At 40.4% G+C, this 140,829-nt stretch overlaps 13 protein-coding genes across 27 annotated transcripts in view; 9 read left to right on the top strand and 4 right to left on the bottom strand.

The window, feature by feature from the left end:
- Positions 1-16,288, top strand: part of nlgn3b (neuroligin 3b) — a 19,168-nt gene extending 2,880 nt beyond the window's left edge. Inside the window, exons 2-7 of one of the 2 annotated variants that reach the window (XM_037749176.1) lie at positions 676-1,304; positions 3,836-3,895; positions 4,712-4,861; positions 5,687-5,872; positions 9,955-10,744; positions 14,201-16,288. In XM_037749176.1, the coding sequence (XP_037605104.1) occupies positions 824-1,304; positions 3,836-3,895; positions 4,712-4,861; positions 5,687-5,872; positions 9,955-10,744; positions 14,201-14,993 (2,460 nt within the window). In that variant the 5' untranslated portion in view covers positions 676-823 and the 3' untranslated portion in view covers positions 14,994-16,288. The remainder of the gene's footprint in view (positions 1-675; positions 1,305-3,835; positions 3,896-4,711; positions 4,862-5,686; positions 5,873-9,954; positions 10,745-14,200) is intronic. The other variant, XM_037749177.1, reaches the window with a different exon arrangement.
- Positions 16,289-20,406: 4,118 nt separating this feature from the next.
- On the top strand, positions 20,407-26,862 carry plp1b (proteolipid protein 1b). Of its 2 annotated transcripts, none has more exons than XM_037748425.1 (7): positions 20,407-20,559; positions 23,139-23,325; positions 23,431-23,587; positions 23,800-23,977; positions 24,249-24,322; positions 24,542-24,607; positions 25,933-26,862. In XM_037748425.1, exons 1-7 carry the CDS (start codon positions 20,556-20,558, stop codon positions 26,002-26,004), a joined length of 738 nt encoding a protein of 245 aa, XP_037604353.1. In that variant the 5' UTR covers positions 20,407-20,555; the 3' UTR covers positions 26,005-26,862. The 2 variants fall into 2 exon arrangements, with proteins under 2 accessions (XP_037604353.1, XP_037604352.1); XM_037748424.1 differs by lacking the exon at positions 20,407-20,559 and adding an exon at positions 22,522-22,762.
- si:dkey-125i10.3 (zinc metalloprotease ZmpB) lies at positions 26,472-39,856 on the bottom strand. Of its 3 annotated transcripts, XM_037748421.1 has the most exons (11): positions 39,707-39,856; positions 38,955-38,992; positions 38,723-38,834; positions 38,394-38,471; positions 31,637-31,696; positions 31,367-31,459; positions 30,639-31,260; positions 29,518-30,551; positions 29,343-29,417; positions 29,097-29,196; positions 26,472-28,986 (listed from the first exon to the last, which is right to left on the bottom strand). In XM_037748421.1, the coding sequence occupies exons 2-11, from the start codon at positions 38,962-38,964 to the stop codon at positions 28,885-28,887; spliced, it is 2,286 nt and encodes a 761-aa protein (XP_037604349.1). In that variant the 5' UTR covers positions 38,965-38,992; positions 39,707-39,856; the 3' UTR covers positions 26,472-28,884. The 3 variants fall into 3 exon arrangements, with proteins under 3 accessions (XP_037604349.1, XP_037604347.1, XP_037604348.1); XM_037748419.1 differs by having other exon boundaries at positions 29,518-31,260; XM_037748420.1 differs by having other exon boundaries at positions 29,518-31,260; positions 39,634-39,840.
- Positions 33,241-37,214, top strand: LOC119475583. 2 transcript variants are annotated; one of them, XM_037748422.1, is made up of 2 exons: positions 33,241-33,425; positions 34,163-37,214. In XM_037748422.1, the coding sequence occupies exon 2, from the start codon at positions 34,169-34,171 to the stop codon at positions 35,465-35,467; it is 1,299 nt and encodes a 432-aa protein (XP_037604350.1). In that variant the 5' UTR covers positions 33,241-33,425; positions 34,163-34,168; the 3' UTR covers positions 35,468-37,214. The 2 variants fall into 2 exon arrangements, with proteins under 2 accessions (XP_037604350.1, XP_037604351.1); XM_037748423.1 differs by lacking the exon at positions 33,241-33,425 and adding an exon at positions 33,462-33,669.
- Positions 39,857-42,070: 2,214 nt separating the features above from the next.
- cwc15 (CWC15 spliceosome associated protein homolog) lies at positions 42,071-44,681 on the top strand. The gene is made up of 7 exons (XM_037749808.1): positions 42,071-42,171; positions 42,982-43,133; positions 43,341-43,453; positions 43,592-43,692; positions 43,771-43,881; positions 44,017-44,156; positions 44,268-44,681. The coding sequence occupies exons 2-7, from the start codon at positions 42,997-42,999 to the stop codon at positions 44,395-44,397; spliced, it is 732 nt and encodes a 243-aa protein (XP_037605736.1). The 5' UTR covers positions 42,071-42,171; positions 42,982-42,996; the 3' UTR covers positions 44,398-44,681.
- A 1,958-nt stretch (positions 44,682-46,639) lies between these two features.
- mtmr2 (myotubularin related protein 2) lies at positions 46,640-54,807 on the top strand. Of its 2 annotated transcripts, none has more exons than XM_037749419.1 (16): positions 46,640-46,932; positions 47,548-47,653; positions 47,752-47,775; positions 47,920-47,983; positions 48,133-48,227; positions 48,313-48,417; positions 48,750-48,854; positions 48,938-49,021; positions 49,107-49,256; positions 49,347-49,535; positions 50,677-50,862; positions 50,961-51,167; positions 51,267-51,359; positions 51,449-51,562; positions 53,177-53,353; positions 53,462-54,807. In XM_037749419.1, exons 1-16 carry the CDS (start codon positions 46,853-46,855, stop codon positions 53,624-53,626), a joined length of 1,944 nt encoding a protein of 647 aa, XP_037605347.1. In that variant the 5' UTR covers positions 46,640-46,852; the 3' UTR covers positions 53,627-54,807. The 2 variants fall into 2 exon arrangements, with proteins under 2 accessions (XP_037605347.1, XP_037605346.1); XM_037749418.1 differs by having other exon boundaries at positions 47,917-47,983.
- A 5,617-nt stretch (positions 54,808-60,424) lies between these two features.
- fam76b (family with sequence similarity 76 member B) lies at positions 60,425-65,796 on the top strand. 2 transcript variants are annotated; one of them, XM_037749055.1, is made up of 10 exons: positions 60,425-60,979; positions 61,893-61,957; positions 62,061-62,115; positions 62,243-62,398; positions 62,492-62,673; positions 62,793-62,843; positions 62,956-63,033; positions 63,143-63,275; positions 63,384-63,485; positions 64,629-65,796. In XM_037749055.1, the coding sequence occupies exons 1-10, from the start codon at positions 60,893-60,895 to the stop codon at positions 64,716-64,718; spliced, it is 999 nt and encodes a 332-aa protein (XP_037604983.1). In that variant the 5' UTR covers positions 60,425-60,892; the 3' UTR covers positions 64,719-65,796. The 2 variants fall into 2 exon arrangements, with proteins under 2 accessions (XP_037604983.1, XP_037604982.1); XM_037749054.1 differs by having other exon boundaries at positions 60,429-60,979; positions 63,140-63,275.
- A 2,258-nt stretch (positions 65,797-68,054) lies between these two features.
- On the top strand, positions 68,055-86,994 carry taf1 (TAF1 RNA polymerase II, TATA box binding protein (TBP)-associated factor). 8 transcript variants are annotated; one of them, XM_037748615.1, is made up of 42 exons: positions 68,055-68,454; positions 69,370-69,484; positions 69,669-69,792; positions 69,881-69,997; positions 70,321-70,443; positions 70,720-70,961; positions 71,089-71,304; positions 71,417-71,659; positions 71,744-71,975; positions 72,121-72,228; positions 72,343-72,510; positions 73,185-73,312; positions 73,670-73,777; positions 73,961-74,134; positions 74,260-74,433; positions 74,964-75,068; positions 75,173-75,373; positions 75,458-75,599; positions 75,754-75,810; positions 77,064-77,194; positions 77,279-77,359; positions 77,439-77,588; positions 77,685-77,804; positions 77,994-78,169; positions 78,260-78,492; positions 78,611-78,818; positions 79,108-79,273; positions 79,478-79,689; positions 79,871-79,979; positions 80,736-80,834; positions 80,943-81,120; positions 81,247-81,314; positions 81,412-81,534; positions 81,631-81,723; positions 81,831-81,915; positions 82,596-82,663; positions 83,084-83,200; positions 83,533-83,640; positions 83,848-83,943; positions 84,585-84,804; positions 85,106-85,277; positions 86,394-86,994. In XM_037748615.1, the coding sequence occupies exons 2-42, from the start codon at positions 69,371-69,373 to the stop codon at positions 86,614-86,616; spliced, it is 6,012 nt and encodes a 2,003-aa protein (XP_037604543.1). In that variant the 5' UTR covers positions 68,055-68,454; position 69,370; the 3' UTR covers positions 86,617-86,994. The 8 variants fall into 8 exon arrangements, with proteins under 8 accessions (XP_037604543.1, XP_037604541.1, XP_037604546.1 ...); XM_037748613.1 differs by having other exon boundaries at positions 68,056-68,454; positions 79,108-79,279; positions 86,394-86,616; XM_037748618.1 differs by lacking the exon at positions 75,754-75,810 and having other exon boundaries at positions 68,058-68,454.
- A 1,683-nt stretch (positions 86,995-88,677) lies between these two features.
- LOC119475304 (SLAIN motif-containing protein-like) lies at positions 88,678-92,734 on the bottom strand. Its single transcript, XM_037747842.1, is given in 9 exon segments — positions 88,678-90,006; positions 90,132-90,261; positions 90,588-90,618; positions 90,620-90,721; positions 90,839-90,891; positions 90,962-91,060; positions 91,214-91,320; positions 91,442-91,581; positions 91,868-92,734. Coding segments are annotated over 7 exon segments (594 nt in total). The 5' UTR covers positions 91,525-91,581; positions 91,868-92,734; the 3' UTR covers positions 88,678-90,006; positions 90,132-90,142.
- A 1,657-nt stretch (positions 92,735-94,391) lies between these two features.
- slc6a7 (solute carrier family 6 member 7) lies at positions 94,392-109,971 on the top strand. The gene is given in 22 exon segments (XM_037749656.1): positions 94,392-94,830; position 94,939; positions 97,498-97,535; positions 97,537-97,630; positions 97,633-97,650; positions 97,653-97,724; positions 98,216-98,272; positions 98,275-98,345; position 99,229; positions 102,327-102,356; positions 102,359-102,396; positions 102,398-102,540; positions 104,917-105,055; positions 105,165-105,299; positions 105,424-105,527; positions 105,614-105,738; positions 106,672-106,784; positions 106,872-107,009; positions 107,096-107,195; positions 107,462-107,580; positions 108,640-108,813; positions 108,985-109,971. Coding segments are annotated over 22 exon segments (1,974 nt in total). The 5' UTR covers positions 94,392-94,752; the 3' UTR covers positions 109,171-109,971.
- Positions 109,972-112,447: 2,476 nt separating this feature from the next.
- Positions 112,448-139,825, top strand: rb1 (retinoblastoma 1). The gene is made up of 28 exons (XM_037748991.1): positions 112,448-112,646; positions 112,771-112,893; positions 113,330-113,450; positions 114,924-115,027; positions 115,318-115,452; positions 115,547-115,585; positions 115,728-115,777; positions 116,015-116,125; positions 119,427-119,572; positions 119,691-119,768; positions 121,013-121,122; positions 121,227-121,301; positions 121,880-121,967; positions 122,088-122,204; positions 122,295-122,351; positions 122,699-122,730; positions 122,874-122,950; positions 123,108-123,334; positions 132,485-132,600; positions 132,964-133,118; positions 134,353-134,498; positions 135,158-135,262; positions 135,358-135,471; positions 136,357-136,505; positions 136,669-136,699; positions 136,804-136,946; positions 138,493-138,539; positions 138,676-139,825. The coding sequence occupies exons 2-28, from the start codon at positions 112,787-112,789 to the stop codon at positions 138,738-138,740; spliced, it is 2,745 nt and encodes a 914-aa protein (XP_037604919.1). The 5' UTR covers positions 112,448-112,646; positions 112,771-112,786; the 3' UTR covers positions 138,741-139,825.
- LOC119475901 (lysophosphatidic acid receptor 6-like) lies at positions 124,188-127,718 on the bottom strand. The gene has a single exon (XM_037748993.1). It carries the CDS (start codon positions 125,376-125,378, stop codon positions 124,392-124,394), a length of 987 nt encoding a protein of 328 aa, XP_037604921.1. The 5' UTR covers positions 125,379-127,718; the 3' UTR covers positions 124,188-124,391.
- Positions 127,907-130,753, bottom strand: LOC119475900 (lysophosphatidic acid receptor 6-like). The gene has a single exon (XM_037748992.1). It carries the CDS (start codon positions 130,552-130,554, stop codon positions 129,487-129,489), a length of 1,068 nt encoding a protein of 355 aa, XP_037604920.1. The 5' UTR covers positions 130,555-130,753; the 3' UTR covers positions 127,907-129,486.
- Positions 139,826-140,829: the final 1,004 nt, after the last annotated feature.

The raw sequence follows: 140,829 nt of genomic DNA, 5'->3' as shown, positions 1-140,829 counted from the left end.
TCTATAAGCCTTCATCAAGTCTTTCAATTAACCTGCAATTACTCTGCTTTATGAGGAGGGGTTGGTCCCATCAGACATGTTTGTTCTAGGACACTTCCATTATGAATCTTATGGTCAGTGGCTGACAGTGTTGCTTAGATGTAAGACATAAAAACATGCAAACATTCCCTGAACATGGTGTGAGATATTTAAAATATATTAAACACTGAAACATCACAAGTCAAATATTCCTCTCCCAGTTAATCCCTCTTCAATGCATATTAAAGATTTGTCCGTCTTTTCCGTTCACTTTGTCGTTTTTACATAAGAACAGGGGTGCTTAACACCTTTTATCTCGAGATGTTTTTTCGCAGCATCGCTCCAACATCACAGCAGATGGATTTTTTCAGATTCCTCCCATCTCCTCCCCCACTGATACACAGAGATCAGTATTCAGCGATTTGTACATGTCAAAGCATAAATTTGCTCTTTTAAGACAGCAATTTGTCCCAAAAGGTTATTAGCATTGAAGCGTTACAGTGGATGTGGCATACTGATTATAAGCTTATATAGAAGTATGTCTTTAGCGCCCCAAGATACAGGAAGGAGATAATACTTTTATCAAAACTTAGTCAATTATAGGGATGTTTCGGACTATTTTCACATGGTTTTGATGTGTTCTCGTCTTGTTTTCAGATTTGTGTGGGCGGTCCATACCTGGCTGAGGTGTATTTGGATTTGATAACAGTCAAAGGCACAGTGAGTGATGTCTGTTTGACGGGCTCAGTGTTGAGAGACTGAGCGGACACTACAGTGTGCATTTGTGCTGTGCAAGGCCCAGACCATGTGGCTGGCTACATTTAGAGACCATCTGTTGCCTGCACACCTGCTACACCATCAAGGGACTGTAACCATCACCCACTGTGCTCTTCTTTGGTGGATATTATGCTCCTGCTGGTCATTCACCAAGGCGACAAGCCAGAAATTCTACCCGACGGTGACTACCCAGTTCGGGAAACTGCGAGGCCTCAGGGTCCCTGTGCCCAGCGAGGTGCTCCGGCCTGTCGACCAGTACCTGGGGGTCCCCTATGCCGCTCCGCCCGTGGGTGAGAAGCGCTTCATGCCCCCAGACCAGCCCTCTTCTTGGTCAGGTATCAAGAACGCCACCCACTTCATGCCCGTATGCCCTCAGAACATCCACAACACCGTGCCAGAGATCATGATGCCCATATGGTTCACCTATAACCTGGACACGGTAGCAACATACATTCAGGATCAGAGCGAGGACTGTTTGTATCTAAACATCTACGCTCCGACAGAGGATGGTGAGTTGGTGTGGTAAAATGAGCAGCAATGACTATCCATGTCTGTTGGTCATTATTATCGACATCGTACTGTTATCATCATAAAGCATGATGTGTGCGACCACTCCTCATGTCATTGCTGCCACCAAGAGCTGATTCACCATCCAAAGCATTATTGTTCCACTTGTTGCAATCATATAGAATGCTGCAGAAATGAGAAATGAGTTAGTGGTTTTGACGTGAAGTCATGCAACAGAGGTGTAGTTCATTTATAGCCTAATGTTAGCTTTTAACTTCTGGCGATTTCATTTGCGCTTCAAAAATCATAAAAGTGCTGTTCATTTGTGAGGATTAACTTGCACAAAACATGTAAGTATCATAAACGTGTGTTTGCCACACAGCTTATTTTCTGCAATAATCCAAAACCCAATGGAAAAATCCCATTGGCTTTTTGTTGAGGGAACCAGGGCGTTGCTGACTTCCGGGTTGGCCTACAAAAATATGTCATCCCTGGAGCTCTCTATTTCATTTGAAATTACAATCATGTGCCCATTGATAAGCAGGAGTTTATTCTTATGTTGGTAGTTGTGACAACCGAAGATACCCTGATGCCTCTGCATGTGTATAGATACACACAGAGGCACAACTAAAAATAAATGTACCGGGTTATGTGCTTGTTTTCCCACGAATAGACATCCAGTGAAATATCGCTGAGTTAAGGTGTTGTTCAAGTATTGGTCCACCTAAACTAAGAAATCATTTTCAGCATTTAAAGAGGACCTATTATGCTTTTGTGCTTTTCCCTTTCCTTTAGTGTGTTATATAGTTTTTTGTGCATGTAAAAGGTCTGCAAAGTTATGAAGCCTAAAGTCCACACCAAAGGGAGTTACTCTCCCCCACAGAAACACTGCTCCTGAACTGCCTGAAATGCCTTACTTGAAATCCTGTCCTTTCTTCTGTAACGTGGTGATGTCACCAAGTAACACATTTGCATAATACCTGCCTAGCGACTAGTTTGGCACGCACTCAAACAAAGCTAGATAGAGTGGAGCTGGAGCAGAGTCTGAAGAGTGGAGAGAGTGGTTCGTTGACCACTCACAACAGTGGGCCAGCTGACTAATCAGAGCGGACTGGGCTTTTCGAGAGGTTGGAGCAGGAGCTCAAACAGAGCATTTCAGACAGAGGGTGAAAAGAGGTGCTGCAGCACAGCCGGTATGAGAAAAATAAAGTGTTTTTTGAACATTAAAGCATGTAAACATGTTCTAGTAGAAACCCAACATACAAGTATGCGCCTGAAAATGAGCATAATGGGTCCTCTTTAAAATGATGAGCCTATAGCATATTTGGCTGTCACCACTGGGCATCAAACGTAATCCTGAAGAATTACTGAGGAGATCTAGTAAAGCTAGCAGTGCCAGCTTTCCATGTTTGTTAAAATATTACAATTTCTAATAGAATATATCTAGAATATATTACCTCCTCACAAGCATTCAGTGTAACACAAAACATTCAGCACTCAAAGTTGGACCGTGTTCAGCCTTTGTATGTAACATGCCACTCTCTGACCGACTTTTCTATGGTAGCGTAGCAACAGATAAACAGCCTGCCTGAGAGGTAGCTGTCCAAAATGGTGCAGCCCATGTTTTATAAAGCTCCTGTTCTGGAGCGCTGCTGCCTAAAGGCCTCCTCAGCCGCCACACAAACAGGTTAATTAAATCTCACACTTGCATTCACATTTCAAAGGAAATAACATCCATTCTATACATTTTTTATTTCTTTACACTATGTCATTGTTTATTTAAAATGCACCTCGGGCTTTCTCTTACTTTATTATTTGTTCCACTGATGTGAAACTTTTGCTGTTTTCATTTTTACTTATCTCTAGTATTGCAATGCCAAACTAAAAAATGTGTTATTGAAATTTTCCACTATAATATGTTTTTTTTGTGGCTTTTTGCCCCCCTCGAGTAAGAGTTTATTAATCCTTCATCAATAAACCCTACACCTCATATCTTCAGTAACTGTCCTGCAGTGGTTTACCTGAAGAATCGACGTGACAGTTTGTGTTCAAAATATAATTGTACGGCGAGATAATAATGAACCAAGAAAGATGTATTACTCCAGTCAAGGCCGAGGCAGCTGGATCAATATAACGACAGATAATAAACCATTCAAAGGTAACAGTGTGTGTGTGCATGTGTGTGGGCGCATATACACACTGTGCCATTTCCTACAAACATCTAACAGGGAACAAGAATGTGTTTACTTGATGAATACACAATTACAAACACTGATTATTTTGCACCTCGACTCTAACTCATAATGTAATTGTGTCATACATCTCTAAAGATTTGTCATCTATATTTTGTCAGAAAGCAATTACAGGTAAAAGAGCAACATGCTGTACAGTATGTTAATGGGCTGATCTTCTTTTTGAGTATAATTTATGGATCTTTTGTCTCCTGTTTGATTGGATCATATATTAACTAAGAGGCACAGTCAATCATGCTATTTTGAATTTTGAACTTCTTTTTTTCTCATGTGAATCCCAGGGGGCCAACACAAGAAAAAGGGGGCGGCTTTCTCACATGCTGAGACGCACATATCTGAAGGTATTTTTTTAAGACCTCAACGTCTTGATGCATGGATTCTTTTAGCTTGAGTTTAATGGATGGAGATCTTACAATTCTTAGTTTTTCCTGAAGAACGGTGGGGGTTCTTTTATTTTGAGTGGAATAACAAAAAAAATATTTATGATTACATTAGATTTCTGTTATTGCACCTAGTGTCTTGAATTGAGCTCTGCAGCAATCCTTCCAACCATGCACATTGATCCACAGATTGCATTAGTCATAATCGTTGGTCAATATAACAAATTGGTGTCCACAACATCATTTTTCTATTTTTATTGAAAAAATATATAATTCTGTTAGCTCGTACTAACAAGAGCTCGGTGGTGCTTTTCAGTCCAAGTCTACACACATAAAACATGTTTTTTTATGCTTGTGCATGCATATTATATCTTCAACTGTTCCATCATTACAGAATTTTCTTCTCGACCGACATCAAACCACGAGTCAAATCAATAGATTTTTCCTCTCTTTCTACCTCTAATCTATAAGATTTCAGATTTCCTTGCTTGTGGGCTTACACGCACTGTAAAAACTGTTGTTAATTACATTTGACCCTTTGATTCATACACCCCCTGTCGGAGTGTATTTACACCATGCATTTTCTAAATGTCATTACAGCTTCCAAACCACAAGCCCACCACTGCTTCTAAGCACCTTATTTCTAAGCTGTCTTTACTCATACCTCATACAGTTGATATAACGTTTTATTAACAGCGCTCCATTAATTCTCCATTTCATTACTGTTGCCACGGCTGTTGTTTGCTCAGCAAATGTGTGTGTGTGTTGACATTGCAGATATAAGGGACTCCGAAGCCAGACCCGTGATGGTCTACATCCACGGAGGCTCCTATATGGAGGGCACTGGGAACATGATGGACGGTAGCGTGCTGGCCAGTTACGGGAACGTTGTTGTCGTCACGCTCAACTACAGGATTGGAATATTAGGTGATGACTAACTTTTAATGGTGTTTCAAATGGGGGTGCTTAGACCGTTTAATGTGGTAGGATAAATGGTTATAATGGTCATTAATTTCCACTTGTGTTGTTGTTATAACCTATAAAAAATAGACATGAGAGAAAAATGTAAGATCTTGGTGGAATGGCATAGCTTGATTTGCATACAAATGTTGTCCTCAGAGGAAAAGCGATGCAAATACTTATCATGGTCCGTCCTTGTTGCACGCAAGCTGTTTTACACCCATTCTGAAAACACAATTTATCTTCCTTTAGATGGATTTATCTAATCTGTACAAGATCATCAGCCTTTGCCATTCTTGAAAGAAAAAACATGATTAAAATACTGTATGGAGGGAAGCAGCATTCACAAGCATTCACAAGGTCAAGAGTGTCCCCATGTGTTTAACATTCAAAACAGTGCGTTGTTTAGATGAGACCAGACAAGGGAATAAGTAATAAGATCAATCGTAAGAGCACCACTGACCTCTGTGCAGGTTTTATGAAATTCATGTAGAGAAATAGGCGCAAGTAAAAGATTTATGCACATTGAATTTTATGAAGTCAAAAGCGAGGAGAGAATTCAGATTCGATGAGCAGAGCCCTGATCACTTCCCTGCTTGGAGACTATTATGCTAGGAGTTGACTAAAGTAGTCGAGACACTGTGGGAGCGCAAAGGCATATTTGCACCTGAGGGGGAAACGGCGTCAGCTCACTCAGATGGCCTGCTGGGCTACAACTTTAGATCAAAGCTGTGACATATACTGTAGATCTCTACTTCGGCACTGGCTCTGATGTCTCTCTGTACACTTCAGGCTTCCTCAGTACTGGTGACCAGGCAGCAAAGGGAAACTACGGACTCCTGGACCAGATTCAAGCCCTCCGTTGGATCAGTAAGAACATTGGTTACTTTGGAGGGGACCCGGGTCGCATCACAGTTTTTGGATCTGGAATCGGTGCTTCCTGTGTCAGTCTGCTAACCCTGTCCCACCACTCAGAGGGTAAGAATCACCACCTCAGTTATCTCTGACTTTGACCAATACAGTTTTGTTATTAAAGTTAAAGTAGTAATTAATGCAGTCATTTAAAAGCATTGTCAAAATCCACAATCTTCATATCGCAATCACGTATTAATGCCTTATCTCAAAGATGTCAATGTTACTTTTTGAACAATAATTTTTCATCATTTTGGAATTTTGTTCTTTGTTTCAAGCGCAGCTCCAAATGGTCTGTCAGGGAGATGAAGTGTTATGATATGGGAGTAGGGTAAAGGGGGTATTCGTTAAGTAAGTGATTGCTTTTGTTCCCCTCTACTCAATCTAATCAGCCTAAAAGCTTTGCCTCTTAAAATGTGAAGCTCTCGAAGAAGCCTACTGGCATTATAAAGTTTTCACCATGCCATCACGTCCACCTGCGTCCATCAGTGTTTTACCATTCCAGCTGACTAATATTTCAGTCTTTTAGTGTCAGATTTGTTTACCCTCTTCCACCCATCTACATACAGTGTGAATGGTGAAAAGTTTCAAAGTTTGTCCACAAAATACCAATGCAAAAAAACACCATACATTTTTTTGCATTGTCGCTCTGTATTTGCAAAGCCTTGAGTGAAGACACTGTTTACTAAAGACAAGGTTTGTATGAGCATGACGCAGGAACAGAAAAAAAAGCCAAATTCTTTGGATATTTTCTTTTTTTCCAACATATATTGGCAGTTTAAAGCTGCATTTGGGAACTTTGAGCAAATATGATAAAAAGTTATTTTTCATAACACTGTCACTATTTCCTGACAGTAGTGCATGAGACAGATAATATGTTCCTTTGTGTCCTCCGGTGCTCGTAATGACATTTGCAAGATTTCACAGCGCCCGAAGGAAAACAACCAATCAGAGCCAAGCAGTCTGTCAATCACTGCTCGTGAAATTCGCAAACTTCGATCAAACGGTCAAACTAGGCAGCGCTAATAAAATATTAATCAAGATTCTGTTACTGTAAGGCCTATTTCTCGCCTCAAGTGTTTTCAGAAACATTTTTTTTAGAAAGTTTGTGACCCCGCCGCCATGTTGAAAACATTCGAGCCAAAACCAAACACAAACTCCAGCCAGAGCAAACTTTCTCATTTTACAGCTAAACAGTACACTACAAGATGTTTCTGAAAACATTTGAGGCCAGAAATAAGCATTACAGTAACAGAACCTTGATTCATATTTGATCAGCGCTGCCTAGTTTGACCGTTTGATCGGAGTTCACGAGTTTCGCAAGAAGTGATTGACAGCTGCTGTAGAGACTGCTCGGCTCTGATTGGTTGTTTTCCTTTCGCTGGTAAAATCTTGAAATGCCATTAGGAGCGCTAGAAGGACAAAGAGGAACATGATTTTTTTTTTTAGATTACTTGTCTCATGCACTACTGTCAGGATAAAGTGACCGTTTTACAAAAATAACTTTTTTTATCATTTGTTCTAAGTTACCGACTGCAGCTTTAATTGAAAATGTCACATTCTAATCCAGCTTCCACTTATTTTTGAAATGACAATATAAATCAACCGGAATTCAATTAAAATACCTGTGTATAGAGTAAACATTACCCGAAGGAAACCGGTATCTGATATCCGCTTCTTTTTAGTGGATATCATGCCATTTGTTAAACACTTATCCAAAGCTCCTTGCAAGAATCAAAGGTGCGTATTTCATTATGGGCGGCCCATGGGGAATTGAACCTCTTATCTTTGCCGTATTATTGCCCCGGCTCTCCCATTGATGCTGGACAAAGACACAAGAAGGGCACAAATTGTGTGTTTTCGTCAATGCCAGGGAGGCTGCGGCAACTGTCCTTTGTGAGGTTTGTATTTGATGCCCTCGCTCGGCTGCAGCGAATGCACAAAGACCTCCGGCTGTCTTTGAAGTAGACTAGCTAGCTGCTGCCCTAAAAAAAATTGAAATAAATGACAGCGAAGGAAGGAGAAAGTGACACTGTCCCTGCACTTTTTTCCAGCGACTGCTATATGCCTTAACCTCAGCAGAGTATTTTTTGACTTGATACATATCGCTTGTCATTTTTAGGTGGTAGATACAAAATCCCGAGAGACAGAGGTGACGCACTGCATATAAACAATTCAACAGAGCATCGTGTTTACTGTATCAACATTGAAGGATCAGGGTTACTGCATATTAATCTCCCTGCACAGACCCTCCACCGCACAGTTGGCATCAGAAGTCTATATGTAAGCTGTGCAGCTTGTTAGACACACAGTATTAATGATTTGTGTGTGTGAATAACTGGCGTAGGAGAACCTCCTCCACTGAAACAATGCTGCAAATCATTAAATTGACTTGGACTCACTGTCATCCGCATATAGTAATGACACCACATGAAAGAAATAAGGGGATCAACAGAGAAAAGCAAGTATTTTTGTATTTTTTCATCATTATAATAACAATAGAATGGGACAGCATCCTATTAGCAGCTCATTTCTTCCACCAGCTGCTTTTCTGAGCTGCTTCTCATCAGCCAGGCTCAATCTGGCCTTTTCACTCTCTTTCACTCTAATGCTTTATCTCCTTGGCTAGTATTCCAAGTACATCACATGTGGGCTTGTTTGCTTTTATCTACCTAAATGTTGTGTGTCAACAAACCTCGGATTTAATTACCAGCCAGGACAGCGACGCTGGTATTGTTTTCACCTTGTGTATGTGTGTGTGACAGATTTTGTGCACACGATAGCATCATAACCGTGCAAGATACAGTCAAGAAACTTTACAGATGAGTAGTTGAAATCAAACTGAAGTTTGTGTTCGAAGATGGGCATAGTCCGAGCAAGAGGGGAGTGGGGGGGGGCGAAAGGGCCATTTGCCCCCCCACTTTACAATCCTGGCACAATTTGGTGCGTGGCTGGTGTGATCCCATCACAAGATGGTCTCTAGTTGTGAATAGCAATTAGTGTAAAGTGAATCATGCAATCATGAATCATATCCTTAAAGGGGAACACCACCTAAATTAAGAATTCCAATGTTCCAAGTGTCCAAGGTCAATCAATATTTGTGAACATGAGCTCCTCTCTCTCAAAGCCAGAAACCAGAGAAGTAAATCTCAAACTTTAGCCTTGATTTTCCTTGATCTCCCCGACAGTTTTTGGAGATTTCTCTCAAAATTCCCAGATCAGAGGCAAATCGGCATTGCTCGCCGCTCACACATTGGTATTCGAGTGTCATGTGTGAACTGCTCAAAGACGCAAGCCGAGACGCTCACCAATGCCTCGCAGACATATTCCAGATATGTAGCTTGCTAAATATCTGGATCTGTCGGGGACTCCGGCCACAAGCTACATCCAATGAGAGTGCGAGACACGGGTTGAGGGAAAACCTGGGGGAGGACGGGTCGCCTGTAAGAATAGGAACTTACTGTATGTGTTGCATTTGCATGAAGCAAAGTTGTTGTTGCACTAGAATAATAGTAAAAAAAGAGTGTAGAAACAGGCTATTTTGTGAACACAACATCAGCAATGTGTCTTGCGCATGGTATCACATCATTTACTGTGTATTTCTCGTGTGTGTTTTCGTGACAAAACATAGTTTGGAGACCTCATCAGGGATTCCTCCCGGTGTAAGACCCTGTCGCTGGTCAGTCATGTAGTGTGAAAACCACAACGACATAAAGACTCCCGATTACAAGACAGCAAGTTGTGTAGTGTGAACAGTACAGCGACCTGACCACTTTGAAAGTCGTGTAGTGTGAACTTGGCCCAAATGAGCTTTATTCTGTTGTAGTGTTCTCAGTTGTGAAACAGAAAATGTTCTCATATACTCAGATCATTCCCCTGGATGCTCGCAGTGTCATCTATAACATCGCTCCTCATTCACTGTCTAAAGAGTGGAGCAGCTCCAGACTCTATACTCTTTGACATCACAAATTTGAGTTAAAGCACTCTAGTTTTTGGATTTGCGAGACAGTTGTTCATGTTTACTAATATTCTGGACTGTCTTAGACCATAGGAATAACATATAATAACAAGAATACTAATGCTAACCACTGCTCTCTGGTTCTTCTGTTGTCTTCTGTGTCTCTTTGTTCTGAATTTTGCGTCCCAAGGTTTGTTCCACAGAGCCATCATCCAAAGCGGTTCAGCCCTGTCCAGCTGGGCTGTCAACTACCAGCCAGTCAAGTACACTCGCATGCTGGCCGAGAGGGTTGGCTGCAATGTGCTAGACACCGTGGACATGGTCTCCTGCCTGCAGAAGAAGAGTGCAAGGGAGCTGGTGGAGCAAGACATCCAGCCTGCCCGGTACCGTGTGGCTTTTGGTCCCGTCATTGACGGAGACGTCATCCCGGACGACCCGGAGATCCTGATGGAGCAGGGGGAGTTCCTCAACTACGATATAATGCTAGGTGTTAATCAGGGAGAAGGGCTACGCTTTGTGGAGAATGTGATGGATCTGGAGGACGGCGTGTCTGGCAGCGACTTTGACTTTGCTGTGTCAGACTTTGTGGACAGTTTGTATGGCTATCCAGAAGGGAAGGACACACTGAGGGAGACAATTAAATTCATGTACACAGACTGGGCCGACAAGGACAACCCAGAGACCAGGAGGAAGACCCTGGTGGCCCTCTTCACCGACCACCAATGGGTGGAGCCCTCAGTGGTGACGGCTGACCTACACGCCCGCTACGGCTCACCTACGTACTTCTACGCCTTCTACCACCACTGCCAGAGCCTCATGAAGCCAGTGTGGTCAGACTCAGCGCACGGAGATGAGGTGCCTTATGTGTTTGGCATCCCCATGGTGGGCCCAACTGACCTCTTCCCCTGTAACTTCTCCAGGAACGACATCATGCTCAGCGCTGTGGTTATGACTTATTGGACCAACTTCGCCAAGAGTGGGTGAGTAACAGCAAATCCAGGGACAAACCAAAGTACATTTTGCTCGTTTTCAGGTGCATATTGTATCTTGGTTTTCTACTAGAACATGTTTACATGCTTTAATGTATAAAAAACTTTATTTTTCTCATACCAGCTGTGCTGCAGCACCTCTTTTCAACCTCTGTCTGAAATGCTCTGTTTGAGCTCCCCCCTTCCCGAAAAGCCCAGTCTGCTCTGATTGGTCAGCTGGCCCACTCTGTTGTGATTGGTCAACTGAACCAAACTCTTCAGACTCCGCTCTAACTAGCTTTGTTTGAGGGCGTGCCAAACTAGTAAATGTGGTACTTGGTGATATCACCACGTAACAGTATAAAAGGCGGTATTTCAAGCGAGGCGTTTCAGGCAGTTCAGGAGCGGTGTTTCTGTGGGGGAGAGTAACTCCCTTTGGCGACAGACCTTTTACATGCACAAAAAACTATATAACACACTAAAGGAAAGAGAAAAGCATAATATGTCCTCTTTATCATTAATATGACTTATTTACATAAAGTTGCAGTGCATTCTATATCCCATTTTACACTCCTTTCTTGCGGTATAATATAACTGACCTCACTTGTGCAGACTTCATTTGTGTTGAGATGTTCCACCTCTAACTTGTGCTACATTCACCCTTCCTTTATCACGCTGATTAAAGGACTGTAGGATTCAGCCTTAAGTAGTGCCTCCTAATTAAGTGCAGCCTGAACTCCCACTGCCGTGTCTCCCAGCCTTTATCTACTGCTCTCCTTTGTTAGTTCACAAGAACTCTCATATGGAACGTGGTGCTTCAGTTTTTATTATCAATTAATATGAATTTTCTAACGTCCAAAATCTATAGATTACCTTTATCATTAATGCACACTTCTTACTGTAAGTTAGGTCTGCTCTCCCTTGCACAGATTTATTCAGTTAACTTTAACACTTGCAGTCACTAGATAGTTAATTGTGCACACTACACTACCCGCAAAATGCTAACAATTTTGGTGATGCTTAACTGTACAGTCACATTAAATGAGCACACACCATCTAATGAAAGCTGTGTTGTCTCTTTTTTTAAAGAGCCAGTTCAGGCTTCTGTATAACCTCTCTTTACGCATATAACAAAGTTTCATCACTTTGGGCAGACTTCCTGACCGTGATGGATCTTAAAATTTACAGCTTAATTCACATAAATGTTTAAAGCAGTCACTCGCTGTTTAACAAAGAGGTTAAGTTGAAGAGAAAATTCAAGGAGGCAGTTAAGAAGCATGCCGTAAACCTCTGCCAGCTTTACTGTGAGTTGGACTTTCAAGTAGGGCTGGCACAAATAAACAGTACAGAAATATCATGTATATATCCCATGTTTGCTTGCAATATTCAATATTGATACACTGGTAGCAAATGTTGGTGTCTTTATTGAAGGTACTGTGTAGATTTGAGTATGAAGTCTTCAAGTTGCTGTCTTTGGATTATCATTAAAAGCAGTGACATTTTAAAGTATTCCTAGGATGACAGGAGACGTGTTCAGCTTAACAAAGTTTTCAGCAGTTGACCTGATATTACACTAACAGTGACTCAGCACTGGGGAAACATGCTGTTGAAAGTGCAACAGAGTGAAACTCTGCACCTGACAGCTTGTTTTACAATTTGTCATACAGAGGCACAGATTTGCTGTGTGTCTTTGAAGATAAGAGACACCTAAGTGAGTTGCACTGAGGACTCCACTGCTGCTGCCCTGTTGCATATTGAATGCATAGCTGCAATGAGTCTTTGTGGATGATGACTCCAGCAGTAGACGAAGCACAGCACAGGTCACAGTAGGCTGTTGTTTTAGTGTGTAGGAATGAGGGAACGCTGAGCCCTTGAGGAAAGACGGTGATATTACATTGTGTTGACGTATGTCAAAGAAGTTACAATTTAACAGACAAGCCTTTTATTTTGATTTGCATTTGGAACGGCAATATTGCATTTATACTACCCAGGGCTGGGCGATGGGGTTGGAAATCAGTATCACAATATGAACTAGAATAGCACTCGGAGAGCACAAGGTGCCCGAGTACCATTGCCCCCCCCTCTCCGTTCAGCTAGCGCCATCATCCACGTGTATTTTTGTTTAGGTTGAGATCAGCTGTACGTAGCGGATCATCGTAAAACACTTCACTCAAACTCGACAGAAACAAAATAAAACTCACCTAAACCGTCGTTGTTACTCTTTCCAAGAATCAGCAAGTGTGCTTTCGTCGAACTCAACTGTAATTTCATTGAGTTTAATGTGAAAAAACGCTGAATCTACAGTTTTCCCCCCGCTCTCTCTCTGTCTTTCTCTCGGAAGAAAAAAGGCGGGGTCATGCGTCATCAACACATCATCAGTTACACTGCGCATGTGTTATACTCAGAGGTCTTAATGTTCTGGCTGATCGGAATCCTTAAAAGAATTCCTGAATCCAGCTTATGGTCCGGATCGCCACCAAAATCGAATGGATTGTTCATTGTGCCACACCCCAACCCTCCAAAAAATTCAATCAAATCCATCGCAGACTTTTGGACTAATCCTGCTAACAGACAAACAAACAAACCAACAAACAAACCAATAACAATATACATTATGGCAGAAGTGGGACCAAGTTATTGTTTTGCAAGTTACGAGTAAGTCTCAAGTCTTTGCACTCAAGTCACAAGTCCTAAACTTTGGGTTTTCGAGTCTTAAACAAGACACAATGCGCTCTGCAACTCTTTTTTTTGTTGACCACCACGTAGTTGTTGTACGCAAACAAAATTATCTTTGGTATATTTTTTTCCAATTGGCGCTCACTAATGTAACGTAACATGTAAAGTTTTTGATGGTTCTCTCTTGGATGCTGTTGAATTGGTTCAAACAAAGTGAACCTGAGGAATTAAGTGTTGACTTACTGGGAATGAATAGCGTTAACATTAGTTGATTCGGGAAATGAAGGGAAATTAATTGATTTGTTGCACACTTTTTAAATAACATACTTTTTAATCTTTATAAGTATTTTCGAGGCTAAAGGCTCAAGTCCAAGTGAAGTCACGAGTCATTGGTGTTAAAGTCCAAGTCGAGTTGCAAGTCTTTTTTGATTTTGTCAAGTCGAGTCATCAAAAAGTCATCAAATTTGTGAGTCGAGTCGGACTTGAGTCTTGTGACTTGAATCCAACCTCTGCATCATGGTATGGCAAATGTAAAATCACATATGAAATAATCAAACTAATGTTCAAAGCAAGGAACTGTGAAAAATCAATGACAAATTTGCTTTTTTTTACAAGCTGTTTTTTATTAGGCTACAGCTTGTTCTGAATCATCAATTTGGACAACAATGTTTCGAGATAGATATCTTGATGAGATCATATGATTGCAATATGATGATATTCTGAAAGTTGATTAACAGTAAGACTGAATTATTGCCCATGACTCAAGTTTTTCTGTCTATTGTGTGTCTGCAGGGATCCTAACAAACCAGTGCCACAGGACACCAAGTTCATCCACACCAAGGCCAACCGCTTTGAGGAGGTGGCCTGGTCCAAGTACGACCCCTACGACCAGCTGTACTTGCACATCGGCCTGAAGCCTCGCATCCGTGATCACTACCGCGCCACCAAGGTGGCCTTCTGGAAACACCTCGTGCCCCATCTCTACAACCTCCACGACATGTTCCACTACTCCTCCACCACCACCAAGGTCACCCCACTGGATCCCACCCAGTCTAATGGCAAGAGGGCCGGCAGCACTGGCCGGCCCCCTGTATCCACCGCCCACAACGGCGAAGGCGGGAGGGAGATGGGCCCTCTGATTATGCCGAACCCAAGAGATTACTCCACAGAGCTCAGTGTCACCATTGCCGTGGGGGCGTCACTGCTCTTCCTCAACGTCCTGGCCTTCGCTGCTCTGTACTACCGCAAGGACAAGCGCAGTCGGCAGGACACGTCCCAGCAGCCCAGCCCCCAGCGTGACAGCAAGGGCAACAACGTGAGCCACACCACCACCATAGACGAGACCCTGTCCCAGCAGAGGAACCAGTGTGAAGCCCTTCACAATCCTCTTCACGTCTCGCCCAGCTTGGACTACTCACTGAGCCAGCGCCGCTCCCCCGACGACATCCCTCTGATGACCCCCAACAACATCACCATGATCCCCAACTCCCTGATGGGCCTCTCCAACATGAGTCCATACAGCACCTTCCCCGCTGGTTACAGCTCCGCAGGCCTGCCCAGCACCCACTCGACCACTCGGGTATAGCCTGGCAGGAGACGAGAGGAGATGTGAAGGAGAAGCGTGACGTACATAAAACATGGAAATGTAAAGCTGTATTTAGGATGTGTAGGTAAAATAGGATTGAATATGTTCGTTATGTCTTTCCAAAAAGTGTACAACCGCCAACATCCTGCCTTTGCTCTCTCATAATAGGAAGTCTAACTGCAGAGTCATTTTATAATAATCATTTTCAAAAGGCAGACAAAAAGAAAAAGTGCATTTCATTTTCCACTTTGGCTTTTTTGGAACTTTACCTAGCAAGAACTTAGTATAATGTTTATACAGTTGGATTTGTATGGGAAGCTTTTTCTTACTCTGTGATATCTATTTTGATCTCGTGGAACGAAGTGACATTACATCTCATGGTGGACAGAGATGAGATCTGGAAAAAGCTGAAAAGCAGTATTATTATTATTATTATTATTATTATTATTATTATTATTCAAGCAATTTTATACATATTTCTCATGGTACATTGCTTATTATGAAAATGTATTTTTACTGTAATTACTTTAAAATGCCTTGTAACTCACTCACATAAGGAATTACTGTGGAATCATAACAACAACAAATTGAAATTTTACTCAAATACTGGTCACATGTGGTGAAAATGTCCAGTTTAGCCAAAATATTTCTAACTGGGAGTGCAAAATATAGCACTCCTGTGTGTGTGGGGGTGTGATTTGGTGCGAGTGTGTGGGTGTGTGCTGAGAAGTGCATTACAAAAATGTAAATTAGGCATTGTTTGAAATTAACCATTCAGATTTGCATATGTAGTGTTGTGTAATCTATTGTAGTCTATTTGAGTATCCTTGCTATATTTTTGTTTCACGTGTCTACAACTTTGCTTAATACGTTGTAGGAATATAACTTCTGCTTTACTATAAAAAGAGAATTGCTTCAAATGTGTTTTCCTACTCCAACCAGCTCATGGTTCTTTTGGCTTGGCTTCTTTGTACAGAATAAACTTAGACCAACATTTCATTTGTCGTTTGTTTATGAGTACTATAAGGTCTTCGGAAAGATAACTGTAATTACATTGTAATTGTATGTATACCAACTCAATTATTCACATTTTAAAAAGAGTTGTCGTGCAGCAGATTATTGCGCCTACTGTACTCCAAGTGGTTTGGACCCCGTTCGTACCAAGATATATCTAGGGGTCACTCTTTACTGAACGGACATGATGGACATGAAGCTTTGAGATTTGATTTCTTTGAATCTATCATAATGTTGTTTAATCTAAATGAGACGCCTATTAAAAGATTTTTGGAACTAAAGATGAGTCTTGTCAAAAGTTGTGATGATAATGTGTCTTCAAAAGGGATACTACAGTGTCTGGGTCAGGGTTAGAGTTGAAGTTAAATTAGCCCCAGTTTGTGCCTCTCATGTATGCTAATGCATGATAATGAAACATCAAAGTCTGTGTACAGGTTATGGAGAGTATTACAGCATATGTGAAAAATGTTGTATCAAGCTGTTTGTGACTCCAGAGGGAGCTGATAATAAAATCGTATAAATCTGGAAAAAGATGTGGGGGTGTGAAAAGAAGTGAGCTTACCAGACATCTGTTGCCCGCTCCCCATCTCTGCATGATGACGCTAGTGATTCAAAGCTACATTAGCTGCTACTTGCGCACCCAGATTTCTGACAGAACTGTCTGCAGTCTAGTGGCATTGTGGATGAGGTAGGCACCAGATTTTGAGAAAAAAAAGAAGAATGGATGGAATTATAAAAGAGAAGAGATCTCCATCTCCATTAACTGTCCATCATGAATCTGACAATGTTGTGGGAGCGCAATGCTAAATAAGTTGAGTACTCTTTTGATGTCATGAACAGAATTAGGTTGCATTGGGAATAACGTGGAGTTGGGTCAGGTGTAGTTTAGGATCAGGGTTAAAGCAAGACTATGTAACTTTTGAAAAAAGATATCATTCTTCCTCTTACAAACTTTATTTTTAAGCAATAGGGGTTTACCACTACAGCCATACTTGGTCCGCTATGACCAGTAGCTCATGATGGAAGATGTTAGCTTATTATTTTCTAATGTTAGCTACCTTTTCAAAGTATAATGCTGTGTAACCATAGACTGTATATAACAAGTGGATGTAGTCACAGTGACATCACCCATTGGTTTGTGGACTACCATTTTGAAGCCTCGCGTTTGGCATTTTGGCCGTCGCCATCTTGTTTTTTTGCAACCAGAAGTGACACAAGAGGTTGGAGCAAGTTCAACCGAACGCTGAATAAGACCTAATTACTTTTAGGCAACCAAAATGTTACAATTAACTTTCATGATTTGAAAACACATTGTGAAAGGGTAAAACAAAGCCGTGGTAGTGTCCTGTCAATCACAAGGTAGGCACGCCCTAAAGCATACCCTGCTTTATAAACTCATGTTTACAATGTTTACTGAGGTAATAAAGTAGGGTCATTTTCTCATAGACATCTATACAATCAGACTACATTTTTGCAACCAGAGGAGTCGCCCCCTGCTGGATATTAGAGAGAATACATTACTGTAGGCTATGTAGGATAATTGTCTCTGTGATCAAAGTGACTGCTGTAAAAGTTACATAGTCTGGCTTTGAGGCTATCAGAGAATGACTGCACTATCCAAACCTCACTGAGTTTCTCTGCCGTATTAGCTCATCACTTACAATTTTATGTTTATCTACCTGCAGCAACACCACAGTCTACTTTTTCCATCTTCCCTTAATCTTCCACTTGTGCCTCTAACGGCTGTTGCTCCACTCCTCCTGCAGTTTTAGGGTAAATCTTTAAAAATGTTGGAACACAGCGCCTGGTTGCAGTTTCCCCAGGCTTCAAACACTTCAGCCAGCAGAGTCTGAGATTATCATGAAAGACAATCAAACACGCAAGCAAATAAACAACCCTGTTGGAGAACAGCACAGTCCTCCCTTTGCTTCATCATGCCGTAAAACAAATAATTTAGGCACTCACCACGGGAGGTCATGGCCACTGAATTCACTTCTGACTGATGCCTGACGTGTTTTTGTCCTCCAAGTGCTTGTTTGTTTGTTTGTTTGGTGCCTGTTTGTTCGTTTTGTCACAAGATAACACACATTACCATAACGGGGATAGAAGGTGGTGCAAATATTTTTACAGGGCCCCCTCCTCCCCTGTATAAACACATGCATATTACCACTCGCAGTGCGTAAATATTGGCGAGTGTATCCATCACAGAGCAAACATAAAGATGACTCAAAGATAGAGCACTGTGCCCCATCATACATACATACTGCACATACGTTGATATATAATACACTCACAAAATTGCTGTCCATGGTACTGATCATGATATAGGTACAATTTTCTATGTGATTATGCAAAACATATATTGATATATGCATCCAGCATTTGCAACCTGCTCGGAGAGTAATGTGGTGTTTCAAAATCAGTTCATGCATTAACTAATAACTGTTAGGCAGTCTTATTAAGAGTTACCCAATAATTCATCATCTGAGCTGCTCACATCCCCGACCACCATCTGCACCAGCTTTTGTGGAATATAGTTTATTCATAAATGAATGAATTGCTCTCTTCATGTAACCCAAGCCAGAAAGCACTCTAAAACTCGTCCCCCTAATCCCATCCTTTGATTGTCAACATTATTGCTAATTCACATCTCTGAAGTAAAGCTGCCATTCTACACTCTCACATACAGTACCGAGGTTAATTAATGCTCCTCGTGTCTCTTTTTTTCTGTCTCTCGCATGGTTTTCTCAGAGATTTCAAAGGCATCATTCCTCTCTCTGTTCTCACTTTCAGATGTCATTAATCCTTTCTACATGCTAATTACTTGATGTGTTATTGCTCTTGGTTTTTTAGAGACAAAAAGGCTACAGTAGGGGTGTAAGAAAATATCAGAAATATCAGAAATATCAAATATTGCAATACTATATCTTGTGAGACTGTATCGATTCTCAAAAAGTGTATAGATTTTTGATTAATAGTTTACATGCAAAGTGTATGTGCCCCTCTCAAAGGAGTGCTATGATGTTGGATGTTACAGGGACCGTGATAACTGTATAATCCTGTGGGTGCTACGCTACTGCAATGGTGCCGTTGGTCAGGACAGCATTATCAGCTGAAACTGCCATATAAGAGCAGTGCATAGAGGCGGCGGTGAATAAGAGTAGAAAAAAATCACAATATATTGCTTACAGTATCGCATTATATTTCAATATATTGAATCGTAACCCCTGTATCATGATACATATCGTATTGCCAAATTTTTGCCAATAAACAGCCCTAGGCTACAGAGTGTAAACTCAAATCAAACAATTTACCAATCCACAAGGCTATTATTTTGTGAACACATCATCTTAAGAGGAGCAAATTTATGTTCAACAACAGATCAGTCTCTCAAATGTGCTGATTTGTGAGGGGAGCAAGTGATTGTTATGTGGATTATCTAGCACAGTTGGTAAAATGGCAGTGTGTATGTAGCTCCCTCAGCAAGTGATGGTGTAGTCTCTTACAAATATTGATAGTATTTCATTTAAACGCAATATAATGTAATATATTGAAGGGATTATTAATGTATTTTTATAACAGTTATGGCCAGTTTGTCATGGCCTTAAAATGGGAAGCAAAAATAGGATGAGGGGCTTCTCCTAAAAAAAAAAAAAAAGATAGCATGGTGTTTTCTCCCGCTCCACACTGGCTCCTTTGTGCTGAACCCAGCTTTGACATCAACTGGGTCAAACATGAGGGAGGGAGGGAAGGAGGGCAGCAGCTGGACCCGACCGTCAATGTCACCCTTGTTAGTCAACTTCATCGATGTCAGTCACTGGCATTTCGATTTATTTCACTCTTTTGTCTGTGCGTACCTCTTATCTCTGTGTGTGTTCTGAGGACACTGCTCAGACATGTTTATTGTATCCTGCTGACGTCTAGCATGTGTGTGTGCAGACAGACAACACATGCATGTTGATGACAAACTGATGAATTATTGAAAGTTAATGAAATGCACCCTACAAAACACCTCTTAGGTGAAAACGTGTTAAAAGATCTCTGGATAGTTGTGTTCATTTCTATTATGCATATTAAGGTAAAGAAAACTGTGCAACTTTGCCCTTAAAAATGTAATATAAACTATTTACGACTGGATGTATAAACTGATTTAATCTGTAATCTTCGTGGCTGTTATACTGTATAAAGTGTGCACGCAAAACTTACAAAATTACCGACATATTTTAGTGTAATCAACGGATTTGAACAGCTCAAATACAGTGGATATCACCAAATACCAAGAAAAAAAGAAACTCATATTAGAATTTATAAGCCACTCTCTGTCCCCACCACTGAACCCATGGCCCCATAAATAATGACTGGCAGCTGAAATGGGACTTTGTGACTTTAAGATGTGAGTCGGGGAGATGTGGTCTATCTATTGTTGATGAGACAAAAGCGCGACTCAGATTCATATAGGAGTGGCGGGGAATAACTCCTCATATCCTCATATCACAGTCACAAAGCGACCCAGCAAAACTTCAATAACCCCCGCACTTCTCTCTGGACATGGGTGAGTGCACAGAATCTTTAATAACTCTTATCATCTATTATTTATGTGATTTGAAAATGTGGATTTCAATAACTTACTAATGTTGCCTTTAATATATCCTTTCTGTCCTTAGACATCATGTTGCCCTTGTGCACTGTGGGCAAGATTTGCTGCAAACTAATCCTGTGTTTTCATTTATCAAAAGTATTTTGATATCCACAGATGGATCATAGATTTATCGCCGCTTGTTCCTAATATACTGTATTTTAACATACAATGATGATTTCAGAAGACTGAAAAGGAAGCAGCACATGGGCTCATCCAGGATTGCTTGCTTTTAAATAAAGAAAGAACTCCTCGTTACCTACTCTAACCCCTTTTAACCAACAAACAAGAGTGTAATCAGAGTGGCTGACACAGATGGGCATTGACTCTCATCATGCCAAGGCCATACCAGGTCAAAGAGGTGAAAAGAGGTCAGATACTCCCATAAATTAGCAAATTTCCATGAGAACTGTGGACCCAAACAACCTCTGCTAACCGTTTTTTTTCTCACTTACAAACTGTTATCTTGCAGACATTTTTTAACAGCTTTTGAGTGCTGATTGATTATCTGCCATCTTCTCTAAATGTTTTGATGCCTTTTGCACTCAATTCAAATAGAGGCTACGATGGCCTGTATCACTTTATCACTGTAACCACTGTTGCAGCAGGGCACAGCTGAAGCGTGGGCGTCTGCAGGCACTATCATTTTTGGGACTCTAGCAGTCTGTTACTATTTATACTTTAGTGGCAGTTTGTTGAACTCGCAGCCTCCGTTCCTTCCAAATAAAATCCAATTTGTGAAATTGGCATGAGAGAGATAAATGGACTGCATTAATACAGCACTTTTCTAGTCTACTGACCACTCAAAGCGCTTTACAACACATGCCAGCCTTCACCCTTTCACACACACAGTCATACACTGATGGCAGATGCCGCCATGCAAGGAGGCAACCTGCTCATCAGCAGTGGTTAGGGGTTCAGTGTCTTGCTCAAGGACGTTTTGGAGGAGCAGGGAATCGAACCAGGAACCTTCCAATAGATGACCACTCTACCTCCCGAGTAGTGTTGTCAAAAATATCGAAGTATGATATCAATACATGTATACTGAATATTTGAAAGGGTTTCAACTCTCTTCAATAGTGCAGTATCAATACACGGGTACCAGCTGCGCTTTCTGCTCTCTCGTGTCTCCGACAGCAAGTTGACAAACACTCTGCTATATATCTTTTAATAAAAATTTCAAATTTGATACCATCAATGTTGTGTGAATATTTCTCCATGGTATTGAAAATGGTATCGAATATTGTTATTATTCAAGGTATCGTATCGAAGCTAGAAATTCCAGTATCGTGACAACACTACTCCCGAGCCATGCCGCTACTGACCCTATTGTGATGTTTGGTTTTGGAGCAGAAATTTCCCTAAATCCAAGACCATTTTCTCCCATGAGAGACAATAAAGTAACCTTAACCTTAAATTATATAAGTGTTTTATTGTACTGAGATAGTTTAAGGATTTCAAAATGTGTAGCGACAAAACTCTAATATGAGTGGGGGTTGTTGTTGTTATGAAGATATTCAAATTGCCCCTCTCGTTCATTATGCTTCCACCCACTCTCTGAACACTTGACCCCAGCCCCCACCGTCATTGACACTCAGTGCCATGGTACGGGAGATGGCCTCAGTAGTTATATTGACATAGTGGTGTAGAGACGGTGCTGGTGACCCCTTCTGCCACACTACTGTGTGTGTGTGTGTGTGTGTGTGTGTGTGTGTAGTGTGGCACTAGGGTCTTTGTTTGTTTGACATCGCTGCCCTTTGTTCCTCCCTGATAGTGGCAAAAAGACAATGGATATTGTATCTGCAGCCACAAAGAGAAGCTTTTTCTTAAGGTCCCTGAAGCCAACGTTTCACTACCATCTCTCCCTCGCCTGGTGTGACCACCGGAGAAAGAGGGCAGGACCAGAGTCAGTAGGGGCCGAGCTGTGAGGTGTCGGTACCAGCAGAGGAGCGTTCACATACAGATGAAGTCAGCGCGGAGACTTATTTTACTGTAGCGACAGCTTGTAGGCAGCACTGTACATCACTGGTTGGCACTGGGATCCCTCTTGTTTGTGGAGTACAGGATCAGAAGCAGCAAATGTTTCCGGTCAGGCAGCCTTGGCTTTGCAAAGCCTTAGGTGCTTTCCTCTATCCCATTTCTGCCAATGCATTTATTAACACTGTGGATATTTGCTACCTGCTTCAACACCGCAGCTTACACTGGAAGAAATGCATGAGATTGTCGTGAAGTCAGTGGTGACTGCTTAACTTTGGACGCTTTATTGGGAATCGCTGCTTGAACTCTTGTTTTTGTCACTAATTTTTTTTTCTGTTGCTTTCTTGCCTGTTGGGGGGGTTTTTGGTGTATATGCTCATGGATTTGCAGAAAGAGCGAGGCCCTTTTTCATAGCTCCCCCACAGGGTAAAAGAGTTCCCCCACCGTGGCGTAGATGTGCTGTGTGGTTATATGTGCGGTGTGTGCCGCCTGTGTGCTGATATATTATGCCCCCTCAGGTTGTTATGATTGCTGTATCCGGTGCATTGGGGCAGTGCCCTACCCATCCCTGGTGGCCACCCTGCTGTTCTATGCCGGCATGGCGTTATTTTGCGGCTGCGGGCATGAAGCGTTGTCCCAGACCGAAGTCCTCGTTGAGACTTACTTTGCCCGCAACGTTCAAGACTTTGCGGTCATGGCCTCCTTGTGAGTGACGCTTTCAATCAATTCTCTAAATTGTTATTTTTAACCTTTTTCTGAATCGTTTCATTCTATTGTTTGACCTGACTTCTCTTCCTGTGACTATCCCAGTATCAAATACTTCCAGTACGTGATCTACGGCCTGGCATCGTTTTTCTTCCTCTATGGTATCCTGCTGCTGGCTGAGGGTTTCTACACCACAAGCGCTGTCAAGCAGACCTTTGGTGAATTCAGGAGCACCCACTGCGGCCGCTGCCTCAGTCTAACGGTGAGAACAGAGAGGAGGGACGTAAGGAGGGAGGGGAAATATGACGTCATTGTTAAGATGCTGAATGCTGGTTTCTTTTAGCTCCTGAGCTCAATGAAATGTTCTTTGTTTCAGCAGTTTCTAGAATCATGAATTACGGTTGATAGCTGCCACATTTATCACACTGAAACCTGTGAAATCTCTGTGACCTGAGCACTTTTTTATTTCAACAGTTCATCGTAGTGACGTACATCTTGGCTTTCATCTGGCTGGCAGTGTTTGCCTTCACTGCTATCCCGGTCTTCTTCTTGTTCAACATGGAGCAGACCTGCCACAACATAAACATCCTGGCTGAAACAACCCCCAGCATTAATCAGCACGGCTGGATTTGCATGGACGCCAGGCAGTATGGTGCGTTGTTCTTATAATGACTGACCGGCGCATGTCCTCCTGATGAGAATGTTAATGTGTCAAATGAAAGCCATGAATTAATCATCGGGGAGTGGATGCAAAAGTGATGTTGAATTTGTTATGAAATAATGAAGATAACCACACCTTTATCTTTATTTCTTCACGACTGTGTCCCTGATACGCTGTATGCAAGCAGGAACTTAGCTGCGTCATAACTCATCATGATTCAGCAGCAATGGTAAGAGATACTTACGTCATGTCTTCATTTAAGGTCTGCTTCCTTGGAATGCAATGCCAGGCAAGGCTTGTGGGATGACCTTGGCATCTATTTGCAAAACCAGCGAAGTGAGTAGCTGAATCCAATATTCCCTTTCACACAGTTCAGTATTTCATATCAGCATCCTCACGTTAAAATCAGTGTGCAGAATCAATGTAAAATCTACTCTAAATGGATGAGTAAGTAAGCAGACATTTTTTATATAATTGAATGACACAAACAATCAAGGAATTGGTTCAGTTCTCTGAATATTTCCTGAACTAACCTGTGTTTGATGTGTCTTACAGTTCTACGTCACCTATGACTTGTACATAGCTGCATTTGCTGGTGCCGGGATCACTCTCTTGGCACTGGTGAGCAATTGCTTTGGCAATTTTCATGCTTTCTGGTCAGATTCAATATTTCATTTAAAGGGACAGTGTGTAGCATTTTGGGGGATCTATTAGCAGAAATGGAATATAATATTCATATATAATATGGTTCGTTTTCATTAGTGTATAATCATTTGAAACTAAGAATTGTTGTGAATTTGTTAGCTTTGAATGAGACCTTCATATCTACATATGGAGTGGGTTCTCTTTACAGATTCCACCATGTTGCTCTGCCATGTTTCTACAGTAGCCCAGAACGGACAAAACCCTTGTTTTTACGTTACCTGAAGGCCACTTTAGTTCTGCGACATGCTTGGAAAGGGAGGAGTGATTGGATAGGTAGTTGGTTGCAATCTGCAACTACACCATCAGATGCCACCAAATCCTACACAATGTCCCTTTAAGATTACTCTTGTAAATACTACCAGTTGAATCACATATAAAGGGTCAGTTCATCTAAATTACAAAAAGACATATTTAGCCATGCAGATAGTTTTGGTTTTATTTGGTTAGGTTTTGAGACATTTGTCTCTTAGATTATTGCTGCCACCCCATTACAATGGAAGATAAAGAGGACCTACCATGCTTATTTTCAGGTGCATACTTGTATTTTGGATTTCTACTATAACATGTTTACATGCTTTAATGTTCAAAAAACACTTTACTTTTCTCATAACGGTTGTCACCCTCTGTCCGAAAAGCTCCTGCACCCCTCCTTCCTAACTAGCTACTAGGCAGGTATTATGCAAATTCCTTATTTTGTGACATCACTATGTTACGGAAGAAAAGGCGGGTCTTCAAGCAAGGCGTTTCAGTCAGCTCAGGAGCAGTGTTTCTGTGGAGGAGAGTAAATAGGGCTTTGTAACTTGCAGACCTTTTACATGCACAAAAAACTATATAACACACTAAAGGAAAGGGAAAAAGCATCTCTTCCAAGACCTTGCTATGAACAGTTTTCAGTGGAACTACTTTCAACCAAAGAAATTGTTCTGACAAACGCTGTTCACAGCAAAGTATGTGGATCATCCGGACAGGGACACCTGTCAAAGTCAGTTTTCAATGCTGTGCACACCACAAACAAAAGACCAAACCAAAACTACCTACATAGATAACACTCGAGTCGAACAATAAAATGTGTTTTTTTGTAATTTGGGTGAATCAATCCTTTAAAAAGATGATTCAAACACTTGTAGTGCACCAAATGTATGTTAACTGCCTGACTGTGCTGTTTATCCCAGCACATATTATGGTCAACTCTTTCTTTCTTTCCATTCTTCCCACCTCCATCGCAATGTCTTCCTTTGCAGTTTCTGTATCTGGCTGCCACCACCTACAACTACGCAGTCTTGCGGTTCCTGGGCAGGAAAGGGGTCCGCTAAGTGCAACACCTTCGTCCCCAGTCAACCCCATCTCTGGCTACGAGATGGACAGTCACTAGACTTCCATTCATCCTCTGGGAAACAGCATCTTCCAAACCTGGATCACCTGCTATAGTATTTCTTTAGTGGCCAATAACAGACAAATGTTTCTCATCACTGTTTCGTATGAACAACAGACAGAGAGATGAAGATAATTCACACCCAGCAGCGAGCTATGGCCTCCTCCTCCACAAAATCCTCCTCTCAGATGATTCTCTTAGCTTTGTTGTTCATTCTCCTCTCACAGGTCGCATTTCTCTTTTTGTGAAGCTTCATTGGTGCTGATGCTGTTGTCAGATTGTGATACATGATGTTTCATGAATAATTAAGAGCAATGACAGCTCACCTCGCAAACCATAACTGCATGCACGCCGTTCAGTGTTTACTGATGCATATATTTGTTCTGAATATGATTTTGCTGCTGCCTCATTATCACCATCTTGTCTAGCAACATCGTGTGAACTAAAGAAAGGGAGGCTGAATGTACCAAAGTTATCTGTATGGGTTAGGTGTATCCTCCCAGCTCCTTTTGTGCTTTCACTCACAATACATGTACTTTGTATTCACTCATAATGCATTTTTGCTTCGTTCAAATGCCACTGTGTAGGAGGGGAAACAAAGACACGTATCCATTTTTTCTGGATGTTTTTGGGTTACTGCTTAAAATAAGCTGTTTTTATGTTACCGAGGTGTTGATGCTTCAATAACGTGCCTCCAGGTGACTCATGTTTGATGTGTAGCCCTGCTACTTACCAAGCTGGATTGTGTTGTGTGTGTGCTCATTTTTAATGAAGGCTGATTAAAACATTTAAATCTGAAGCAGTAATTTGTGACTTTATTTAACCATATGCAGTATGTCTCAATAAAAAATCTTTCATTTTGATTGTATTACATATAAGCACCTTCGGCAATCACTAGCAGAAATAATATGCTGCCAAAGCTTTTAATTCTTAATTCTGACAATAGGTCTCATGCAAGAAGCAACATACGAACAAATTTCCTCTTATTTTTGTTTGTATCCACGATTTGTTCTTATTTTGTTAGTACCCATCGATCTCTGGGACTCACCAATGTTTTCTTATTGTTGCTCTTCTCTTAGAGAACATATTACGAGTGTCCGAGAGCACTCTTTACTTACCAAGAAAAGAAAGAAAATATATAGAAAGATAAAGATTGGGTTATTCAATTTGTGGGCTCTGGAAAATCACATCGTTATGGAGAATTGTAAAACACTTTGAATAAACACACAAAACACTGAGGTTGAAGTTAAAGAATATTTCTGCAATTAGGAGACATAATACCTTAACGCAAGACACCAGAAACCAAAGAGGAACGTCTCCTCCAAGATATCACACAGGTTATATACTTTTCTCCAAGACAAAGAAAACCCTTTCCATTGGTCAACTTACTTAACTTATTCAAAGTCATCATCATTCTGACCAGTTGACAAGCAGCCATGCACTGATCACACGTTAACATGAAACCTGCATGATCTCCCCATGTAATATCAGTGAAACACCTGTCCAGGGCAAGAGGGACTGCAGCACATCTGGTTTCCATCAGTTGAGGTGTAGAAATATGAAATACAACTATACCAAGGACAAAAAGGTTTACCAAAAGAATAAATTGATAACTTTAAAGATTACTTCTGTACACATGTTTACTTTGTTTACGTTTATTTAACAGTACCTTGATCTATCTGTCTGTCTGTCTGTCTGTCTGTTTATCTATCTAAATTAAGAATTATGACTATATCAAAGCATACAAAAGTTCATTGTGCTTGGTAGCATCTCTCTAATTCTTTGGCATGTGCCAGCGTATTTGCACACGGCACAACAACTGCCCTATCGTGTTTAGGGGGCATTACCTTTGCTAATAATAAACAAATCGACCACATGCCTCCAATTTATGATCAAGTGGGATTCATAATTCAGCCCACCTGGGTAAGAGCAGATTTGGATGGATGGTTACAAATGTTTGGTGCATCTGAATTTTTTTTTTAGATTTAGATTTTATTTGTTTACACATATAAAAAAAGGTACAAGTTGATATTACAACAACAACAAATGTGATGGAGAGGTGCAAAAAAACCCTCAGAGGGGCTTGATCAGGGCACTCTCCAGTGCGTATCTTAATCCGTTATAACAAGACAATAAAATATTAAAAAAGGATGGTAAAGAGATAGAGAAGAAGAAAAAAGATAAGATTACACACACTAGCAGACATCCATATGAGACAAAGTGATGAAATAGAATTGAGATTCACATTATTATATCTCATCAATAAAAAATCATTATTAGTAATCAATTTACAGAGATAATCCATAAGGAAAACATTGAGCAGATAAAAACAAGCCTTTAATAACGTTCTTAAGTTGTTCTGGCGCCAACTTTAAAATATGAGATGGCAGAGTGTTCGATATCACTGAACCTCAGTAAATTAAACCAAACTGTAACTGAGATGTTCAACATATAAGAGGTCTGAGTTTGTAGTTATTTTGAGTCGAATAATTGTGGAATTGTTGATTATAGGAATACAGTTCATGGGAACATGAGGGAAGGGTGCCGTTCAAAAAGCTGTACACAAATAAAATTATCTGGAGTTGGTTTACTTGAGTTGACTTCTGTTTTTTTTTTCTCGTAACAGCAAATTAAGAGAAAATATGAGAGAAATTTAAGAGAATGATGCTCTATGAAGTCCAATGTCCTAAAAAAAGCTTTCAGTATGGAAATTGGTGCAAAAAACAATTCAAAGTTAGGGCAACAGTGGTGAGGTCCTCAGTCCAAACAGCACATTAATGCTTTGAGTCTTCTCCGTCAACATATTTTACCCAGTTAAGCTTCAGGTCAGAGTTTTCACAAAGCAGCAACCACATTGGACCAGTTGGCCATGAAAGAACATGGGAGTCAGCATATCTCCCAGGGCCTTGGCACACACACCACACTGCAAAAACATACTCAATATTATAATTATGCAATGACAAGAGCCTGTCAGTCAACACCCGCAGATAGACGGTATGTACAGTATGTTTCCTAGCTGACAACTGAACAAACCTTTAGACAGTCAGGGTGGCAGGTCACCTCGGGATCACTGAGATGGATCTTGACATTTCCATCAATTATTTTGTCACAGAATGAACAAACATTCCTATTCCTGCAGCAGAGAGAAAGTGTTAAAAAGAACACCAACAATGATAACTTTTGTGTATAAACTTTGGGTCTATGCGATAAAAATATGTTGTTGACTTTAAGTAATTTCTTTACATAACTTGTTTGAAATTCTACATTGTGAGACATTACCTGGTCTTTTTCCAGGTAATTCCTGGAGTTAGGTTGGATTGTAGCTCCTCTTTGTACTTTTGAAGCATGTCAGAGCTACAAAAAATAATCAGCAAACAATAAGATGTATTTTCAAGTCAAAATGTGAATATATGAAAAATGTGAGGTGGTTCCTTTTTTATGAGAGCTTACTCACATGTTGGTGTCAGAGTGTTCAGTGATCAGCCTGGTCTCCTCCGTGGGGGATTGTTTTGGATTTTCCAGAGGCTCAGGAGCAGCTTCAGTTGTCGGCAGCTCCACATCTAATGCTTCTGACAGTCCAATGGGTCTGTCAGAGAACTGAACAGTTTCAGCATCTGAAGCTGTTACAGCTTCAACAGCATCCTCGATTTTCACCACACCGTCTGCTGCTCTCTCAGGTGTTGGCTCAACACTTTGCTCGACAGCAGCGTTATCAACTGATTGGACTTCACACTCAACTACCTCTTCAGCTCTGGTCTCTATAACTGTCTCTGCTGAGACCGTGGACACGACTTCACACTCTACAGGCTCGACAGTAGTTTCAGCAGCAGCAGCTTGGGGAGGCGATTCAGACATCGTATCTGCCACTAAGTCAGGGACTGGTTCCACGCTGACTCGGAGAGCATCCTCTTCTCCTGCTGCACCAGTCACAGCAGGGGTCTCGGGTGCTGACTCCACAGCAACCTCAGCTACAGCTTCAACAACTTCTTCTGCAGCCTGTTCTGGAGGACCTGTCTCACAACTTCCCTCTGCAGCAGTTTCAGTAGCAGTTTGAGTGGGCAGTTCGGATACAATTTCTGCCACTAAGTCAGGGACTGATTCCACACTGACCTGGGTGGCAGCCTCTTCTCCTGCTGCACCAGTTACAGCAGGCATCTCAGGGGCCACAGCAACCTCAGCAACATCTTCAACACTGTCTTGGAGAGCAGCTTCTTGGGTCTCAGGCACCACAGCAACCTCAGCAACAGCTTCAATACTGTCTTGGAGAGCAGCTTCTTGGGTCTCAGGCACCAAAGCAAGCTCAGCTACAGTTTCAACACTGTCTTGGAGAGCAGCTTCTTGGGTCTCAGGCACCACAGCAACCTCAGCTACAGCTTCAACACTGTCTTGGAGAGCAGCTTCTTGGGTCTCAGGCACCACAGCAACCTTAGCTACAGCTTCAACACTGTCTTGGAGAGCAGCTTCTTGGGTCTCAGGCACCACAGCAACCTCAGCTACAGCTTCAACACTGTCTTGGAGAGTAGCTTCTTCTCCTGCTGCATCTGTCGTAGCAGGGGTCTCAAGTGCCACAGCAACATCAGCTACAGCTTCAACACTGTCTTGCAGAGCATCCTCTTCTCCTGGTGTTGCATCAACAACATCACTCGTGTCAGGCGATGACTGTGCCACAACCTCAGCTACAGCTTCAACAATTTCTTCTGCAGCCTGTTCTGGAGGACATGCCTCACAACTGCCCTCTTCAGGTTTAACAGTTGATTCTACTCCTGCATCCTCCAAATGTGTTGCATTTGCCGGCTCTGTTTCGGTTGCAGGTTCCTCTTGAGGTGTCAGTTCGACTGCAGGCAAGGCAGGGACTTCAGCAACAGCAGAGGAGCTTTCTGCAACGGGATCTTCCACATGAACATCTGCAGAGACATTGGCCTCATTGTGTTCTATGTTTGACTGGTCAACTGTTGCATCAGCATGTTCTCCCTTGTTTTCTGCAGTTGCGTTGGCAACTGGTTGCTCAGCTGGCACTGCCTCTGGATTTTCTTTTGTTGAAGATTCAGGTTGTGCTTCACCATTTTGGATACATTCTGAAACATGAATCTCTGCGGAGACCTCAGCAGCCCCGTCATTGTGTTCCACATTGTCGGCAACTGATTTTTCTGGTTGTGCCTCATCATTTTGGATAAGTTCTTCAGTGGGTGCTTGGGGCCTGTAACAGAGGGAGTTACTTATTCCCAACTATGCAAAAAAAAAAAACATATGAATGCAATTCCCTACACTCAGCAGTCAGTAGAAAGAGGCTCTCATATACTAACTTTGCATCGTCTGTGGTCTCCACTGTTGACCCCTCGGGCTGAGCATCTTTTAGGGGAGGAATTACTTCACCATTTGCCTGATTAGCTGAATCGCTAAAACATAGAACAGAGAATAATAAACTTGCAAAATATATACATTTGGCACCATAACATTCAGTGTTTTTGGTTTAAATGTTCAGACTGAGATTACAGTAATAATGCAGACCTAGATGGACAAGTGGATTGTGGTTGCTCATATGCATTTTCAATTAAAATTCAGCACATACATACCCTTCAGATGGAGCAAACTGTGTCTTATGGTGAGGAGGGCTCAGTGGACAATCTACTGATCTACAGGGTAGGAATATGAAACACACCTTGAAAAGGACCTTGGTATTTATAACCTTAAAGCAGACAACAAAACAGTAGCAAATGATATCCTGGAAATTAAGGCTTCACAATCAATGAGAGATTTCATCAGCTTTAAACTACTTTAGCTCAAAGTGGCCATTAAAGCCAAATGATCCATATTGGGATAGTTAAAAGAGGCTTTTGTGCAAGGGATAATGTACAATATTACGACAGGTAACTTACTACTGTCTTACTGAATATAATGTCAACAAATACAACTTTATGAGCAAGGGATGATGAGGTGTAGGAGACAAAAATGTTGCACAAAAGATTCTGACCTGCTTCGGAGGATGAGCACAACAAATCACACATACAGGACACCGGCAGATAAGCTGAGTGCAAAAAAAGGGCCAGCTACATTGATTGATGAAGCAAAGCTGACAAATAGAGCCTTAAATGTCAACACAATGTTTATTAACGATGTAAATATCACCAAACACGTTGCACTGAAGTGCGGAGCTGGAGCTGCCTTCTTGAACAAGGAATGTGATCCAGTTACATGCATGAGTCAGTCTGATCCCAGTTTGTGTTTCTCATCTGTTGACATTGCAGGTAACAGATGAGAGGCACGCAAAACTGGATTGGGTCAATTATGCTTGCAGTAGCAAAACATCTTGATTATGATGTAACTCTTGATAGATTGTAAGGTAATGGTCCACCACTGAAAATAAAGCATGGGAACCTTTTCATTCATTATTCAACAGTAACCACAATTTACATTCCAGCAAATTCATTAGTATGGTCATTCCAAATGTGATCAGGTCATCACTCATGCCAGTTTTCTGCTCTTAGTGACTGGAACGAGTTGCAAAAGATGCTAAAACTCCACACCCTCATTCCTTTGCCCTCCTTGAATAACTCATTACAAGCTTTCTGATCACTGCACCTGCCTCTGAATTTACCTCTCTGGAACACACATACGTATAACTATTGTTGTATATACTGTATATATTGTGATATTTAAATTATGTCTAATGTTTTATTGCACTAGTCGTATTTATGTTCTAATGTCCTGTATTGCCTTGCCTTCTGTCGCTGCCTCTCAGCCAGGTCGTCATTGTAAATGAGAATTGGTTCTCAATTGACTTATCTGGTTAAATAAAGGTAAAATAAATAAAAGATGTGACTGGGATAAATGAATTGCCATGGTGTTGTCCCCAGAAATGGCAATAGATAAAGATTTCTCTTAAGCTGTCATGGAAAAGGACATGAATATTTTTGATGTAATGTGCTATATATCTTATCAGGTAAGTGGGGTTACACTAAATAATATCCACAAATAGCCAATAAAGAAAAATACAATAATTTTGGAGCGATATAGAATATTATATATTATGTAAATATAATTATATATTATAATTATATTAAAGTGAAAGCTTTTTATTTATGTTGTTTGCTGTTCTTAAATTTCCCTGCATTGTGATGCAATTGATAGATTTTATCTGAATATCTGTAAAATTGGACTCTTGTTTTTTTTGTAACAGGAACTTCAATGCTTTTATTTTGAACACACCGTCACTTAACTTCCGGTTTTCTTCCGCTGTCTTCATGCTTGTGATGCTAGCTGTTACATGTTAATGTGCGGTTCTGATCAGACATAACTGCCTAATTTAAACTTTATGTAACCGACAGCCATGTAGCGGAGACTGGAGACTAACACTACCACTTGGTTTGTATTTTTAAACGTAATTTTGTCTAAAGAAACCGTTTTCACATTATTGTAACGTTAACTAACGCTAGTTTACAAAGTAAGGTTAAACCAACACAGGACAAGTCCTCATCTGTCCCCCACTAACTAAAACTAGTACGACGACTCCCCAAGACCAGTAAGTCAGTTAGTATTTGAACAGGGTTCCTACGGATAAGTAGAGCTTCGTGACAGAAAGTAACGTTACAAGTACAGTATCACTTTAGTAAGTTAACGTTACCCAACCTAGATCTATTACGAACCTGAGTTACAAACCTGAGTTAGCCTCCTAAACGCGACAGAAACATCATCACATCAGAGCTAATATCTCTCTGCTGGGGTTCCATTGTTACGCCACTTATTTTCAGACAGTTACAACATTTACAAATATTGTTTTAGACCCTGTTTAAGATTGGAAACAGACAACGACCAAGTCTAGACCAAAAATGCAAGTAAACCAGGATTAGATGAACATGGAAAGTGTAAAGGCAGTTTAAAACCCCATCAGATCGTAAGTCATGTGTTCTAGCTGGAGGAAATAATTTTTTGTTATAAAAATATTAAAGTTAATCAAGGGTGAAGGTGTTAAGTCTCTCTGAACAGGTTTCATTTCAATTAAGTGATGTGATTTCTGTAACACATTTGCGTGATTAGGCTAATTGTGTGTATCATAATCATTTAATGTGTTATTCATGCCTTCATTTCCTGTGTCATCCTAGAAAAAAATGCCATCAAGAAATCATCTTGATAAAATCGGGAGGAAGAAGAAGAAGAAATGGACAGAGGAGGCGATGGAGCGTGCACTGATCGAGGTGAAGTCAGGACGGTGTACTGTGAGGCAGGCTGCCAAAGAGTTTGGAGTGCCTAAATCTTCACTGGGGGACAGAGTCAGTGGACGGGTGACACCAGGGAGTCGCAGCGGGCCAGCTCAGCTTATAACATCTGCTGACGAGGAGCTGTTGGTGGAGTTCTCTTTATACATGTCCAAGCATGGATTCCCACTGACGAAGCAACAGCTGGTGTCCTTTGCCTCATCCATTTATAAGCGGCAGCATCGGAGGGTGGCATTTTCCAAACTAGGCCAGACTTGGTGGCTCAATTTTAGAAAACGGCAAGAAAAGAATATCACCATTCAGCCAGCAGACAATGTTGTCCGTGGGAGGACAGTGTGTGTGAGAAAGGAAGCAGTGGATCAGTTTTTACATTTACTGAGCACTGTCATGGACGCTCATGGGCTTGCAGACAAGCCTCATCAAATCTTCAACTGCAATGAGACGGGCTTTCAGCTGGGCAGGAAGAGGGTGATTCTCCCCAAATCTGCCAGTCTGGGCTACAAGCCAATGCCAGGCTCGAGGGACCACATCTCCGTCCTGGCTTGCTTTAGCGCAGCTGGAGAGGACATTCCCCCATTTATTACCTACTCAAAGGCATACCCAGGGGGAGTATGTTACAAGACTCAAGGGCCCCCAAATGCCCTCTATGGATGGTCAGACTCAGGGTGCATCAACTCTGACCTTTTCAAGAAATGGTTCCTCAAACACTTCCTCCTGCACGCACCAAAGGACCGTCCGTTGCTGCTGATTTTCGACGGCCACAAGTCTCCCGTGAACCTCGAGGTGGTGGAATCAGCTCGCAAGGAGGACGTCATCCTTTTGTGCCTTCCGCCTCATTGCTCTCACATCCTGCAGCCACTCGACGCGGGTCTCTTTGTTCTCCTGAAGCAGCATTTCGCAGCACTCATAGGCGACGGCTGTGCCACCGATACACACTTTGCAGTCAGCAAGAAAGAGTTCTCAGGTGTGTTTAAAGGGTCGTATCAAGTAGTGAAGGAGGAGGAGGGTGTCCGGATTGTGACTGAAGGTTTTAGGAAATGTGGCATCTACCCGCTGAACCACTTTACTATCAACGAGGGTCATTTAATGCCATCGCACAGCATGGGCCCAGCAGCTGGATCCTCTTTGTCCACATCAGCACCGGGGCTGCACACTGTAGGAGACTTCACAGCTGCTGGACCCTCCTCCTGACTCATAACTGCCCAAGACTATCAGAATCAGCCATCAGTACCTTAATTTAACATAATTTAACAAAACCTGGCTAGTTCTGTCATGTGAAATACTGTTTACACTCCAGCTTTAGTATTGTACACCACCTCCCCAAAACTTCTCACAGAGTGCTCTGTTGTCAGAAGAAAGGGGTGTGTTAATATTAACTACTTCTCAATGTTGTGCTCAGATTTAGCAGTTCCCAACCTGGGAAATTGTGTTTTATTTTCTCTAAGATTTCTCTAATTATTGCTTTTTTCTTGTAAAATATTTCACCTCTACAGGCCTCTAAAAAATCATTCAAATGTAACAAGCGGAGACAGTCATGTCCACAATAAGGCCATAACCAGTGACAGGAGGTCGAAAGTAGACATTTCTTCACGAGCCAAAAAGATTGAGTACTGCTGTACAACAAATTGAAGGAACAGTGTGTAACATTTTGGGGGATCCATTGTTTTGTTTTCGTTTGCTTAGAATGAGCCCTTTATATCTACACAAGGAGCGGGTCCTCTTCACGGAGTCCGCCATGTTGCTCCGCCATGTTTCTACAGTAGCCCGGAATGGTCAAACTAAACACTGGCTCTAGAGAGAGCCTTTTATGTTTTTACGTTACCTGAAGGCCACCGTAGTTCTCAGACACGCTTGTGAAACTGCAGTAACGTGAGCCACAGAGTGCAAAGCCGTGGTACCGCCAACTGCCGTGTGACTTCCGTTGCTCCTTAAGTAGTGTTATTATGGTAAGGATGGCCTCTGAGCGAGGCGAACGTCATGACCACGGTTTTTCACTCAGCGGCTCATGTTACCGCAGTCTTAGAAAGGGAGGAGTGAGCTGAGGGGTACTCGGTTGCAATCTGAAACCACACCAGTAGATGCCGACAAATCCTACACACTGTAGCTTTAAACTCAAGCTTTGTCATTTTGTCTAGTGATTGATGGCCGGCCAGTTCGTCAAGCTAACTTACATCGAGCAATATGAATACAGACAAAGTTGTGTTTCATTTCTATTTTGGTGTAGTAAGCAGTGTGCCAGTCTACAAGGTATATTCTGTGAGCTAGCTTTCTAACACTATTCTGGACTGAGCAAACATGATTCAAGTTCAAAGTGTATTCAGCTAACATATTAAAGCATGAGAACAAGTTCACCTCATTGTTCTTAACATTTAGATAAAAGGACAGATTTAAGAGTTAGCCACATTGTCAAGTGTTATCTTGATTGTGACTCTCCATAATTACGGCAACAAATGCATTGTGAAAATGTATTAGATTTTGAGGTTTAGCAAGATTTATTATGGTCCAGTATTCATGCAGAATATTTGCAAAAAAGATGTACATGTAAGTGATTTCTTCCTCATGATGTTCAAGCCTGCTGTGACACAAACTGAGAGAACAGAGGGGTATAGGGAATAGCTTTGTTATCTTTTCTTATCTATTTGTTATCTTTTACCTGATAGAAGGGAAATGATAACATGTCTTTGAAACAGCTAACTCAATTCTGTCGTGAATCGTATTGTTCCTTTGCTTGAGTATTCTGTATGTGCTTGGCCCATTAAGTAGTTATAAAAGGAATATGTTGTCTAAAATAACAAAAAAATATTTTTTTAATTTGGGGAGGGGTGTCTATTAACATAAATGTGTTCATATATGTAATGCTTTCCATTCACACTGAAGAATGGACCCTACAGTATGATCTCAGGGAGAAAAAAACTGAATAAATGTATTTTTGAAAAATGTTTGCATCACAAATGTGTCCATAAGCTTAATAATTTACTAAAGGATGTTTTAGTGTGCGTGCGTGTGTGTCATATACGTGTTGAGTGATGTAATGTCAATGCAATAGATACAGCTGGCAACAATACAGCTGGCGGGGAACACTACTGCATGTATTAATGATTATGATTACTGTCAACAGTCAATGAATGTTTCAGAACATCTTTACAATCTATTTAAATATAAAGTATATGAATGTGACTTAATGATTATTGAATACCAAGTTACAGAAAATGATAATTACTTTTTATGCTCAGCAAAACAATGGCATTAGTATTTAACACGCATAATCACTAAAAATTGACGGCTGGTAAAATATTTGTACAGCTCAAATTGGGGATTTATATTTTTATAATGTTCATTAGGAAGCCGAGAGGACTCATTTGGTATTGAAGGGCAAATACGCAGGTGTTAAAGTGGTTGTTTGTTCCTGTGTGCCTTGAGGGGAAACACTCAAGTACGAATTGTATTCAGATCAATGCTTCATCAAGCAGCTAAAGCACAAGTCAGCCTGCAGTGCACTGTGGGTCGTTATGGATGCAGCAGCAGAGCTGCCCAGGGCTAAGTTAATGTTTATGTATGTTGATATCACAGATGGTGATTATTGCCTGAAGCCTTTATACTTTTTTGTAATTCACTGACACAACAAAGTCAAAGGAGTATTCCAGTTTGACTTGCAGAGCTGCCCCCACACTGTTCGTATCAAAATGGGTCTCGGCAGCAACACATTTTATAATATAAACACTGGCGATGTTGCAGATTTGGGTCTAATATTTAAACATCACAGGGTTTAATTATTTATTTTTTGCTTTATTGCATTTTTCAACCCCAAAATAAGCTATTTTTTAATTAAATCTACAAAAGAAGTGGCAAATAATACATATTATTTTTAAATATTACGTCATCATACCTCAGGTTTATTAGTGATGTGGGAAACTAAACTTTTAGACACACTATGAAGCACTTGTGTTGAAAATGATTCACTGTTTCGAAGCATTTGATTCTGTCAAAAATGGTGATATCTGCTGGCCAAACCGAGGTATTGCATTTGTATGGATATATTAAATGTGAGAATACAAGTGGTTTTACTGCTTTTTCTGCTTGTTCTTAAACACAGTGGCGACATCTCTCTGATACTCACTCGAACATCTTGGCTGTGGACAGAACGTATGAATTCTGTCTGACTGGAGAAGGTCTGGTCTCCAAGACATGCTCTGTCCTGCAAGACAAGTAAAAGTTGTGAATTTGCAGCATCTTTGTTGCACCATTTCTCTCTCAAGTCAGTGCTTGTGTTGTAGGACAATTAGAAAAGCTAAACTAAACTTAAGAGGACCTGAAAATACAGTAACAATGCCTTTATTGGTGAAATGCAAGAAAGCAAGATAGCATCAGATTCAAATTTGTAATAATTGTATCGCTTTTAATGAACATTTCATTTTTGATGTTGCATCTTAATTGCTGAGAATATACCTCGCTTTGTCTTGCTCTTCATCTTCATGTTTTAATTTCTGGATCCAAAAGCCATCACTCTTCAGCGTAGTCCGCACCCTGGTGGTTTTAAACACCTTGATTTTGTCAGCCCCTACAACACACACACACGTACACGCACACACATTTTCTGTCAGTACGGGGCACCAAGAATTCCTGCATACCTTGTTTAATCTTATAAAAGGATGAAATATTGGATTCAAGTGTGACTTACCTTTTGACATGATGCTAGTATTTTCTCAGATGTTCAACCTGATGAAATTATTTAAAGATGAAAAAGTTAAAATGTATTCAAGGTTTGTTTTTTATGTTTCTATACAAATGGTGTATAAAACTGTAATCTACTGTATCTTCTTGTTGTTTTCTTTTACTCTTTCTATATTCTCCCCACTGACATGTTTGATGACCCACCATCTCATACACAACCCGTCATACTGCATTCTGCAGCACACAACTCACCCGGGATGTAAAAGTGACATTGAAGTATTTATCATTTGGTACAGTACTAACTGTTCTGAACAATATGTTCTGTTGAATTGAGGAGCATTGATAAACATTGAAATAACATATTTAGGTAACTTTTTTATGCTTTTTCAGAGCTCACCACAATTTATGTTAAAATGAAAAATGTCACTCTGGAGTAAACAATGTCATCCTGACAGTGCTGTGTATTTATCCACATATTAGTCTCCCTGTGTTTACAGTGTCATGTCCTGTCACGCTGTGCATCTTTTCTGTATTCTCTTTGAGCTCCTCTTAACATTTTGACCTGCACTCAGAGCTTTAATCTCCCATGATGAATCTTACTGGAGATGTGCCAGCGCCAATTAACCAGGTCAAATCCATTATGCATAGAAAATTAAAGCAATTCTGACTTTGTAATGAGCCCTTACCCCCACACAGCCAGTGAGCATGAAATCAGAAATGTGTGAAGTACATTCTTGCACCATATTGTGTTCTTCTCACCTGTTCAGGTCAGCTGTGTCAGCGCTGTCAGTTCAGAGTGGTGTCGTGCCTAGTCTGGGTCTGTATCTCACACAGGCAGACAGGTAGACTCACTTCATCTTGAGCCCCCACCCCCCTGTCACTTTAGGTTACACCACCTGTTAGTGTGAGGTGCCACACCTGGATACTGCTGTGCAGGTTGATCGAGTGGGAGTGTGGGTTGCTTTTATGTGAGTGGGCAGACCCAGGCAGGTGCCATCGTTTTATAGTTTTGTGTTTCAGCAAGTGTGAAATGTTACATTGTAGAGACGCCAGAGTTTCACAATCACCCTTTCCATAAAATCAAATGTAGCTTTTTCATGCACTGTTCTTACTGCTTTTCTAATGTGTGAGACAACCTTACACCATTTAAACCAGTAATTTAGTGCTTAGCTGTGTATCAATACTTTATATGTGGCCAGAAATGAAACCCTGCAGCTCATTTGCTGAAGATATTTCATAAGAAATCTATTAGTGTTATTTCCTTCTTGGCTCCAAAGACAGATGTTCTTTCACATACCTGCTGTTCCAGTTGGGGGATGCTAGGAATCAAGAGAGACCTGATCTTAAACTACTTGGAATTTAATCTACTGCCTTGTCCTTTCAGTATCATCCAAGCAAAATGTGCAGCTTCTCCAGTGAAACTGAAACAGGCACAACGAAAAACTAAACCTCACTCTTTTCATTTAATTTTCAATTTTACATTTTGATCAACTGAAATGCTCTCATAGTATCTGGGACACTGTCTCCGTAGAGAGACGTTATTACTGACTTTTTAATGTAATTTGAGAGACAGATATATCAAAACCTGCAGCCAAACTGATCTGTATGGCTTGATACAGAGGCAAGTGAGAAAAATACTTTTTTTTTAATCATTTGGGTGAGCTGATGCTTAAAAATATATGCCCCGATAAAGGCATATTTATAAAGGCAATAGCACACATTATTTCGCTCTCACATGCACACATGGGTATATTTTGAATAAGATCACATCAAACAAAGAGGTCACTGTATAGCTTGCAGGAAATCACACTGTGAATAGTTTGTAGGTTTGTTAGCAGAAATTCTACACTGTGTCTTCACTTTTCTGGGGCAATGGGAGCATTTGCACTTGACAATGCAAGGTAAGACCTTTCAGACACATCATGTTTGAGGAATCCAGCAGAACCTCCTTTGTTGTTTGTTTTGCCCCCTTGAACCTCAGCCAACAACATGTTCAGGAAAGATTCCTACAGTACGTTATAAAAACAAGACGGAAGTTGTCACAGTGTTAACATACAGTACATATAGAACCGGCATGGTGGAATGAGAACACTGCAGGTGTATTGCTCAATGAAAATAGTCGTAAACAGGAGGGTACATTCTGATCTTAACTGCATGTTCGTCATATAGCCTACATTAAAAAGGGGTGAGGTGAAAAGAGAAAATCTAAAGAAAAACATTTCTATAAGTCTTTAAAAAAGTATTTAAAACACAAAGTATTTTTTTACTATCAAATCTGAGACTGCCCTACAAGTATCATGACACACAGCAGAATACAAATTTAAACATCAAATGTGTGTGTGCTTTGTCTTTTATGTTTATAAATGTATTTTCAGAATCACCTATATTGGTCAAGTATGTGTGCATATACAAGGAATTTGACTCTTTTTTTGTTATGATTCTTATGTTCATGTATGTGTGTGTTTTGTGTTTCACCTGACTGCAAGACGAAGCTCCCCTTGGAGACAACTAAGTTTAGGTTGAAAGTTACTGACAGGTAACAGCCTTGTTTTTCTGTAAGCATTTTGGTTTGGCTGTTTACACTGTCATTCATTTACATTTTAGTTTTGAGAACTGGCGATAAAGATTTGATATTATGAGACCTCATCTTGAGATGTCTACACTGGTCTGAAAATTCAATAATTAGAAACAATTAAAGTCTGTGCCTATTAAGTCTGTCCCCGGCCATTCTCCACCCCACTGTATTACTGATACTGTATGAGTACTGCTTCTGTTTTGTATAGCTTGCACATTGTGTAGAAATGTAAACATAATGCAATCTTTAAAAATCTGGTAATTAGGCAGTCAAAACATGATATGTGACTTTCAAGGCATTCAAATGACAAAAAATTATAGGCAAGTTGAGTTTTGATGCATCATCTGATACTATCTGCCTCCTACCTTTTTCACTACAACATTGCACATTCGTATGAAGGCACTTTACTTATTCTTGCAAGCAAAGAATATTTGTTTAGTAAGACTACTATAATCCCTGATGACCACAACGCATTTTGTGTATTAATTAGTCAAATATATTTCAAGTATAATCATTTAAATTAGTAGGTAGATTTATGTTTTCTAATTTCCGAGTATTTTTGAATGCATCTTCTCCACACGCAGGTTTCTACAGGAAGTGATGTCACTCGTTGTATTGGCTCTTCCGTTTCTCGTGTGCTAGCAGCTCTGTAAGTGTTATTGCTCTAAAATGAGTTTCTAAAATGCCCATAATTTGAATTTTGGTTTTATTTAAATAAAACATTTTATGAAATAGTTTGTGTCTGACGGTACACAGTAGGCCACTGAGGCGAAATAGCATTGTTTTCCTTCTCAACGGCGTTAGGTTAGCATGCTAGCAACTTATTAGCTGTAGTGGCTAACTGGCTAGCTTGTGTTCTGTACTTTATCAATAATTAGCAAACACCTTATTTGCCTAATATCATCAGAGGGTATATGTCTCTCAAAGATAATAACCCAGATGCCTTTTTAATCTGATCTGCCAAAACGTTTATTGACATATTTAATATGTTGTTTAGCTTGTTTTTGGATGTGTTTTTACAGATGAATGAACAAATGAGTTTTAATCCATGCCTCAGTTGGGAAATTGGTCATTTCCGTAACTTAACTCATTTTCTCAGTGTCTCCCAACTGTAATGATAGAATCATAAATACTCAATATACATTAGCCTGCCACACACACAACCATATCTGTAATTTACAAGATTTTACCCTTCCCCTGCAGACAATTTGTGCTTGGTTAATATAACCGTACTACTCACTGCTGGGTTAAACACCAAGGCTAGTATAAAGGATGCTGTTGATTGAAAGGAGGGGACTGCTGCCTCATTATTGATAATTTGACTTGATATTTGTGTCAGGAGCTGCCTGTTTCTAGCTTTCCCACTCTGTGTTATTGTTCTCAGGTCTTGGTGTGCACTGTTCTGAAAAAAAACTTGGTTTTCAGTTCATGTTTTTTCTTGTTTCATGTGTTGTTACAGCAGAGCCAATCGAAGATGACTACAGCTGCAAGACCGACATTTGAGCCGGCGAGAGGAGGGAGGGGAAAAGGAGAGGGTGGAGGTGATTTGAGTGCCTTGTCCAAGCAGTATTCCAGTCGAGATCTTCCGGGTCACACCAAGATCAAGTACAGGTCAGTTTGTCAAACATGAATGGAATTGAGTTTTGGGTTGTAATTAGTGTGTCGCTGACGGCACTGCTGCCTGGTGAGACAGGCACTGATTTACATCTAATATGATACTTTCTGAACTGTTCCTACTGCACCTTACATCTATTCTATATGCTGGAAGCAAAAATAAAAGTATATATATTTTTTTACCAATTGTTTTCCCGTCTTCAGGCAACCTACCCAGGATGCCCCAGAGGAGGTGCGTGCCCGTGATTTCCGTAGGGAGCTGGAGGAGAGGGAGCGTGTAGTTGCACGTGAAAAGACCAGAGAAAGGGGACCAAGAGGTTGGTCTTTCTGTACAGACTTAGTGTTTGTTGAACATGCTTTTTAGTGTATATTTCTGACCAAGTTCCTTATTCTAACCTCAGTTTATACCCATGAAAACAAATATTTTAAATACTGCATTGACCCTAATTTTCCAGAGCACACCACATCATCATCATCTTCGTCATCATCCTCAAAGAGGCCCAGACTGGATCAGATCCCAGCAGCCAACCTTGATGCTGACGACCCTCTCACTGATGTAAGTGCTTGCACTGTACACTTAGTGGTGATTAGCACTCATTGAACTCCCTCACCAACGACGCTTGCTTGTTTATAGGATGATGAGGACGAGGACTCTGAGGAGGACAGTGATGACGACGACACTGCGGCTCTCCTGGCAGAACTGGAGAAGATCAAGAAGGAGCGGGCTGAAGAGCAAGAACGCAAAGTAAAGTATCATTTCAGACAGACATGACGTTTGAACCAGGCTGAAAGCACAATCGGCAAATTAAGATACAGGTTTCATTTGTGAGGAGGCAAATGTTACCTCATTTAGTAACTTTTGTTTCTTTTCCCATCTTAGGAGCGGGAGCAAAAGGCAGAGGAGGAGAGGATTCGCATGGAGAACATCTTGAGTGGCAATCCATTGATCAATTTGGCAGGGCAGCAGCAGCAGCAACAGCAGATGACCCAGACTCAGAATACCTTCAGAGTCAAGAGAAGGTATCTCACAAACACACACTTGTATACACAGCATTAGTGTTGTATTTGAAGAAAAACGTTATCTTCACTTTCCACTAATCATCAACAATTAATTTGTTCATATCTTTATAGGTGGGATGATGACGTCGTGTTCAAGAATTGCGCCAAAGGAGTGGACGAAGCACGTAAGGAGAAACGCTTTGTCAATGACACACTGCGCTCTGAGTTCCACAAGAAATTCATGGAGAAATATGTAAAGTAAAGGACTTGGTGTCTGTTAGTTTTATTGTTTGTTTTTTTAATTAATTTCTTTGGTCTCTGCTCTCCTGCTGCCCTCTGTCCCAAGGATGATAGATGGCAATACATTCTGTATTCAAATGCATTAGTATTTGTACAGTCAACACATAAAATGTTGTATATAAACGAGTAACATCTTTTGAATAAAGCTTATGAAAAGTTGAATGAAATTGTTTGATGTGAACATCTGAGTCTTTCTGTAGTTTTTTTTAAATAATGAATTTCAATAAACAAAGACTTAAGACTGTGTTTAAAATGGCTCACAGGAATTCATTTGAGAAAAATGGATGTCATTGTGGAGAATTCTCTCTTCACAGCTTTGTTTTTCAAATATTTATTCTACCCTTTTCTTAATTTTATCTTGTTTGGGTACTGCATTTATTTATTGCCGTTTTCATTGAGCATGATTGTAGACTAAAAACAGTTCTAACAGAATGGGTTTAATACATTCATATAAAAACAAACTTTAATGAACCTTGTAAAATTAAAGTACTTGAACAAGGGACAGGGTATTAATCAGGGAACTTCTTTTTAAAGAATATTCTACATAGACACAAAATTAGAATCAAGATTCCTAATTTCATTAATGTCATCTGAGGTGCAAGTTTAGATTTTAGGTTGTCTGCCTTTTATCTTGAAGCAAACTTCATACTCAAAATATGGACTGTCGCAGATTGAAGACTAACATTCAAATTCTAAAAAACAGGTTATTTTTTGTATCTTTTTTTCTGGCCTATATTTGTATTGGTAGTTGTGTGTGTATAGCTTTGTTTCAGAACTCTCTCACCTGAAGTGCATTTACATGATGATTAGGAAGATCCCTTTTAGTCTCTTCCTTTACTGTTTTTTTAGTAAGGTAAAGATTGATGGAGTTCTAGTGACCTTCCACCATTAGGAGTGCTGGTATAAAACCCAGTTTGGGTTCACTGCAACCTATAATCACAATCTCATTAAAATCCTGTTGCTTTAACCACATCATGTTTTTACAATTTGGAATTTGATTACAAATCATAGATTATTTGATTCAACAATATGCTAAGCAATATCCAGAATAGTGTGAACAATTTCGACACAGTACAACAACATTGTCTTTTAGGGACTTTTGTGGGGAAGAACAACTTCCTTCTTTTTTATGACTCCATCTAGACCTAATGTCTCACAGCCATTGTGCTAATGTAATTACCACCACAACCTGATGCCATAGTGCAATAAATACCTATGTTCCAACATGAATATGATTTATTACAATTGACTTAAATTATATTCTTTATTGTTAAAATGTTAGGAAATACATTTTAAATGTTTAAATGCGCACATTCAAACTTTAATATTTGAATATGAATAAGATATAAATGTTCAGGAATAAGCGCAGAATGAAGCAACATTCAAGTATATTGCAGTGCAGTCTTTTTGTTTTCTTTTCTTAAAATTATTCCAGCAAGTAGATAACAGTGGTGGAATGTAACTAACATTTACTCAAGTACTGTACTTGAGTACAATTTTGAGGTACTTTACTTGAGTATTGCCATTTTATGCTACTTTATATTTCTACTGCACTACATTTTGGAAACCAATATTGTACTTTGTACTCCAGTATATTTATTTGACATTAGATACTATTTACTTTACAGATTTAGATTATTAATATATAATCAACTAATAATTATGATCTATTATTATACGTTAAGCTCCCCAGCAATATATAAAGTAGTTGAAATTAGCTCCACCTTCACCAACTGCAACATTAGTGATGAACACATTAATGCATCAATAATTACAATCCAGTGATATAATGTATATGATTCTGAAATAGGACATTCTGCATAATGAGTACTTTAAGTATATTTTGATGCTAAAACTTTTGCACTTGTATTTAAGTAAAATGTTGAATGCAGGACTATCTGAGTACTACTACCACCACTGTAGCTAGATAAATACTGTAAAACTACAACAATGACGTTACAGAGATGTGGCATTTATTGAGCTGGGATCTTGGGGAATGTACAAAGATTTACAAAGCAATGTATGTGTACGTATGATGTTTTCCTCAAAATAGTTAATAAATATGATATTATCCCATTTCATAATTGGACAGAAATCCGTGGTATTCCTTTTGGCTTATTACCCACCAAATATCTGTAACAACCGTTTCTGAACAAAAGGTATTACCAAAACGTACGAGGAGCATTGAAGGCAGCGGGCGACAAGTCAAGCCGGCAGGGGGCGCCATCTCCAACTATCGCTTCCTTGTGACAGGGATCTGGGAGGCTGCTGGGAAAACATGGCAGCTTCCTTTTGTTGGTGGGGATTTACTGTACTCCGACGGGGGATTTAAAGACATTCTCCAGTAGATACACGGATCTCCGTCGCATACTCGGGGCTCACACTGACAGTTCTCCAAACACTTGAAGCAGGAGAACATGGAGAAGAGCGGGAGCATCGACAGTTTGGGTTCGAAGCACTCCTCTTCTCGACAGCCAAGTGTTGATTCATTGTCCAGGTAGCCAAACCCACCACAACACCTCGCTCTTTAAGCTAGCGTTAGCTCAAAGTTTAGAAACTAACAGCAGGCTTTATATATGTGTTATCACGTTAGTTAACATGTCTAATCTTAATGCACTTTCTGTAACGTGAACCCTTGAGATGGGACCGTTAATGAAACCACTAATAATGTCATGTGGTTACCACTGGTGATTACAGTCAATTAGTGCACAATTATTGGCCATTATCCCTTATAATTAGAATAATTGAGAAGTTATCAGAGTCTAGAGTAATGTCAGATATTTGCACACTCCGTCTGACTAACATACATTATCGACTGAAGTGTCCATTATGGTTTCGATGAATCAATGATTGGGCTGCAAAACATCTGAAAATAATGAAAAAATTACCATAACAATTTCCTAGACCCCAAGGTGATGCATTCAAGTTCCTTGAAAATATCCCAAATTTGTTACTCAGATGAAAAACAGATTCATATTAATGCAATAGTTTTGTTAATTGGTTATTTAATCAAATACTGGTTTCAACACAAGTGAAATGAGTTGAGGAATGGCTGTGGTAACACCCTACTACTAAGACTAAGTATTTCCTTTGTCATGTTATCTCTCCTCAGTACTTCCACCTCTCGCTCTGACCGGTCTGCCCAGCAGGCCAAGCCAACCTCTGCCATGTCCTCTCACTCTGTGGCCGCTGCTGCAGAGCTCTCCCCAGAGCTCAGGGTTAGTAGCCTGCACATAGTTCACTGACATCCTGCTGCTTCATTAATTACTAATGATAATGACCAAAGCACAACTCTCCTCTTTTCTGCACCTTTCAGGTTAAGCCCAAAATTGTTGCCAAGGTATGCCATCTCATGCATTACATACTTACCCAACACGTGTCTTTAAATAGTGCTTTATGATAATCTACCTTAGCAAGTTTCATGGGTTCAGGTCCACATTCAGATCCACATTCATGTCTAATTTGTATCTAATGTTTCCAGCAGGTGCTTAGAGATTCAGAAAAAGAAGAGCCACAGTTACTTCCAAATGAAACTGTGCAAGACATGGGTAGGTTCTGTCTTTACTGCAATCACAACTCTAATCGAAATAGCGTACATGCATTCGAGGCAAAGTAGCTTTTTTACATCAAAACAATTTGCAATATATTTGTTGTTTCTTGGCCAAATTTAGAATTTTTTTCTTGTTTTATTCTGCAGCCCAAGATGTCACATACTTCTGTCCTTTCATTGGAGCACTGAGGGGAACAGTGACCGTTACCAACTACAGACTTTTCTTTAAATGCATGGACAGGGTAAGCTTTGAGAATAAAAAAAAAAAGCACTATAACTATTTGGAAGATTCATTCTCTGTTTGTTAATGTGTTGTTGTATTTCTAGGAGCCAGCATTTGTGCTGGACCTGCCCCTTGGGGTGCTGAGTCGTGTGGAAAGGATTGGAAGTGCATCAAGCCGCGGTGATGTGTCCTACGGGCTAGTTTGCAAAGTGAGTATGATGTGGAAACGGTCTTAAATAAGTACACTTGTTTTATATGGCAGATGTCCACAGGTTACAGATGCAAGAACATACAGGCAGCACAGTAGATGACAGTTATACAGTGAACAGGCTAAGGCATAGAGGATGAACCTCCTCTCATCTCTGCTGTGTAAACAATACTATCATAAATCATAATCATTAAGAAGAGTGAGCCTATGAATAACCTCTATGTCCATAGCATACTTTTACATGGCGCAGTTGCTTTACTGCTATGAAATCATATTACAAACAGCTGTTGACCCCTCAGTTTGACCATGACCTGCTGTTCTATCTTTCTGCAGGATATGCGTAATCTACGATTTGCACACAAACAAATGGAGGACACACTCAGAAAGTCCATTTTCGAAGTGCTGGTGAAATTTGCGTTTCCTGTTTCCAACGGGCTGGTGAGTGATTCAGCCACACTGTCTCTGACACTGTAGCTCTGCACTGTCTACCGACTGATGAAGTTCTCTCTCGCTCCCCACAGCAAATCTTTTCCTTTGAGTATGGGCAAGTGTTTCCCGAAAATGGATGGAAGGTATACGACGCTGTCTCGGAATACAAAAGACAGGTATTTAAAAAAACGCCACGGTCCAACTGCTTAGCTTAATGTTACAGGAAGCTTATTACATTGGTTGCTTGTGTGTTTTTTACAGGGTATACCCAATGAAAGCTGGAGGATAACAAAAGTGAACGATCACTATGAGGTTTGTGACACCTACCCATCAACTCTGGCCGCGCCTGTCAACATACCAGACGAAGAGCTGAAGAGAGTCGCTGCCTTCCGAGCAAAAGGAAGGATACCTGTGAGTGAGCGGTCTTCAGCATGAAGCTTCTCCTGTGCAGCTCGATCGTTGGACTGTCTGTGGTCTTATTCTGTTTTACTCTGTGTGCAGGTGTTGTCATGGATCCATCCAGAGAGCCAGGCAACAGTGACACGCTGCAGTCAGCCCATGGTTGGGGTAAACGGGAAGCGCAGCAAAGAGGATGAGAAATACCTCCAGGCGATCATGGATGCTAATGCTCAGTCCCACAAACTCTTCATCTTTGATGCCAGGCCCAGTGTCAATGCTGCTGCCAACAAGGTTTATTACATTTTTTTAAAAAGAAAAAAATATTGTGAAGGAACAGTCTGTAACATTTCGGGGGATCTATTGGCAGAAATGGATTATAATAGTCATAACTATGTTTTCATTGGTGTATAATCACCTGAAACAAAGAAACGTTGTGTTTTTGTTAGCTTAGAATGAGCCCTTCATATCTACATAGGTTGCATCCGAAATCGCATACTATGCACTACATACTCAATATGTGTACTATCGCTCAACGTACTTTTGTGTGAATAAACAGAAGTATGTATCTTAGACGCACTTAGCAGTAATTTACGTCTGCACTTCCCGAGAGCCTCCTTGCCGGCTGGCGACGTGTAACCATGGTAACCTGTGCCAACCTCATGTGACCAAAATGACGATTTGTGAGAATCAAAGACACTTACACTTAAATTCACGCATTATTGATGTTACGGAGCTGTCCGTCAACGTCTGTTATGAACATTGTTGTCACTACCGCATTGCATTGTGGGATATTTATGCCGCCGTAGTGTCCAGCATTTGTATACTGTAATATTTCACCTGGAAATAGTATTCATACTAAGGCTTCGGACGTACTTAAAAATCTCACATACTGTTTTAGCGTACTAAATAACATGTTGGTATGGTGTTTCGGACGCAAACCAAAGTCCTCTTCACAGAGTGCGCCATGTTGTTCCGCCATGTTTCTGCAGTAGCCCAGAATGGACAAACCAAACACTGGCTCTAGCAAGAGCCCTTCGTGTTTTTACATTACCTGAAGGCCACTGTAGTTCTTCAACACGCTTTTGAAATGGTGGTAACGTGAGCCGCAGAGTGCGAAACCAGGGCACTGCCAGCAGACGACTGCCGTTGCTCCTAAAGTAGTGTTATAATGGTAAGGATGGCCTCTGAGTGAGGCGAACGGTGTTACCACGGTTTCGCACTCGGCGACCCACGTTACTGCAGTCTTGGAAAGAGAGGAGTGAGCGGAGGGGTACTCAGTTGGTTGCAATCTGCAACCACACCACTAGATTCCACCAAATCCTACACACTGCGCCTTTAATATATATTATTTAAGGAAACTCTCCTTGCTCAATGGATGAACCATCTCACCACCCATTCTGTCTCCACCTGTGTTTGTTTTTTTTCTCTTCAGATGAAAGGCGGTGGTTATGAAAGTGAGGATGCGTATCAAAATGCTGAGCTGGTGTTCCTGGATATTCACAATATCCATGTGATGAGAGAGTCACTCCGCAAGCTGAAGGACGTGATCTACCCCAACATCGCGGACTCCCACTGGCTTTCCAATCTGGAGTCCACTCACTGGCTCGAGCACATCAAGGTGAGTATTATGATGCATCACTGTGATTGAGAAAAGAAATGGAAGATGAGCCAATTCCCAGGCTGTTGATTAAGGTGTTTGTGTGTGTGTGTTTGTAGCTGATCCTGGCAGGAGCACTGCGGATTGCAGACAAGGTGGAGTCTGGGAAAACGTCAGTGGTGGTGCACTGTAGTGACGGCTGGGACCGCACAGCCCAGCTCACGTCCTTGGCCATGCTCATGCTGGACGGCTACTACCGCACCATTCGCGGCTTTGAGGTGCTGCTTGAGAAAGAGTGGCTGAGCTTTGGTCACCGCTTCCAGTTGGTAAACACATTTTCATACACCTTTTGACATTTAGGAAACCACACGAGGTGCGTAGTCCTTTCTAGTTCCATCACTGATTGTCCTTTTTTCTTCTCTAAGCGTATCGGTCATGGCGATAAGAACCACACAGACGCAGACCGCTCACCTGTTTTTATACAGTTCATCGACTGTGTCTGGCAGTTGACTCGCCAGGTAAGGAATAAGTGGTGCTGATTTGTGGAAAAAATCTTCAGAATAACATGGTATGTCAAGGACACTAATGAGGCTGTTTTTTATTTAAGTTTCCTGCTGCCTTCGAGTTTAACGAATACTTCCTGGTCACCATCCTGGACCACCTGTACAGCTGCCTGTTTGGGACATTCTTGTGCAACAGCGAACAGCAGAGGTTGAAGGAGGTAAGAGCAGTTTGTTTCTCTCAGCATTTTATGTTGCTGTTGCAAAATTAGACATTTCAAAGGGATAGTTTGGGTGTTTTGGGGTTGTATGAGGTACTTATCCATAGTCAGTGTATTGCCTACAGTAGATGGCGGTCAGCACGCCCCAAGCTTGGAGAAGCAGACAGGAGTTACCGCATGGAAATAAAGCCCTCCTGCGGACGGGGCCAGCAGCAAAACATATTTTAGCCACCTAAAAAAAAGGCCCACCTAAAAAAATCAATATCAGTTTAAAGGGACTGTTTGTAACGTTTTACACTTATAAATCCACCGGGTCGGGATCCCATGCGCACTCGCATATGCACGCTCGCGTGTGGCTGGAGTCTCTGCTCCGCCGTTTGCTTGCCTCCACACACACACACCGCGCGCGTTCTCGCTGTCTCGCTCCACCTCTAGACGTGCATGCACGCTCACTCCACACTGCAGAAGAGTTAGTTTAGCTCTGAAAATATCTAGTGATGTTTGTGCAGAAATAAATGCTGCAGCTCCTCCAGACCAACAGAGGTTTCCCGTGTCTTGTGAAGTGACGGGGCTCGCAGCGAGAAACGTCATCATCTCTGACCGGGTGCCGGTGTCTCCCTGCGGGCGCAGTCAGTAGAAGATAACGTTTCTCTTCCTGCTTCAGCCCCAAAGGCTGAACCAGAAAAGCCAACACTAGGATCAGCAACGATTCATGGAGAGACCTTCGTCTGGTCAGCTAACATTACTGCCAAGCAGGTGAAATATAGAGTGATATTGTGGTTTTAGCTGACGTGTGACCTCACTGTTTTGAGCGATGCTCGTTCATGTCTATGTAGAGCGAGCAAGCGCGAGCCCGACTCTGACTTTATTGACTTAGCGGCCACAGGTGTCGCTGTTAACAAAGTTACAAATGGTCCCTTTAAGTGTACGCTATATTTAGAATATTTTCACCGCTTTACCTTGTTATCAGACAGCCCTTTCCGACGGGAAACTGCAGCTGTTGTATCCATCTATGCTCTCGCCAAAGCCACAAGACTCCATTGAAAAAAAACTGTAATTTTACCTTGCAGAACACGGGGGTTGCTGGTCTACCGCTGCTTCGATCAGTTCATTTGTTTGTGTTATTGTGTGACTTTGGTTAGTGTGGATTCACCTGTTTTTTTTCAATGGAGTCTGGTTACTTCAGTGAGAGCATATATAACAGCTTCAGTTCCCCATCGGAAACATAGACTTTATAGCTGTCTCACGGCAAGGTAAACAAAAATATTCTAAATAGAGCGTACACTTAAACTGATAGCCTACAGATTTTTTTTTAGGTGGGCCTTTCTTTTAGGTGCTAAATGTTTTGCTGGCGGCCCCGTCTACATCAGTACATTGCTTTGCTTCCGTGCCGGTACTCTTGCCTGTTTCTCCAAGCTGGGGGCGTGCCGTCCGTCATCTACTGTAGGTAATACACTGACTATGAATAAGTACCTCATACAACCCCACTTCAAAACACCCAAACTATCCTTTTAAAGTAATAATATTGGACAGAGCTCGAGTAGAAAGTTTGTTACTGGTATGGAGGTTTTTTGTGCATTCATTGTCATGACGACCACACCTTTTATTTTACAGGAGATTCCCAAGAGGACAGTATCTTTGTGGTCATATATAAACAGCCAGCTGGAGGAGTTTACCAATCCTTTATATGTGAACTACTCCAACCATGTGCTGTTCCCTGTAGTCAGCTTACGCCACCTGGAGCTCTGGGTTGGCTACTACATCCGCTGGAACCCTCGCATGAGGCCTCAGGTATCTTGAGAAAACCTGTTTCTTGTTTTCAAAGGAAATAGTTTGCACTCCATACATGCGCCGCTTTAGTGGTTGAACTTGAGCTTTACATGTTGCTTTTGTTGTCAGGAACCTGTTCATCAGCGCTACAAGGAGCTGCTGGCGAAACGCGCTGAGCTGCAGAAAAGAGTGGACGAATTACAGCGAGAGGTGACCAATCGATCCGTCTCCTCTTCCTCTGAACGCGCAGGCTCCCCCACACGCTCCATCACTCCAGTGCAGACCTTTGTTTGACACAACTCTGACCCTCATGATAACGGTCGCAGAAGCTGAATCCTACCTGTGAGAAGGTGCCATAGTAATCAGTAGGCCACATCCGGTGCCACGAAGGACCTGTGTGGCTCTCTGGGTGACACACTGCGTTAATACACTACCACCAAAAGTCTGATGTATTAGCACCTCTCACAGGTCATGTAGACTCTGCTGGCAACAGAAGAGTTTCTGTCTCAGACTGCTTTACTACAGCCATACTGTACTTTCCCTGCAGGGTTGAGAGGACATGTAACCAGAATAGCGAGTACTGTTTAGCGTATCGACCTACCTACAATCAGTGTTGATCTTTTTGGAAGTACACTAAAATATTACTCGGGTAAAATATGTATGCCTTATAAACTTCATAGAAACACTCATTTCATTCCTCTAAACTGCATATGTTTAGATATTGCAATACCGCTGAAGCAATTGCTGCAAAACTTATTTTGAGCTCTAGTAAAACCAACTAAATGGTTCGGGAGTTGTTAAATGTTTTTTTCTTTTTAAATGTAGTTAAAGGGCTGTAATGTTAGCTTCTTCTAATGTAAACTATAGATATAGAGTGCATTAAAAACGTAGGCAGGTGGTCCTCACAAGTCAATGCTTTTAGATAGTTGTGGCCAAATATCCTTTTTTTTTTGTTAAGAATACATAATGTGTCATGTACGGCATTCCTACCATTGAGTGATTTCAGTTTTGTAAGTTTCATTTTTTCTAACTATTTATTATCCTTTCAGTCCAGTCTTGTATTTATGGATCACAATACACACTATGTCTCATGTCATAAACTGATAAGAGATGTTCCCATGCAATATTAATAAGCTACACAGAATATGCAACAGTTCATTTTGTCCCAGTTAATAGTCAACTACTTACTAAAATGTTAATGTGTGGACGTTTCTTACAGATGCTTACTAAAGCTAGTGTCAGCCTCTATTTTTTAATAGGCAGCAGAATGTGTAACGGCTAATAATTTGCTTTGGGTGTTTTTTTTAGTTTAATGAATATCTGTGCCTTGCTCTGAATGACTGATTGGGAGAATAACAAGAGGAAAGTGTGCACAGTTTTTGAATTGCCAAGGTGAACTGGTAAATACAGTGTTAGCTAGCCTTTCCACTGCGTATGTGAATACTTGCAATAAAAATAAATTAAAAATAAATGCATTTACCTAGTGGTGTTTCAAATGATAGCAGAACCCCAATGACATTAGCATTAATTATCTCTTTTTATACCCCCGCGACAACGTAGTCGGGCGTATATAGTGCTCCGCGTGTCCGTCCTTCTGTCTGTTCACGTGTCACACTTTTGTTTCTGGAGCAGAACTCTAACTATTTAACTTAGGAACTTCAAATTAGGTATCATGGTTGACAGTGTGGTTTAGTTGTGCCTTTTGGGGGTTAGAAGTCCAGGGTGCCCAAAATGTTTCCAAAAGGGCAAAAAACGTTGGCCCTACTTTAGTAGGGGTCAAGCAGTGAGCGGGGATATGTGAGCCATGCTCACTTTTGCCTTGTTATGATTATGGTCTTTCCATAAAATAGAAGGAAAAAAAGTGCCTTTTATTATAATTTACAGTGCTGGAGGGTAATATTAGACTGCAGTGGCTCTGAAAACATTAGCATGGTCATATTCAAGCTGTTTCACTCTCATACCTAAATATTAGATGACAGCCATACATTGGCTTTAAGGCGTCCTTTACCCATTAACAGGGTAATTATTCCCTCGACTTTAATTTATGCCCATCACTTAAAATTTATTTAAATTGCCACTTAAATTGCATTACTCTCCCTTTAAAAATGTACAGCTATTAAAGTATGACCATTTTTACAAACGATTGAAGTGAAGCTGCTGTGCTCTATGCACTTCACTGCTTCTGGATATTGATATACTGCAGGCAACAGCAATTGTTTAAATATATTAAAAAGTTTAATAAATAAAAGTGCTGATACTATGTAGTCAACCTTTGGTGAACTTCCTTTTTTTATTGTGTTAGTAAAAACATTTTTTTTTTGAGGAAACACTATTTGCATATGTTGTCCACTGAGTTTTCTTTGTGATCTAGAAAGTCTATTCCTATTATATATTCCTGTTTGTGTTTTGTTAATTATGATTCCAAGTAGACACACAAAGACATGAGAGAGGAGACAGAAACGAGCAGCATGCGAAAGTGGAGGCAGTAAACATACGTTGAATTGATTCAGGGGACAGGAAAAGAGACAGGAACTGATAGGTCCATCTTTCCTTCCATCGAGGCAGCTGAGGTACAGTAAAGTAGGGTTTACCCACCCCTTACTTTACCATTACAGCTTCTGATAGCACACCAAATGTTAAAGTTCTTTTAAGTCTTTTCTTTTAAAATAATAGAACAAGACTTAATGTAGCTTCTGCACCAAATTCAGGGATGGATTTAGTGATTTGGGGGCCCCAGGCAAACGCCATCTTGCGTTTTCATCCTCTCTCTAACTGGGAATGGTGCTATGCAAGTGGTAGAAGAAGTAGGCCCACTCAAAACTTTTTTTTCTGAAGTAAAACTATTAACTATTAATAGTACAACTATTACAGCAGAATTACTATAATGTTTTCCTCTGAAGTAGAAGTACACAGTAAGTAGTATATAGTTGAGTTGCATATTTTTTAAGTGTTTGGGGGCCTTTTGTAACCTATTTTGGGGTATAATGAATTAGAATAGTAACATTATTCGATATTTTTAGTATCTATCTAAACATCACAATAAATCTATAGCTGTTCAAGTAAAGGTCTAAAGTTTTCCCCTGAGTCCGAATTTTGCCTGAAACCAGGCTACCCAGGAACACCCTCATTGGCTACATCACAGAAAACAAAAGGGCCTGATAGAAATGACTTAAGTCTCAAATAAAAACCTAATTCTGACAACGTTGCATCGAGGAAACTGGAAAGGATATGGCGTTCCACCAAACAGGAAGAATTTCATTTAGTCTGGCAAGATAGTCTTAAAATATATAGGAAGGCTCTCTGTGATGCCAGAGCAGCCCATTACTCATCATTAATAGAGAAAAATCTGAACAATCCCAGGTTTCTGTTCAGCACTGTAGCCAGGCTGACAGAGAGCCACAGCTCTATTGAGCCATGTATTCCTACAACCCTCAGTAGTAGTGACTTCATGAGCTTCTTTAATGATAAAATCCTAACTATTAGAGACAAAATTAATCACTTCCTACCCTTAACTGGTACCGATTTATCCTCAAACTTAGGAACCTTAGAAACAGCTGTACAACCTCATATATATTTAGACTGCTTTTCTCCCATCGACCTCCACAAATTGACTTCAGTGATCTCTTCATCTAAACCATCTACCTGTCTCTTAGACCCCATCCCAACTAGGCTACTTAAAGAGGTTTTACCCTTAGTTAGCACCTCTTTACTGGATATGATCAATGTGTCTTTACTAACAGGCTATGTACCACAGTCCTTTAAAGTAGCTGTAATTAAACCTCCTCTTAAAAAGCCCATTCTTGATCCAGAGTTCTTAGCCAACTATAGACCTATATCTAACCTTCCCTTTCTCTCTAAAATCGTCGAGAAAGCAGTCGCCAGTCAACTCTGTGACTTTCTATAGAACAATCATTTATTTGAGGATTATCAGTCAGGATTTAGAGTGCACCATAGCACAGAGACAGCACTAGTGAAAATTACAAATGACCTTCTAATTGCATCGGACAAAGGACTTGTCTCTATACTTGTCTTGTTAGATCTTAGTGCTGCTTTCGACACCAATAACCATCACATCCTATTACAGAGACTGGAACATTTAATTGGCATTAAAGGAACTTCACTAAGTTGGTTTAAGTCCTATTTATCAGATCGATCTCAGATTGCACATGTTAACGATGAGTCCTCCATGCATGCCAAAGTTAGTCATGGAGTTCCACAGGGTTCTGTACTTGGACCAAATCTATTCACCTTATATATGCTTCCCTTAGCCAATGTTATTAGAAAACACTCCATAAACTTTCATTGTTATGCAGATGATACACAATTATATCTATCGATCAAGCCAGACGAAACCAACCAGTTAACTAAACTTCAAGCATACCTTAAGGACATAAAAACCTGGATGACCTGCAATTTCCAGATGTTAAACTCAGACAAAACTGAAGTTATTGTACTTGGCCCTGAGCGCCTCCGAAACAAATTATCTAATGATATAGTTACTGTACTCTAGATGGCATTGCCCTGGCCTCCAGCACCACCGTAAGGAATCTGGGAGTTATCTTTGATCTGGATATGTCCTTTAACTCCCACATAAAACAAACTTCAAGGACTGCCTTCTTTCATCTACGTAACTTCGCAAAAATCAGGCACATCCTGTCTCAAAATGATGCAGAAAAATGAGTCCATGCATTTGTTACTTCTAGATTAGATTACAGCAACTCCTTATTATCAGGCTGCTCCAATAAATCTCTTAAGACTCTCCAGTTGATCCAGAATGCTGCAGCACGTGAGCTGAGAAGAACTAGAAAAAGAGACCATATGACTGCTGTATTAGCTTCTCTACACTGGCTCCCTGTAAAATCCAGAATAGAATTTAAAATCGTCCTCCTCACCTACAAAGCGCTAAACGGTCAGGCTCCATCATATCTTAAAGAGCTTAGAGTACCCTATTAGCCCACTAGAGCACTGCGCTCCCAGAATGCAGGGTTACTTGAGGTTCCTAGAGTCTCCAAAAGTAGAATGGGAGCCAGAGCCTTCAGCTATCAAGCTCCTCTTCTGTGGAACCAGCTCTCAGTTTCAGTCCGGGAGGCAGACACCCTCTCCACATTTAAGAGTAGGCTTAAGACTTTCCTCTTTGATAATGCTTATAGTTAGGGTTGCCTTGGACAAGCCCCTAGTTCTGCTGCTATAGGCCTAGAATGCTGGGAGACTTCCTATGACACACTGAGCTCCTTTCTCCTTCTGTATATATTCATGTCCCATTCATTGTTACTAACTTAATTTCTTCCCCGGAGTCCTTGTGCTTTCTTGTCTCGCAGGTAACCATGGATCGGGGTTACACCTGGAGCGGGATTATACCTGGAGCGGGGTTACACCTGGATCGGGGTTACACCTGGATCGGGGTTACAGGATGATCCAAATATCAATTCCGATAGTTGTATTATCACTCTTTTACATCCACTGCTATTGATTTTTGTTATTAGTCTTACTTGTATTAGTTATTACAGCGGCTGTGCTACTCTCTCTCTCTCTCTCTCTCTCTCTCTCTCTCTCTCTCTCTCAACCCAACCGGTCGAGGCAGATGGCTACCCACCCAGAGCCCAGTTCTGCTGTTTCTACCTGCTAAACGGGGAGTTTTTCCTGGCCACAGCGCATTCCGATGCAATGCTCTCGGTGGGATCTATTGTTGGGTCTCTAAACTATGGTGTACGGTCTAAGACCTGCTCTATATATAAAGCGTCTCGAGATAACTTCTGTTATGATTTGATGCTATATAAAAATAAATTGAATTGAATTGAAAAAATGTCACACAATGTTCAGACCTGAGATCTAATCAGTTGGAATAAACACTGATTTGCAAATAACTGTTGTTAGTATGATACTGAACACCATATACAGTACATGATATCTTGTTAGGAAAGGCCAAATTGATATTTACAAAAGCTATGCCATACACTGACTAAATTATAAATATAATTCTACAAAAACCCTTAAAAAACAAATTATGAATCAACAGTACAGGTATCTAGCATGTACAAAATGAACAGTTCTGTGTTACAGTGTAGCCACTGATTGTTTGTTTCAGTGTCTGGCGTCCTTTTGGTAATGATCCTTTATGGCCACATTTTATTTTAATTTAAGAGATGTTGCAAATTTATCTTGGCTTGTGATCAACTTGTGACTTTCTGGAGCTCCTGACAATCTAGGGCCCCGGGACCTTTGTGACCCTCCTGTAGCATGGTTGACTAAACTGGGATGAGTTACATTAAAGCCTTTTATAAACATTTGCAGAAAATTGAGAATTAAACCTGCAGTAGGCAGAATGTTTTTGGCATCATTGGGCAACAATTCCGAAATAACCTTTAAGCATATTGTAATTCAAGTGTTCTGAGAGAAAACTACACTTTTCATGGCTCTGTTTTCAGGCTTTAAAAATCTAGCTTGTGATGGGAGACTTTGGCCAATCACGCGTCATTTCAGAGGGGGAGCGTTTCTGTTGGCTGTTCATTCAATGGAGACAGCGATCAATCACTCGCGAACTCCGTTCAAACGGTCGAACTAGGCAGAGCTGATCAAATATGAATCAATATTCTGTTACTGTAAAGCTTATTTCACGCCTAAAATGTTTTCAGAAACATCTTGTAGTGTACTGTTTAGCTGTAAAATGAGAAAGTTTGCCTCGTGGTCGGTGCTTGGTATTTCCTCAGCAGATCTCAACATGGCTGCCGGGTCACAAACTTTCACCGACCGGAGGACACCAGTCAGGATATAGTTACCATATTTGCTTCATTTCTACCCACTGCTTTAAAAGTCTTCAAAAGAATGGGGATGGTTTCAATTTGAAATGATGTAACCTGACATTAATGACTCAATAATTACACATAAAAAATATCTTCAAAAGACAAACGGGTTGGAGTAATAATATGAACCTCCAGTGCTATTGTAGTCGTGACTTTTTAGTGATTAAACTAGTTTACAAAAAAGTGATTATAGATGATGCTGAAGCTGTGTTGAGTGAATACAGACATGTGATTGGTTCTGCGCATTTCAAAATGTGAATCCCGCGGACGGATGTTGTGTCGCGATAGGTTTCCTTTCTTCTTCGTTCTGGAGCCGTCGACCACTTCCGGTTACATGACGACGACGACGGCGTTGATACAAAAAAGAGAGAAGGAAAACAGGAAAATACCTTTCTTGGCGAGAACAGTGGAAACTTAATATAAATAGCCAGATATATGTTAACGGGTTGCTTATGTGGCGGAATAACGAAGTATTGATCTCGAGTTCGTCTGGTTGGATAGCGTGAGAGCAGTGAAAGATCACACATATTTGGAGTTTATTGTTCTTCGCCTGCTCCCCTACAGCTAAGCTATTCCTGTGTTGCCCTACGCTACCTAGCCGCGCTAGCTAACGTTAGCTAAAACTGGATGCCAACACTGTTTGTGTGTTCTTAGTCCTCAATTATTAAGCGGCTAGAAAGGAAATAGCGCCGTTAATCCGTTCAGTTTGCAGCTGGACTCCGCTAACCTCTTCTAGCTCGGTGACATTAGTTGGGCGAGAATGGCAACGTCGGCTCTGTACGCCTGTACGAAGTGTAACCAGCGGTACCCCTTCGAGGAGCTGTCGCAGGGCCAGCAGCTGTGCAAGGTAACGTTCTATCCGAGTGTGTGTGTGATCGAGGATGACCGCAAACAAGACACAAAAACAGTCCCGAGCGTTAAGAGTGTAGATGTTTGCGAGTGTTATTGCCGACAGGGTGTGATGGTGTTACGACAAGTTAGGCAGGCTCAGATTATGTAACAGCTTTTATCTGTCCAACCTGGAAGCGCTAATACACTCACTGTAATCCTTTGAGATCATTCTGTACGACGATCCTGAAATAAGTAATAACACGTTCATACCACATCTCTACCCGCTGAACATTAATTCATGAGGGATTAAAAGAATTATACTTTTAAAGAATTGCCATCTTTGTACGTACTTGCCAACTTGTTGCTCTTGTAGCTGAGGAACACTTTTTTTCTTTAAAATAAAGTTGTTACCTTCTGTTCCCACCCTTCTTTATTTCATTGTCTGCACTGATTCATATTTTGTCAAAACAAGGCTGATAGACAAAATGGACAATGTTATCACGTTGTAAACACCCATTCTCTGAAAACTTCTTTGCACAGGATAGTTAAAGCACAAGGTCAACTGATGAAAACTATAAGGCAGTTAGATTTATTTTTTTTATATGAAAGAATGCCACCTAAAGTTATCCAACAATAATTCTGGTTAGCTGTGCTTACTTTTTCCTAACATTGGCCAGCCCTACTGCAATAATGTATTGGGTAATGACTGAACAAAAGCAGTTATAACACACGGTAGTCTTCACGTCTTCTATACACCAAATAGTCAGGTGTTGGTATTTCCTCAGATGTTGTAGCCAAGAGATGTTCTACAACATACTTCAAGGTGTGTTGCAAACACAGCGAGTCACGAGGCAGTCTTGTTTCTGATGTGTTCTTTGTATTAGCCCAAGTCACGCTCATGAGAACATTTCTTTGTTTTGCTGCCATAGGAGTGTCGCATCGCGCATCCAATCGTGAAGTGCACATACTGCAGATCTGAGTTTCAGCAGGAAAGGTGAGATATGTGATGCATTTATTTATGCTTTATATTAATAATGAATGTCTTTGCATTTGATGCCATTTGTTTTGGATATAAACCCATGTTTAATTATTTCCAGTAAAACCAATACAATCTGCAAGAAGTGTGCTCAGAACGTCAAACAGTTTGGAACAGTGAGTAACAAGTTTCTCCAGTTTTTTCCTCCAGTTGTATTTATCAAGTTGCACTTGTTTGTACATTTCTTTACAGTCCATGATGTGTAAATCCACTTTTAACATTGTCTTTTGTCTGCCTTTACAGCCCAAACCTTGCCAGTACTGTAACATCATTGCCGCTTTCATCGGGACAAAGTGCCAGCGTTGTACTAACTCAGAGAAGAAGTATGGACCTCCACAGACCTGTGAGCAGTGCAAACAGCAGTGCGCTTTTGACCGTAAGGAGGAGGGCAGGAGAAAGGTAAAACCTCACACACCATATAGTGCAGTCTAATTTGATTGGGAGTGTATAACAGCAAGTCTTATGAGCTGCTGTCTTCGTCTTGTCTTACAGGTGGATGGGAAACTGCTGTGCTGGCTCTGTACCCTGTCCTACCGCCGTGTCCTGCAGAAGACCAAGGAGCAGAGGAAGGGCTTTGGCTCCTCCAACTCCTCGTCCCTGAGCGAGAAAGACCACCACTCCAGACCTCACCATCATCACCACCACCAACACAGACACAGCAGCTCTCATCACAAGTATGGCCCCTGTTGAGTCACGGTTGATTTCTTAACACAGAATAGTGAAACAATCTGTTTCTGTTTTATGCTACTATATGGTTGTTTACATCTCTGACGGCTTAACTTATCTTTTGCAGACTGAGTGGGAGCTTGAGTCCTGAGCAGGAGCAGGGACTGTGGAAGCAGAGGTGAAACTTTCCTTCTCATTTGAACTGCGTGATATACAGTACATCAGAAAACAATGGATTGATTGTGTATTTGGGGCCAAATTTTACATTGCAATTTTGATTTTCTTTGCAGCCATAAATCGTCTTCAATCCAGAAGGAGACTCCAAAGAAGAAACCAAAACTGGAGATGAAGCCATCCAACGGGGATAGGTATGATAAGTGTTGTAATTGTTCGTTTTGATCATGTAAAAATAGTCATTCCTTTTGGAATATGTTTTTTTTCTTCAACATGTCACACTCTCCTTTCTCCCATCAGTAGTTCCATCACCCAGTCGATGGATTCTGGAGGAACAGACAACTTCATTCTCATCAGCCAGCTGAAAGAGGAAGTGATGTCACTGAAGAGACTCCTGCAGCAGAGGGATCAAACCATTTTGGAGAAGGAACGAAAGGTGGGTTATCATCAGCCTCGCTCAACCTCCGGCGCCAATGAGTCAAAGTCGCATCACTGTTGGTTGCATGAATTTATTTGATGTATTGATTATTCATTTCCCCTCCAGCTCACGGAGATCAAAGCAGACTTTCAGTACCAGGAATCCAACATGAGAGTTAAGATGAACCAAATGGAGAAATCGCACAAAGAGTCTATGGAGCAGCAGCAGGTAGGAAACCGTATATGTATAAGTGACATGTCACAAAAGTCAGTTTCAATACCACATTTGGTCTCCATTTAAAATTTTGCTCTGAAATATTTTGTGAAAAGGTTCTTGTGTTGTTGTTGTTTTTTTCTATTTCCACCACTCTAAAACATCCTCCAGCTATCTAGTGGTGTGGTTACACTGTGTTCACTGTATCTGTTTGTAATGGCACTTTTGTGTGTTGATTAATATATTAATATATCCTTTATATATACTTTATACTTTTTTCTTGGTATCTAAAGAGGTCATATGGGTTTGAAGAAAAAGCCAGATAGAAATAACCTCAAGCAAAATAAGTTCCATCTAAATTTCTATTCCTGAGATTATTGTCTCATTTGTACTTAAAACCATATCAGTTTGCCAACTGATCTGTAATCAGTAATACTGTTAGAAATGATTAAAATCACAATTGTTGTTTGTTCAACACGCATTGTCCTGCACACCAGTTCCATCTGAATATTGCATACATTCGCATTTTTGTTTATATAGATACATAACATTACATAGGTGGCATGCTGGAAAAACAATGTATAATGACCCTTATGTTAATGTTGTTTGTGATTTATTCAGAAATGCCCACATGATTTCATAAATGGTTGTACAATGTTTCAGGTTGTATAGCTATCGCTATCAGGAAATAATTGATTAAAAATGGTAATCAGTTTCTGAGCCCATATCATGCTTGTGTTGTGTGTCATATATGTGCCAGGGATGATTCATTACTTGTTGCATAAGTTTGCAGTCTGTTGTTATGGATACGATGCGTCAGTTGAGCCACATCCTGTCAAACTCTGGTGTTGTTGTTTTTTTTTTATGGTTGCTGTTTTTTGTAATTGTGACTCTTGCTGACATGTTTGATGCACTAAAGGTGTTTTTATCAGTACAGTATAAACAGTTGAAGGTAGCCCATGTTTGGCTTTTAGCTTGTTGCGTCGGGCAAATGATGAAGTATAAAAGTGATAAAAGTCCTAAAGCCAGTTAGTACGTTTGCTGCCGTTAAAATCACAATCAAGATTTCAGGTAAATTGCAATGTAAATGTGTTAAAAAAAAAACTTCCAAACTACCCATCTGATTTCTAACACCATTATATCATTTTGTTTCCACAGGGCAAAAACAGGGAGTTGATGAAGCAAGTGGCTGCCCTCTCTAAAGGAAAAAAGTTTGACCGGACAGGAAGCTCACTGCTGTTGCCCTAACAATAGGCCGACCAACGGGTAACAACACAGAGCGGCTTCATTGTTGTAACACTGTGAAAGTCTCCCTCCTGTGTTCCCTCATTGCCATCAACATCGATTACTTCTGAATTGGTAAAGCCAGAGACCATGTTGTACATGGAAATCAATTGTTGAATCAAAGAAACCTTTCTCTTAATGTCAAGCATATTTTAGATATTTTATGGCGACTTTTCCACTGGGTCATAGGATGTGACTTTTGGATGGAGTGGAGGACGGAGCCCTCGTTTTTAAACACTGCCGGGCCAAAACAAAAAAGCATGGTGTGTTTATTTGTGGATAGCATTCTTTCAACTCAGTGTATCCACTTAATTTCTATGGACGTCATGCAATTTATTTATTCAACTGTATTTCTTAGCTTTTTTATTTCCTCACAACATACTACGAGAACATCCCACATTTAGGGGTTTTCTTCAATAGCAATTAGTTATATTTTTCTAAATTTATGCGGTTGTGGAAGACAAGTTCTCCTCCAATGGAGATCCGGCGCAACTTTACAATGTATGCAAACGTGGGAAGGGCGACCACTGACTGAGCTGCTGCTCGTCAATACAGAACCCTCTCAGTAACAATTCATAAAACAACCAATGAACACTTTAAAAGGCTGTCTGACAGATAGACACCTCCTGGCTGCCCTCTTTCTCACTGTGTGACAGCTGTAGTGCTTTGCCGTTTCTCTTTAGTGGAACGATTGTAATACTGCATGATTTTACTGCCAGACACCAAGACTCCAAGGTTGGCATTGTGGTCAGACTTCTTTTTTCCTCCCTCCCTTTTAATTAGTTTTTTAAGAATCACTTGTAAATGTATTACTGGGGTCAGCCATTGTATTTAAACTATTGCTTGTATCTGTTTTAGTGAGTACAGTATGTGTATGGTAAGGCCAGTTGAAATTAACATGTCTGTAGAAGATGCTTTTTAAAAGGAACACACCTATCACCTTGCATTATTGGGCTGGTTTCATACTGTGGCGTCCAGGATCACTTTTGTACTTTTTTCCAAACCAAGTGTTTTAAAACTATTAAAACTGGCTAAACTGTTACTGTATGTTTGTTTTTATTGACCATTTAACTGTTTAACCTTTTAAACGTATACGTTTTAGACGGATGGGACATCTATAATTATAATAGTATTAATATAGGAAATATCTATAATGTAGATGTCAAATCAACTTTCACATTTCAACCACATTTTGTCCATCAATGAGATCATTTTTTATCTCGATGTCCCCAAGACCTAACTGAACTTATGATATCATCTGTGAGGTAACATAACAGGGTATGTATTAGCCTGTTGTTTTACCACTGAAGGATTACCACTACTTACTATTCTTTACGTTATTGGTGTTTTACAATTAGGGCCATCAAAGTTAACGCAAATTTGCTTTAATGCATTAACGCAACGTGTGATTTTTAGGATGTAGCGGGCTCAGTTTTAAAGCTAAAGTGAAGACCATGTCATACTAGCTTGTTGCGAGGGAGATTAATAACATTCCAACCTTGCGCTAAAAGGAAAAACTGTCATGGCCATTATCAAAGGGGTCCCTTGACCTCTGACCTCAAGATATGTAAATGAAAATGGGTTCTATGGGTACCCACAAGTCCCTTTACAGACATGCCCACTTTATGATAATCACATGTAGTTTTGGGTCAAGTCATAGTCAAGTCAGCACACTGACGCACTGACCGCTGTTCTCTCCTGTTGGGCTTGAGTTTGCCATGTTATGATTTGAGTATATTTTTTATGCTAAATGCAGTACCTGTGAGGGTTTCTGTAAAATATGTGTCATTGTTTTGTGTTGATAATTGATTTCCAATAATAAATATACATATATTTGCATAAAGCAGCATATTTGCCACTCCCGTGTTGATAAGAGTATTAAATACTTGACAAATCCCCCTTTAAGGTACATTTAGAACAGATAAAAAATGTGTGATTCATTTGCGATTAATTGTGGACAATAATGCTATTAATCACGATGATATATTTTAATTGATTGACAGCACTAATAAATATATACATACATGTGCATAAAGCAAGCATATGTGCCTACTCCCATGTTGATAAGAGTATGAAATACTTGACAAATCTCCCTTTAAGGTACATTTTGAACAGAAAAAAAATTTGTGTGATTCATTTGCTATTAACTATGGGCAGTCATGCGATTAATTAAGACTAAATATTTTTAATCGATTGACAGCTGTATTTACAATACATCCTGTCATATGAATACTGAATGTTCGCTTGAAGAGTTAAAAAATCCACCCTGATAAAAGTCAGACTTTATATAAAGACACTCACAGTTATATTTATATAAAGACACTCACAGTTACTATCAATTAATATAGTACTACTAAATCGTCTCAGTCTTCAGTCTAGAGAGGTTAATTGAATAGGTAGGATTATATATTTTAATTTTTTTAATTTATACAATACAAACAAACCATAATATATTTAATATCTGGTCCTCACAAGTTAACAGCTAATTTCCACAAGAACAAAAGTACAATTCTCACGAAGAATTGGTCATTTAATTTATTACATGTTTATTTAGGATAAATAAAGCAAAACCTTAATCTATAATTAATTGGGGAGTGATGCTTGAATTTGGCAGTTGGTTTAAAATGGGCTACCATAAGCACAGAAAAGACATTAGTACAAGTTAGAATTTCAAGACAATCAAAAACAGCTGTTAAAGTTGTTAGTGTGGAAAACACTGAGCAAAACAATGCCTAAATGTTATCAAACGCTGGCACTAACCCTAACCATGACCCTGACAAACAAGAAGGAGGCGAGAATGGTCCAGCATAAGAAACATTATGTTTCTTGTGAGTCATATGAACAATGTATGTAAGTTAATAATTCATTGGGCATCGAACATAAACTGCTTACTAGCTACAAAACTGAGGGAAGGACATCGGCAGCCAACAGTATCAATGATAGTAGAGGAAATAGAACTTTTAAGATTTTAAGGGGAAATTAGGAGCAGCAACTCACTATAATTTAATGCAATACAATGTAATAATTACATTGGCAGCGGCGCTCTGTTATGCATACTTACATACGGCAAAATTGTACATACTGGATAATGAAGATTCCGCTTCTTTGTGGCAAACAAGACAGTTTACCACGTTACGGGGAGTGCCTGAACGCATCAACCTGTCTATCCGGCTCACTTGAAAGGCCTATGAAAAGGAGGCTCGGTCACGTGCGGACATGGGTCTTGGGTAAAACACATGCGCAGTGCGATTGGCTTAATTTCGGCGAGTGCAGACAACATTTTACTGCGCATGTGTATCCCCCGGAGATATGACGCGTGATCAAGCCTCCTTTATTTAGGCCTTGGTCACTTGGAATTTCCGCTCGCTAACTAGCTAGCTTAGCAGGCGATGCTTCCTGCGGTAGACACTGCTGTGCCTGGTTCGCAAATAAAAACAAAAGTTTGTACCGAACCTGGCTGTGTAAAGACTGCATTAAATGTATTTTTGTGATGTTTCTTTTGACCTCATAATGTTGGTAAAGGCACATGTAGAAAGGATCTTTACATAGATATGAGTCTAAGTTATTTTGTGTAGCGAACGTTAGCTAACTCAGCTAACCTGGCTGAAGTGAAGTGTAGCAGGTTAGCTGCTAGCATTCAGCAGATACAGCAAGCTGGCTGAAACCGAAGTTCACCAAGTCTGAAGTTAGGTCACGAAAGGTAAGTATGCATGCCATTTCTCATATTTAGTTTTCATCATATTGCTAGCGAGATAGCTAACGTTAAGGAACGCAACTAGCTAACGCTGTAATGTTCTTCGTCGCAGTACCGTTACAGATTACAGTTGGTTTGTGTTTTACAAAGCTTCAACTCCAAATGGTCAGTAAAGCAGTTTGTTGTTTATTATCATTTACTTATCATTATTGTCCCCTTATTATTGTATTGTGTAAGCATATCCTACCAGCTTCAAAACAAGAGCATGATTGGCACACACCCACTAAAAAGAAAACAAAGGGGATTTGTATGTGCAACATCATCACACTACACACCAATTGCACATTTGAAGACATACATATGTTTACAAATACATGTCAAAAGATGTGCATGTGTCTTGTATTAAATGTAAGATACTGTGAAATATTTGAATGAGAACAGTTCATTATCAAGCAATAATAACTTGCTTTATGTTGCACCTAACATCCAGAATTTTAGATCTAAACAAGATAAAATCATATAAATAGTTACAACAATATACCATCAGTTAAGAAAAAGCCAAAAGATAAAAGGGAGTCTTAAGAAGAGATTTTAAAGGAAGAAATCCTCATGCAGGGAGTTCCACAGCTGAGGGCCCCGGGCAGCAAAAACCCGGTCACCTTCGTTGACAAGCTTGGATTTTGGAACCTGGTCCTGCCAGAGGATCTCAAGCTGCAATCAGGCTCATAGGGAGTCAGCAAATCACAGGCAATGGTGGCATGGAATTCACAAACAAACAAACAAACACAGGCAGCCAAAAACATAACTTTGACATGTAGTCCTTGATGGGTCTCAGTATGAATGCATTACTCATGATCATTCAAGGATCACAGTGATGCCTCTCACAAATGTTGTAAATAATTATAAATGTTATCTATTTAGTATGTCAGACTCAGACAGTGACGAGGACCAAGATCGCCCTTTCTCTCTAACTGGCTTCCTCTTTGGAAACATCAACGAAGATGGACAGCTGGAGGACGACAGTGTTCTGGACAATGTGGGTGTTTTAAAGATTATTTTGTACAGCAACATTTAAGAGTATTTTTAATTAGTATCATTATGCATATTATTTAAACTAAGATGATTAAATTAATGGTGGAAATTCTATATGATATATTATTATGTATTTTCACTGCCTATTCCAATTTTCTGTTCTGTTTCTGCTGTTTCTTCTCACCCAGGAGTCCAAAAAGCATTTGGCTGGTTTGGGTACTCTGGGTCTGGGCTCACTCATCACAGAGATCACTGCCAATGAGGAGGGTGATCAAGATGAGAGCAGAGACTCTGGTAGTGTTGATGAAGATGGTTAGTTTAACTATAACAAAAAGTAACTTTGCATTAATTTAACCAGGAACAAGATGGAATGACATTTTCAATATTTCTCCTCATCCAGGTTGGGTGAAAAGCACGGAAGATGCAGTCGATTATTCTGACATCAATGAGGTTGCTGAGGATGAGACAAAGAAGTACCGTCAGGCTATGGGGTCACTGCAGCCCAGCAGGACAACAGGTGATCAACTTGCAGCTCCTTAGAGTCCTATTTGTGTTTGATTGTTGTTAGACTCAAAGTCTTAATTATTTTATTTATTTATATTCTTTTATTTTTATTATTTATTATTATATTTTTTTCTTAAGATGTATATATTTTTTTTATTTATCTAATCTTTATAAATAAAATATTTTTCTATACAACAAATTCAAATGCCCAAATTCCCCAAATTGTGTCAAAACAACACCTTCTTACCACAATCTTCAAAACGTTGTTGGACTGTTTACTTTGATATTTACTTTAATGTAAACATTTTTCAACATTTTCAAATTCCTTGATCTTAGATGATGAGGATGACTATGATGCTGACTGCGAGGATATTGATTCTAAGCTCATGCCTCCTCCGCCACCACCAACTCTTCCTACAGCTGCTAAGAAAGAGGAGCCCTCCTCTCAGGGCACGAATGGTAAAGACATGTTTACTCATAATGATTATGTTTGGCTTGTCCTCCTCCACAGAGGTTTAAGCTGCAACTCTGGAGTCTATAAGGAAGGGACATTGCTAAGGGTAGTTCATCAGGGTAGATGTTATTGAGAGTTTTAGATTGTCTCTGAATACTACACTTGATCATATAGTAAACTCAACAGCAATTCAATTCAGGTTAGGTTCAAGTATTGATGAAGATAGATGAAATTTGATTGTCTCTGCCGCTACTGTGATCTGTCACTGTCTCTCCTCACAGTTGGGGAAGAGGGTGACGGCATCATCCTGCCCTCTATCATCGCGCCATCCTCTACGGCTGATAAGGCCGACTTCAGCAGCTCCTCAGACTCTGAGTCAGAAACCGACCGTCCCTGCCAGGGCTCGGGGGCTGGAGGCCCCCCAGATAGTCTCACCCTCCCTCTTGCTGGCATCATGCAGAAAGATGCTGCCAAAGCGCTGCCAGGTGTCACAGAGCTCTTCCCAGAGTTTAGGCCTGGAAGGGTAAAGCATCTTTACATCCACTGTCCTGAACTGAGATTTATCATTACGCATGCGTAAGGTTTATTTTATCATCATTTTAAAATCAAGGAGTGTACTGACACCAACTGTCTCTTGGCTTTACTACCAGGTGCTTCGGTTCTTACGGCTTTTTGGTCCTGGAAAGAACATGCCATCAGTTTGGAGGAGTGCCCGCAGGAAGAAGAAGCGAAAGCACCGTGACCCTCAGCCTGGGACGCCTCCTCCGGAAGGAGAGCCCACAGAGCAAAGCCAGGAGAAAAAGTCTGGGTGGCTTTACGAGTATGCACTCCCTCCACCCCCAGAGCAGTGTCTCTCTGATGATGAGGTAAATCTACAAGTTCTATAGGCTATTCTAGGCTCGAATGTCAGCTTCTAGTAGTCTGGCAATAAGTCATTCGATGTTTCCAGCACTTCACATGCTTTTCTGTGCCGTCCAGATAACCATGATGGCTCCAGTAGAATCAAAGTTCTCGCAAACTTGTGGTGATGGGGACAAGGAGGCAGAGTCTCGACCTAAAGTAGCAGAATGGAGATACGGTCCAGCCCAGCTCTGGTACGACATGCTAGGTGTCACTGAGGATGGAAGCAACTTCAACTACGGCTTCAAGCTAAAAGAAGAGCAGACCGATGAGCCTCATCAACAGGACACGCCTGAGGAAATAACTGAGACTGCACATGGGGTATGCAGACATGGACATCTGTGTAGCCATAACACCAAAATTATACTGATTGTGTTACTGATATTGTGTGTAATATATCAATAGTTTCTGAGGCGTGAAGACGACGACAGTGATGCTAATGATGATGGAGATAAGGACAGATCAGCCCTTGAGAATGAGCTCTTCCTGATGGTCACTCAACTGAAATGGGAGGACGATATTATCTGGAATGGGGAGGACGTAAAACACAAGGGCACAAAGACTCAGCGAGCCAGCCTGGCAGGGTGGCTGCCCTCTAGCATGACCCGCAATGCCAATGCTTATAATGCACAGCAGGGTAAGACACCAGGAAAAAAACTCTTGCAATGTTTTTTTTGTGTACTCAAAATATACCCGGGTGATGCTTACTAAACTTGATAGAGACAGAGGCTGTAATATTTAATGTGTGTAAAAGAAATATAACAATCTGTTTAATCCTTCAGGTCTGACGAGAAGTAATTCCCAATTGGTGCCGCCTACGCCTCCACCCATGCCCAAACTTTCTTCAATCTCTGGCTCTAAGCGGGAAAAAAACAGCCACGATAATCAAGGTGAGTTTATTTTTAGGTCACAATACGAATAATAGATTCACCAGACCTTTTTTTATCTCAGGCTAACCTCTCATTTTCTGTATCGTCTTCATTTGTTTTTGTTCCTGTTCGCAGCCTCTCATGAAGAAGACTCTCCCTGGTTCTCCATCTTCCCTATTGACAGCGAGGAGTTGGTGTATGGCCGCTGGGAAGATAACATCATCTGGAACGACCAGGAGATGGATCACATGCTCATGCCACCTGTTCTTACGCTGGATCCCAATGATGAAAATATCATCCTAGGTATATTTAGAATTCCCATCTTATTAGACTACGTATTCATCTCTGCTTTGCTTTTTCCAAAATTAACATCTTTCATTGGAATTTGACGTACAATATACCGTATGACCTTTCTGAAGTTTGTAAATGTTCTTATGCGGGGGTCATGTTTTTAAAAAGCTGAATAATTACAATAACAAGGAGAACACAAAACAGCTGTTATATGTATTCATGTTTAATTCATTATCAATCAATCAAACTTTATTTGTATAGCACCTTTCATACAGATTAATGCTTTTCAAAGTGCTTCACAGATGACTGACAAGCCAAATGTAAGACAGAACCACAAAAACAACAAAAAAGACAACATTTTCAATTTCACAACTTAAAGACAGTAAAATAAGTGAATAAAATAATAACCATTCTTAATCAAAGGCCTGGTTGACTAGGTAGGTTTTAAGTTTACGTTTAAATCTTTAAACACTTCCAGCAGCTATCAGATTTATGTGACTGTGTGTAATTTATATAATCTTAACAGAGCATCTAATCTTAGTTTGTAAGTAAAAATGCAAATCCTGTAGACCAGTATGTGTGAAGAATACGGGGGTCTGCATTATTTGGGACCTAAAAATAATGTTGTCAGGGCACTGAGGCAGATGATAGTCTGCTTATTTTGACAAACTGTTGTCTCTTTGTAGAAATCCCTAATGAAAAGGAGGACTTGACTTCCCACTCCCCATCAAAGGAGAACAAGAAGGAAACGGCAATCAAAAAGAGCCGCATCCTGCTGGGGAAGACCGGGGTGATAAAAGATGAGCCACAGCAGGTATGCTGCATCTCCAGGGCAAGCAAAGCTACATGTTTGATTATATGAAATGGTCAGATTACATGGTCTGCTTCTTCAGTGGAGATGTGAGTCATTTGAAACAGAAAATGGTAAAATATGGGATGTAATAAGGAAGATCAAGGCGACATAATGAAGGAGCAGATAATGGTGAAATGAAATAGACAGAATACTTGGTACCTGAGGCTACAAATTTCTTGCAAAGCATCATCATGTGTGAGCAGTAACTGTGAAATTTTAGGCTGAGAATGGTATTTTAACAGTTCCGTTAAAAAAATAGAAAAGGACAAAGGAAAAAGACATTACTTTCAGTGGGAAATGTGTTTTTTCTCAACTCAGAACATGTCCCAGCCTGAAATGAAGGACCCGTGGAACCTCTCCAATGATGAGTTCTACTATCCTAAACAGCAGGGCTTGAGGGGGACGTTCGGTGGCAACATCATTCAGGTAAGCAGTAGCCCATAAAAATAAAGACAAAGCAGACAGGACATAATCTGCTTTGAAATGTAATTTATACTGTAAATATTGTGGCACACTCATATAGAGCAGACCGAGCCATAACCTGTGAAATAAGCAGCTGAAATGTAGAAGTCGTATAATTTAATGGAGTCAATTTTGTGTTTTTAACAGCACTCTATCCCAGCACTGGAGCTGAGGCAGCCCTTCTACCCGACTCACATGGGGCCCATGAAGCTGCGCCAGTTTCATCGACCGACTCTGAAGAAGTACTCATTTGGAGCTCTGGCTCAGCCGGGTCCCCACGCTGTCCAGCCGCTGCTCAAACACATTAAGAAGAAGGCCAAGGTGGAGCACTGCTCAAAACAAGCACCATTACTCTATGAACATTCAGATAACCTTGTAGCGTTTTGCCATTTTTGTACATTAATGGTTAATGAGTGTATGTGTTAATGTTGGTTTTTTTTGTATAGATGCGAGAGCAGGAGCGGCAGGCATCAGGAGGAGGAGACATGTTCTTCATGCGAACCCCGCAGGACTTGACTGGTAAAGATGGAGATCTGATCCTGGCAGAGTACAGTGAGGAATACGCCCCTCTCATCATGCAAGTTGGCATGGCCACTAAGATCAAAAACTACTACAAAAGGGTGAGTCTAGTCTTTGTTTTCCACTCATGATTTTGCATTTTTTTAGCCAAGACCATAGACTGTATATATAGATGGACGACACATCTCTACTTCCTCCCACTATAGAAAAGTGAAGCCAAAATATCCCAGATATGGGAGTTGCTATCTTGAGATTTTGACATCATTTGGAGCCAGAGTCTGCGTAGTAGTGATCGAGCACGGCCCCAGCTTGCTAGCATGTTAACATGGAGGGGGCGGAATTTATGACCTATACTGCAGCCAGCCGTGATCAAGATGTTTTGGCTTCACTTTTGGGGAGCTGTCATGTCGTCCATCTTTATATACAGTCTATGGTCGAGACATGCAGACTTGTATACAAATAGGTGTACTATTGTCATATTTATTTCAATTTGCAGACTTTTGTATTATATTTGTATTTCATTCTGGTGTTAATGTCAGCTAATCAAATTCAACTTAATGAAAATTGCAGACCCCATATTTGTTGGATGAGTTGTTAAAATACAATATGGCGTTGTTACTTTATTCCTCAGAAACCTGGAAAGGATCCTGGAGCACCGGACTGCAAATATGGAGAGACCGTGTACTGCCACACATCCCCTTTCCTTGGTTCTCTTCATCCTGGACAGCTGCTCCAGGTCAGCGCCGTCACATTAAAATATTCAGTATTCAGATTAGATAATTGTATGAAACATCCCTGGTCTGTTATCATGGCAAACAGTGAGATATCTTTTTCTTTTAGGCATTTGAAAACAACCTCTTTCGTGCTCCAATCTACCTGCACAAGATGCCAGAGACTGATTTCTTGGTACTACGAACGCGACACGGCCTCTACATCAGAGAGATTGTGGACATAGTTGTAGCTGGTCAGCAGTGTCCCTTGTTTGAGGTTCCAGGGCCCAACTCCAAACGAGCCAACACTCACATCAGAGACTTCCTACAGGTGTGTTTATGTGGCTGAACATTCCCTGAAACTTGAGCCGCTGTCGTTGCAAACGCTCAACTGTCACGTCTGTATATTCTGTAGGTGTTCATTTACCGCTTGTTCTGGAAGAGCAAGGACCGGCCCCGGAGAATCCGCATGGAGGACATAAAGAAAGCTTTTCCGTCACACTCGGAGAGCAGCATCAGGAAACGACTAAAACTCTGTGCTGACTTCAAACGTACAGGTAGACCATGCTGATTCATTAACCCTCTGCGCACAACATTCATTGCTCATTAGGATTTGTTGGACTAACCCAGTTGTTATATCAGGGAAATGTTGAGGTTATAAAGATATACTGTGTGCATGAGCTCAGCAGTGTGTGTGCCTTGAATTGACAGACAGGAATCTGAGCAGGAAAAGAGCTATTTACACCTACTATGGATTTAACTCTACAGGTAAGATATAGTCTAAGGACAGTATAAGGACAGTATTTACATCAACATCTTGTTCTACAATGTCTAACATACATGTACCTATAAAGGCCAACACCAAACCAACAGTCGGCCGTCGGCCAGTTTGGGGCTGTCAGTGAGCGTCTGTCGGCTGAGGTTTTTCTGTGTGTCCCACACCGTCGGCTCTAGTCTGCCCGTGTCAGAGGCTTTTTGGCCGATTCAGCATCTTGAATTGCCGGCAGAGCGAGAAATGAGTGAGAAATCACTCTTATTGGCTGTTCAGCGATGAACGAATGAAAGTGAGGAAAGCAAGCCAACAAGTAAAATCAAGAGCAAAAACACAGAAGGCTCGTCTCATTTTTCATCTTCATCTCATCTGATCATTCCAATACACGGATATTTTCACAACAACATGGACATCTGGAATGAAGCTAAGTGGTGAGCGAGAGTGGTGTGAAAATGGTCGGTAGACGCACCTTTATTTCATGTACGTATCATAACAACCAAAGAGTATAGAAGCAAAGAGACAAAACACCGGTGTTTTTTTTTTTACAAAAGCCGCCATTTTTGGGCTGAAAAAGTTAATTATATTTATAATATTTTATTCTTCAACACAGGCCATTTCGGTAGAATATGACAATAGAAGAGAAATAATTTTGTGTACCATCATTTTTGTCCAGGCCAGTTTCATTAGTTTGTTTTTTTAAATGATTCTGCTGAACCATAATTCAAAAACAATAGCTGATTTTCATTAGTTCATTTTCAGTGAATTTTTATTTATTATTACTTTTGTCAGTTTCAAGTTATTTCAGTGACCATTGTTGGTTTTTCTTTCTTTAACGGAAGGGTACCAACAATTCTGCCTACGTCTGTACGTTCTTTGTAACAACAGCTTGTATATCTCCCATCCTTGGTCTTCCGGTTTCCCTTTTTGAGTGACGAATACAGACAGCCGCCAACTGCTGGTGTGGAGAGTTATTTCCTTACGCAGGCGCAGAACGTACTTGCTAACTGGCCGTCGTCTAGTGTTTGCGGTGTGTTCAAATGCAACTAATCGGCCAAGACAAAGGCGACGTGAGGCGACGCAACACTCGGCATTCATCACTGCTAGTTCATTGATGTCGGCTTGGTGTGTCTGGGCCTTATAGGAAACTCTGACAAAGACACGTTTTTTGCTTCTAATACTGCATTTTGTGTTCAAGAGAAAGGTTGCAGATTTGAGAACATGTCTTAACAGTGTCTTGTCTTCGTGCAAGGGATGGACTCTAACTGGTGGGTGCTGAAGCCTGACTTCAGATTGCCTACAGAGGAAGAGATCAGGGCCATGGTGTCTCCAGAGCAGTGCTGCGCTTACTATAGCATGCTGGTGGCGGAGCAGAGACTAAAGGTAAAAGGATTTCCCTCTAGATAACTTAACACAAGTGAGTGTTGTGGCATGGCGGCTTCACTACAAGTTATTTCACTCCGTTAGGACGCTGGATATGGTGAGAAATCCTTCTTTGCGCCAGAGGAGGAGAACGAAGAGGACTTTCAAATGAAGATTGACGATGAGGTATGTGCTTCCTCATAACAAAGTTAGGTGAGAAAATATTCAAATTTACACCAAGCTGATCCAGTGTAACACATTTTAGGTGCGGACAGCCCCTTGGAACACAACAAGAGCCTTCATTTCTGCGATGAAGGGGAAATGCCTGTTGGAAGTTACAGGCGTGGCCGATCCCACAGGCTGTGGAGAGGGTTTCTCCTACGTCAAAGTGCCCAACAAGCCCACTCAGCAGAAGGTCTGAATATCTAAAGCAAAAGTCTGCCACCCCAAATTCTGCTTTATGTAAATATAGAGGATGAAATCTTAGATTCTGTGCATTTTTTTTTTTCAGGATGACAAAGAACCACAGCCTGCCAAGAAGACAGTGACGGGGACCGATGCTGACCTGAGGAGACTCTCGCTGAAGAATGCCAAGCAGCTGCTGCGCAAGTTTGGTGTTCCAGAGGAAGAGGTAAGTCCACGGTGGTGATATATTCTCCCATCTTTTATTCACTCTGCAGGTCAGGGTTGATACTTTTTTGGAGATTTGTTAATGGTGACAAATGCAGGAAAGGCATGTGGGATTACTTTTAGGGTAGTTTTTTTTCTACCTCATCTTTCAGGCTTGTTAAAGTGATTGCGTGTCTTGTATGTGTGCTAGATCAAGAAGCTCTCACGTTGGGAGGTGATTGACGTGGTGAGAACCATGTCCACAGAGCAGGCGCGTTCAGGCGAGGGACCCATGAGCAAGTTTGCCAGAGGCTCTCGTTTCTCCGTTGCGGAACACCAGGAGCGCTACAAGGAGGAGTGCCAGAGGATCTTTGACCTGCAGAACAAGTGAGACTCTTACTTAGGTTTACATGTGTTATTCAAGATTCTGTCTGAGCACACCTTGAGTCCTTTTCCTTGTCGCACCCCCCACCACAGAGTGTTGGAGTCGACAGAGGTGCTCTCGACAGACACAGACAGCAGCTCAGCAGAGGACAGTGACTTTGAGGAGATGGGGAAGAACATTGAGAACATGCTGCAGAACAAGAAGACCAGCTCCCAGCTGTCCCGCGAGAGGGAGGAGCAGGAGAGGAAGGAGCTGCAGAGGATGCTGATGGGCGAGGAGAGCGACCGGGACCACAAGGGACGCAAGGAACGGCGCAAAGGCTTGTGTGAGTTTCTGAAAGTCAGAGATCTTTATGGTGTATTAAGGACAAGTCTGTATTAGCTGTGTAAGGTTGAAAAAATGTTTGTCTCTAACTGTAAACTTTACTTCCCTTCACTCTATAGCCAGCTCCTTATCCACCAGCTCCCACAAGGATGACGACACGTCCTCCGTCACCAGCCTAAACTCCTCGGCCACGGGACGGCGACTCAAGATCTATCGCACCTTCAGGGACGAGGACGGCAAGGAATACGTCCGTTGCGAGACGGTACGCAAGGCTTCCGTCATCGACGCCTACACCAGGATCAGAAACACTAAGGATGATGATTTCATGTGAGTGTCAGAAATCAAACTGTGAACTTTCTTAATCTTACAGTGGGTATTTGATCCTTGGAAGTAAACCATCAGACTGTTTAATACCCACGCCACCATGGTGATAATGATATAGTTCAAAAAAATATTTTTAAAAGTCTGCTCTTTATTGAGCAGTGTCTAATTAATAAAAAGAAAGCAATGATAATGTTCATACATCATATCTCTGTAACTTTTAACCAAACTAACAAAATCACAACTGAACCAGTGAATGTAAAACAGCCAGCACTGTTTATCTTTGTGGTTGCAGACGAAAGTTTGCCCTCTTCGATGAGCAGCACAGAGAAGAGATGAGGAAGGAGCGCCGGCGTATTCAGGAGCAGCTGAGGAGGCTGAAGAGGAACCAAGAGAAGGACAAGATCAAGGGACCTCCAGAGAAGAAGGCCAAGAAGGTTAAAGAGAGGCCAGACCTCAAGGTAAAAGTAAGCTTGCCGATTCAGTACTATTCTCCTCTCTTTTACTATCCTTTTCCTCACCAGATAATTTGGTACCCAGCTAAATGCAAACCTGTGGCTTTCCATTGGTGTAGATATTGAGTAAATTTGTTCTTTCAGTATTATTATCATGAAGCACAGGCAGATTATTTGTCGTGTTCCTTAATGTTTGCCTCTTTTCCCTAGTTAAAGTGCGGAGCATGTGGCGCCATTGGACACATGAGGACCAACAAGTTCTGCCCGCTGTACTATCAGACCAACGCCCCGCCTTCTAACCCTGTCGCCATGACAGAGGAGCAGGAGGAGGAGCTGGAGAAGACCGTCATCCACAACGACAACGAGGAACTGATCAAGGTGGAGGGCACCAAGATCGTGCTGGGCAAACAGCTCATTGAGAGGTAACGGATTACCCTCGTTCCTCTTCTGTTACCATTGAAAAGAGTTGCGGTTAACAGTTGCATGTGCTGCAAAATTCTTCCAGTTATAAATTACCGCAGTATTTTTCTAAATTTGGGTCCATGGACAGCAATAGTCACTCTGATACAGGGTTAATAAATTAATGTTTTTTTTCTCTTACAGTGCCGATGAGGTGCGCAGAAAGTCTTTAGTGCTCAAGTTCCCCAAGCAACAGCTCCCACCAAAGAAGAAGAGACGTGTGGGCAACGCTGTGCACTGTGACTACCTCAATGTAAGCAATGTTTCACAGCCTGTTCTAATATATTTTGAGTCCCTTTAACTGATCTTTCACAGGCTTGCCCAAATCTACCCAGATTTTGACCCAACCTATCAATGGTGCAACTGAGACCTAGCAACCCTTATTCATTAATTTTGGGCCCGCCAAAATATCAGACAGTTTTGGGCTAAGGTTTTTGAAACACTCTGAATCTCTCCTGATCCCAGGCCCACGCTGTGGCTTTCTCGCTGCTTTTAGCAAGACGCCTCATTTTATATAATATATGATATATAATTGAAAGTCTAGCTCCCTCACCCCCCCGTACATAGTTGCTGGGTTGAGGAGGTAATGTTTCATTTGAAGCTGGAAAAGATCAGATATAACACTCAGGGCTTGATTAATATATTAAAAAAAAAATGGCAACCATTCCTGGACTCTATAATAATGTCGACACTACAAGAAATATAACTGTCTGTCACTGATAACCATATGGAATTGTTGTAGAATTTTATCTATTTTATCAATTTATTTTACCATGTGATTTTTTTTCTTCTTCTTCTTTTCTTGTATCCCTATTTTATTTATATTCTTTCAAATATTTATTATTATTATTATTATTGATAATAATAATAATTTTATTTACTTTTGATGTTGGCATACTGTATAATGTACAATATGTAAAGGTTTGAAAACCCAATCAAAACATTTGAATATACTGTATATGAATATAGCTGATCTTTGACACTGTTATGTTTCGTCAAACATTCACAGAAACCACACAAGGCCATCCACCGCAGACGCACTGACCCCATGGTTACCTTGTCTTCTGTGCTAGAGAGCATCATCAACGACATGCGGGATCACCCCAATGTAAGATCTGCAGGCACACACTCATCCACCTCAACAACATTTCATTGTTCACATTCACCTCCTTTACTGCTCTGTCTCATCTTTATTACTTCTGCCTCTTCTATGTAGACATATCCATTCCACACACCAGTGAATGCCAAGGTAGTGAAGGACTACTATAAGATCATCACGCGGCCCATGGACCTGCAGACGCTGAGGGAGAATGTACGTAAGCGAATGTACCCATCAAGGGAGGAGTACCGTGAAGCAGTGGAAGTTATCGTCAAAAACAGCGCCACCTACAACGGTAAAGTTATAGGAACGTGTTTAACCACCTCTCTTGAAAACAGACTCAAGTCTTACTCTGGTTTCACTGAGACATTTAATCTAAATCAAAGTGTTACAAAGCGGCTCTCTGTTTTTATTCCACCAGGGGCAAAACATCCAATCACACAGGTAGCACAGTCCATGCTGGACCTGTGCGACGCTAAACTGAAAGAGGTGAGTGTTAATGTAAATGTTTTCTTATTTCACATCTTCCTGCCCGTTTGTCACTTTTCACATTAACCATTAAACCTCTGTATGTGTGTGTGTGCAGAAGGAGGACAGGCTAGTGAGGCTGGAGAAAGCCATCAACCCCTTGCTGGATGACGATGATCAGGTGGCCTTCTCCTTCATCCTGGACAACATTGTGACCCAGAAAATGATGGTGGTTCCCGATGTGAGTCGCCCCTTCTCAATCAATGTGAGAGTACTGATCAGTTCACGTGCAGAATAAGTTAATGATTTCATTCCTTAACTCCTCCCTTCACTATAGTCATGGCCGTTTCACCATCCTGTCAACAAAAAGTTTGTGCCCGATTATTACAAGGTGATCGTAAGCCCCATGGATCTGGAGAGCATCCGCAAGGTGAGAGTCATACAAAGTGTCACCCTTGAAACAACTGTACTCATTTTCAATATCCGAATAACAGAAACTGTGCCTCCTTTGTGTGTTTTCATTTCATGGTTCAACAGTATATCTCCAAACACAAATACCAGAACCGAGATGCGTTCCTTTCAGACGTCAGTCTCATCCACGCCAACAGTATCAAGTACAATGGTAATTGTGTTAACATCGCTGTTATCGTGACCTCTGAGGTCGGGCTTTCTTTGGGTGCTTTCACAAGCCATAGTCTGTTTGGCTAGTTCAAATCAGAGGAAATTTATACTTTTGGTTTGTTTTCTATTTAGTCTGGTTCGGTTCCACAGTGCACAGATAAAGCGGACCAACTAAAAACATTAATTTGCTGAGGGGCGTGTGCGAAGAAGCAAATTTATCTTTTTCGTCTTGAGAGCTGCCACTTCTATGCAGGGAATCGCGGACTTTGATATATTGCTGTTTTTACTTTGATTGGCACTGATCTACTGTGCGCATCTTGAATGATTTTATAAACATCAGACTTCTGCAGAAGTCCAAGTCAGTCCTCTCCTACTCATGTTAACTATTTAGCTGTGTCCAACTTAAATGCCTGCGTTTTGGTGTGCTTGGAAACGATCCGAGACTACCCCTCGCAAGCGGTCCCAGACTGGTTGTTTCGGTCCACGCCAGAGTACGATTACTGTGTTCACAACTGCCCAAACAAACCGCACCATTGGTTGAACCGCACCAGAGTTTGATTAAAAAGGACTAAATGTTGGTGAAAGCGCCCTTAAAAACCATGTGACTAAATAAGAATTCTAGAGTTCTATAGTTAAGTAAAGATGTTTGAAGCACCATTAATCTCTGTGTGTCTTTCACAGGCCCAGACAGTCCTTACACCAAGACAGCCCTGGATATCGTCAATGTGTGCAAGCAAACGTTGGCAGAGGTATGTTGAGTTTTTGCCTTTTAGTTTGGCCTTTTTTAATGAAGGGGCAAGGGTCTTGTTAATGTTAGTAGTTGTAAGTTACATATGACTGGGTTTTACCATTATTATCAGAACAGCTGCAAAGCAAAGCAGGGAACAATGTAGAATTAGTTTAAAAGATGTACATTTATATCCATCTAATGAATAGTTATCCCTCCAGTTTTTCACACCCTAATATTGTAGAAAATAGTGTAGAATTATACAACATGGAGGGTTATACTTAAATATTATATAATATATATTATATTAAATAGTTGTACATCTTTTATTAAATTGCTGCATAATTCGCCAGATTACTTAGATTTCATTTGGAATATGACAGCACGAGCAGGAAAAACATGAATCAGCGTTACAGCGTAATAATCACCTGTTTGCCTCCAGTACGACGAGCACTTGACCCAGCTGGAGAAGGACATCTCTACTGCTAAAGAGGCCGCTCTGGATGCAGCAGACTTGGAATGTCTGGACCCAATGACGCCCGGGCCGTACACACCGCAGGTAGGAGAGCAGCCAGGGCCCAGCTTTTATATACTAGCTTTGCAAATGGTGGTTTCCTGGGTTTCTTGCTATGTTGACAATATAGTTTAAGCCTCCACCTACTCTCCAGGTAGTCTAAACGTTTCTACGTGCAGTAGTCTCCTTGCCACTCCCAGCAGTTCTCCTAGCCCTTGTATTTCTTCACTCTGCACTAACTTTCCTTTCCAGACTTTAATCTTTACAATCTAGTTTCTTCACTCTAGTGTCTCCTTTCTCCCACCCTGTTTTTCCCCTTCGCTTCTGCCGTCTTGTCCCGTCTCTCCCTTTGTGTGTGGCGCTCTGTTTGGTGCCAGCCTGCTGATCTGTTTGACAGCGGGGCTTCAGGGAGTCTGCCCAGAGAGACCAGCAGCCTTTTCTCTGAGGGACCTCTAGTGGTTGCTCCAGAGAAGAGAGGGGGGCAGGTATGGAGAGAGACAGAAATAAGGCTCGCAACCACATCAGTCACCTCTCCTCAAACTATTTTCAGAGCACCCAGCTTGATGGCAGACTTTTGTTATACCTAGTCGTGTTGACGACGGAACATTACAGATAACATTACAGCATAAAATGAGTGTAGTTATTTTGCTTCTTGGCAAGAGATCTCAGACTTTTATCGTCCTGCCCCTCAGGGTCGCCACGGCAGAAGACCCGGGGAGGAAGAGTCAGATGTGGACATTGAAGGCTTTGAGGAGGACGATGATGGCAAACCCAAAACTCCTGCTCCTGTAAGAAAGACAGGTTTATTGGAAGGTTATGTAGCTGATATGAGGTCACCGCATGAAAATGTACCAACTAGCCACCAAGTACATTTATTTATGCAAGTAACTATATGAGAATTACTTTAATTTCAGGTCATGCCATTGTTGTAGGCTAAAATTCTCTAAAAAGTATATAGTACATACCATTCTGCTCATTTCAGAATTGTAGTTGGATGCCGCTTGGCGCGCTTGGTGGATCTTGCTTGGTCTCTAAACTATGGTGTACGGTCTAAGACCTGCTCTATATATAAAGCGTCTTGAGATAACTTCTGTTGTGATTTGACGCTATACAAAAATAAATTGAATTGAATTGAATTGAATGCCGTGGTTGAGTTGAAATGGGATATTCTTTTATCAACAAATGAATTGTGTTTTTATTTCATTCTCACCCTGTTCTTGGAGATACAATCTATTTCTTTCCACTACTTCATCTTTTTTCTGTATTTTTGTCAGACAGAATGTTCCCAAAACATCTCTTGCATTATTTACTTGTACTTTTTAAAAAAAGTATTTATTGTTCTTGATTTACTTGTATACTTACTTACATTTCAGCTTGGTTACTTCTTACTTATTTATCTATGAGACATTTTTCTATCCTGTCTTTTTAGGCAGAGGACGCAGACGGAGACCTAGAGGACGACGATGATGACGAGGACATGTTGCTGCCGCCTCGCAGACAAATGCACGACCATGAGGAAGAGGAGGAGGAGGAGGAAGATGACGGGATGTCTAACCATCCACCCCAAGCCAGCGTGCTGTACCAGGACCTGCTCATGTCTGACGGAGAGGACGACGCCAGCGAAGAGGAGGGCGACAACCCTTTCTCCTGTAAGTCCACCTGCAGTGGCGGCAAAAAATTCTCACAGCTATACTAAAGAATAAAGCAATATATATATATAGAAAATAAGCATGAGTGTAGAATATAAGATGACAGCAGTATTGTGCTGCAAATATTCACTTAATGGCAAAAACACAAAATGTGTATATCTGATGTTCTGTCTATGTAATATAGATAACTGAGAATGGCTCTATAGACAAAATCAATATGAACTGACAGTGAGCAGATATTGATCATTAACCAGTTCTCTCTGTGTGACATTTGTCCTGATTGGTTGTTTACACCCTCCAGCCATACACCTGTCGGAGAGTGGTAGCGACTCTGACAGAGAGTTGGACGTGCGACCTGCACCTCCACGGAGAGCTCAAGAGACGGCCCGCATGGGCATGGAGCAGGACGAGAGCATGATGTCATATGAAGCGGACGGGCCTGATGAGCCTCACATGGAAGACAGTAATGTCAGGTACAACAGCCCAATAATACTCTAATACAGTACTCCAGAATGCAGATGATTTAATTGTCTGAAACATTAAAAAAAATTACAAGGAAGTTACTTAAGTTACTCTTTAAGGAATTTTTCTTCAGGGAAAGTAAGAATTTAGTTACATTTTTCATCTGCTAAAAACAAAATAATACTTGCCGCCTCAGAGTAGATGGTCCTTTTCTTTATGATATTGGTGGAGGCCTCATTTTGTAGCCAAACGTAGGGCTGTCAGCGTAAACGCAAATTCGTTTTAACGCCACTAATTTCTTTAACATATTAAAACTTGTGATTTTTAGGTTGTATTGGGGTCTGTTTTAAAGCTAGAGTGAAGATACTGGCATCATATGAAACTAAAAAACCTATGGAATACATTGGTACCAACATACTAGCTTGTCGTGAAGGGTCTAAATAACGCTCCAAATTTAAACTTCAACTAAATTTCGGCGTGGAAAAATATTTCAATTGACTGGCAGCCCTAGCTAAAAGTCTTAAACTGTTCTTATCTCAGGTAATCTACAGTTATACCTGCATCACATGGCTTGCACTGATGTTCACATCAAGTTGGAATTGTTGAGATTTCAGTCCTGGCGTTATAAGAAAAAGGCAGTTTAATATTACAGCAAACACTCTTTCAGCAGCCGCACATATCCATTGCGTTTCCTGTGACTGGTTCACAATAAAAGCCACTCCATGTTTCACCAGCTGAATGCTTTTAATGTGAAGCAGCAGCAGGAAATGTTCAGTTTGTATAAGCAGTAACTTGATATAACTTTCATACATCGTTACGAGAATGAACAGCAAAACACCAATGAGATAAAAATACAGACAGTAATGGTGGTTTGCAGTCATCTTTTCCTATGACTCCAACATGTGTAGGTAGGTAATTTGTATCCAGCGCAGGAATGGCGGACTTCACCACTAACAATAACTACATAGAGAGCTAATTGCAGAATGTAAATACATTGAATGGCTATTGCTTAAAAATGCCAACTATAAATAGTTTCAAAACCAGGGTTCGATTTCACGAAGATGTTAAGGATTATGACTTAAAAAACCTCTTGGCGTCCCGTTTGACTTCCCTCTCTTCTGTCTCAGTTATGGCAGCTATGAGGAGACACAGAGCCGGAGTCAGATGCAGCCCTTGAACATGGGAAACGGAGAAGACTACGGCATCAGCGAAGAGGAGGATGAAGATGAGGATATTGAAGCACAGAGGAGAGGCCCAGCTGTGCTCTCCAAGGTTCAGCTCAGTGAAGACGAGGAGAGCGAAGAATTCAGATCTATAGGGGGAGACAGCGACATGGACTCTGACAACTAGTTAAATGACATTTTTCATCCGCAGTATTAAGAAAACACTGTCTATGATCACAGTTTTAAAATGGAGAAGGAAAACATGTTGTACATACTTATTTTGTAAATGATAGTTAATGTTTATAGCTTCCTGCTCTACTTAGTTCTGTTGTACCTACAGTATAGGGACATGCAGCACATTGTAAATTTCAGTTTGCCTTTTATATGTTCAATGAATATTATGTACCATGATGTATCTTGTCATGGAAGTGTGTGTGTGTACAGTTGTTTTGTACCGTTTTAACTCAATCATATCCTGCGCTCACTAATAGTTCAGCAACTCTGCTTTTTCTATCCCAGTGCCTGATTAAAAAATTTAATAAACACACTGAAGTTTCAACCTGCAGTAGGCAGAAAGTTTTTGTCATCATTGGGCAAAAATTCCATAATAACCTTCAGCATATTGTAATTCAAGAGCTCTGAGGGAAAACTAGACTTCTGCACCTCCTCATGGCTCTGTTTACAAGCTTTAAAAAATCTAGCCCGTGACAGGAGTCTTTGGCCAATCACAGGGCATTTCAGAGAGAGAGCGTTCCTATTGGCTGTGCTCCGGCTGGTAGGCGGTGCTTGGTATTTCCTCAACTGATCTCAACATGGCTGCCAGGTCATAAACTTTCTCATTTTACAGCTAAACAGTACATTACAAGGTGTTTCTGAAAACAGAATATTGATTCATATTTGATCAGCGCTGCCTAGTTTTACCATTTGATTGGAGTTTGCGAGTGATTGACAGCTGCTCAGAAACGGCAGGCTCCAGGTCTGTGAAATCTTGCAGATGCCATTAAGAGCACCAGGGGACACAGAAGCACATGATTTTTTTCAGATTACCTGTCTCATGCACTACTGTCAGGATATAGGGACAGTTTTATAACAATAACTTTTTAATCATATTAATTCCATTTCTAACCACTGCTGCTTTGACAGACAGCTCTTCCTTTAAAAAAGCTATTCCGAACAGGCAATGAGCTGCAGTTAACGATCATAAAACATTTTCCTCTTCCTCTGTTGAAATTTACACGAGACATTCATTACAGGAACAGTCTGTATTTAGTATAGATAGTTTTTTAACTCTCCAATTTCTAAAACCTCATTGAGTTTAGTTTAACTAACTTAGTTTAAAGGTGTAACTCTGGTCTATGGAAAATTGCTCTTGTCTCAGTGATTCAGTGAGTAGATCAGGTCCATGCAGTTCAGTTTCCATATTGACATGTTTTATCAAAAATAGACACACACCACTAGAGACGAGCTCAGTTTATTTACACCTTAAAGCAAATTGTAACATGCTTTGTGTGCAGGTGTGGTAACAAACCACAAGGCTCGCAGAATCTCAACAAACAAAAGATATGTTAAAACACGACTGGGTTGGGTTAGGATTTTATTGACAGTGGTCTTGAAAATCAGGGCAGACATTCTGACATGGCAACACAGGTGTACATAATAATGTAATTAATGGCTGCATTTTATTTAGTGCCAACTCCAGAGCATAGGGTATTATGCTTGCTGGCCTGGGGCTTAAACAAAAGATTATTTGACTATTGATCAATATTTTCAATGAATTGGTCCAAAACCCAAAGATATTTACAATGATTTAAACAGAGAAAAACTTAAACAATTAATTTCTTATCAAAATTGTTGCAGATTAATTTTCTCATTGGGACACTTAAACGGAAAGGAGCCATCATTAATGTTATTAGGTACACCTGAGCTTTTCTTGTGCTTATTTCATCACTTTCTTATAAACAAATGTTCACAGTTTTTTCTAAGTGTAAGATATGAACAGATATTTCTTCTCTATCATCAGTTATAAGGAAGCATATGTTGTCTAGAGTTCAGTCAGACCATCTCAGCATCAGTCACTGGATAAATTCATAATCAAAAACTCAATAAAACATGTTCCAAACATTATGAACAGCAGAGGGTACTCCAGCACCAAACTGTACTGCCAGTATACAGACTATTAAATGTCTCGGTTCCAAAAGTATTCTGGACTGACTACATTTTGGTTATTTTGTTCAAAAATGCCACATGTATCATCTGAACTTCTGATTTCTTTACCAATTCACCATGATAAACATCTGACTTCATCCCTTAAACATTTCCTTTGTGCTGCATGTTAATGAATCTCATTCAAGAGATCAAAGAGAGCTGAACAAAAACTGACTTTTGATGGATTTGCTATGAATCAAAGAAACGTTGAAACTACAGCAATAAAGTAAATAGCATTTGACGTCAGGTGACGTGCTGGAACACATGACGATTAATCTGTTTAAGGAAGAAACTGCACAAAAACCACACCTATTTCTTGGTAACGTGCACACTTCCTATTGTGCAGAGGTAATCTGTTTTGTTGTGCTTACGTGAAGGCAAACTTCACACTTCCTGTTGCAACAACTCTGCAAAAAAAACAGCCTGTTCTGCAATCAGCCGCACTAAAGTGAAGTTTGACTGCACTTCCACATTGAAATGAGCATTGAAATCTACACGAATCACGTATCACCCATGCAGATAAACTCTGAATTGCTCACGTTGTACCAGTACCTCAATGTGGATTGTTAAGAAGTTGCAATGCAGCAAAACCACTGATGGTACAGTAGCACATAACGACTGCTGAAGCACAGAGCATTATTTTTCATTGTTTTAAGAGTATCTCAGACAGATGGATTTATCTGCACAACAGCCAAATATCCCCTGACATGTATACATTACATTTTTACAATTGTCCACATTACTTAGATTTTTGTTCAAACAACACAACACTGTCTGACTTCACTGCACAGGATGTCTCGGTAATATAAACTCCAGCCCTCCAGAATGCTTCTGTCAGGTGTTGTTCACAGCATTGCCAGCAACACATTCTGGCATCTTTATCTACAATCTGATTCATATGAAGACGACTCAGATCCCGGCCCATCTGATGGGTGGATGGTCTTCATCCAGAGTAACATGCTATAAATGATTCTAATAAAGATGTCAATTCCTTCACAATCTAAAGCTATTTATAAGATTATGCAGGCAAGCATACAGGTAAATTAAAACAAGATATGACATAAATGTTTTAATTCTACCTCATCATATTACTATCAGGGATTCACTGGTGACACCTTTCACCTTTGAGTGGATGGCACATTTCTGCCCCAAGCTTCGCTGGTCGACCTATCAGGTGAGGCAAAAACACGTCCATGAACAGACAGGTGAGGGATCCTGCAGGGGCTGAGAGACTGAGACCTCAGCAGTCTCCTCACAGCTGTCGCCCGGTCTGAGGAGTCTCTTGCTGAGTGCAATGAGCCATTGGAGTTCATGGGCGCTGCACAAAGTGACGGAGACCAGCAACTCAACCCCTTTTTGACAGATGATGCACCTGAAAAAACAAATAGGACCAATTTGTACTGCTTGGACAGACATACAAGGTATAAAAGACATTGCAGTCTATTATGTTCTCTTGGGTTTCTTTTCTTTTTTTAATGTGAGGAAACAGATCCAAACCTGATGGTGGGTCAGGTGATTTGGTCAGCAGATGGGCAGTTGTCGGTGTCTAAACTTCGGCTGTTCCTAACAGCCTGGAGGGAGCGCAGGCTGGTCCGCAGAGGTGACCTGGTCCTTCCTGGTGATGTTGCTGCAAAACACATCAGGGTCATATCTAGTTCACACACACACACACACACAATTTAAACTGCAAGTACTGTTGATGTGCTGCTAATTTAGAGAGAATCTAAAGTTGAATCGGAGTTGAAAGTATGTTTGTAAAAAATATTCATTAATTGTACTTTTTTTAATTTAATATCCTGTGTTTGAAGTGATTCAGTATCTTTATTTCAACAGAAGAAGAGAAAGTTCACTTTCCTCACATAATCACACAAGGAAATTAATAATGTCTGTAGCTGTCAGACCAAAAATACAGATAAAGTAGAAAAACTGTGTTCTCGCCTTCTTCAGGTGTACCTTGATTCTGAGCGAGTTTTAGCAGCTTGAAACTGGGTGACTTGCTGGTGAAAGTCGGGCCAGTTTGGACAGCCCCGCTTAGCTACTGGTGTTGGTGACTGGCGAGGGGAAGCGCTCAATGACGAGAGGCTAGGCTGCCAACAAGAGGAAGATGAAGCCTCAGTTTTATTTACCTCCTTTATTTCCTTCTCATTATTATTATTTATTATAAATATTTTAACATATTTGTTAAAATAAGATGGAAACTTCACCGGTGACTCAGGCCTTCTCCTGGCAGGCATAGGAACATAGTCCTGTCTTAAACCTGAAAGATATGGAAGGTTATCTCAATCCAACCTTCATTGAATCATTCATCATCATCAATCTGTACTCACTGGCTTCCTGTACACGAGCCATAAAGTGGACATCTGTGGTGTCCTGCAGTCTGTAGCTTGTGGTCATGGAGTCATGGAAGATGCCCAGCTCATAGTTATCTGTGCAGATTAATGATGCAAAACATGTACTACTAAAATATCCGATATTACATTTTTTTTTTCTGTGTAGAAATGAATTTGCCCTTAAAAAAAACAATATTTCTACGTATTGTACATGTTGAGAAGATCTTAAAGTGCTCATTATTATATTACCTGAACTGTCAGAGATATTGTGTGTTGTGCTGACAGATGTTTTTGTCCATAGAGGAGCCCACATGATGGAAAACTGCAGGACCTCTGTAGAAATGGGCCGCTTGATCCTGACAATACAGAGAGTGGACATAAGGTAAACCTCTGAGCAAAACTGACCACTCTTAGAAGAATCTTTTCTTATCAAAAAGTTATAGCAGGATAATGAGTGAGTCTTTGCTGCTTGCTTACTTTGATCTAGCCTGTTTATCAGTAATCGGCATTGCCGCCTCCATCTCAGGACCTAGGGTTATCCAAGACGTGTCGAACACCATCTAAGAGCAGACTCACTTCTCTCCACAAACACCTGCTTCTTTGGAGACTCATATAACCTGTGAGGAACACTTCATTCACTATGAACATATCTCACTCCTGCTCTATAAAAAAAACAGAACTGTTCAGAAGAGTTTTTCATGTCAAATACGAGTCAGATTGAGAAGTTAGCACTCCTGATTAGCATCCACCTCAATTACCACTCTTTTAAAGTGTCTGGTGACATGGACAATTGTGTCTTTTTTTACATTTAACACTGTCCCACCCTTACTAAGTAAAAAGAATAGTTTCTCTCTAGCCTCAAGTCCCACTCTCAGAGATTACTGAAGATCTGATGGCACCTACCAGCTCTCTTCATCCTGCACATCATCCTCGACATCAAGGAGCTCTACCAAGTCCAAAGCAGACTCTTCTTCCTGTGACTCTTCCCTGTCCCAGAGGTCTTTTTGACAGTTGTAGTTGTACAACATCCCATCCGTGGCACAGCAAAGGCGAATTATTACACCCTGACTTCAAATTATCTAGTCTTATTCTAGCGTCCATGGCAAATGAGCGATTGTTGCAACTCTTGACCCTTGCTCGTCTCAGCGTCCGTCCAGACGCTGTAGTATGGATCTGAATTGCCCTCCAGCCTTACAGAGCTGCTTTTCAATTCCTTGCAGAGAAGATGATGGTTTGCACTTGTATCAAACTCCACTGGTGGCCGATTGCAACAAATACCGTCTCCAATCGCCTGTCCAATTGGTTTTGGAGTTCCATTTTCTCAATGAAATTCTCAGATCTTTCACCTTCTTGAGCTCTCGTCCAGTTGTGTTTTTATTCCAGCTCACCTCTCCATAATGAGGATGTTAGATCTTCATCTTCATCCTCAAAAATGTGATTCATTTAAAGTTAAAATTGTGGTAACTTTGCTCTGCACAACCAGCCACTGTGTAGCTTCACCATTCCATCTATTGACCCAGATTTGCTGAGTAGGGCTGTTAAGTATAGACCACCAACAGATTGGATGGATTTACAGAAGCATCATGAGCTTATGTGGATTAAAGAGTCCATGCTACTAAGAAAAGAAGAGAGCCACTCAAACATCACACCACCAAAACTAATATGGAGTATATACCTATAGGAAAACCACAGTAATAGCCTTGGTTGAGTCCTATAATATGTCACATTGCTGTCAATGACATTTAAAAGTCTACAATCAGCGAACCAAGGAGCAATTTCTCTCTGTAATTGTAGATGAGATGTGTATTATCCTCTATATGGAAATTACTATATCAGTTTATGTTCATTTGGTGCTGGGAGCTATTTCTTTATTGGTGCAGCTAGTTTCTTTGGCTCTCATATTAAATTGTATTGCGGAATGTTTGTGGCTGATTGTTTTCAAATATAGGCCTACCGACTCACGCGTCACACCCAAGGAAGTGGTGCTGAGAAGTGTGGGCAGATTAATGCTTCTCTCTCTTTCTCTCTCGATCAGACACACACACACACACACACACACACAACACACACACAAACACACAAGCAGATTAACACAAGATTTAGAGCTTCCCTTACAGCCACGTGAAACCTAAAATTCTCCTCCTTACTTGCCCAAACCCCAAAGATCAAGTGCTTCTTTGTTTTTGTGTTTTAACACTGACTAATAACTACAAAAATATATAGTTATATTGAAGCCACTGACACTAAATTAACTGACCTACTAACTGAACATGGGTGTTTAAGAGACTGCATTTACAGTAGCATGTAATGTTTTTTGGGATGTTACATTTCACCTCACAAAATCTTTTTACTGTGAAGCAGCTGAAAATTGTCGGGCATCTATGATAGAGTTCATGTATGTTCCAACCAAGTTCTGGCCTTTTATACATAGATGGATAGGCTATTTGTGTTTCTTTTATATCTTCAGTAAAAGATCAATAATCTATTTATTTTAGGCTATATACTGATTTGTGCAGTTCACATTTTCAAAATGTGATCTTAAAAAAAGATATTTGGCTAACACCGTGTCCTAAGTTTATGAATGATCAAGTTTTGTTTTTTTTAATAGATTTTATTATAAATTTGTAAAAAATACAAAGAACAATTAAATAACTACATAGGCATACAATGTATATAAATGAAATAAAGGGAAAAATAAAAACAAACAAAAATAAAATAAATGAATACAAAAATTAATATAAAAACACAAAACATGCCAGGGGTTAATATAAATAAATAAGTAATAGTAAACTTAAGTAAAAACCATTAAAATGGGAGCACAAATTCACTGTTTTACTAGTCTTTTTGTTTTTTTTGCAGAGGATATTGTCTAAATGAAGAGTTCCATTTCTTCTTGAAAACATTAAAGTGAGGTTTAACTCTTGCAAGTCTATATTTATGAATGTAAAACGTTGCGACAATTGATAATGAGATTGATTCAAAAATATTCTTTCTCATATTATTGTGTTGAACAAAAAAAACATTTTCCAGTAGAAGTTCAAAGTCACTGATAATATTTTCCAATGATAAATCTACAAATATCTTGCCACAGTTTACGGGTATTTCTGTACATTTCCAGAAAGATGGACAGTAGTTTCAGTATGGGAATCGAACAAAAGAGCACAGCTTAAATCAAGATCATGTTGAATTTAACAGAAAAGACCTAACTGGAATAACTGATTGGGTAATTGATGAATGATTTTAAATGACACTCTTGACCTTATATTACCAAAAGTATTTTTGTGGAGGGTCCCAACTTTTTTCCAACTAAATTGTTTACACGGCCTATTCCAAAAAGACATTTCAGGTGAAACAGAAACAATATTAATTGAAATAGAACACGGAATTATCAAGTTGCCCACCCCAGGTAGCTCCCCATGACTCCTCCCAAAACAAACATTGAATAACCCTCATCATCTCACACAAAGCAAAGCAGTGTCAGGGAGGAGGAGGAGGAGGTTTTCTCCTCCTCCCGTCACTGTGCTGCACTTGGCGCCCTGCCGTCCTGCGTCCTTCACCTCACCGCCCACCGGCACTGTGTCCTATCCTCGTCATCGCTGATGTCTCCCTGCCGTGTCACACTCGGTTAACGCCGACGGACCGACCGACCGACCGTGTACTCCTTCAACAGCCACTAAAAACTACAGCAACATGGTGTATCTTCTGAGAGGACTCTCCCAGTGTGTAAAATATGACTAACGAGCGACTGATAAAACAGAGAAGCACCACTGTGCCGGCCCGCGGGGGAAATGCAGGACCAAAGCGGCAAAGCAGCACTCGAGAGCCCCGCTGTAGCAAGTGCAACCACAGCGCAGGTAAGAGCGGAGGTTTGTTAGTCAGACTCTCACCACTAGGTCCACAACAAACATATCTCTCTGTGTGGGTGTAAGACTGGTCTCATGTTAGACTTTAATTTGATCTTTCGGGGCTTCCAGAGTGCAGCCCTACTGGTCCGTGAAAGGACAGGTAACCTTTAATGAAGCAGTCCACCCTGTCCGTCTACATTGCTCTCAACCCTCAGGCTTGTCCTCAGCTAGTTATATCTTACACAATGCAGTTACACTCTATAAAGTCTACATAGTGTAACTATACTTGATCTCTTCTGTCTATTGGCCTACAATACGTTAGACAGTATAGAGATAAAGCCTGAGCCCCTCGGTGGACCTACTCAACACATGTGTTTGTCCAGACTTTTCCTCAAGTGTTACTCCACAGACCCACAGATGATGATTGGTGCTGCTGGTTAATCATGTTACATTCAACATCAAGGCATGTTGGCATGACAGTGATTTGAGTTTAACATTTTAGGGCTGTGTATTGGCAAGAATCTGGCGATATGATTGGTATCATGATACTGCGGGTAGCGATTCAATATATTGCGATGTATTGCGATACTGTAAGCAAGGCGAATATTGTGATTTGTTTTAAAATTTAAGTTTTAGGAAAACCGTCATAGTTTAAAGAAACACACAGAAATACACCATTTTTGAATAGGCAAAAACAACAAATGTATACTGTATGCAAAAAACTACATATTTTACCCATAGAACCCATTTTCATTTACATATCTTGAGGTCAGAGGTCAAGGGACCCCTTTGAAAATGCCATGCCAGTTTTTTCTTCGTCAAAATTTAGCATAACTTTGGAGCGTTATTTATCCTCCTTCACGACATGCTAGTATGGACATTGTTGGTAGTTTATATGATGATTATAGGATGCCAGTTACTTCGTAGCTTTAAAACTGAGCCGCTACAAAACATCGAATAGCTTTGTTAATAAAAAATGTAAAGTGTTTTGGAGAATCGATACAGTATCACACAAGTAATATCTCCTACTAATATATACTCATGTGTATCAATATTTTTCTTACACCCCTAGTTGAGTTTAACTTCTTCTCTAAGGGTGAAAGCCTAGTTTTAGTGCCATATAGATGGGTCTATCGATAATGCTGACCAGACTTCAATAGCAGTATTTGCCTTTTTCTACAATATTCAGGATTTTCTCATATAGCTTTATTTATGTAATTGTGGTCCTTTTTCAGCAATTATAGAAAGTCCTCAGTAAATGGAATTATTGATAGCTGATTTGCCTAATCGATTAGTCGATTGACAGAAAAGTAATCCCAACAATTAAATAGTTGATTAATTGTTGCAGTCCCCCCCCCCACAGCATTTTTCAAGCAATAATACCAAACATTACCTAGCTCCAGCTTCTCTGTTATATCTTTTCTGTAGTGATGCTATCTTGGCCAGGAGATTTGCCGAGATTTTAAATCTCAATTGGGCCTTTTTCCGATTGAATTAAGTTATCTGTATATTTTAATGACTTAAATCGATTAATAAAGAAAATACATTGAGAAAATAATTAAAAAAAATGTTTTTTAAAAATCGTAAATTAGTAGAGATGTAATGCTTCTGAATTATTCTTTACATACGATCTTCTACCAGATGATGATGAATATAGTATTTGCTCTTTTAGCACATGTTGTTCATTGAATCTTATTCAGTCCTCTTGATGTAAATCTAGGCATTGCAAACATTCCTCTGTTAAGTTATCTGTCAACACAACTACATTGTACAGTACCTCTAACTTCCTGGGTGCTACTTTGAAATGTCTCCATATGTTACATATTAACATATATCCTCTTTGTGCATGTAAAGTTTGGGATGCAAGAAATCTCAGAAAGACATTACATTTAGATGACTGAAAAATTGAGCATCATTTAATGAAACTATGGTTAATGTATTGTGTCATTGAAATAATGATGAATTATTCCATCTTTAAACACAGTAATGGCCCGGCAGAAGCCCCTGCTGTTATATTAATCTGACTTTGAGAAGAGACATGAGAAAATAGTTTCCTCTCTTGTTTAGCGATTAATGGCCTGCAGGAAGGAAGAGGAAGAAGAAGTGCAGTTGGTGGTTTTAATACCTCATGAGTTTGATAAACCTCACACACAGCTTGTTTTACAGTTGAAAATTATTTCAACTGTAAAACAAGCTTTGTGTAATGGGTCAATTTTAACCCAAGTTGGGTCAATCGTGGTACCCAGTACTGGGTCAATCTAGTACCGAACCAGTACTTGGTAAAGCTTACCCAGTACCCATTAGCATAAAACCCCTGGGTCACCAATCACGCCCCAAAAAAAGTGTTATTTTGACACAGTTTTAGTGTTATTTATATGACTTTCATTGAATTTTCCAGCCATACTAATATGTGGATATTTTGACCCAGGAACAATGTCATATTTACATTGTAAACAGCAAATGTTTAGTGTTTTTACTTGGTAATGTACTTAAAGAGTAATGAATTATTAGAATTGTCATTGATTAATTTTCTGCTGCTTCACTAATTGAATAATCGACTAATCGTTTTTGCACTATTCCATATAATCCACATATAAATAAACTTCACTACCTTGTCATGAAAAAGCAAATTGAATTGATATCTGTATTGCTGTATCTCCTCTCTAAATCTTTATTTTATTTCTCTAGATTCAGTTCACTTGAACGGGCATAGTTTCACTCAAAATTGGTCACAACTCTACAGATACGCCTGCGCACAGTGTGACCCCCGTACCCCGAGCCTGCTCAAGTGTGGTTATCACGAGGGAGCAGTGGGGAGGAAAGTAGAGTTCCTGCTCTCCTGTACGGATACTGCGTGGGACTGGGGAACGTGTGGCGGTTCCCGTACCTTTGTTATCGCAATGGAGGAGGGAGGAGTCTACAAGCTTATTCCACTGAAGTCTCAAATGTTTTAAATGCCTGGGTTTAACATATGTCTATAGTAATTGTTACACTCATTTGGGCAAGAGGCCCTCTCCGTCCTGCCTTGGGTGTGCACTCTCCTCCTATTCATGCTGGCATAGTTTCCACACTCCAGAGCTCTCCATGGCAGCCTTTGGAAGCTAGAACTCAAACATTGTAACTAATCCTATAAGTTTTCCCTTGAATATACACACCAGACACAAGGTCTGCTGTCAGCCTAACCCACTTATTGCATCTCCATCTGAAATCAAACATTGTTGGAGCTTGACTAAAAGTAAGCGGAATTACATCGGTCTGTGAAGCTGCCACTAGACAGACATTGTATAAATTAACCTGCCTCTACAGGCCGTCTGCTTTTAGCTGCACAAAAGAAGTCATTGCAGTGGATGTCTCCTCAGCACCACACACCTCCCTTATGCTGCCGTATTTTCCATTCTCTCCACAGGTGTGTTTCTCATCCCTACTTCATATGCTCTTTGGTACGGGTGCGTTCCACTGTTCCTCATGAGCTGAGTTTGGGCCAGTACGGAGCAGCTGGCCCCATCACTGTGTGGAAATGCTGCCCTCTGCTCAAAGTAACCACCTCCTCTATCATCATGCTTTTATCCCAGTATCTACACACTTACACACACACTGTAATTCAGTGACACAACCTTGAAACCTTTAGAGATAATTATGTCAGGGAGGTGACTTAATGTAATTAGTTATATAAGTGTTAGATAGCATAGAAATATTGGATCACAGTTCTATATTAACTTTCAGTAATCTTGAGCATCCAGTTTGAAGTAAGCAAAATACCTGTGTCACCAGTCAGTCCAGACTAACATATAGTTAAGGAATAACTGGCTCAGTTTGCACCTCAGTGAAATACGTCATGTAGCTAACCCAAAGAATTCCTGAGAGCTCTGCAGCTCTGTGCTAACTATAAACATCTGTTAAAGAAACCTGCAGGAACCAAAAATAGAGTCAGAAAAGATTTTATCATAGTTTTTTATTTAAACTGGAAATTGCCAGCAGCAGGTGCATGGCTGATTATGAGAGAGTTGAGATGGAGTTACAAAAAGGAAATGGACAGTTAAGGTTAACATGCACAAAAGTAATGCTGTATTTAAGTGGTGACACACAGCATACAGACGTAGGCAAAATTGTGGTACTTTCCGTTAAAGAAAGAAAACCCCAAATGGTCGCTGAAATAACTTGAAACTGACAAAAGTACTAATAAATAAAAATTTACTGAAAATTAACTAATGAAAATCAGCTGTTGCTTTTGAATTGTGGTTCAACAGAATCATTTAAAAAAACAAAACTGATGAAACTGGCCTAGACAAAAAATGATGGTAGCCCTAGAAAAAGATTGAAAATAATTTGACCATAGGGACATATTAAACTAAGGTGTGTCCTGTAATTAGCATCACAGGTGTCTTCAAACTTGTAATCAGTCAGTCTGCCTATTTAAAGGGTTGAAAAGTAGTCACTGTGCTGTTTGGTGTCATGGTGTGTACCACACTGAACATGGACCACAGAAGCTAAGGAGAGTGTTGTCTCAGGAAATCAGAAAGAACATTATAGACCTTCATGTTAAAGGTAAAGGCTATAAGACCATCTCAAGCAGCTTGACGTTCTGTGACTACAGCTGCACATATTATTCAGAAGTTTTTAAGGTCCATGGGACTGTAGCCAACCTCCCTGGACGTGGCCGCAAGAGGAAAATTGATGACAAATCGAAGAGACGGATAATACGAATGGTAACCAAAGAGCCCAGAACAACTTCCAAAGAGATTAGAGGTGAACTCCAAGGTCAAGGTACATCAGTGTCAGATCGCACCATCCGTTCACTGTTTGAGCCAAAGTGGACTTAATGGAAGACAACGAGGAGGACGCAAATCATTAAAAAGCGAGACTGAATTTGCCAAAATGCATATTGACAAGCCACAAAGCTTCTGGAGAATGTCCTTTGGACAGATGAGACAAAACTGGAGCCTTTTTGGCAAGTCACATCAGCTCTATGTTCACAGATGCAAAAATTGAAGCATACAAAGAAAAGAACACTGTACCTAATGTGAAACATGGAGGAGGCTCGGTTATGTTATGGGGCTGCTTTGTTGCATCTGGCACAGGGTGTCTTGAATGTGTGCAGGGTGCAATGAAATCTCAAGACTATCAAGCATTCTGGAGCGAAATGTGCTGCCCAGTGTCAGAAAGCTTGGTCTCAGTGCAGGTCATGGGTCCTCAAACAGGATAATGACCCAAAACACAGCTAAAAACACCCAAGAATGGATAAGAACAAAACTTGGACTATTCTGAAGTGGCCTTCTATGAGCCCTGATCTAAATCCTATTGAACATCTGTGGAAGGAGCTGAAACATGCTGTCTGGAGAAGGAACCCTTCAAACCTGAGACAGCTGGAGCAGTTGCTCACGAGGAGTGGGCCAACATACCTGTCGACAGGTGCAGAAGTCTCATTGAGAGTTACAGAAATCACTTGATTGCAGTGATTGCCTCAAAAGGTTGTGCAACAAAATATTAAGTTAAGGGTACCATCATTTTTGTATAGGCAGTTTCATTAGTTTGTTTTTTTTAAATGAAGCTAGAACTCAAAACATGTACTAATCCTGGAAAAAATGATGGTACCTCTAGAAAGATGTAAAATAATTTGACCATAGGGGACATATTAAACTAAGGTGTGTCCTGTAATAGCATCACAGGTGTCTTCAAACTTTGAATCAGTCAGTCTGCCTATTTAAAGGGTCAAAAGAAGTCCATTGTGCTGTTTGGTATCATGGTGTGTACCACACTGACATGGACCACAGAAATGCTAAGGAGAGAGTTGTCTCGGGAGGTTAGAAGGACAATTATAGACAAGCATGTTAAAGGTAAAGGCTATAAGACCATCTCAAGCAGCTTGATGTTCCTGTGGACTACAGTTGCACATATCATTCAGAAGTTTAAGGTCCATGGACTGTAGCCAACCTCCCTGGACGTGCATCAGTGTCAGATCGCACCATATCCGTCACTGTTTGAGCCAAAGTGGACTTAATGGAAGACAACCAAGGAGGACACCAAATCATATAAAAAGCGAGGACTGGAATTTGCCAAAATGCATATTGACAAGCCCACAAAGCTTCTGGGAGAATGTCCTTTGGACAGATGAGACAAAACTGGAGCTTTCTTGGCAAGTCACATCAGCTCTATGTTCACAGACGAAGAGATGAAGCATCCAAAGAAAGAACACTGTACCTAATGTGAAACATGGAGGAGGCTCGGTTATGTTATGGGGCTGCTTGTTGCATCTGGCACAGAGTGTCTTGAATCTTGTGCAGGGTGCAATGAAATCTGAACACAATCAAGGCATTCTGTAGCGAAGATGTGCTGCCCAGTGTCAGAAAGCTTGGTCTCAGTTGCAGGTCGTGGGTCCTCAAACAGGATAATGACCAAAACACACAGCTAAAAACACCCAAGAATGGACTAGAACAAAATATTGGACTATTCTGAAGTGGCCTTCTATGAGCCCTGATCTAAATCCTATTGAACATCTGTGGAAGGAACTGAAACATGCATTCGGAGAAGGCACCCTTCAAACCTGAGACAGCTAAGCAGTTTGCTCACAAGGAGTGGGCCAAAATACCTGTCGACAGGTGCAGAGTCTCATTGAGAGTTACAGAAATCACTCGATTGAAGTGATTGCTTCGAAAGGTTGTACCAATTAAAATATTAAGTTAAGGGTACCATCATTTTTGTCCAGGCCAGTTTCATAGTTTGTTTTTTTAAATGATTCTGTGGAACCACAATTCAAAAGCATTATCTGATTTTTCATTAGTTAATTTTCAGTGAATTTTTATTTTTATTTACTTTTGTCCCAGTTTCAAGTTATTTCAGTGACCATTGTGGGTTTTTCTTTCTTTAACGGAAGGGTACCAACAATTTTGCCTACGTGTGTGTATATGTATATATATATATATATATATAGTTAGTTTCGGTTGTACCACTTTGTACAACAGGAGGCTAGCTACTACGGGAAAATATAGAATGTCGTGATATTATGTTTTGTTGATACTGTATCGATTCTCAAAAAACAAAAATTGATTTTAATACGTTTACATGCAAAGATTAACTCAGTTATTGTATTTTTTTTCATATGCAAAGAGATGTACCGTCTCGCTGTATGTGCCCTCTCAAAGTAGTGTATGATGCTGGATGTTACAGCGACTGAGTGAAGGCAAATGCAGATCCCACTGTTCTAACTGCATAAAAAAATTAACATTGTTTTACTCTGATTTTCTGCATACAGTATAATGATTTGTTCTTATACTATAACAGTTTTCCTAAAATTAGATTTTAAAAAATCGCAATATATCGCCTTCCTTATTGTGTCTCAATATATTAAATCTATTGAATCGTAACCCCTTTATTATATCCGGACAGATTCTTGCCAATACACAGCCTTACTAGCTACAGCTGTAAATTGATCCAACCGATATCTCATACGGTAGCATTACACAATAATGTCTATCCTGTTTTTGTCTGAGATACTTAAGGCTGTGTGTCTCTTCCTGTAGGTATTGGCATCGGGATGCTGTGTGTGTCCACGCTGTGTGTCTCTACTATAACATCATATAGCCGTGGACGGTTTTACTACCTGGGCAGCTCGTTCCAGAGCCCTCTGCCCTGGTCCTGTGATCATGTAGCCAATGCACTTCTCTGTGGAAACACCACCATTGGCAATAGCTCCAGCTGGTAAAAAACCCTCAGCCCCACAGAAAAGTTCTGGAAGTAAGTTTGTCTTCTATTTGTAAAAAAAAATAAAAATCAAGCCTGCTCGGCAAATTTATACAAACAAATAACCCAATGTGTTCCATTACCGTAGACTTCTTTGGACTGTAAAATGTCTACTGTCATCTCCATGCATCTTTATCTTTATTCATATTCATGTAAGTGGTATTTTATATCGCATATTTGTCCACTGCTTTTTAACAGACTTGTAAATGGCTCTAGCAGTATGCTGCACACAAACCTTGTTCAAATACCTTGTGTTCCTAACAAACAACTATTCTTTACAATGATTGGACTCTTCAAACTGGTTCAACCTGTCACCTTTTCAGCTAATAGGACTCAAAACTTTCCTGCAATACCTTACATGTGGCCTGGAAATATAGTCATTATACTTATAATACTTACATAATACATGAGACTTCCAATTTGCAAATATAAATCCTTATGATTGTAAGAGTCGTAAGAACTTATAGCTGTAATACTTTACAAGTTAAGTATCACAGTTACTCCTCAGCTCTCTGAATACATTTTTGCGTGAAAGATTGTGTGGTATTGTGAACGTGGTGAAATTTGTGTTATTCAGCAACACAATGCCTCAATGACAGCTTACTGTCTGCTTCAAGTGAAAGTAAGGGATTATTGATGTAAAGCAAACAAACCAGACTGAGGCAATATACAATATCTATGTCAGTTTGTTAACCCCATCACCAGAGCCTACTCTCAGAAAGCATGGCAGGCGTTGAGAAAGGCTATTTCTCTAGTGAACTCTCTCCTCTGTGAATCTTCCCATCCCCACTTCCCACTACTGACTGACATGTGTATGCTCTGCTGCATATACGTTTTAATTGATTGATTGATTGATTTAATGAATAGAAGTGTAGCGGCACAAAGAGAACAGAAACCACAGCCTTGTTGTTAGAATTGCGTGGGACCGTCAGAACAGATTACACAAACTTGAATGCTTATGACGACAGTAATACCTTGCTTCCTGACTATCTCCAAGGCCTATTGAAAGAGGCTGGGTCACGCGTCATCAACGCGTCATATCTTCGGGGTACAATACATGCGCAGTAAAATCTGGTCTGCACTCGCCGAAATTTAGCCAATCGCAACGCACCACTGCAGCTCCAGTTACACTGCACATGTGTCATACCCCATACCCCAAGACCCGTGTCCACCCGTGTCCCAGCCTTCTTCAATAGGCCTTGACTATCTCTCTCCTCCCCTCATACTGCATCATAGTTTGCAAAGCAACGTGTAACACATGACAATATTCATGAATATACTGTATACAGTATGTTGATGTGTTGCTGAAAAGCTGCTAATCCAAAACAACACAATGGAGATATTACTACAACATTAGCTTTAATTACCTTTAAGAAGACAATGAGATGTCATGAAGGCATTACAACATGTTACAACCAGAAGACTTTAGAACTTTTCATGTAAAAATTGATTAAGCAATTATAAGCATTTGTTACACTCGGTGGGCAACTCCGGGTCTGAAAAGTGAGGCCAAAGCGAAGTGCCTTAAACGTGCATTCTTTCTAATAGCCAGCAGGGGGCGACTCCTCTGGTTGCAAAAAGAAGTCTGATTGTATAAAAGTCTATGAGAAAATGAGCCTACTTCTCACTTGATTTATTACGTCAGTAAACATTGTAAACATGAGTTTATGGTCTCAATCACTAGTTTCAAGTCTTCTTCAAAACAGTATGGTGTTCATTTAGTAAATTATGGTCCCATTTAGAGTAAAATAGGATAAAACTATAAAGCAGGGCTATGTTGTGATTGACAGGTCGCTACCACGGCATTGTCTGGTCTGAGTGTTGTCCGTGTTTTCGTCTTTCAACTGTAACCCTTTCACAGTGTGTTTTCCGTTCAGGAAAGTTAATTATAACCTTTTTGGTCACCTAAAAATGTCTTATTCAGCGTTCGGTTGTACTTAGCTTCGGTTGTACTTACCTCCCCTCTCGTGTCACTTCTGGTTGCAAAAAAACAAGATGGCGACGGCCAAAATGCCAAACTCTAGGCTTCAAAACAGCAGTCCACAAACCAATGGGTGACGTCATGGTGACTACGTCCACTTCTTATATACAGTCTATTGTTACACTTGACATTGTAAAATATTATGATCATATGTGTAATGCCCTATAACTTGTGGACTAAAATGTTGCCAATTTTACAAATCCTAAAAGCTATGATTATTAGTATGAATAATGGCCTTTTTCTTCAGACAGATGTCTTAATAGTCATTAATAAATACAACCCAACAGTTGTGCCTTGTTTATTGTGCGTCAGTTAATGTGTTACAAGTGTGGCAGTAAGTGTGGTAAGAGGCATGCTGTTTTATATGTTTGTGTTTGTGTATCTTGCAGTGAGCGTGTGCTGGGTGTAGTGAACAGCGAGGGCCTCCACGACCCGGGCCCTGTCCGTTGGCCCCTGGCCCTGTGCCTCCTGGCTGCCTGGATCATCATTTTCTTGTGTATGCTCAAGGGCATCCGCAGCTCTGGCAAGGTGAGTCGACACAATGTTGTTATTGTCAGCTCCCACAAAACACACACACACAATCCTGCCCTTTGCTGCCATATCTGGTCTAATGTGTGTGTGCTGTCTGTGTTTTCAGGTGGTTTATGTAACAGCTACCTTCCCATACTTTGTGCTCATTGTCTTGATCATCAGAGGTGCCACACTGGAGGGCTCTCTTCAGGGCATTGCTTTCTACCTCACACCAGACTGGAGCCGGTTAGCTAACGCACAGGTACTTCTGATGGTAGACTGGCACTTATGAGGCTGAGGAGTCTGTGAACCAATGATGTGTTGCTGCTTTAAAAATAACTCGATATTTTCATTGTTTAAGACATTTTCTATCTGATACATTGCAGGTGTGGAATGACGCAGCCTCACAGGTCTTCTACTCATTAGGTATTGGAGTTGGAGGGCTGCTCTCTATGGCCTCCTACAATAAGTTTGACAACAATGTCATCAGGTGAATTTGTGCTCCGGCGTACCATTTGTTCTGTTGTTGCAGCCATGACGGGTTCAGTCTGTTGATCCTGGTTCTTTTGATTTCAGGGACACTTTGATTATCACCACAGGAAACTGCACCACCAGTTTCTTTGCGGGATTTGCTATATTCTCAATCCTGGGTCACATGGCGTGGAAGAAGGGAGTGCCTGTCAGTAAGGTGGCAGATACAGGTAGTTACTGTGCTCATTTTGTTCAGTAATCCTGTGGATCTTCTTTAATACTAGGGGAGGGAATCACCAGAGGCCCCACGATACGATATTACACGATATGATAGTCACGATATGAGTTTATTGCAATTTTAAACATTTTATGATATGCTGAGTATTGTGATATATTGCAATTTATTACCTTTTATTAACTGCAAATTATGCAGTTTTGTCAACATCCGTTTTATCTAATAAGACACAGTTTACACTCTGTTCATCTCACAGTTTTCATTCACATATCTTGAGGTCAGAGGTCAAGGGACCCCTTTGAAAATGGCCACGCCAGTTTTTCCTCGCCAAACTTTAGCTTACCTTTGTAGTGTTATTTAGCGTTCTTCCGGCAAGCTAACATGACATGGTTGGTTCACTCTAGCTTTAAGACTGAGCCCGCTACAACCTCTGAAAGACAGAATAGCGGCCGTCAGATTAAGATGTTAATAGTTTATATAATAAAAGATCGATACTTGACGTCCGTGTATTGATAGAGTATTGCCATGCAAAATATTGCAATACTATGCTGAATCAATTTTTGTTCCCCATCCCTATTTAATACAGACATCCAACAAGGCTGAATAAAGCATTTTGAAAAATAATCTGAATCTTAACTATGTGCAATTTTTAAAAATCTTAAAATGAGACTGGAAATGGTGTTTATGGGATATATGTGCATTTTTGTGTCTGTAAAAAATACTTCTAAATGTAACTGTTAGTTCTTTGTAACTTTTGTGCTTTTTAGTTACTTCTAGCTCCATTTCTTTGTATAAAGCGACCTCTATTACAGAGCAAACAAAATATTGAACTTAATTTCTTACATTAATACTGCATTTTGTATTAAACTTCCGTGCATATATGCATATATTTCCTTCTTAAACTTGATGTATTCTTATTTGCCTTCAGGTCCGGGGTTGGCCTTCGTTGCTTACCCAGAGGCCCTTGCTCTGCTGCCAGGCTCGGTGTTCTGGTCCATCATGTTCTTCATCATGCTCTTTATGCTGGGGATCGATACGCTGGTAAGGCCACACACCACTCAAAGATATAAGCAGAAATAAAGAGTCCGCCTCCGTTTGTTTGATACCTTCTGCTCTGCTACTTCACAGTTTGGCAATATGGAGGGCATCTGTACGGCCGTGCTGGATGAGTTTCCGCACCTCAGGGCAAACGCGCTGCACAAGTCTTTCTTCTTGGGCGCTCTGTGTTTTGCCTTCTACCTGATGGGTCTCCTGTTGGTGACTGATGTGAGTGTCTATAGCGGTAGTAAGTGACAAATGTGTCTTCTCTGTGATCCCTCTCACATCTCCCATGCCGTCTTGTGTCTCCATAGGGAGGGATTTACTGGTTCACTCTCATTGACTCCTTCAGCACTAGTTTCGGCCTCATCATCATCACCCTCTTCATGTGCATTGGCATCTCCTTCTTCTACGGTAGCCCATCACACACCCTGAGCCTTCACATCAAACTCCTCTAACACCACGTCATTCCTCCCTATGAGTCTCAGTCATCCAGGACACGTCATGTTTAGCTAGTTGTAAAAGTGGAAAAACTTGCCTTGCTGTGTTGACCTTCATTGTTTGAGTTTTCACCATTTTGTTAACACGTTGAACACGTTATCTTATGCTCTGTTGTCTCGATGATATCTTTGTTGTTCCAGGGTTCCTAACATGCGACTCTTAATGAACTTTTCCATTAGGAGTCAACCAATTTTGTCAGGACATACTTGATATGATCTGCCCCTGCCCTCCATGGTGCATCAAAGTGCTGCTTTACTTCAAAGCATGCTGGGTATTCTGCACTCCATTTCTTCTGACGGTGAGTAAGAACATCAGTACTACTATTGATATTTGTTGGTAGTAAATGCAGGTACATTGTGACATCAGCATTGGTTATCCTTTTCAGAATCTATCTATTTTCTAAAATCCAAATGCACCAAGGATGATCATTTTTTCATGGTCAAGGTTTTTTTTTTGCCAAATTGCCTCATTTAACCCTCATTTGATTTTTATTTTAAAACAAAAATTGTAACTTGCACACTTTACCATTGTATATAGTTTGTTATTTTTATTCAATGTTTTTATATTTTATATTTTCTAAGCCAGTTGTAGTAGTCTGGTATATTTATACTGTATTCTAATATATTCTTGATAGTGTGTATACTGTAGATATTTTACTCTAGTGTTAATATGTATATTTACTGTGTATTTACTGTTCCTGTGCATTGCCTGGATAACCTGCTGTGTAACACAAGAATGTCTATCTGTCTGTCTGTCTGTCTGTCAGTCAGTCAGTCTGTCAGTCTGTCAGTCAGTCTGTCTAAATTAAGAATTCTGACTATATCAAAGCAATGACCTTCACTACCAGCTGAAGTGTTATTGCTGAGCTCATATTCTAGCCTTACAGTATTGTTGTTTGCATCAGTTGCACAACGTCACTCCCTGTATTATTTCTGCCGCTCCATTTACAGCATGGCTACTTGATCTAGAAATGTTGCACTTACAGTCAAAGCGTAATTTGATGAGGGGTGAGACACTGTGCGGTCTCAGTGAGTTAAAAACATCCCGTTAAATTACTTATCCTAAACTGAGGGAGAACAAAGTGGGATAACTCAGTTATCAGCTGCTACATAAGTTCCACCAAGGAGGAAACTAAAATAACACCACTACTTTGAAATGAAGCCAACTGTGCTGAAATCTTCAAAACAGCAGTTGTGAATAATTCAAGAGGAGAAACTGACATTCAATCTGTGTGTCCCCCTGTAGCATTTCTCTGCTGGCCTTCTCATTCACCCTTCTGTCACCATTGTGGCTTTTTGTTGTTGTTCTGATGACACATTCCTCCGCTCACTCTGTGCCTTTCCCCTTGCGGCTGTAGTTTATCCTGACCTACATCTTCATTGAGATGTACAGAACGTCGCTCCACTACGGGTCATATGTGTATCCGCTGTGGGGTAAAGCACTGGGCGTGTGCATGGCCACGACCTGCTGTCTGCAGATCCCCATCTGGGCCGTTGTGGCAATCTGCAATGAAACTGGAACGCTGAAAGAAGTCAGTATCACCACAATGTCACTCTATCACTGTGAAGTCTGGTTGCACCTGTGACATGATCACACTAACCATAGAGCTCGTACTGCTGTACCTGTTTAAATATACAACATTGGTAAATTAAATGGCCTGTGTAGGAAGGTATATGACTGTCTCTTGCTTCTCGTTTTGCAGCGTTTCCAGAAATCGATTCGACCTCTGAATTCCTGGAGGGTGAACAACTTGAATAACACCGCAAGGGTAGCGGAGCGCATGGAGCCCGAGAGAGTGGAGGCTCCGTTCACGGTCACACTCACAGACATGGACTTTACTGCCATGAACTGGGACATGGCAGGGAGAGAAGAGATGAACGCACAGTGATGAACAAACTACGTTGTCAAGAGACGGAGGAATTTATTATTATTTGTTATGTATGTTATTCATGCCAGATCGGCTCTGGTGGCCGTGTCTGAACAGACTGTGTCCTGCTGGGCAGTGTAGATTATCGCTTTATTTATACTATTATGTATGTTGTTTGAATTGTATTTTTAACTTTTTTTTATATTGTGTAGAAGGTAACAGCTGTAAAGTTTGGATCATCTTAGATTGCAAAATAGGACTCTGCCAGGATGTTTGGATGTTGATGATCTAGAAGGGTGTCTGCTGAATTTATTTATTATCCTACTAGCGTAGTACAATGAATTTTCACTGGGACCAGACATCATACAGTATATCATGTACAAGGAGGGGAGGTACCGAAAAGTGCAGTGACTGGACTGTTGCCTTCAACAACAACTGATGGACCTGCATAGGTGACTACAAATCATCGGCCTGCCAGAATAAATGAGTCAGGAATACTTTTAATCCATTACTTTTTAAAATAAATGGTTGCTAGAATTACTGCTAGAATTAATAAATACATTTTAAAAAATAACCTGCCAAATGAACTATTAAGTACTGTCCATGTGTCCACATGCCTTGCCTGACGATCTGAATTTCAAATTGTCAGTTCCTGCAGAAAATGTAGCAATCAGTTCACTTTATTGCTCAGAATACGTTGATATGATCACATTTACAACCACATTCTGTACTAGTATTGTAGACAGGCTTTTAAGTGGGACTAACTAACGATCCTTTGTTATCTTTAGACAAATAAATGATAGGAATCAGTGGGTATCTACACACATGTCGATTTTTATTTTATGTTTACTGGAACTTGGCTTTGTCAGTTCTTCATGGTCGATTTCCCCTCTACTATTACAAAAAAGCCCTCCTTAGTCATTGTTTATCATCGGTTAAATGTATTATCCCCTTGAGCAATGGTTCCCAACTGTTTAATGTCATGGACCCCTAAACTGACACAAATTAGACCATGGACCACCATTTGATAAGATTTTGTCCCAGGGTCCCCCATCTGATAGGATTTTTGCTTATACAGAAAGTGTATGAAATCCATGACTGAAATAGTCATACATTATGTCATTGTGTTATTTATGGATGGAATTACATTGAAAATAAATGATTGCCCTTTTTGCTGGGGACAGCCCGGACCCCACTTTGAGAACCACTTCTGCCCTTGAGGACATGATTATTGTCATTGTGTCAGTCTTGCTAACATTTCTCACAACTTTCTGAGGGCGCAAATGTTACTCTGAGGGCCTGCTTAGAGAAGACATAAAAATCAGTTGTTTAAATGTAATTTATTGGAAAATTGGCCATACTGCTTAATTTTTTAATATTATTGGACAATTAATTTACAATTTTTTTTTTACGAGACCCTAACTTTGGGGCATAAATGAAATAATAATATGAAGAATTACAAAAAGACCTCTCCCAGATGAGACTAATCACTTTGACAGATCAGTCACATGAATGTGTTGTTTATCTTTTGAAGTGGCTGATTGATATAGACTTCTCCCAGATAAATAACATTTATTTAACCATACTTCTCTCAAAGAGGATGTTTCGATATTGTCTTGAATGTCTAAAGGATTAATTCCCCACCGTTTCCCAGGCTGTTTACTCTAAAACTGTTTTCAAGAGCATAATGTGCTCTCTTTTGTGTCCTGTTGCAAATCGGTAGATGATGACAGATAAAAGAAACCTGCTGGATCTGCAATGTATGCGTTTTTAAAACCCTTTCAGTCACAGGAAGCTTTTAATTTATAATATTGTTTTTTCTCTCAAAGTATCTTTCAAGCAGGATCACTACTTTTAAACCTTCAATTAAGAACATTTTATTATAATTTGTTTAGAGTTGTATGTCATGTCATGTCATGAAACTCCTCTAATTTGAACAAATTGTTTTGCCTTCGTACACCTTGTTGCCATTCTCTTGCATATTGCTGTGCACAATAATTAAATATTTTTGTTGTGTTCATATTTTTCTTTTTTGTGACTAATTGGATATTTTTATTTCAAAGATGTCTGTTTAAATAAGGGCTGTCGCGAATACCATTTGGTCTCCGAAGCTTCGGTGAAAAATTTCCAAAGGTATTCGAAGCTTCGAGGTGCAGCAGGCTGACATGTTCTTCTGTCTGTCTCCATCTCCCCCGTTTTAGTGAGCGGGACACACAAACACACACCTCTACACACAACAAACAGCAATATCCGTCTGAGAATAACTCAAAATAATTAATGTTTAATATGAATAATGAGGGAATATTCCTTATTTCATGGTCTTATTTCGGGATTATACTGTATTGTTACATACTTATACATAAAATATATAGAAAAAGTGATTTGGAGGTCGAATACCATGGCAACGGTCAAAGCTTTGAAGCATTCGGGTCAGCCCTAGCTTAAATCTATGGAAACTGTATAAAGCCAAGATCAGCTTTATTTAACTGAGTTTTCAGAGTTCCCTATATAATATTAGTTTTGAAACAATAAACTTATGGTGATCATATTGCCTGCTGGTGTGTCCAGTGAGGTTAGATGATCAAACATCCAGGATACACCCAACAAATACACACAAATAGGACATTTTTAAATGGAATTTAATGGCGGCATCAAAGCAGCTGTTTTCTAAATGTCTATAATAACCTAAAGTGTTCTCAAACCCTACAGTCATTTGAAATAACAACAATATGTGATTATTACCACAAGAGGGCAGTGGTTGCACAAAAATGAGGGTGCAGGGTAGGCGCATTTAACGTGTACTAAAACTTCACATTTGCTGTCTGTATTATATGAAAGCGAAAGATTTTACAGAAACCAAAGAGAGCCGTTTCTAGCCTTTGTAATGCTGAAATGAATGTTCCCTTGATGAGTGAAACAAGTTAAGACATCAGTGCGTAATAATAACATGTAAAAAGAAGTGAAAACAAAGATACGCAAAGTCGAAATGGGGGTGTAGGGGTAAGTTAGATGTATTATAATAATGATATCATTACATTAGATAAGCCGAAATGATGAGTCGTCTACTTTGGATCTACGGTATGGGTTGTTACCATGGATGTATGGGGTGGTTACACCCTTTGTGATTCGTTTGGATGGCGGGATAAATGTTAATGAGCGGATGTTGCGTAGATATTTTCCCGCGTTTTCATCTCGTGAGTTTGGGTTAGTTCGTTTCATGAATATACGGTGTGTCACGTGATCCCAGTGAAAGCACGCTCATTCAGAGCTTATGATAAATATAAAGCTTTAAACCGGTTGTCCAATGTAAGTGTTGATATTATTGGGTTTAAACATACACAAAATATCATAAAAACTCAGTGAGCAAGTTAGTACATACGGGTTTGTGAATACCGACTTTGGGGGGCTTCTGAAACTGGAGACCCCGACGACAGCGGCACTCCGCCGCGCACTGCGGTGACACAAAACGAGCACCCTCTTCACCACAGCTCCAGGAAGTCAGTTCGGTTTTGTTGTATTGTTGCCACGGAACTCACACAGTGGGCTTTAAACTTGGTAAACCCACGTTGTCGCCTTTAAAAAAATCGCTCTATTTTTTTTTATATTACATTTTCCTGTTAGGTAACTGGATACGAAGATGCCACCTAAAAAGCGCAACGGTGGGCCAACACAGAGCAAAGAGCTGAAGAGAGCTGCAAGTGTCTCTCCAGACAAGAAGGACAGTCCACAGTTAGCTCTGAAAAAGTCAGTTCTTTTTGCCTCACGTCTCAGCAGTTAGCGAATTAGGGCTTTACTATGTCAAGTCAGTTTACACTGTAACCTAATGTTGAGCTAGTTTGTGCTAGTTTGACTCTTGCTAGCTAGCTTCACTGTTCTGTGACTAGCTAGTCTCTTCAGACTAACTCCGGCCTGTATTGTGAGCTAATGCCAGTGACTCTGAACGTCTCTCAACGCTATACACAGACTAGAACTATTCAGTCACAGATTTAAGATGAGATGTAACGCTGTTACAACAACATCAATACACCTCTGAGTGTGACACAAACCATGCCTCACTGTCAGGGAAGTGCTGCACTGAGAGGTTGTTGTTGTTGTCATCATCATCTGTGCAGCATGTTTGGATGTCCTGTGACTGTGTTTATGTTCCCCATCATGTTGATTTCTGGCCTCCATCCTCCAGACACAGAGACAAGGATGCTGAGTTTGTGACCCTGTGTAAGAGCCTTCATGTGACTGACCTGGTGTGTGACCGGGCCTGGACGCTGTGGAAAACTGTTCAAGAGTCCATGGATGAAATCTCTGTATGTATTTATACGTTATGTGACTGTGGATTTTCAATGTTGTGATATTGTTGACTGTCCTATTGAATCAAAGTAAAAGGCATGGAAATAATATTACTACTCAATAAGTGAACAAAAGTGTCCCTTTGAAAACAGCTTACTGTTTATTGTTTGGTCAGAATAAAATGGCCACTATGGCATCCAGACTGCAACCTTTAAAAATGAACATGCCTTTTTCAACCAATCTAGCTCCATGTCTGTGATGCTTTTTGAAAAGCTTTCTCAAATGTGACTATCAGGGGAGAAGCGTAAATGCATTATCCTCCTACAGCAATTGTGGCATAACATTAGGGCTAGGTGATATGGCCAAAATCTTATATCACGATAATGGTCATTTCACATCTCAATACCGAAATATGTTGCAATATGGCATGTTTTCTGGTTATTCAATAAATTAATAGTCTATATGAAATAACCACATGGTAAAGCCTATTTTTTGTATTCTCCTTTTTGAATTAAATACTTGACAAATAGGAAGTACAGAATATTTTCTCATTTTAAGAACTTCGGTGCAAAATGAACATAACACTTTAAAGTGAAATTACTGAAAAAATAAATAAATATAGGCCCAGCCTATATCACGATAGAAACGATGTAGAACATTTTATACGATAGACATTTTTATAAAATGTTGACGATATACTGTATATTGTCATATTGCCCAGCCCCACATAACGTTACACTGCTTTATTGTTTTTTGCCTTTCAAACAGTAGCTGAATACAGTATCAGAAAGTGCAAATATAGTCCCAGATTATCAAAAGTACTCAAAAAGTGCAAGTAGATGTAAAAGCTACTCAATTACATTTCTTTCAAAAAGTTCTCTTTCCACCCCTGGTGAAAGGAATGCAGATGAGGATGCACTGCACATAATAAGCAGACAGATGTCTCATGTACACTGCAAAAGTTTTATGTTATTATCTTAGTGTTGCCTTAGTTGTAGCCAAAATGCCAGTTTATACTAATCTGGTGATGTGGCACAGTGTGTATGTGTGATGCTCTTGGCATGTTGTGGTTGGACGAAGCTCAGTCTGGATAGATAGTTAGATGGGAAGATGGAAATTATAATGGAAATTATTGTGTTACAGCTGCAGGTTATCCTGCAGGTTATCCTGCTCCTGTAATTATGGATTCTCTACAGTTTTTAAATGAAAAGTCAAGCTTGTCTTTAGCATACAGTCGTACAGTCCAACTGCTATTTCATTTTTCTTTCTAATCCTCTGCTAAAGGAAATTAATTAAACAGTCAAATGTGGACAGAAGTGTTTTTGATTAAATGAATAATAACCTACAGAGTGGTATTGCTTTGTTTTAGCAGGTTTATGTTTCAGCCCTCCTGATAATATTAACATTCTCCACCATGATATCAGTGATTGAAAACAATATTGCATGTTATTATATATACGTTGTAAACATTCTTTTTCATTTCATTTCAGGACAGTCAGAAAAGGGTTTGGGGGGCTTGTCTGTTTGTGTCGGGGACAGATATGGACGTCGTCTGTTTCACCTTAACTCAGGTTCTGAAAGCAGTCAGTCTAAAGTAAGTACTCGCCATGCATGATGCATGTTATTGACTAATACTCACACACATTAATGCATGTAATATATATCATCTTTTCAATAGACATTCTTTAAGAAGAGCACCATGGTCCACATACAAACTGACCAAATTGAGACACAACACAAAGGATTTTTGTAGTTTGAAATATTTTTCATATTTGCAGTAAATCTGAATCCTTGATTTGGTTTTACAATGTTATCCTTAATTTTATTGTTCAGTTTCATGCATTTTTATTTTATCTCTCACATAAATCATAATTTTTTTTGTAGTGTAAAGCAGTTTGCGGACCTGGTGAGGAAGCTGGATGTGAACTTGGATACCATAAGCACCAAGGTGAATTCAGCGCTGACACGACTGGAGAAGAAGTATGATGTGACGCTGGCACTCTATCAGCGGTTTGAGAAGTGAGTGAACACATCAATACGATACAGCTGCTTGATTCATGTCAAACTGTATAGGGCAAAATTGTAATTGATACTAACATTTGTTTTGTTTCAGAACATGCAAGAAAATCTTTGCTTTGGTTTCTGATGACCAGTAAGTTGGATACTTCTTTACCTCATGTACTTGTCACACTCCTTTGTTAGTATCTTTATGGTCTGGTGTTTGATAATTGAGTGCTTATTATAAAAGATGTGATGCAGGTTCATGATTAATGGTTCAATGTCTCTTTTCCAAGGGAGAGGGAGACCTTGCGGAGCTGCTGGACAATGTTTATTTTGGCCAAAGGTAGGTTTAACACATTAACAACAACAAAAACAAGCAGGATCAAGCTGTTAACACACTTAATGGAATAGTTTTCGTGTTTCTCCATTGTCTTCTTTCCATCCTTCCTTCCTCTTACGTGCTCAGCTGTGGAGCTCAAATTAATTGGAAAAGGTTTCACCTCGCGGTTACAGTTCTATTGTTTCTAGTCAGTAGTATTGGGATGCTGCTTCTCATGTGCTGCATCTCTGCTGTTTGCAGGAAGGGCCCTGCAGATGGAGGATGACCTGGTCATATCGTTCCAGTTGCTGCTTTGTACGCTGGAGCTGTTCATCAAACGCTGCCCTCCAGACCTTCTGCAGCCTCTTTACAGTAAGATTCAGTGTCATTTGATTTAATCTGTCTTTATTTCATAAACTTTTTTCTGTCTTCTCATCGTACAACCAGGTCTTAAAGTCCAAAGGTCTCACATCAAATAGGCCTTGGCATTATATCAATATTAGGTAACACTTCATTTTACAGGTCTGCAAATTTCATGGTAATTAGGTGATAAATACCAAGTAAACTATTTGAAATTTCTTTGGAATTACTGCCAAATTACCCCAATATTTACCTTAAAATGTATCGAAAATTACTTTATTAGAAACATTATTTAAAAATGATATGCTAAAATAGCATATAATCATTGAAATAGGGCCCTTAGGCTTGAGAGGGGGCTGTGCGCTGCTCTTCATCAGAGGTGGAAAACCTAATAAGACCCTTCTGATCAGGCACAAATCTCCCCATTGTGTGACTTATTGTCGACACAAATGTAACATGATAGCTAATGTAATGATTCAGGGAGTTATTTGCTAATTATTAGCTATTTATCAGCAGACATGGAAATAAAGCATATCAATTAACTTTGTATTCTTTTCCTGGAAATGTATTAAATAAATTACCAGCTATTTATTACTGCTTATTAGGAAATAGCGGAATATAATTATAAAATAATGTTTATAATATATATAAAATAATAATAATAAAAGTCCAGAGTCAAGACAGCCAAACAAAGTAATGTTCGATACATTTTCAGGTAAATATTGGGGTAATTTGTCAGTAATTCCAAAGAAATTTCAAATAGGTTACTTGCTAATTATCACCATGAAATTTGCGAACCTGTAAAATGAAGTGTTACCCAATATTATATTGATCTTGTGATATAAGACTAAATATACTTTTAGATTTTGGATACCCTAATATCGTATGGCATACAGTAAGTGTTATCTTTCCCTGGTTTTAAAGGCTGCATTACAGTAAAGTGATGTAATTTTCTGAATTTACCAGACTGTTTTAGCTGTTGTTATTTGCCTTTACCCACTTAGTCATTATATACATTACTGATGATTATTTATCAAAAATCTCATCGTGTAAATATGTTGTGAAAGCACCCATAGTCAACCCTTACAATATTGATATTGAGGTATTTTGCCAAAGATATTGTGATATTTGATTTTTTCTATATCGCCCAGCCCTGATGTCAAATTTATTTATTTAAAAAAGACTGGGAAAACAATTTTGAGACAAAATTGTTTTTCCAGTCTTTTTTAAATAAATTAAAAAATATTTTTTGTTTCTTTAGACCTAATAGGATTTCAAGTTGTTGTTTGCTATGAAAAAGTATGGCATAGTAATATATCTGTCAGTCATGTTTTCATTGTCATGTCATTGAAAATGGAAAACATAATCTCAATTTAACAGATATTGTGTGTCATGAAAGGATTTATTGTTTCTTATATATATATATATTTGTTATTTGTAGACATTGACACTGTACATGTTCAAGGGATGTACATGTTCACAGCATAATGTAGCAAGTACTTACAAGAGTATTTCCTTTTTTTTTTTTTTAAGTGTACATATACAACAAACAACGTGTCCACCTACCCATCCCACCCAACACACCCGTCCCACCCACCTATTCATACACACCTAGAGGAGTAGAGATGGAGAAAACAAATTAAAATCACATTTAGCTGCACACAATGTCGAAATAATGGGGAATAAATAAATAAATAAATACATTTTTAAAAAAACCCCACCAAAAACACAATATAAAATAAGATAGATCTTTATTAATCCCGAAGGAAATTCTTGTGCCAGAGATTGCTCAAAAATACAACAAAATTACAACAAATTCAAGTGTATAAAATACAAGTGTATAAAATAAAAAGTACTATTTCTAGCACCAGTGCCTAAAAGAATAACAATTAAGTAAGATACATTTAGTAAAATGAGTAAATAAGATCAGTAAAATAAGAAAAGGTAAAATAAGCTTAAAAAAACAGAAAAGGAAGTAATAATGCATGTGATGAGAAAAGAAGTAATATTGCACATGTTGGACATTAATATTGCACACAATGAACAGTGATATTCCACATGATAATGCAAAAAGTAGTATTGCACATGATATTGATATTATTGTTGTTGTCAGTGTCCGGTGTTTTCAGCTGTCCTTCCTGCAGAAGGGGGAGGAGTTATATAGTCTGATGGCCACTGGTAGGAAAGACCTCCTGTGGCGTTCTGTGGTGCACCTCGGTGGTCTCAGTCTACTGCTGAAGGTGCTCTGGTATGACTCCAGTGTGGCGTGCAGGGGATGAGAGGCATTGTCCCTTTTTGATAACAATTTACAATCATAATAACATGTTCCCAAGAACCCAAAATACATTTGGGGTGCCATGTGGAGGAAAACAGAGCACCCTGTCATAAATACAGATTGACAGCAAACTAATATTGATAAATATAGAAATAGTGAGAGTTATTGGTGTAGAACAAACAATGATGCAAGCATTCTATATGAGAGAAACAAATATAATATATATATATACGTATATATACACACACACACACACCAACCAATCAGCCATAACATTAGGTCAGCATGGGCACACTGACCAGTCTGCGGCTACGCAGCCCCATACGCAACAAACTGCGATGCACTGTGTGTTCTGACACCTTGCACCTTGCACCTTGCGGAACCAGCATTAACTTTTTCAGCAATTTGAGCTACAGTAGCTCTTCTATTGGATCGGACAACACGGGCCAGCCTTCGCTCCCCACGTAAATCAATGAGCCTTGGGTCTGACCCTGTCGCCGGTTCACCGGTTTTCCTTCCTTGGACCACTTTTGGTAGGACCGGACTACTGCAGACCGGGAACATCCCACAAGAGCTGCAGTTTTGAAGATGCTCTGACCCAGTCGTCTAGCCATCACAATTTGGCCCTCGTCAAAGTCGCTCACATTCTTACGCTTGCCCATTTTTTCTGCTTCCAACACAAAGTTCAAAGTTCAAAATGTTCACTTGCTGTCTAATATATCCCTCCCACTGCCAGGTGCCATTGTAACCAGATAATCAATGTTCTTCACTTCACCTGTCAGTGGTCTTAATGTTATGGCTGATCGGTGTACATACACACACATATACCTACATGTACATACACATACATACAGTATATATGTTGCATATACATACACATACATGTACTGTACATATGAATAAGATAAAGTGAATGCAATAAAACAAAATGAATAAGTCAGAATGTTAGTTAGAATATACTGTAAGTTGATGTTTAGGATTTATTGTTTATGGCTCCCAGAAATTTTCTAAGCCCTTAAATGTTTTTTTTCCCCTCAGAATCAGCTATCAGCAAAGTTCAGAGCCCTCCGACACGAACATCTCGCCGCAACCAGAGCAAAGCCAAATCCCGACCTGTGGAGCCAGAGGTGGATTTGCAGCTTCTCAAAACCTTGTGCAAAGAGAATGAATGCAACACAGAAGAGGTCTGAGCCCCTTCCCCCTCTCTTTTTATCGTCCTTACAGTCATCATACAAATACACATTTCTTTGCCTGAGTGTTTATTTGACCTCAATTGCCTCTTTATGCTAACTGTATTTGCAGGTGAAGAATGTATACCAGACCAGTTTCTCTGTTTTCCTGGACTCACTGGATCTTTCGAGATCTCCAGATTTTCCTCAGGTAAGGAGGGCGACACCTGCTCTACTGTTTGGTTTCACTGTCTGCTCTTCACTTACTGCTATTTCCATTAGTTATCTCTTCCTGCTTGCTGTTGCCTTCGTTGAACGTTTGAGTGTCTGACAGCTGTTGTTTGTTCTCTTTGCTGCTCGTACATGTTTGGTTTCACATACATGGTGTCAGGAAAATGTGTACTCAAGCAAGGGGATCCTGTGTAGTGTCTCAGGGTGGTATATTGCAGAGGCAGGTATGAAAACAAAGGAGACAGGATGCTACTGTTTGCCGACACCGACACACTCCTCCGAGGAGGGATACTAGACATATTTATTTTACTGTTACATTACCCCAGTAATGGACAGGTGGTGCGCATTATTTACACAAGTGTCTTGTGTAAATAACCTCCTCAACTTATTGATCTGACCTATGCTGGGCCTGGGTAAATTGAAAAGAGAATATTCTGCAAGTTGGACAGACAAGACAAGTTGGAGCCTTGCCTTATTTCAGAGATGTTTATCTTTTTGAGTTTGAAATCCGATCAGATACAGACAGACTCTGGCAGGGTTACAATCATGCAATCTTCAGACAAGTCTTGTACAAGTGCAACAAGGACTCCAGACTCTTGTAGTGTGAGTGATGTGCACAATGACAACAAGAGCATAAAGGCTAGAGTTACGTGTATGTGGCCAACACTGGTTAAAGACAAATAATTGTTGTTTCTACTTGTATTCACGCCGGTAACTTTACATTTGTGTATGTGCACACAGCTGTACAAGTCTTCAGGCTGTTTAAAGAACTACCATCCGCAGGGATTTCTAGTGTCTGATGACGTATCATTGTCTGATCTCTATGATTACCGATTTAGTTTTCAGATCTAAAACATACATTTAGCTAATGAAATCTGGTGCATTGTTTGAGCTCAAGATAGCCAGCAGTATAAGGAGTAGATTGCCCACCTACAACAGTGAAATTGAAACAGTAGGTCAAGGTTGTGATGATTTTCTGTTCCTCAATACAGTGCTGGTAACATAAACAGTTCATGTACATCAATGCTGCGATAAATTAACACTGTGAAAGGCACCATGCACTGTTTTTGTTTTTGATATCTGTACAATTTAGCACTTTTGGATTTAGGTAGAATATAAAATTTAACGGAGAACTCTTCAATCTGCTGTCTGTTGTGCACTGTAAGGTAGTATGAAGGGAGACACTTAACTATGAGTAACATCGACCTTTAATTTTCCCGACAGGCTAATGAGCTCAACCAACAATATGAAGAGCACTACCTCAAGAGTAGAGACATCGATGGACGGCTGTTTTTTGACAGAGATGAGACTGTTCTTGCGCCTAAAGTTGACATGTAATTTCTTCTTTCTCTCACTATTCAGTGTTTTAGATGTTGGTCTAGTTAATCTGTTAAAATAGTTTATAGACAAGTGTTTAATAATCTGCTTCTTTTTTCAGATCACAGGTGGAGAGAACGCCAAAGAAGAACCTGCCAGATGAAGACGTACTCATCCCCCCCCAGACTCCAGTCAGGTGAGCAGTTAGCAGCAGTTAGCAGTCACTCACCTGTTCATTGTTTGGAGAAGGACTGAGTACTCATGTTCGCTTTCAACAGCACCTTTTCACCTGAGTCTATATATAGTTGTCAACTTGTGCATTTGGAAGTTGCTGAAATGAATGATCATAGTTGATAAGGACTGAATAAGCAATAGACAGTGTTTATGGTGTAGGTCTGTAGTTTCTGCTTTTTTATCCATGCAAAGTACCCAAAAATTGAAATTAAAAACTATAAGATGTACTAAATGACTATGTAGCAAACTAACTTAGTAATTAGAAGATACTTTTTTAAATTTCAAATTACATTTTTTTTTGTGTAAACTAATTGTCACAGCACAACCATGAATTTTAATGGTTAATAACTGCAAAATATAAAATTATTCCGTGATATCTATAAAGATAATATAACAATGTTTAAATTGAATGTGTATATGTGTCCCCAAATGGAAAAACAAACGTTTGAGCTTGTTCTGGGATTTCTTGCACTGTATGTAGGTTATTGGACATATTTCATTGTGTTGAGTTTACGTCTGATTTTTGTTTTGTCTCATCAGAGCTGCCATGACCTCCATTCAGCAGTTGAAGGGTGATCTCACCTCCAGTGGGGATCAGCCATCTACTAATCTGGCTACATATTTCAAAGTGGGTCTCTCTAGAAGTTTTGCCACTGATTTTAAATATCTCATGAAACTACTACAGGAACTGTTTATCTTAACTGCCTTCATTTGACGTATTTCCTGTTTTCCTCTTTCCTGTGATCAGAATTGCACCGTGGACCCGACGCAGGACGTGCTGAAGCGTTTGGAGACGCTCGGACAGGCGTTCAGCCAAAGGTTTGGTCAGGCAGTCGGCCAGCGCTGTGTAGTGCTCGGATGGCAGGTACGAACTAACACTGTAGGAGACAACGAGCTACAATGGCTATGCTCAAATTATTTCATGTCTTACTTGTGTATTTCTTTTGTCTTACAGAGATTTAAACTCGGCATCAGACTGTATTACAAAGTCATGGAGGCAATGCTGAAATCGGTACTTGACTTTTTTCATTTTATTATTTATTTTTCAACTGTTTTATTAAATGATTTTGTATTTTTATTAATTAGAAGTTAATTCAAATGTAGCAGTTCACAGGCTTACCCACAAAAATGTATCTCCGAAAACCACAATTGATAAATCTACTGCATCTCATACATATTATCAAACATATTTCCACTGACGTATTATTTCACTTTCTATGTTTTATAACTTTTGTTTACAGAACAGAACAGAGTGGAGATCAAACAAAATCTGTTAATAGGAAGCAGCTCACATGAACTGTAGACGACATAAATGTCTGCAATAACTCCTATTCATGTTTTTTTTTTCACATTTTGTAGGAGGAGAAGCGACTGTCTGTACAAAATTTCAGGTATGTGTTTTTCAGTTTTTATTGAATCACAATTATAAAGCTACTGGTGGTGTGTATTCACTTTTGCATGCATGCTATTTGTTGTTTTAATTGTAAGTGAAGCGTTATTTGCCTTGAGCTCAGTCATATGATTTCCATTCCAGTAAACTCCTCAATGACTCCACTTTCCACACATCACTGCTTGCCTGCGCTTTGGAGGTGGTGATGGCGACGTATGGAGGTGCGTCCCGTAATTTTCTTGCAAGTTAATAACAGATGCATTCACATACTAATTCTGAAATCACTGTGTTGTATCACACAGTTATCAGTAACACTGGTAAACACTTCCCGTAGATTTGCGACAAGTTGTAATAATGTTGTTTGATCCTCATGATTAGAGAGCAGTTTTAAGACCGGAGGATACAACCATGGTGGTGGTGGTGATGATCAAGTTGAAACAGACGTGTGTTTCCCCTGGATACTGGATGTGGTCAACCTTACCGCCTTTGACTTCTACAAGGTCATTGAGAGTTTCATCAAGGCCGAGCCCACTCTGAGCAAAGACATCGTCAAATATCTGGAGACCTGCGAGAACCTCATCATGGAGAGGATTGCATGGAGGACGGTCAGTTTTATCTCGCATCGCTACTACAGTGTGATAGTAATAATGTCACAGCATGTTAATGAGATTCATGCATACACAACATAAAGACGCACAAACACCGTAAATATAATATACAGTTTTTAATGTATTACTACACTACAAGAATAACAAAATGACACATAAGATCAACATACAAACTACTCCATAATGGCATACATGTGAAAAGTGTCATTGCATGTAAGTATTTCACAAACACATAGAACTTGTACTGACAAAGTATAATGAACAAAATAACTAAGCTGACAATGTGCTTCTTAGCATGGCACTGAACCCCCGACTGCTCCAGAGGTGTTGCACTCAGTGGTGCGCTAAAGTAAACACACACAAAACCTGTTCAACATTGCAATTCCTGCCAAAAATACAGATTACATATTAAACACATGCAGAGTTCTCTTCAGTTTGACTTCCAAAGAAGTGCACACAGTATAGGTAACAGGATACTGTCAGGCTGTTCTCATACACCGCTCATAGCTATACCTACGAAAAGTAATGCACTGTAATTCGTATATATCCCACAAAATCAATTTGCATCTAATCCACGTAACTGAACCAGGAAGTATAAAGAGCAACAAATGCCGCGTAGGGAGGAGGTCTGGGTGGATGGATGGATGGGTCAAAAAACACCGGACTTTCGCCCAGGAGAACGGCGTTCGTACCATGTGTGAAACCAGAAGTCAACGTTGATTTACTTGTCACGTAACTTTTACGCCACTTCCGTTGTTATATTTAACCCAAACCACGATCTTTTCTTAAACCTAACTAAGTAGTTTTGTTACCTAAACCTAACCAAGTTGTTTCCTGTGAAGATGGAAGTTTATTTTGAAAAGACTGGAGTGGAAATTGACACGTCCGTCAGGTGTTGCTGAACATTCGTAGGAAAACTAAAAATATCATACGAACTGTTGTATGAGAACATGTTGATACTATATAGGAATAGACAAAGTCTTGGTCAATTTTATGAATCCGTTCAATAAAGTAAACCAGTGTTTGTAAGATAATGATGAAGAAATGATCTGTGTCACTGGCTGCCACTGCCTCCACCACCGGGCGCCTCCCTGTGCACCAGGCTGCCGGAGAAATAGTAGATGAGCGGGTTGAGGCAGCAATTGGAGCTAGCTAGTGATAGCACCACGGGGTGCACAGCCTTGGTCACCTTGGCCAGACCACAATGTTGCAGCAGCCCCACATGTGTGAGGGTGTATCCCAGGAGGTTGATGTGATAGGGGACAAAGCACAGCAGGAAGATGCCTAGCACCCAGTAAATAACTGTGAGAGTGTGCCGGCGGCGCTGGCTGCGGGAGCGGTGCCTCGGCTGGCGAAGCACACTCAGCACTCGGCAGTAGCTGCAGAGAAGTAGCACAGTGGGCAGCAGAAATAACCCGAGCACTAAGCCCAGAGCTACCAGGATGATGGTGCGGTGGCGTTGCGAGGACGGGTCCAGCAGACAGGGTTGGTGTTGGTGAGCGGCTGCAGAGCGCAGCAGAGGCAGACTCACGCTGAGCCCCAGCACCAGGCACCAGATTCCCCCGCTTACCAGCTGTGCAACACGCAGCCTGCGGAGTGTCGAGGCCAGCGGGTGCACTACAGCAAAGTAACGGTCCACAGTGATGCACAGCAGGAAGAAAATGCCTCCATATAGGTTGATGTATTTGAGGGTGAAAGTGAGGTGGCAATACGCCACCCCTTGAGTCCAACTGGACAGATCTCCTGTCTTGGTGGACGATGCTCTGGCCTTTTGGTGGTAGTAGTAGATTCTCAGGGGCAGAGAGATGACAAAAAACAAGTCGGCCGCTGACAGGCTGACCATGTAAATGGCTGTGCTGTTCATGGTGCAGGGAGACACACACAGTCTGCGCAGAGCCAGGCTGTTGGTGGCCAACCCCAGCAGGAAGATGACACCGTAGGACACCTGATAGAAGGTGAAGCGGTAGCTGGTGTCCACGGTGCAGTTAGACAGAGGTGAGAATGGCTTGGTTGGCACATCAGTCATATTCCACTGCTCCATGTCCCAAAATGATTTGCTGCTCCAACACTTTAAATCACTGTGTCGCTCTCACATCTGGAGGAAATGAGGATGGTTGAAGTGAACATAAGATGGGAGGAAGGAACAGGTTCAGCTGCTCCTGCTGGAGTTGAACCCGTGGCAAGTAAAAACTTAATAAACTCAAAACATCTGCTGTTTTTATGTAAATTTGCCGAGGAGACATGAATACACGGCTAGCATCGCTGGATTTATATTTGATATACAAGACGACAGTCAAACTGTCAATAAGGTTTTAACTGCAACTTCCTGCTCTCATAAAACAAGCAAACATTTGGTTTCATTACCCGCAGAGCGAGAAAAAAAGAATCACTTCCTCTCAATGTAATACTGTTTCCCCGCAGTAATTTCACATATAGTGAAGCTCATGAAATTGATCTGAGATTGTCAGAGGAGTTGATTTAATTTGACAGGCTGTAGTTTGCAATGTGTCAGCAAATATCCAGTTAAGCATCTTTCAGTCATTATTAGGAGGGCCTGATTGTAAGCACTCTTTACTAATTTTTCCTGCGTTTGGTATATGCCATCATGATTTGTGGTACTCTTTGTCATTTTATATTAGTTTCCTTTTTTGTGACCAAGTCACCAGGAATTTAGGAATTTAGGCTGTTAAACAACTCCACATACTTCAGTCACAACATGACCATTGAGTTTGAAACAACTGACTGAGGAATTAAAAGAGAGCTCCCACTATTATCTTAACACTAATGTTACTTTGCCTTTGAACATTAATTTCAAAAATAGAATTGTGAGATTATTTTGAATACAGGCACATTGATCATCACTATACTGTCACTTTCAGTCAATTTTCAGGTAGTCTCTCAATTAACTTCTATTTTTTTATTCTCAGTAACTTGATAAGACATTTTTTTCTATGATATAAGGCATTTAAAAAAAAAAATTCAAACCCTGACCTTTTTTTTCATATAATTTGGCTTTAGTGAGCTGATAACAACCCCTGTATAACCATTCAGTTACCACCAATACTAAATATCTGATTAGTATCTAACTATTGAATTGATTTTGATGTGATCTTTAAGAAATGCAAGGCATGTAGCAGTTTAGTGCCTCTTGATCTAATGACATTACACTCATTCATTCATCACATTCATTTGGTTTCTTAACGTAAATTCTCAAATATCACATACAACAAAAATAGTCCTCATTTTCGTCTTCAGATAAACCTTGATATGGTGATACGGTTAATTGCTGTTGTAAAACTCGAGCACAATAAGTAAAACTGAGAATAATATTGAAACCGAAAACTTCATCACTCACCAGTATCAGGATCTCATCAATACAGTGACGGTGTGATAAAGCTGCTGTCCAGCAGCAGGACAACTTTGTTATGATGCTGTAACGGTGCACATGCTACTGATTGGAGCCGTTCACGCCTACTCACAGGTCAGGGTGGTCCCCCTCCTCTCCTCTCCTACACACGTCAGGGTCTCCCTCTCTCTCTCCCCCTCTCTCCTCTCCTACACACACTTCTTGTGGTTTGTTTTTACTACCTCATTTTAAGCTCATCTAGTAAAAATATTTAAAAGTACTGATCAATGGGTTGGCTTGAGGATCGACTCGTTATCTGGTTTCAACCAACAAGTTTTCTCATTCCCCTAAATTTTGTGATCAGACTTACAATTAAGCACAGATTGTTTCATTACCGTCACGGTGGGGGTCATGTTTATAGCTGCTTGTTAAAAACCCACACAAGTGATTGGAGTGAATCATTAACTACACAGATAGAGGAATAGCAGTAACTCACTGATAGAAGGTGCTGTCATCATACGGCGGTGTATCTTGCGTGTCAGCCTTGGGATCGGCACTCTTAGGGAACAACAAGTCGATGTAGATAGCAGTCTATTAGTCCATTAAAGACCCATAGATGAGCATTTTGATGCAATATGTGTCTTGATTAGCTTAAAATGAAGTCAAAACCTTCAGGACAAGTTTTTTTAACTCTGATGAAAATGTACGTTGTGTCAAGATGTAGTCTTTGCACCTGAGAAAAGTAGTAATTCATCCATTATCCACATCACATTTTCACCAACTGGAATTAAATTATAACAATGTTGAGTATCTGTTTGACTTATCTTAATTTTGAGAATATTAGACTTATATTTAGATAGAATTAGATAGAAAAACTAAATACCACATGAAGGACAGATACAGCATGACTTGATAGAAAAATAACTGGTTAAGATTTATTCTCCTGTGTTCATAAAAAATAAATCTTACCTTCACGTTATGATTATCATTGCAAATGAAAATGAGATGGGTTTTTATTACTGTTGAATTCAATAAGCCCTCCTTGCACATACTAAATTGTATAAATATCATCATTATTATTGTTTATTATTATATATTCTTAAATATATACATACGTTTGCATAAAGCAAGCATATTTGCCCAATCCCATGTTGATAAGAGTATTAAATACTTGAAAAATCTCCCTTTAAGGTACATTTTGAACAGATGTGTGACTATTTTGCGATTAATCACGATTAAGTATGGACAATCATGCTATTAAATATTTTAATCGATTGACAGCCCTATCATAAATATTACAAGATTGTGTGATTATCATGTCAGCTTTGAGTCAGAATGATGTTTTCTGCTCAAAACCATTAATCCAGTGCAAATATTTAATTTGTGTTGGGTGGAGAAAGTCCAGCTGCATCTTGAGTGTTAGCTTATGTGTTATAACATGTTGTGGTGTAAGGAGCCCAAACATGCAAATCAAAACTTTAGGAACGCCTAATTGTTTTATTTGTCTCAAGGGTGCCAGTTTTAAGTTTACATTCTGCATCATTCACCGGATCTGTCTCAAGCCCGCAGCAGCCACCACCGTGCTCTATTTTGTAAACGTACTTCTCCATCGGGCGGCATGTTGTCGCCTGCTTATGTTTCACAATCAAGCGTGGCGGTGTCTGTGAGTCTGCCCTCGTCAGTGCAAACCCTCGGGCTAAACCTCTCAACAGGAATGCAGCAGCGCTCGGTCTTGCAGCACATATCTACCTTTTACAGGAATGAACAAAATCAAGCTGCAGCATATTCCATTTACACTGTGAGCTGTGTTTTCCCCTTACATATGAGTTCATAGGAAACAGACATGTAGTCACGTAGTCTGGCTTGGATCTTTTAAAAATTATTCTCAGCAAACTTCAGTAACTTGCAAAATTTAGTCTGAAATTCGTTGTTTTTTTAACATTTCCTACAGAAATGAACACTTATGTAGATAAGGCCATTGGCAGTGTTAGTGCAGTGTTGGCCGGTGCAATGCATCTGTCAAATATTGACCACATCTGTAATCTGTTAAATGTATTGACTCATTGTGCACTCATGGCACTGGCCAACAACACTACCTGTAGCTGTGTTGTTGGTACATGTATGACTAATCAGTCTAGACAAATAATTTGTTAGCACCCAAAGAGAGTTGCATACGGATACCCTGCTAATTTCAAATATTTCACAACACAGAATTTATCAAACAAGTAGTGAATTTCAAACTCAAAACCTTTTTTTAAGTTAATAACACTTTTATTTGCTTTCAGTATAATGGGTAAAGGCTGCTATAGAACATGCTGCTCTATAAAGTGCCGCAGTTAGGCCACAACTAGGCTACATAGAAACTGTACAGTACATAAAGAGTTGTAATACTGGTTCAACACGTACAATGTCTTTTGTGCAAAAGCTGATCATAATTTGCAGCGCCACGGCTTATACACCTGCCATTGCCACTAATACACATCATAAACTCATAACTCACAAGAATGAGGAGTTTTCTAACTTGTGTGTTGTGAATTGGCAGCCTGATAAAGGGTCTTTATGCAGCAACACACTTTAATATGGTTCCCTCTTTGACTTGCTCCACTCTTCTATTGACTGATTAGGGATCAGTGTCCCAGTCTAAAGTCTCTGTGTTGCCCAGTAGATGAGAGTGACTCCTTAGCAACCATTGTGTTTATGTGTTGTTATGATCTTTAAAGCCACTCTGCTTCCACCTACGTCCTCAAATTCAAATCGCAAGCAATCGCTGAATTATTAATCATTTCCCATAATAGAGCTGCCATTAGATCGTAGACTCATTTTCAAACACTTTGGATGTCAGAGGCCGCAGGGTCAGGCTTTTGGGTGTTGTATTTGGACTGCTTTGCGTGCTGTTCATCTGTAGCCTGTCGAACAGCTTGGCACCATTGTGCCATACTGTGGACTTGCGTTTGATGGAGCTCTGAATGGTCTCCGAGGTGAAGTAGTAAATGACTGGATCAAAACAGCAGTTGGTCACCGCTAAGCACAGAGCAATGGGGTAGATGGTTCTGACCACATCTTCTGCGTCGCATCCCTTCAGGATGTTGGAGCGGACCATGGCGTAGAACATGAGGTTAACATTGTAGGGAATGAAACAGAAGCAGAAGATGAACAGATGCACGATGATCATCCTCAAGATTTTAGTCTTGTTGAGGTTCCCACCACGGCTGATGGTCTGGGGTCTCCTCAGCGTCCGTAACACCATGATCGAGCAGAAGACATTGAGCATCAATGGGATGATGAAGCCAACAGTCTCAATAAACACCACCACCTTGGAGAGCTCAGCCCTCCACTGCTTTCTGGAGTAGTTTTCAAAGCAGTAATTTGTGGAGGAGTTTTGGTTGAGGTCTGAAGTGGTGTCCAAAAGGAACCCAGTGGGTACACTCCCGCAAAGAACCATCACCCACACCGTGCAGCAGGCCAGTTTGGCATTCCTCTTGGTACGAATTGCTTGGGACCTGAACGGGTAAACGATGGCCAGGAAGCGGTCCACGCTGATGCAGGTGAGGAAGAGGATGCTGCCGTACATGTTGGTGTAGAACAGGGCCACGGAGATCTTGCAGAGCACGCTTCCAAACATCCAGTCGCGACTGATGAAGTAAACAATCCGAAAAGGCAGGCTCAGGACGAAGAGCGAGTCTGAAACCACAAGGTTTATCATGTATGTCGTGGTCTCGTTCCGCATCTTCAGCGTACAGCCAAAAATGTACACAGCCACCATGTTGAAGAGGAATCCAACCACAAACACCAGGCTGAAAACCGAGCTATACAGAGGGTACTTGAAGTCGTCACTCTTGTTGCACGCCAGGTTTATGGTGCTGTTAGACATTTTTAAAGCAGGTTGATAAGTTTGTCACATTCACGCAGTAAAAAAAGGTTCTCCTCAATCTTGTACTTGTGTCAGTCATAAAAATCCAGCTTGTTAATCCAACCATGTGCAACAGGCAGAGGCAATTTACATTTAATTTAGGTAGGAAAAACAGTCCTGAAATACTGAAGAATGCTCAGTTTGTGTTATGAAATACTGGGGAGTAATATAATGATATATTGGATTTATATAGCGCTTTATAGTAATCTCAAAGACGCTTAAAAAAAAAGTATACAGCAACTCCATAAAAAATACCTGCATTAGTATCCAAAATCCTTTGTTTCTGTACGTGAAAGCTGTCCTGCACGTCCAGTAATTCCTCATTTAAGTGAAGTTTTCAGTCTTTCCCAGTTGTCTTTCACAGTTGAAATGTTGAAATGTTTATCCCTTTGAGAGAAGAGTCATGTGCCTCTCCTCAGCTCCGTGAACTGTCAAGTGGTTCTTCCCTTCTCTTGTTTCCTGTCTGTTCCTGCAGCAGCTCTGGAGGGGGGTGAGAGGATGGGGGGTGGCATGGTGATTCTTACTCTTATGCTCCAGAGGTTTTACTCTGCCCCTGCCTGGCCGTAAATCAGAAACACAATGAACTCACTGGACTGTTGAAACACAGAGGGAGGAGCCTCCACCGGGGACAAAGTCCTCCCATTGCTGCTTTGTTTTTGCACTTGTTTGAAAATTTGAAAGTTTAGATCAACCTCCCATAATTTTAGACGTGTTAAACATGAACAGGACTTTTACTATACCTAATAAAACATTGCAGTGTTGACATCCATTCCACGTCACTGGTTTGCTGTGAAAGCAATCAAATATCAAGTGCACTTTTGAAATGAGTCTGTGTAGTGAGCCGGGCGTGGCATGCGTGACGCGAAGAATGTACTAATAGCAAGCCCGTACCTGCAGTCACTGTGTAAATCGTTGAGTAGTAAACCACACCCACTTCCCTATGTGATCTCAGCGCTGATTTTTGCCTCAGTTTGTACATGCTGATATTCCCCTACACCACTGGTCTGCATGTCTTTTAGTTTGGAGTTAAATGTTGTTTGACAAGCGTGTGTGTGTAGGTGTGGATTTTGCTGTGTTGGTATTTAGAGAGTAGTATTAAATAAAATGATTATTTGGTTTCAGATTAAGGGGATTTCCGTGATTATCACTAGAATCAGATAGGATACTATCAGGAGTGTCCTTGGGTCAACATAAAATGAGGAACAGCTGTATCATCAGCCCATAGTTATAATTTGACAGTTGGGTTTTTGCTAAGGAAATTAGGTGCGTAAAATGTAATTATAAATATGTTCCTGCACTTGTTGCTCTGGGGAAAACCCAAAGAGATGGGCTCTTAAATGTTCTCAAAGTTATTGAGATAATATGCACTAGTTGCAATTAATAAATGACTGAATTTGTAATCATTATCTCTTTTATCTCCAAATTGAATAAGTTACACTGCAGTGCAACCTAAACATACAATAGGTTCCCTCATAACATCCCTGATTCTTGATCCTCAGGTGGTTTCTTCATGTTAATAAGAATGCAGAGGTTGATTATCTAATAAACAGACCGCAGCAGCTCCAGTGGTAGTGTTGTGATTATTTATCAGATAAAATGCAAATTCAGAGTTGCAAAAGACTTGATGTACGTACTCCTGGCTTCTGTGTTTCATATTTGCCAATCTTTGAGGTATTGATTGGCTGCTCAGGTGTTGGTAAAAGTGTAATTAGCATCAGCAAAAGTTGAATTTGGATTGCTTTCTTTCAGCCATGAAAGAGGCTTTTGTCTAGATTTTATTATTTGTCTTGAATTCCAGTAAACGGTGTGTAGTAATTCTCAACATGATGATGACAGATGCACTGGGTGTTGTGTAATGTAAATGTAAATAATCCTGTTTGTGTCTATGCAGGACTCCCCACTGTTTGAGCTTCTGAAACAGGAGCACGAGGGCGGAGCGGCAGAGCAGGTGGAGACCCCAGCCAGTTTCAGCCAACCCCTGCAACACAACCACACCGCAGCTGACCTGTGAGTCTGACTTCCCACAGTCTATTTGTCTGTCTTTCACTTACTGGTATGCAGCAGCTAGCAGACCTTCATAGACCCTGAAACCTTTTTAGCTGTTGTGAAACCACTGTGAGTCATAAGCAAAAGAGCTTTGTCAGTTTGATGAAGTCGTTGTTCAGCATCATGGTATTAAAAAAAACGACATCTGTTAAATTCCATGACTTACACTCTCCATGAGTTTTCCTTTATGTAGCTTTGAACCTGTTCTTCTACCTTCTACCTACCCTTTAATTATATGTGATTTGTGCTGTACATTTAATGGAAATTTTGCTGTTTAATGATGCAACTGACGGGGCCCAATGCGCTTCTCCATTGTCCTTACAGATACCTGTCCCCTGTGCGTCCGGGTCTTCGTGTCTTGCCTCCTGACTCCCCGGCCACACCCAGCTCTCAAGCTTCCTGTCAGCCTCCGACCCAGCCTGCTGGCCAGACTCCGCGACTCCCCAAGTCCAACTCTCTCAGCCTCTTCTATAAAAAATGTAAGACGTTTAGTTATGTTTTTCTCAAGACATACAAAACATTAGCTTTTGTAACAGGAGAGACTTTAGAGAACAGATCCAAAGCAGAGTGGAACACACGGATTTAAAGCTGCAATAGGAGCAAAAAATAAGTTATTTTTATAAAACGGTCACTATATCCTGACAGTAGTGCATGAGACAGGTAATCTGAATCCGGTGCCCTCCGGTGCTCCTAATGGCATCTGCAAGATTTCACAGACCGGAGGAAAACAACCAATCGGACCCAAGCTGGAGCCTTGCCTTCTCTGACTCAGCTGTAAAATGAGAAAGTTTGCTCCGGCTGGTGGGCGGTGCTTGGTATTTCCTCAACGGATCTCAACATGTCTGCCGGGTCACAAACATTCTCATTTTACAGCTAAACAGTACACTACAAGATGTTTCTGAAAACATATGAAGTGAGAAATAGGCATTACAGTAACAGAATATTGATTCATATTTGATCGGCGCTGCCTAGTTTGACCGTATGAGCGGAGTTAGCGAGTGATTGACAGCTGCCTCCTCTGCTCTTTCTGAAATGACCTGTGATTGGCCAAAGTCTCCCGTCACAGGCTATATTTTATAAAGCCTGAAAACAGAGCCATGAGGAGGTGCAGAGGTCTAGTTTTCTCTCAGAACACTTGAATTACAATATGCTGAAACGTTATTATGGAATTTTTGCCCAATGATGCCAAAAACATTCTGCCTACAGCATGTTTAAGGCAACCAACTTTATTAGAAGACTAACGTTTCAACTCCAAGTCCACTATTCTAAAGTTGGTTGCCCTAAATCCGTGTGCTCCAGTGTGCTTTGGACCTGGTCTCTGAAGTTTCTCCTGTTACAAGATTGTCCTATTATACTATTCCTTGTGAAACGGTTGAAGCGCGTGAAACTTCTTCCTTTCACTCAAAACATTAGGTTTCTCTGGATAATGTATTTACAATCACAGATGTGTGGATAAACACTGCCAGTTCCACTTTGCCAAAGGGATAGGTAATATGTTACAAACAAAACATTCAGTAATCTCCACTTTTTTTGTCAGTGATGGATTTCCAATTTTACTTCATAATAAACTGGAACATATTAAGACATTTGTATAAACTAAAAGAAAGTATTACAAAATGACAACTAATATTTATTCAGTTTGTTCTATTCAGTACACAAATCCTTGCATTTTTTTTTCCATGTCCAACTGTCTCTGTGGTTTCCTCTCTGTAGTGTACCGCCTGGCCTACACGAGGCTGAAGATCCTCTGCTCCTACCTGCTGCTCTCCCACCCTGAACTGGAGCCCATCATATGGACCCTGTTCCAGCACACTCTGCAGCATGAGCACGAGCTGATGAGAGATCGTCACCTCGACCAGGTAACCTGACAAGCCACTGCTTGCTCTTTCTTTCTTTCTTTCTTTGGTTGAGTCCTAAATTCCGTACTACCATGCTATTTAGTACTCTAAAACAGTATGTGAGATTTTTCAGTATGTCCGAAACCTTAGTATAAAACCAATAGTACACGTATTGCATACTATTATTACAGTATGCAACGCTGGACACTATGGTGGCATAAATAACCCACAATGCAATGCGGTAGTAACGACAACGTTCATAACAGACGTTGAGGGCCAGCTCTGTAACGTCTATAACGCTTCAATTTAAGGGTAAGTATAATTGTAATATGTTTTTTAAAATTGGTTCAGACTTTATGATTCTCACAAATCATTGTTTAGTCACATGAGGTTGGCACAGGTTACCATGGTTCCACATTTCCAACCGACAAGGAGGCTCTCAGGAAGTGATGACGCAAACTACTGCTCAGTGCGTCCGACTAGATACATGCTACTGTTTATTCACATAAAAGTATGTTGAACGGTAGTACACATATTGAGTATGTAGTGCAGAGTATGCGAATTCGGACACAGCCCGTCTTTCTTTCTTTTGCTCATTCACTCTTTCTTTAGCATCTCTTTCCTCATGGTTTTGTCTCGTTTTGTTTTTGTTCTAAAACTGCTTCTCATTGTGTTTGTAGTTGATGATGTCAGCCATGTACGCCATATGTAAAGTGAAGAGTGTTGATCTGCGCTTCAAGACCATCGTCACAGCGTACAAGAACATGCCCAACACCAACCAGGAGGTGACGCCTTTTAATGCTAATAACTCTATCACCCTTCAGGCTTTTGTGATCACACTTCATGTTGAATTATTATGAACATGTCTTTGTTTTTACAGACCTTTAAGCATGTGTTGATCACTGAGGGCCACTATGACTCCATCATTATCTTCTACAACCAAGTGTTCATGCAGAAGCTGAAAACCAACATCCTGCAGTATGCGTCTACCAGGGTGAGACACCTCCCCATGTAGGATATACATTTTGATTTTAATTAGGGCTGTCAATCGATTAAAATATTTAATGGCGATTAATCGCATGATTGTCCATAGTTAATCACGATTAACCACAAATTAATCATACATTTTTCATCTATTCAAAATGTACCATAAAGGGAGATTTGTCAAGTATTTAAAACTCTTATCAACATGGGAGTGGGCAAATATGCTTGCTTTATCCAAATGTATGTATATATTTATTATTGGAAATCAATTAACAACACAAAACAATGACACATATTGTCCAGAAGCCCTCACAAGTACTGCATTTAGCATAAAAAATATGCTCAAACATAACATGGAAAACTCAAGCCCAACAGGCAAGAACAGCGGTTAGTGTGTCAGTGTGTCAGTGTGCTGACTTGACTATGACTTGCCCCAAACTGCATGTGATTATCATAAAGTGGGCATGTCTGTAAAGGGGAGACTCGTGGGTACCCATAGAACCTATTTTCATTCACATATCTTGAGGTCAGAGGTCAAGGGACCCCTTTGAAAATGGCCATGACAGTTTTTCCTCGCCAAAATGTAGCACAAGTTTGGAGCATTATTTAGCCTCCTTTGTGACAAGCTAGTATGGCATGGTTGGTACCAATGGATTCCCGAGGTTTTGTTGTATCATACGATGCCAGTATCTTCTAGCTTTAAAACTGAGCCCACAACAACCTCGGAGAAATCTATTGCGTTAATGCATTAAAGAAATTAGTGCCGTTAAAACGAATTTGCGTTAACACGTTGTTATCGCATTAACTTTGACAGCCCTAATTTTAACACATGCACAATCGGATACATGTGCACGGCTACTATACCCTCTCACTACTGTTATTTTTGTTTTTGTAGCCACCCACTCTCTCTCCAATCCCACAAATACCACGCAGCCCCTACAAGTTCCCCAACTCACCTTTACGTGTGCCTGGGAGCAACAACGTGTACATCTCCCCTCTGAAAAGCCCACGCATGTCCCCGGGTATCATGACTCCTCGCTCCAGGTGAGTTCATGGCAGATTGTTGTTCTCTTTTGGACAGCTTAATTGATTGTTGAAAAAAAGAAGGGAAAAGGCTATTCAACTGCACTCATGATGTAGCATGATCCCTTTACATAAAAGCATATTTGCACATGATTTTTCTCATTTGTGGTTGTTGCCTTTACAGAATGCTGGTATCAATCGGCGAATCTTTCGGGGTACGAGACTCTTTTGTTTGCTTTGTTGCATATTAAAGGATAATCTGCAATTTCAATGGTTTTTTTTCCCCCTCACTCACTGTTGTTTCTGTTTTCATGTGCAGCTGTCCAATCGGTTCCAGAAGATCAACCAGATGGTCAACAGCAGCGACCGCTCCCTTAAGAGGACTCTGGACCTCGGCTCCACTCCGAAGCCTCTGAAGAGGTTACGTTTTGATGTGGACGGGCAAGATGAAGCCGATGGCAGGTTGGTCAACAATTGTGTTCTATTTGCCATAGCATACTAGCACCCTGATTTACTAACTATTAGTCATGGAATACATACTGTACATATATAATGTAGATACACCGATCAGCCATAACATTAAGACCACTGACAGGTGAAGTGAAGCACATTAATTATCTTGTTACAATGGCACCTGGCAGTGGGTGGGATATATTAGACAGCAAGTGAACATTTTGAACTTTGAACTTTGTGTTGGAAGCAGAAAAAATGGGCAAGCGTAAGGATGTGAGTGACTTTGACAAGGGCCAAATTGTGATGGCTAGACGACTGGGTCTGAGCATCTCCAAAACTGCAGCTCTTGTGGGATGTTCCCGGTCTGTAGTGGTCAGGACTCACCAAAAGTGGTCCAAGAAAGGAAAACAGGTGAACCGGCGACAGGGTCAGACCCAAGGCTCATTGATGCACGTGAGGAGCGACGGCTGGCCCGTGTTGTTCGATCCAATAGAAGAGCTATGCTTCTATAACAAGCGATGCTGGTTCCGCAAGGTGCAAGGTGTCGGAACACACAGTGCATCACAGTTTGTTGCGTATGGGGCTGCGTAGCCGCAGACTGGTCAGTGTGCCCATGCTGACCTAATGTTATGGCTGATCGGTGTGTGTATATTTATATATATACAGTATATATTTATATTTTTTAAATGTATTTATTTTATTAGGACAGTGCACATTAATCAACATATCAGCAATACGCATCAATGTAAATATGCCAGAATTAGCTACATTTCATCCGTAGTCCTAAAGCAGGTACTTATAAAAAACATAAAACAAATTTTACAATTACAGGACACCTCACAGGACAGTCCACGAGACAGCACACAGGATCAGCTCACAAACAGTTTTACATACAAAATGGACACATTAGTTACATTACGAATAACAGACCCACATACAATAAGCTGGTTAAAATGCAAGATGCGCCCAAAGCCCCCCGGGAGGAGGAGGAAATAAATATTATGCATTAGTACATGACTGGTTTTTTTTTTAGCCAATGTTTGAGGGTTTCTTTTAAAGGTTAAGTAGTGGTCACAGTCCCTAATATGTGCTGGGAATTTGTTCCAGTATTGTGTGCCTCTAACAGATACCACCATCTGACTAAATTTAGTTCTACGCCTAGGTACATTACAGTCTCCCCTAGTTTGTGCTCTGGTATTTATCGTAATATTGTGTTTCTTCTGGATAAAATCATTTAAAGGTGGGGGGGGCGAGCCCATTTAGAACTATAAAAACAAGACAAACATCCGCGAAAGTTTGGTAACTGTCAGTGTTTAAAATGTTATACTTATTTATGGTATTGCAATAATGGAAACGAAAAGGTTTACTGTCCAAAACTTTGACTGTCTTCTTGAAGAGAGACTTAATGGGTATTAACATGCTCGCTGTTTCATGTGACCAGGCTCACTTTATATATTTTATTTGCTCGCTGTTGTATGTGACCAGGCTCACTTTATATATTTTATTTGCTCGCTGTTGTATGTGACCAGGCTCACTTTATATATTTTATTTACAGCAAATCTGGAGGAGATTCTACACTGATACAGAAGCTTGCAGAAATGAGTAAGTGAAAACTGATTTATATGTTAACTTCCAGTTTTGATATTCACAATTCTTCTTCTTCATGTACTTTGACTGTCAATCATACGGCTTGTGGGTGTATGTTCCTCTTGACATATCGATGATTTGTTTCATGAAGGCTCCACTCGGAGTCGCATGCAGGAGCAGAAGATGAAGGAGGACGCCGAATCAAGGAAGGAGTAACTACAAAACCTACTGAATCGACCTGCACTGTTTATCACAACGTGAACACTACTTTATTTTGTTCACACACAAAGTGAAACATGAGTTTCTCTGTACATTTAGTGTTGGATTTTAGTTTGTATTTAACTTTGAGGAGTAATCTGTGAATATAGAGGACTTTCTCCTCTTTTTTTGTTGATGCTTTGAGTGTTTTAACTGAATAATGATTGACGTCATTGAATTTCATTTGAATTTTGACTTGTTGAAGATTTAGTATGTTTGGTTTTAAGAGTGGAGTTGATTTGTGGCTGTTAAAGAAATCATTGTTTTTGCTCTCATTGATGTTCTCCATTGTCAAGAGCGTTGTTGAGATACATCTTGTAAAAATAATTTTTTGAGTTTTACCACCATCAGGACCTTTTTCTTTTTGACAGTCTTTTCAAATTTTGATATTTCAAATGTTTCAATCATGATGCAACATTTCCGTTGTTAAATCATGATCCCTCTCCTCAAAAGGATGAGCTGTCAGCTTCAGAGGGAAATCGATGTGTCTTTCCACCCAGCAGCTTTACTTTTAAAGTGATATTTTACTCGGGATTTTGCTTGGAAATGTTTAGTTTGTGCTATAAAGTGAGGACTATAAAACAAAAAGAAATATCAAGGAAAATTATATAGTGTATAATTTGCATTCAACCAAAATTCATGTAGTTTTATAGGATTTGGTTGACGGGTAATGTTTCTCTTTGCGTATAGTTTTATGGTAAATTTTGTTTCACTTTTTGGTGGTAAAAATATACATCAAACATCAAATGCACCTCCTAATGTGTTTCAACTAGAGGACTATTTTTCATGTTTCATTTTTATATACATAAGTTGGTCAATTGAAGTTTTTGGAACTGATTAGAGGGTTCTGAGAAATTGAATGACCGCGATGAAAACACACCACATAGAGCATTAATATGTGGACTTCACTCCAGAAAAGTATACCAGGGTAAAACATTGCTAGAAATGTCAATTACCAGTTTTTAAATTAAAATGTGTTTATATTGTACTTTATTGAAGTAGTTCCTTGAAAATGTAGTAAATATTTGTTTTTGAAAATATGATATTGTTTCTGTATTTCTTTTTATAGACGTCACTACATGTAGGTATTGTCTTCTTTGCTTGTCTTTGGGGCCAACAGTAGGCAAGGTTAGTATGTAGTGATTCACCAGCTGATAGACTAAAGAGCATCATGGTGCTCTTATGTTTTATTGTTCTAGTTTTATACACTATGTTATGTTGTCAGGTTTGTTTTTTCTCTTGACACACTTTATGGAGAGTTGTTCTCATGATGACCTCCTTAAGAGAAAAATACTATTTGAGGTTTGGTTATGAAACGGAAACATTACAAAATGTAGTTCTTAGTTCTTCTTTCTCAGAATTGATGCGCCACATTTCTCATTTCTTGTGGTCAAGCTACTGTCCAGGCCCCTGTTTCCCATCTCAAGGCTAAGATGACGTTAAATCCATTTTAAGGAACCTTAACTTATGACTCTTAAAGAGACTGTTTGTAACTTCTTACACGTATAATTCAATCCGGGTCGGTGTCCCATGCGCGCTCGCGTGTGGCTACGCTGTTCAGACTCAGACTCCAACACAAACTACACGGAAGCACCAAAACCACAAAGTTATATCTAGTGAAGCCTGTCTTGCAAAACAGTGTTGGCTGCGGTCGGAGGACGCGGGGGAGACCGTAGCTTTGGTTTCCAGGGCCGGAGTCTCTGCTGTACTCTGCTCCTCTGCCTGCCTGCTTGCCTTCATTCATACAGCGCGCTTGTTACTCGCTCAGCTGCATGTGCGCACACTACACACTGCCGAAGAGTTAGTTTAGCTCTGAGAATATCTAGTGATGTTTGTGCAGAAATAAATGCTGCAGCTCCTCCAGACCAACAGAGGTTTCCCTTGTCTTGTGAAGTGACTGGTGTCTCCCTCCAGCCGCTGTCGGGAGGCTGAAGCAGAAAAAGTCAACACTAGGATCAGCACTGATTCATGGAGAGACCTTCGTCTGGTCAGCTAACATTACTGCCAAGCAGCTGAAATATAGAGTGATATTGTGGTTTCAGCTGAT

This window comes from Sebastes umbrosus, chromosome 17 (genome assembly GCF_015220745.1).
Source record: "Sebastes umbrosus isolate fSebUmb1 chromosome 17, fSebUmb1.pri, whole genome shotgun sequence".
Lineage (NCBI taxonomy): Eukaryota > Metazoa > Chordata > Actinopteri > Perciformes > Sebastidae > Sebastes > Sebastes umbrosus.
This window is presented reverse-complemented; position numbering and strand designations above follow the sequence as displayed.

What these genes read in the sequence shown, in the direction of transcription:
- plp1b (XM_037748424.1), top strand. Translation starts at nt 22,723, where the DNA reads ATGTTTCCGGTCAGGCAGCCTTGGCTTTGCAAAGCCTTAG. An exon ending in TTGGCTTTGCAAAGCCTTAG is followed by an intron (nt 22,763 to 23,138) that starts GTGCTTTCCTCT and finishes ATGCCCCCTCAG; the next exon opens with GTTGTTATGATTGCTGTATC. An exon ending in TTTGCGGTCATGGCCTCCTT is followed by an intron (nt 23,326 to 23,430) that starts GTGAGTGACGCT and finishes TGACTATCCCAG; the next exon opens with TATCAAATACTTCCAGTACG.
- LOC119475583 (XM_037748422.1), top strand. Translation starts at nt 34,169, where the DNA reads ATGCCATCAAGAAATCATCTTGATAAAATCGGGAGGAAGAAGAAGAAG.
- si:dkey-125i10.3 (XM_037748419.1), bottom strand. An exon ending in ATTACCTGGAAAAAGACCAG is followed by an intron (nt 29,197 to 29,342) that starts GTAATGTCTCAC and finishes TCTCTGCTGCAG; the next exon opens with GAATAGGAATGTTTGTTCAT. An exon ending in GCCACCCTGACTGTCTAAAG is followed by an intron (nt 28,987 to 29,096) that starts GTTTGTTCAGTT and finishes ATGTTTTTGCAG; the next exon opens with TGTGGTGTGTGTGCCAAGGC.
- cwc15 (XM_037749808.1), top strand. Translation starts at nt 42,997, where the DNA reads ATGACTACAGCTGCAAGACCGACATTTGAGCCGGCGAGAGGAGGGAGG. An exon ending in CTGAAGAGCAAGAACGCAAA is followed by an intron (nt 43,882 to 44,016) that starts GTAAAGTATCAT and finishes TTCCCATCTTAG; the next exon opens with GAGCGGGAGCAAAAGGCAGA. An exon ending in ACCTTCAGAGTCAAGAGAAG is followed by an intron (nt 44,157 to 44,267) that starts GTATCTCACAAA and finishes ATATCTTTATAG; the next exon opens with GTGGGATGATGACGTCGTGT.
- mtmr2 (XM_037749418.1), top strand. Translation starts at nt 46,853, where the DNA reads ATGGAGAAGAGCGGGAGCATCGACAGTTTGGGTTCGAAGCACTCCTCT. An exon ending in AGCCCAAAATTGTTGCCAAG is followed by an intron (nt 47,776 to 47,916) that starts GTATGCCATCTC and finishes TAATGTTTCCAG; the next exon opens with CAGGTGCTTAGAGATTCAGA. An exon ending in TCTCGGAATACAAAAGACAG is followed by an intron (nt 49,022 to 49,106) that starts GTATTTAAAAAA and finishes TGTTTTTTACAG; the next exon opens with GGTATACCCAATGAAAGCTG.
- fam76b (XM_037749054.1), top strand. Translation starts at nt 60,893, where the DNA reads ATGGCAACGTCGGCTCTGTACGCCTGTACGAAGTGTAACCAGCGGTAC. An exon ending in AGGGCCAGCAGCTGTGCAAG is followed by an intron (nt 60,980 to 61,892) that starts GTAACGTTCTAT and finishes TTGCTGCCATAG; the next exon opens with GAGTGTCGCATCGCGCATCC. An exon ending in TCTGAGTTTCAGCAGGAAAG is followed by an intron (nt 61,958 to 62,060) that starts GTGAGATATGTG and finishes AATTATTTCCAG; the next exon opens with TAAAACCAATACAATCTGCA.
- taf1 (XM_037748614.1), top strand. Translation starts at nt 69,371, where the DNA reads ATGTCAGACTCAGACAGTGACGAGGACCAAGATCGCCCTTTCTCTCTA. An exon ending in TCGGTGGCAACATCATTCAG is followed by an intron (nt 73,778 to 73,960) that starts GTAAGCAGTAGC and finishes TGTTTTTAACAG; the next exon opens with CACTCTATCCCAGCACTGGA. An exon ending in GGAACGGCGCAAAGGCTTGT is followed by an intron (nt 78,493 to 78,610) that starts GTGAGTTTCTGA and finishes TTCACTCTATAG; the next exon opens with CCAGCTCCTTATCCACCAGC.
- rb1 (XM_037748991.1), top strand. Translation starts at nt 112,787, where the DNA reads ATGCCACCTAAAAAGCGCAACGGTGGGCCAACACAGAGCAAAGAGCTG. An exon ending in AGTCCATGGATGAAATCTCT is followed by an intron (nt 113,451 to 114,923) that starts GTATGTATTTAT and finishes ATTTCATTTCAG; the next exon opens with GACAGTCAGAAAAGGGTTTG. An exon ending in CTGTCTGTACAAAATTTCAG is followed by an intron (nt 122,731 to 122,873) that starts GTATGTGTTTTT and finishes TTTCCATTCCAG; the next exon opens with TAAACTCCTCAATGACTCCA.
- LOC119475901 (XM_037748993.1), bottom strand. Translation starts at nt 125,378, where the DNA reads ATGGAGCAGTGGAATATGACTGATGTGCCAACCAAGCCATTCTCACCT.
- LOC119475900 (XM_037748992.1), bottom strand. Translation starts at nt 130,554, where the DNA reads ATGTCTAACAGCACCATAAACCTGGCGTGCAACAAGAGTGACGACTTC.